This window comes from Microcebus murinus, chromosome 27, assembly GCF_040939455.1.
Source record: "Microcebus murinus isolate Inina chromosome 27, M.murinus_Inina_mat1.0, whole genome shotgun sequence".
Lineage (NCBI taxonomy): Eukaryota > Metazoa > Chordata > Mammalia > Primates > Cheirogaleidae > Microcebus > Microcebus murinus.
Window position 1 is genome coordinate 12,077,691 of NC_134130.1, and position 144,179 is coordinate 12,221,869.

At 36.3% G+C, this 144,179-nt stretch overlaps 1 protein-coding gene across 3 annotated transcripts; it reads right to left on the reverse strand.

The window, feature by feature from the left end:
* Positions 1–19,156: 19,156 nt before the first annotated feature.
* UGT8 (UDP glycosyltransferase 8) lies at positions 19,157–93,151 on the reverse strand. Of its 3 annotated transcripts, XM_075998367.1 has the most exons (7): positions 92,284–92,498; positions 64,658–65,481; positions 30,781–30,923; positions 28,945–29,021; positions 25,882–26,101; positions 20,933–21,309; positions 19,157–20,373 (listed from the first exon to the last, which is right to left on the reverse strand). In XM_075998367.1, exons 2-6 carry the CDS (start codon positions 65,477–65,479, stop codon positions 20,946–20,948), a joined length of 1,626 nt encoding a protein of 541 aa, XP_075854482.1. In that variant the 5' UTR covers positions 65,480–65,481; positions 92,284–92,498; the 3' UTR covers positions 19,157–20,373; positions 20,933–20,945. The 3 variants fall into 3 exon arrangements, with proteins under 3 accessions (XP_075854482.1, XP_012635248.1, XP_012635247.1); XM_012779794.3 differs by lacking the exon at positions 92,284–92,498 and adding an exon at positions 93,072–93,151 and having other exon boundaries at positions 19,157–21,309; XM_012779793.2 differs by having other exon boundaries at positions 19,157–21,309.
* Positions 93,152–144,179: the final 51,028 nt, after the last annotated feature.

Sequence of the window (144,179 nt, forward strand, 5' to 3'; positions counted from 1 at the left end):
AATGAGAACAAACATGTTTAGGAGAGATTTGAACATAATTACATTGAAATGAGCAAAGGAGCATGCAAAAGTTAAAAGACACCTAGATTTGATGTATGAATATCTGAATATCAGTTTATCAGATGACAAGAATATATTAAAAATTTTAGCCATTCATTCAACTAATATTCATCAAGGTCAGTGATGAGCAAAACACATGACAGTATAAAACCTGAGCGAAAAGAAAAATAACCCCTTAAACAAAATAAAGTTTTGTTAAACATAAAACTTTTATGTAACAAAGAAAGTATCACCACATCAGAGTGAAGAAAGCATTATGTAATAAGTGCTGGAATAATTATTAAAAATTTGGGAGCAAATTAGTTCAGGCAAATATTTCACATCAAATATGAAAATTTATATGGATTAAAAATAAAATATTAAAAACGAAACTGCACACAACTAAAAGAAATTAAAGCTAAATATTTATCAACATTCTGGAGAGTGCAGATGACCTTGTAAGTCTGAAAACAAGGAGACAACTCATAAGGGAAAAGATAGATTAAAAAAATTATTATGCAAAAACACTGAAGGGCAAATAATATAGTAGGAGATATATTTGCCAAAAATATCAAAGTTTGTGTACAAATTGAAGAAAATATTTGAATACTAATAGACAAGAAAATACATGTAAGTATCTTTTATCAAGGAAATAAAAATTCAAATCAAAAGGAGATGCAAATTTCACTTAGCAAACAAGTAGAAAAATGAGAAAACAAGTTTAATTTCTAATAATGATGTGTTATAGAAAAACAAGTACTGATGGTAGTGTAAACTATTGAAGTCTTTTTGGAAAACAGTTTAACGGTACCTAGCAAGAACCGTAAAATGTTCTTATCCATTGACCAATTGAATTTCAGTTCTAAGGCACTCTCTTAACAAAATAATGCAAATATTGCAAAAGTAGAAAACACAGAGATATTCCTGAAATCATTTTTCATGATAGTAAACAATGGAAATAATATACAACAAAAAAATTTATACAATTAACTTGGCATACAGTAGGTACTCAGTGAATATTTTTTGAATGAATAAAAATGAGAACTGGTCATAACATTTTGACCACATAATTCAAATATTTCATTGCTCATTTATGATGCAATTAATGCAATGGAGCTGATCTAGTGTAAAGAAAACATATTTCCCTTGAGAAACTATAGTAGTTTATATTATGTACTCTGTTATTTCTCTGTCAGTTCTCAGGGCTAAGTCAACATAGCAAAGTGCAGGCTAAACATTTAATTTAATCAACATAGACAAATTAACGTAGGTAAATGAGGCTGTGAAAAATGAGACTGGATTTTAAACACCAAAGGTAATTAAATTAACTGGATAATTAACTAAATCCCAATTTTACTTGTACTATGTGGACACAGCCTTTAGAAATATAACTGACTTTTTTTCTACTCCTTGGCAGAATTTTATTCCAAAGAGTAAATAAAGCTTATAGATGGTCATATAAAAATCAAAGAAGGTTGGGATTCAAAGGGAGCTTGGAGTTCATCTAATCCAATATTTTTATTTTAGAAATAAGTTTGATACTTTCCATTGCCCCAAAGTTAAAAAAAAAAATAGAAATAAGTTTGAGGCTTAATGATATGAAATAATTTGCCCCAAATATGTATTTGTCTGATGACAGGTTCTGACAGTCCCCAGCACAGTGTCTCTGCAGCTGCAACGTGCTGACTCAAGTTATGAGTGAGTTGATTTGTAAAGTATAGATAATTTTGTTGCTTGTAACCTAGTAAAAATCGGACTTCATTGTTTGCTAAGTTATTTTGCTGAAAACACATATAAATTGGGAACTTAGGTCAACAAAATTTGCTGCCACTAATTATAAAGACATATTTACTCAGTAATTCCAAAAATATGGTATTATTTCAAATTGAAAATATATACACATATTATGTCTTGGTTTTCATTTGTATGTTCTTATTGGTTCCCATTTAACTTGTTTACCTCTGTAAAGAAAATATCAACTTAAAAAGAAGTCCACATTACTGAAATTCACTTACTCAGAACAAGTGAGTATAGTACTTGCACTCATAACTGGAGCATATCCACCTCAGTGAAACACAATTGCAGAAGGAAATATATTTACAATATAAGCTACCCAACAAATTATTTTAAATTTTATTTTCTGCACACATTTGTCATGATAAAATGTGAAAATCTTCGGTAAAATGTGTTGCTTTTCTTGTCTGCCTTCCCCTTTTATCTTAACAAGTTTTAAGGTATTTTTTCTGGAGAAAATAAATATACTAGATGTCTCCATTTTGTCCCAATGTTTTACTTATATCACCATCTCTCAAGATTATATCCAATATCGACGTCTTAAAAACTTCGAAAACAGGCCGGGCGCGGTGGCTCACGCCTGTAATCCTAGCACTCAGGGAGGCCCAGGCGGGCGGATTGCTCGAGGTCAGGAGTTCAAAACCAGCCTGAGCAAGAGCGAGACCCCGTCTCTACTATAAATAGAAAGAAATTAATTGGCCAACTAATACATATATAGAAAAAATTAGCCGGGCGTAGTGGCACATGCCTGTAGTCCCAGCTACTTGGGAGGCTGAGGCAGGAGGATTGCTTGAGCCCAGGAGATTGAGGTTGCTGTGAGCTAGGCTGATGCCACGGCACTCACTCTAGCCGGGCAACAAAGTGAGACTCTGTCTCAAAAAAAAAAAAAAAAAAAACTTCGAAAACAATGAATAAATAGATCTACATTTCACCACTAGATGTCACCAAAGACTTGTTCATCAAGAGTCATCCACAGGGCCATTCGATCTCTGGCCAGAAACACTATTTCTCAGAATAATCAGAAAATGATAATTTTGGTAAAATATTCTTCACAATATCTAATTCCTCAATCTTGTGATGTGTTTCCATCTGCAAAAATGTCCCAAAAGTATGTAAAAATAATTCAAATATGTGTTATTAGAGAAGTCACTTTACCATTTCAAAATTCCTAATAGATGTGGTTGACAGGCATTGACAATTTCAGTTATTTTATAATTAATGTATGCATATATATTTGTAATACATATTTATGCATATAATTTCTCTGCAGTTTTTATTAGAAAATAAACACAAGTTGGCCTCTTTCACTCATGAGATACCTCACTAATGTGGGGAATTACAGCACTATTTGCAGTGGAAAGTGTTCATATTGTTATAAATATTATGAGCCCCAAGATGGAAAGTTTGATAATCAGTTTTACATGTTTAATTAAATGAAATAATTTGAATATATACTTTTCATTCATTGTGTTTATTCCCACAAGAAATAATGGAATAATGATTTCATGGCAGAAGTCCTTTAATCAGCCATTATTCATGGCTTTGAATAATTTCATTTGATCATTTCTTTTCCTTGTGTAGGGTGAGTTTGATGAGAACCACCATAACTGGAATACTTCCAAACTGAAAAAGCTCAAGAAGAGAAAATTAATAACAACATAATTTAGCTAATGAATAACTTATCTTAAATATAGATTTTTTTCATACTGTGCCATCAAATACCACTTTAGGTATAAGTATTTTCCCTGAATGCTCTTTGTAGTATCTTTTTAAAAGATATAATGTAACATAATTAGAATCATTTGTATTCAGTATTTTCATTTGTCTTTTAGACACTCGTTAATTATCCCTTTGCTCTCTGGAACTTCAATGATTTTTTTTTTTTTTTTTTTTTTTTTTTGCAGCTTTTTCAAGTTAAAAATAATCTCTGTTTTGGAGAATGCGTTGACTATGCCTAGGATGAAATATTCAAACTCATATAATCAATCACCAATTCAATCTTTCCAAGACAAAGAAAAAAAAAATTATATACTCCAAGACTGCCAAACATAATGCCTATTCCAAATTATGATATTTCTGATTTGTTGATCATTGGTTACACTGATAATTTCCTTTAATATGATATTCAAAAGAGATGGGCATAGTGTATATTAGTTTATTGTATATCTTCAGCCTAATTTCCTAGCACAAATTAGGTATTCTGTATGTATTTGTTGAAGTAATGAATAATATTAATACATGGCAGTACTCATGAAGAGAGAGACTTGGGCTTTTTCTGTTTAAATTTTTTTTAAAAAATGATTATAGGTACTTAACAGTTGTATATCTTTATAGGGTACATGTGATGTTTTGATACAGGCATACAATGTGAATTAATCATATCAGGTAATTGGGGTATTCATCACCTCAGGCATTTATCATTTCTTTGTGTTCCAATTCTCTTTTGGTTATTTGAAAGGATGCAGTGACATATATTGATTATAGTCACCCTGTTGTGCTATCAAATATTATTCGATCTCACTATCTAACTATATTTTGTACCCATTAACCATTGCACTTATCTCCCCATCCTCAATAATCTTCTCAGGCCCTGGTAACCATCATTCTACTCTTTGCTTCCATGAGGTCAATTGTTTTAATATCTAGCTCCCACATATGAGTGAGAAGATATGAGATATATCTTTCTGTGCTTGGCTTATTTCACTTAACATAATATTCTCCAGTTACATCCATGTTGTTGCAAATGGCAGGATTTCATTCTTATTTGTGGCTGTATATTAATATTCCATTGTGTACATGTACTACAATTTTTTTATCCATCTGTTGAGGGAGACATAGGTTGATTCCATACCTTGGCTATTGTGAATAGTGCTACAATAAACATGGAAGTGCAGTTATCTTTTCTATACACTGAATTTCACTCATTTGGATATATCCCCAGCAATGAGATTGTTGGATCATGTGGTAGTTCTATTTTTAGTTTTTTTAGGAACCTCCACACTGTTCTCCATAGTGGTTGCACTAATTTATATTTCCAGCAGTGTATGAGGGTTCTTCTTTCTGCACATCCTCACCAGCATTCATTATTGCCTGTCTTTTTGATAAAAGCCATTTTAACTGGGGTGAGATGGTATCTCATTGAAGTTCTGATTTGCATTTCTATGAAGACTAATGATGTTGAGCATTACTTCATATACTGTTGGCCTTTTGAATGTCTTCTTTTGAGAAATGTCTGTTCAGATCTTTTGCCTATTTTTTAATCAGATTATTTGACTTGTTTTCCTATCAAGTTGTTGAAGCTCCCTATATATTCTTGTCAGATAGGTAGTTTGCAAATATTTTCCCCCATTCTACGGGTTGTCTCTTCACTTACCGTTTCCTTTGCTGTACAGAACCTTTTTAGTATGATGTGATCCCATTTGTCCAGTTTTCCTTTAGTTGCCTGTGTTTTGAGGGTATTAGTCAATAAACCATTCCTCAGACCAATGCCCTGAAGCACTTCCCCAAAGTTTTCTTTTAGTATTTTTATAGCTTCAGGTCTTAGATTTAAATATTTAATCTAATTTATATGATCTTTATATATTGCAAGAGATAAGGGTCTAGTTTCATTCTTCAATGTATGGATATCTAGCTTTCCCAGCACTATTTATTGAAGAAACTGCCCTTGCTCCACTGTATGTTCTTGCACCTTTGTCAAAAATAAGTTCATTATCAATATATGGATTTATTTCTGGATTCTCTATTTGTTCCTTTGATCTATGTGTTTGTTTTTATGCCAGTACCATGGTGCTTTGGTTACTATAGCTATGTAGTATAATTCAAAGTCGGGTAATGTGATTCCTCCAATTTTGTTCCCTTTTCTCAGGATGGCTTTGGCCATCCTGGGTCTTTTGTGGTCCATATAAATTTTAGGTTTACTTTTGCTATTTCTGTGAACAATGTCATTGGTATTTTGATAAAATTGTATTGAATCTGTAGATTGCTTAAGGTAGTATTGACATTTTAACAATATTGATTCTTCCAATCCATGAGCATGGATATCTTTTGATTATTTTGTGTCCTCTTCCATTTCTTTCATCAGTGTTTTCTAGTTTTCATTATACTGATCTTTCACTTCTTCAGTTTAGTTTATTTCTAGGTATTTTATTTGTAGCTATTGTAAATGGGATTACTTTCCTGGTTTCATTTTCATATTGTTTACTGTTGGCATATAGAAATGCTACTGATTTTTATATGTTGATTTTGTGTCCTGAACTTGGCTGAAACTTTTTATCAGTACTAATAGTTTTTGAGTGGAGTCTTTAGGTTTCTCTAGATATAAGATCATGTTGTCTGCAAACAAGCATAATCTGACTTTATCTTTCTTCATGGCTGAGTAGTACTCCGTGGTATACATATACCACATTTTATTAAACCACTCAGGTATTTATGGCACTTGAGTTGTTTCCACATCTTTGCAATTGTCAATTGTGCTGCTATAAACATTCGAGTGCAGAAACTTTTATACAGACTGTTTTTTTCCTTCGGGTAAATACCCAGTAGTGGGATTGCTGGACCAAATGGTAGTTCTTTTAGTTCTTTCAGGTATCTCCATACTACTTTCTGTAGAGGTTGTGCTAGTTTGCAGTCCCACCAGCAATGTTATGAGTGTTTCTATCTCTCCTCATCCATGTCTACATTTGTTTGGGGACTTTGTGATAAGCCATTCTCACTGGAGTTAAGTGATATCTAATTGGGGTTTTGATTTGCATTTCCTGGTAATTAGAGATGCTGAGCATTTTTTCATATGTTTATTAGTCATTAGTCTATCTTTTTTTGAAAAGTTTCTGTTCATGTGCTTTGCCCACTTTAAATGGGGTTGTTCAGTTTTTTCTTCTTAATTTTTTAAAGTTCTATATAGATTCTTGTTATCAGCCCTTTGTTGGATGTGTAGCATGCAAATATTATCTCCCATTCTTTAGGTTATCTATTCACTCTTATGGTAGTGTCCTTGGCTGTGCAGAGCTTTTAAATTCGATCAGGTCCGATTTGTTTATTTTTGTTGCTGCTGTGATTGCTTTGGAGCTCTTCTTTATAAATTCTTTGCCTAAACCGATATCCGAGTTTTCCCAATATTTTCTTCTAGAATTCTTAAGGTTTCTTGCCTTAGGTTTAAGTATGTTATCTATCATGAGTTGATTTTTGTGAGAGATGAGAGGTGGGGATCCAGTTTCAATGTTCTGCATGTGGTTATCCACTTTTCCCAGCACTATTTATTGAATAGAGACTTTTTTCCCCAATATATATTTTTGTCTGTTTTGTCGAAGATTAGGTGGCAATATAAGGATAGTTTTCTATCTGGGTTCTCAGTCCTGTTCAAAAGGTCTAAATCTCTGTTATATCTCTGTTCTTATGCCCGTGTCATGCTGTTTGGTTACTATAGCCTTTGTAGTAAAACTTGAAGTCTGATAGACTGATGCCTCCCAGTTTGTTCTTTTTGCTTAAGATTGCTTTGGCTATATGAGGTCTTCCCTTATTCCATACAAAGTGTGAATTATTTTTTCTAGATCTGTAAAGAATGATGAAGGTATTTTTGTAGGGATTGCATTAATTCTGTAGATCACCTTAGGTTTTATGGACATTTTAACAATATTGATTCTGCCAATCCATGAGCATGGTAGGGTTTTCCATCTGTTTACATGTTCTATAATTTCTTTTCTGAGTGTTTCATAGTTCTCCCTATATGTGTCTTTCACCTTCTTCATTAAATATATTTCTAAATATTTAGTTTTCTTAGATGCTATTGTGAAAGGTGTTGTGTCTTTGATTTGATTTTCAGCTTCACTGTTATTGGCATATGTGAATGCCACTGATTTGTGTGCATTAATTTTGTATCCGGAGACTTTACTGAATTAATTTACTAATGCCAGGAGTGTCTTGGTTGTATGCTTGGGATTTTCTAGAGATACTATATCATCAGCAAAGAATGAGAGTTTGATCTCTTCTGACCTCATTTGGACACCCTTAAATCCCCTCTCTTGTCTGATTTCTCTAATTCTTGGACTTTCAGCACTGTGTTGAACAGAAGTGGGGATAGTAAGCAACCTTGTCTAGTTCCAGTTCTAAGCAGGTATGCTTTCAATTTTTCCCTATTCAGTATGATATTGGCTGTGGGTTTATTGTATATGGCTTTAATAATTTTAAGGTATATCCCATCTATGCCTATTTTGTTAAGAGTTTATATCATTAAAGTGTGCTAGATTTTGTCAAATGCTTTTTCTGCATCTATTGAATCATATGGTCTTTGTTCTTGCTTTTATTTATATGGTGAATTGCATTTACAGATTTGCATATGTTTAATCAACCTTGCATCTCTCAGATAAAGCCCAGCTGGTCATGATGAATTATATTTTTGATGTGCCATTGGATTCAGTTTGCTAAGATTTTGTTGAGAACTTTTGCATCTATATCCATGAGGGATACTGGTCTGTAGTTTTCTTTTTTTGCTGTGTCCTTTCCTGGCTTTGGTATCAAGGTGATATTGGCTTTGTAGAATGAGTTGGGGAAGATGCCATCCTTCTCAATGTTGTGGAATAATTTCTGCAGTATAGATATGAGTTCTTCTTTGTAAGTTTGGTAAAATTCAGGTGTGAACCCATCTGGTTTGGGACTTTTTTGTTGTTGAAAGATTTTTTATTGTTGCTTCAGTTTCTGTGCTTGATATTCATCTGTTCAGGAATTCTATTTCTTCCTGATTTAGCCTATGAAGGTTGTATATTTCTAAGTATTTGTCCATTTCCTCCATGTTTTGTAGTTTGGGGGCATATAGATTTTTACAGTATTCAAAGATAATGTTTTGTATTTCCCTGGTGTCTATAGTTGCCTCTCCTTTTTCATTTCTAATTGAGTTTATTAGCATCCTTTCCTTTTTAGTTCTTGTTAATCTAGCAAAAAGGCCATCAATTTTGTTTATCTTTTCAAAAAACCAACTTTTGGTTTTATTAATCTTCTGTATAGTTCTTTTGTTCTCAATTTCATTGGTTCTGCTTTTACATTAGTTCTTTTCTTCTGCTAGGTTTAGAATTAATTTCCTCTTCCCTTTCCAGTTCCTTCAGGTGGTTTATTAGTTTGTTGATTGGTAAGGTTTTCTGTCTTTTGAATGGGAGCATTTAATGCTATTAATTTTCCTCTCAAGAATGCTTTTGCTGTATCTCACAGATTTTGATAACTTGTGTCACCATTATCATTTAGTTCAAAGAATCTTTTGATTTCTATCTGGATCTCCTCCTTGACTCAATAGTAATTCAGCAATAGATTGTTTAATTTCCATGACTTTGTGAAGTGGCGAGTGTTTCTGTTGGAATTTATCTCTAATTTCATACCACTGTGGTCTGAAAAGATACGTAGTATAATTGCTATTTTTAAAAATTTGTTGAGATCTAATTTGTCGCCTAGTATGTGATCAATTTTAGAGAAAGTTCCATGAGCTGATGAGAAGAATGTACATTCGGCTTTATTGGGGTAGAATATTCTGTAGATGTCTGTTAGACCCATTTGTTCTAGAACTCTTTTTAAGCCCATGGTTTCCTTGCTTCTTTTCTGCTTGGAGGATCTGTCCAGTTCAGTAAGTGGGATGTTGAAATCCCCAGCTACTATGGCATTGCTGTTTATCATGTTATTTAGATCAAACAGGATTTGCTTTATGTATCTGGGCTCTCCTTTGTTGAGTGAAAAAATATTAAGAATTGTTAAGTCTTCTTGTTGGATTTTTCCTTTAACCATTATATAGTGACCATCTTTGTCATTCTTTCTTTTGCTATTTTAAAGTTTGTTATCTGATGTACGAATAGCTACCCCCACTTTCTTTTGGCTTCCATTTACCTAGAAGTTTGTTTTCCAACCCTTGACCTTGAGTCTTAAAGTGTCTTTGTAAAATTAGTTGCATTTCCTGGAGACAGTAGATACCTGGCTTATGATTTTTTATCCACTCAGCCAGTCTATGTCTCTTCAGTGGACAATTCAAGCCATTCACATTTATTGAGATAATTGATATTTGGTATAGATTTCTGTTCATATTTTTGGATAAATTCTTATTGCTTTGTTTTACCTCTTGAGCCATTGTGGAATCCAGGTTCTGGATTTAACTCTTGAGTGATTTTACTTTGGTGGGTGCCTATTGTGCTTTTCAGTGTATAATGCAGATCTGAATACTTCCTGCAGGGCAGGTCCTGTCTCGGCAAATTCCATCACTGATTGCTCGTCTGGAAAAGTCTTTATTTCTTCCCATAGATGAAACTTAGTTTTGCTGGGTAAAGAATTCTACACTGTTATTCTGTTTTAGAAGATTGCAGATGGCTCTCCAGTTCCTTCTGGCTTGTAAGTTTCAGTTGAGAAGTGTGCAGTTAGTCTAATAGGTTTTCCTTTGTAGGTTATCTGCTTTTAGTCTTACTGCTCAAAGGATTGTCTCTTTTGTTTTTCATTTGGCCAGGCTAATAACTATGTAATGTGATGATCTCCTTTTCCCATTGAATCTCTGAGTAGTTCTGTGTGCTTCTTGAACCTTAATATCTACATTCCTGGCAGGTTTTCCTCCAGTATTCCAAGAAATAGATTTTCTAGCCCTTTTGTATTTTCTTCTTCTTTCTCTAGGATGCCTATAATTCTTATATTGGTTTCTTTACACAATCCCACATTTCTTGTATGTTTTGTTTTTGTCTCTTACCTGTTCTTTTTCTTCATCTGATTTGTTTAGCACAATCATTATCTTCAAGCTCTGAGAGTCTTTTCTATGAATGATCCATCCTATTAAGGCTTTCCACTGTGTTTTGTAGTTCCTTGAATTCCTCTTTCATTTCCAATACGTCTTTTTTGTTCTTTCCTAATATTTTAATTTCTCCAGAGAATTTTTCATTCATTTCTTATATTGTTCTCATGGCTTCTTTGTGTTGGGTTTCTATTTTCTCTTCAATTCTACTGAGTTTTTTTAGTCCATATTTGGAATTCTTCCTCTATCACTTTAAATCATTTCATTTAAGTTGGTATCCGTTGTTGGAGATCTAATGATTTCTTTTGGGGGTAAGTTTTCTCTCTGATCTTTCATGTTTCCTGTGTTCTTTCACTGATTCTTTCTCATCAGGCTACTTGGTTGAGAACTGGGACTGGTTTATGGACCTATCTCCAAGTCCCTGAGGTTTGTTCCTTGACAGTGCTAGAGAGAGGCACGCTGGTCATGTATTGCCTTAGAGGTATTTTAGCAAGTTGGGTTACCTCTGATCTGTTGTCTTCACCTCTTGCCAATGGAGATTAGTGAGTTTGGTCCCCCAGCATAAGCTCCCGAGTAAAGGATCACACTTGTATGCATGACTCCACTGCCCTCTAATAGCTTGAGATGGAGGGCACTGTGTTAAGCTATGGGATTCCCCTTTCTGTCACTGATTCTAGTTTGTAGAGAAAGAAAGGACTAATGTTTATGTTCATCAGAGAGAGCATAATGCATATGAGAAATTGCAAGTAGTTCTGTGGAGTTAGTGGAAGGTGTAGTAAGTGGAAAGAAATGACTTTGTAGATGTAGTCAAGCACCAAATAATGAAGGGCCTGATGTGTTAGTCTAGGTTTTATCTCACCATGAATAGGGAACTACTTAAAGACTCTGAATAACTAGAAATAGAATAATCAAATTTGCATGTTTAGACAAATAATTCCACAAGTGTCAGGAAGATAAGTTGTAGGAAAGGAAATATGGAAGCAGAGAGAACAATTAGGACACTGTGGCAACCATGTAAAAGATAATAACTAGTTGAACTAAGTTGATGGCAAAAAAGCAGAAATTCAGGAGGTCCTAGGCAGGTAGAATCAGCAAAACTTTGTTACTGGTTGAAGATGGTGTATAATGAAGGAGTCTAAGATGATGCAGGTTCTATTGGCTTGCATAATGGTATTGATGCTAGTGTCATTACTTCAGAGAGGAAATGATTAAGAGGAAGAGATTAGGGGAATAATGTCAAGAAACTATTAATATTATTGAGTATGTTCTATGCGCCAGCCACTGTTTTCTGCCATGATTTTAATTAATCTTTATTTGCTGCTCAATCCCAACTACAAATCTCCAGCCAGGCTTTCTTTCCTAAATTCCATATCTGTACATCCAAATGCCTTCTACATATTCTCATTTGGAGATCTTAATGGCATCACAAAAGTAAAGAATTCCAGAGTGGAATCTGAATAATGAGATTAGATTTACGTATTTTGTTATTGTTTGTTATTATATTGTTTCTTTGTTTTGTTAGGATTTTTTTTTTCACTGAAACTATAGGAAAGAAAAAAGGTCAGTGTGGATACAAATAGGTTAGAAGTAGAAGGAATATAAAGGAACACCTCCTTATGGGCATTATATTTTTCAGTAAGTAAAAGATCACCTGCTAAAGCCAATGAAGGTAAATTGGCAAATTAAAAAAAAAAAAACATATTAGGGTGACCATTTGAGATCGCTAAGGAGAGTAAGAGAGAACAAATAAAATGAGGCATCCAACTAAGATACAGACCTTGATTTTTCAGGAGCACCAATCCATGTGGCTATCTGATTTCTGCAGTGTTGTTTATCAGTCTAGGTACAGAAGCAGAGTGGAGAATGGAGGTGGTTGGCTTGATCTGGGATTGTACTTTTGCTACATCTGTGTAGCAGAAAAGTGGAGGCAATTTTTTGAGTCTAGACAGTAGAATTGTTCAGTTAGAAATCAAAGGCCCAGACTGATTAACAAAGAAAATATATCCAGGAGGAACCTTCTAGTTTGGGAGCAGTTATGAAACTGAACATCAACAAAATGCAGAGGAAATGGGTAATGGGATGATACTAGGAGGCAGAGAACAGAATGGGATCCTAGGGTAGAGCACTTCAGAAGCGGGGAGACTCTGGGTGATAAAAAGCCCCAGGTTTGGTGCTGACTGAAGGAGGAAGGAAAAGGTCAAGGACTTTGGCAAAACTGAGGATACTTGATAGTAATTTGTCAGATTCCTCACCTAGTCTTGGAAGGACTTTAAAGACCTCAAGTTTAGCCTCCTTAAACAGAAAATTGTCTTAAGTTATAACTTTAAAAAAATCTTGGCCAAGTGGCTGTAATGCTAAGTATAAAATAGTAACCCATAATAGAACATTCTCTGTGAATGATTTGCTTACATATTCTAAAGCAAGTATAGAAGAAGTCATCAATAATGTTTGCTTTTTATTTAATAATTATTTACATACAGTAATTTCTTTTTATTTTTTTCAGAAGAAAATGGTTGACATGATTTAGAGAGAAGGAACTTTTGATTCCCTCTTGGACAAAAGAACTTGAGCAAAACTCCCCGGAGGAGGAACAATTGAGGATATAACAAACATTTCCTTGTAGTTGACATGTCAGTTACTTTTCACTGTAGAAGTATGGAACCAATTTAAATTCACCCACCTCATCTTGTGTTGCTCAGCCAGCTCTCTATCTAATCTCGAACTCCCAGATCTGACAGCATATCATACAGCCAAATCCTAGTTTTTAAACCCCTATATAGGATACACTTATATCTTTGACTCAAACTGTACAAAAGTAATTCATGTAACCAAAATGTTTTTTACCCCTATAATATGCTGAAATTAAAAAAAAAAAAACATGTAAATGTATCTCTGGGCTTAATATGGAACCAAAATAATTAAAATTTTCAATATCTGTGCTTGGAATTTGGAATCTATTAGGTTACAATATCATCAGCCTATAGTGGAAGAAAATCCAAGGCTGTTTTGTTCCCCACCCTTATTTTCTCACTTTCTCTCCAAAATGAACCAGGATAAACAGAAAAACAGTTTCATTTTCCTTTATCCCCAAAGAGTAGGAGTGTTGCTTACTGCCAGGGCCAATATGTATCTAATCAAATAGGAGTAAAAGGAGTTTAGAAGGTTCTGTATCTGCAGGGGCTCCACACACAAACCTGAAACTTTCCCTAATTTTATTACTTTACAGCCTTAGCTAGATTTTAAATTTCTAAAAAATATTACATTGTTACAATATTTCCTGTACATTAACTTCTCACTATAGTAATTTCCGTTTTTCTACCAAAGACAACATGTCATAACCCATGCACTTACTTTTAATTCGTGACCGCTTAGATAATCATAAGCCTTACTCTGCTACTGTTATTCTTGAATGTTCTGTTGATACTCTGTTGAAAGGTAATTATTTTCCTTTACCATATGTAAAAAAAAGGTTTATGAATTTTTGCTTTTGCTGAATCCTTTTATTACCAGGATGTACTCTTTCATATTTTAAGAGAAAAAAATTCTTTTCTTTCCCTCAAACTAGCTAAGAAGCTGTACATATTACAATATTTTGTAGATTTCCTAAGCCAAGGACAAGTAAACTTAAGAGTGGTATTCTTTTGTCTATCTGCAAATTAGCTTGAATGAAAGCCTTTATCTTATCTCAAATCAACTGTAATACAAGAAGCTTGATGCCAACTATTTTGAAAGCTGTGCCATATAACCAGGTATTGAACACTCAGGCACATAAACAGGCATCTCGGGGAAAGTTACTGAATAGCTAATGCAAGGCTAATTGTGTTTCTCAGTGATAAACTGAAGAGCTACAGGCAGACTGATGTCAGTTAGAAAGCAGGTTTTTTGTTTAACATAGTGGCTACCTCTTCTTGGCCAGGTACATTCCCATCAGGAAATTTGCAATTTCCTAATGTGCCACACTCTTACATAACTTCCAGAAATTACCTCTGTGTACTTCTCTGCCTGGTGAACTTCTATTTATTCTTTATTCTACTAAGACAATCCCCAGGTAAAAACATCCCTCATTCTTCTTCTCTGTTTTCAATGGCACATTGTCTATACCCATATTACAATACATATTTATCTCATTGCTTATTGAAACTGCTTACTTGCTGATTTTGTCCGCTGGAAGTTAAGGACTATGCCTTCTTCATCCTTGTACCCCAGTATCACATACAGTGCCTGGCACTTTAGAAACACAGAAAACAATGTTTGTTTGTGTTTTAATAAAGGCAGTACTTAGAGCAGTGAGATCAAGAGCATAACAAGAATACTGACAAAGGAATATTATTTGGTGGTGGTATAGATGAAAAAAACCATATAATTTTGTGTTAACTAATACAGTTTACAGATGACATCCAATTTAGGAGCATAAAAGATGTCAGTAGGTTCAGAATTGATAGCAAAATGACTAGGCATGTTTGATATAAAATTAAGAAATCTTAGATAGAAGGTAGGAAGTGAATGTAAGCAAAGTAAGTCAAGGACTTGCAATGAAAAGACCATTAAAATTTAGCCAGATGGATGTTTTTTTATAACAGTTTTAGGATAGAAAGAAGATCCAATGAATCTATTGAAAACTGCAGTATAAGCAAAGGAGACTTTTCCATTAAAATGCTTATATTAACAAATGAGGCAAATAGAAAGCAATGAAACACTGAGTTTACAGTTTAACATAAAATCATCACAAGAATACAGATTATAGAACAATCATTGTTAAAGTAAATGATCAGATAGTTCAGAGTAGAAAAAAGAGTAGAGAGAAAGTGGGTGTTGAAAGGTACAACTGAGTTGGTAAAGAGCTGTGCAACAACAGCCAAGGTGGGAGCTAACAGTGACCTAGGTATGTTTGAAGAACAGAAAAGTCAGACCAAGGATGACAACATGCTGTTCTGAAGGGTAGATGCTTTTGGTTGACATTTGAAATTTGAGTTGGATTATACAAAGCTTTTTATTTCCATAGATCTTCAAAACTTTTTCTATGGTGCTGATAACCATGCAAATCGATATTTAACTTGCCATTAAAAAGAGCCTGGAACTAGTAAGAGTGTCTGGGCTGACTGCTAAGGGGATTCCAGGACTGGAACATCAGTGATTTCAGCAATTGTGAATTGTGCTACAGTAAACATTCGAGTGCAGGTGTTTTTGGATAAAATAATGTATTTTCTTTTGGGTAAATATCCAGTAGTGGGGTTGCTGATCAAATGGTAGGTCTACCTTTAGATCTTTGAGGAATCTTCATAGTGTTTTCCATAGACGTACTAATTTGCAGTCCTTCCAACAGTGTATAAGCGTTCCTTTCTCTTTGTATCCATGCCAGCATCTATTGTTTTGGGATTTTTTAAATAAAAGCCATTCTGAGGTAAGGTGATATCTCATTGTGCTTTTAATTTGTATTTTCCCGAGGATTAGTGATGTTGAGCATTTTTTCATATGTTTATAAGCCATTGTTTATCTTCCTTTGAAAATCTTCTGTTCATGTCTTTTGCCCACTTTTTAATGGGTTTTTTTCTTGCGGATTTATTTAAATTCTTCATAGATTCTTGTTATTAGTCCTTTATCAGATGTGTACCTTGCAAGTATTTTCTCCCATTCTGTCGGTTGTTTGCTCTGTTGGTTGTTTCCTCAGCTGTACAAAAGCTTTTTAATTTAATCAAGTCCCATTTATTTTTGCTGCTGTGATTGCCACTGGGGTCTTCTTCATAAATTCTTTGCTTAGGCTGAAATCTAGAAGGGTTTTTCTAAAATTTCTTCTAGAATTTTTATGGTTTCATGCCTTACATTTAAGTCTTTTATCCATCTTGATTTAATTTTTGAGTGATGAGAGACAGGAATTCTGTTTCATTCTTCTGCATGTGGCTCTCCAATTCTCCCAGCACTGTTTATTAAATAGGGCTTCTTTTCTTCAGTGTATATTGTTGTATAATTTGTCAAAGATCCAGATGGCTGTCTGTGGATGGTTTTACATCTGGGTTCTCCGTTCTGTTCCATTGGTCTATGTCTCTATTTCTGTACCAGTTCCATGCTGTTTTGGCTACTATACCCTTGTAGTATAGCTTAAAGTCTTGCAAAGTGATGCCTCCAGATTTTTTCTTTTTGCTTAAGATTGCTTTGGCTATGTGGGCTCTTTTCTGATTCCATATGAAGCATAGAATTATTTTTTCTAGATCTGGAAAAACTGATATTGTTATTTTAATGAGGATTGCATTGAATCTGTAAATCATTTGGGTAGTATGGACATTTTAACAATGTTGATTCTATTAATCCAAGAGCATGATATGTTTTTCCATTTGTGTCACTTGTGATTTCTTTCCTCAGTGTTTGATAGTTCTCTTTGTAGAGATCTTTCACCTCCTTGGCTAAGTATATTCCTAGGTATTTTATTTTCTTTGTTGCTATTGTGTAAGGTATTCAATCTTTGATATATGACTCTCAGCTTGACTGTTACTGGTGCATAGGAATGCTACTGATTTGTGCACAGATTTTGTAACCTGATACTTTGCTAAATGTATCAGTTCCAGGTGTCTTTTGATGGAATCTTTGGGGTTTTCTAGATACAAGATCACTTTGTCAGCAAATAATGATAATTTGACCTCCTCTTTCCCGGTTTGGATACTTCTCTTGCCTGATTGCTCTGGCTAGGACTTCCAGCACTGTTGAATATAAGTGGTGACAGATAGTAGCAGCATACTGAATGGGGAAAAGTTGAAATCATTCCCACTAAGAACTGGAATAAAATATTTTAATTCTATAAAAATTCAGTGAGAACTTCATTTTATTAGTTAATAAATGAAATGCTTTATAATACATGAGATATTGTGATACCTGTGATTAACGTTGGTGCTGGACTCCTTTGAGTAGATTGACACTAATTATTTTATTTGAATTAACAGTATAATTTTACATGTAGTCCTAATTTCTCAAAGTCTGAACTTGGATTATATATTATTCCACTGAAAAAAATTTGATTTTATTACATAAACGAGGCAGAATACCAGAAATTTTGCACACTACCCTATGAATTCTCTTAAATTCATACCCAAAAGTAAGGGTATGAATTATATAACTACCCATGTGTCTTTTGGGAATTATAACATTTTCAAGATTTATGGAAAAATGACAATGATTATTTTAATTGTGTGGATTTCAAAAGCACTTCTAAAATTTGTTGACAAAATGTTTTTGCTGGCTACCACAAATATAGACAGTATCTTTGTATTGAAATACGTCTTTAAAAGCTAGCTGGAAACCATCTCAGAAGCAGGATACGTTTTTTAATGCTATTTTGGAGAAGTTTCATTAATAGAATCCCTATAATTGTCAAACTGCATCATTTAAGATTTAAAAGTTTTATCTTTAAAACTATTTTGAATATACTAATTGCAAATAAGTATCTTATAATGTGATTTTATATTTATACACTAGTTGAATTGCTTATAAGCAAAAATGAAAAATGAATTATACATTCCATAAAACAGATCACTGAATTATCCCTTGAGTTGTTTTTCAATTTATTTTGAGTCTTTCATTTTTAAACCTTTTATTTTTTAAGTGAAATCATTCAATTTTTTTAAGTGAAATCATTCAATTTTATTTTAATTTCTGGAGACAGAATCTCACTCTTGTTGCCCTGGCTAGAGTGCCGTGGCATCAGCCTAGCTAACAGCAACCTCCAACTCCTGGACTCAATAGATCCTCCTGTCTCAGCCTCCCAAATAGCTGGGACTACAGGTATGCACCACCATGCCCGGCTAATTTTTTCTATATATTTTTAGTTGGCCAATTAATTTCTTTCTATTTTTAGTATAGATGGAGTCTTGCTCTTGCTCAGGCTGGTCTCAAACTCCTGAGCTCAAACAATCCACCTGCCTCAGCCTCCCAGAGTACTAGGATTATAGGCATGAGCCACTGCACCCGGCCGATTTTTAACAGCATTTGGGAATTTGGTGAGTAGCTGAGCTTTGAAAAGAGTCTATCTTTCTTCAACTTCAATCGCAAACCATTGCTTTAACAGAAACATTAGCTCTTTCCAATTCTGGACATCCAAATCCTGCCCCTATGTCTATGTAGAGGGATATTAGAAGTTGCCACTCGAGAAGAAAAATGTTTTAATTCTCATTTGTGTTTGACATAAATGGCGATTCAAATACTTAAATAGTTGCAGAAACTCTTTTTAAAAAAAAGTATCTTCTTGAAAACTTAACTTTATTAGACAATCTAGCCCAAGTGTGTAATATTTAAAATTACTCTGTCAAAACTGGCTAACAATAAGCTTACTAGGCAAAAAAAAAAAAAAAAAAAAAAAAAAATGATCAGTAAATACCTACACTTAACATTCTTAATTCTGGGACAGAATTTTAAGGTCCAGATTAATGTACTTGTAAGTTAAATCCCTCTGTTTAATGATATAAAAAGTCTCACATTTTAATACATTGTTTTCACACTCATATACACATACAAAAGTTAGGAGACTTAGAAACATGTTTATAATGGATATATATAATGTGAAATATAATCTGAATAAAAATTTTATTACAACACTTCTCTATTTTAAATCATGTTTATTATTTAAATTTTTTATCACAGTAGAGATTAACTTATGCTTAATCATCCAGTCAGTGCCTACTGTCAACGTCATCAAATTCCAAGAAAGTAAAATCAACTCATTCATACACTCCCATTACTACCCCACCACTCATTGCCTATGTTTTTTTCCCTTTTAACGGCAATATTGTGATAAGATTGTGTGAAAAGGTATAATAGGCTTCTATGTATAATACCATTTCTTCAAGTATCAGAGAGCAGTACATTTGTCTGCATTGCATATTAGAAAACTACTGGTAACATTTTTCTACATATAGGAGAGTGGCTCCTGGTGGGTATGTAATGACACTGTCATAGTGTATGCCGAGGATTTACAGCATTCTAGAATTTTCACAACTTCAAGTTAGTGAATGCCATTAGGTAAATGTTGTATTTGTCTACTCTCAGCTGTGGGATTTCCAACTACAGATAAATAAAGCATACACTCAACATGTGTAGTGCAAATGCTAAGTAAACAATGACATGGAATAAACTCAGTTGCCAATTAGTGAATGGTTCAGCAGGGAGATCCCGATCTTATGTCTGTGGCGTGCATCCCTGTTCTCGAATACTGTCACTATTCCACGTCAGCCACAATGACTGGAAAAGGCTGCTGGGGTGGCGGCTGAGGGAGTAAGTAGGAACTCATTTTCATAAACAACTGGTACACAGTTTCTCTGTTGCTTCTATATATCATGTAGTCTGATTTGTTAAGATCTCAAACCTCTCTAGACAAAGCAGGTACCAATAAGAATTGCAAATATTCCATCTAAAAGCATTAAAAGTTGGCACCTATGTAACATAGATTATGTGGCCTGGACAATAAAAGGGATGAGGAACATGGTTTTTTTAAAAGGTAAAATTTTGGAAATGAAATACCTGAACATTCCAAAGTTACATTGTAGAAAAGCCATCAAGCAGTTACACAAACATTCAAACAATGGCCCTGTTTAAAAATGCCACTAAGATAAGCAATAATCTTCAATACTTTGAACAAAAGTCAGATTTGTTGCTTTGTCTAATTATACGTTAACATGTTACTCATTAAAATGAAATAGAAAAAACTATAAAATTCTTCCACAGGAAAATTATCAGTAGTGGTAAAACAAAAGTAAAATGTGACAACCAATTTATACAATTACTTAATTACATATTTTCCCCCAGAAGTGTCCAGTCTGTAAGAAAAGGAAAACAAAATCAGAAAAACAAAACAACTAAAACAAAAAGTACAAAAAACTGCCATTTCTTTTTATTTTCTTCCTCTGCATCCAGTTTTGAAGGAAAAGTGTTCTTTCATGGTAGTGTTCTATCTTTCTATTTCATTCTTGAATGTGTTGTACCCTCAACAAATATAACGAGCAGCCACTAAAAATTCTCTTAGGAGACACACATACACACAAACACACACAAACCTTATTAAGAAAATGAAAACATTCCTTATCTGGGACACACATGTATCAAGATTTAAAACTAAGATCTGACATGGTCACTTAGTTGATTTAAATCATTAAGGCTTCTAAAAGGTTCAGTGCCGAAACTCTCTATCAGTTTGAATAAAATGCACTTTTGCATTTTAGGTTTGTGCTTTTATAGCCATCTTAATTCCATAGAATTTCACTAGTAAGATCTGACAAGGGCATGTTAGAATTGTTTACTGATGTTTTACTTTTAGTAGCTGTTAGACTAAATAATAGTGCTAAAAATTCAATGACTGAACAGATTTGTTTCTATTACCTGGGCTGTTGGCTCATTTGACCTTCTTTTCATGTTTAATATGGCCATTTCTTTTGTATTTGCCATTGAGGATTCCATTGTGGTAATGTCCATTAACTGTGCTATGCTTATTTCTAGACCACAGGCTTTTGATTTTTCTGTAGATAAATTTTGTCACCCAGGACAAGAGGAAGTAAAACAAGGCAGCACCAAGCAAAAGCACGAAGGCAATATCCAGTAAAAAATACTGACAGAAAGAGATTTGATGGACTGTGGCACGCAGGTGGTGGGCTCCATTGTGACGAAGAATGTAGTCTATCCAATAGATAGTCCGATTGACGGGGTGACCTGGTTGATCCTTGTGAATTTCCGAAAGTTTCCGGGCCCTCTGTCGGTAGCTGTGCAGAGGGTAAAACACAGAATGATCATGTTTATACACAGTTCTGCATTTGTGGATATCCCAATTTGAAAATGGGGAAAATAGCAAAAACAACTATCTTTAAGTATCGTGCATGTATGGGCATGGTGTTAAGTGCTTTAATCATACTATCTTATGTATAACTCAATAAAATGAATTTTAAAATGCTGAAGAAAATGAAAATCAGAGATTAACTTGATTATGTTTAAAAAGCTGAGATTTGAATTCGTTTTTCTGATGCAAACTGTGCTTGCTTCTCTATACCACACGTAGTCCTTCTTGCAGGTTGAGACTCCTTAATTAAAAACATATGGCAAGGGAAGTAAATTTTTTAGATTCTTTTAGAATTTATTAGATGGAAGGATGGAGTAAAATATACAGAAAAGTTCTTTTTTATTAACAATGACATTTGTTTCAATTTAACATTAAAGGCATGTGAATGTTGAATAGATAAAAGTAGATTGAGAAACACTACTAAGTATTAAGCCACATATGCAGTTTCATAAGTGTGTATGCATGTATACAGAAATCACCCTCTTAAATGGTTAATTCAAAAACCAATTAAAAATAATCACAAAAGTGACAAAATGTAAACATTTAAAAATATGTAACTTCATATCTGTGTGCCAATCTTTGAGAAATTACCAAAGCCCCCTTTGCATAAACCGGATTGGGGTTTGTATTGTTTAGACCTAAGAAATAACCTGGAGAGTATAAAATATATCAGTATCACAGAAGACATGGCTCTTGAGTTGTGCCCCACAGAACAAAAGTTTGGATGTGTGAAGACTTGATAGGCCAAGGGATAAGTGTGAACTAAATCACAAAGGTAGAAGAGTGAGGGTATGCACAGAAAAAATTTTGGAAAGTATATAGTATGAGGGGTATTTATTTAGAAGTTAGACTGGAAGAAGATGAGTTTTGTTCATAGGTCATTTGAATGGTAAGATATGTAGCTTAGTTCAAGCCATTAGGTGAGAAAGACAGGCTGTTAAACCAGAAGGAAGATACTGATGGTGGAAAATCCATTCAAAAGACCTCACTAATGGCTAAAGAGAAACTGCCAAAAAATGGTTGTAGAATTAGACAGTGGGAAATGCTGTAGTAGGAAGATATGGCAGGGGTTAAATGTGAAGGGAGAGGGAGAAATCAGATGTTACTGCAATGGACACCTCACACAGTGGAGTGGATTAATAGGACACAGACACACACGACACGGGGCAGGCTGAGAGAAATGACTATGGCTCGGGATGAAGGAAAGGAGAGGTCCACGAAGCAGCTGGGAAACGAAGCTGGAGCTAAATGATTACAGTGCGTAATGAAGAACCAACTAAGGTATTAATGACTCATTTGCTGATACTTTTTAAAAATAATTTTACTCCAGACCTACACATTAAGCTTTAAAAATTAAGAACCAGTGAACAAAGATTATTAGGAGTGAGGGAAAGAGCAACTCAAGGTGCTTACTTGCAGGTTTCTTTCTACAATGACATCAGATGAGACAATGCAATTAGCAGGCATGTATTTTCTCTCATCAATGCCTCACAACAAAATTAGAGTTATATAATAAACCCAGTTTATTATATTCAAAAGTATCAAAACCTCACCCAAATGTTAACAGGTCATCCTCACCTTGGTTTGTAATTTATCATGATTTCTAAAATGGCAAAAGAAACTAGAAACTTTGTATGATTCCATTTTGTAAGAAATGCTTATGGGATAAAAAGGCATCTGTAAAATACAAAAATGAAACACGGTGTCTTAGAAAATAAAATCCAACCTTCTATTTTAACTAATATGGAGAAGGAGGATAAAAACAATCTTAGTCCTCAGGTACCTTAATGTCACTGTGCATAAAAAGATTAAACAGTTTCTTCTGTAGGTAATCTGACTTCATGCACTGTTGAATAAATACAACGCATATGGAACTGCAACTGGTTCACTTGGACCTGGATCACTACTTGGCAGAAAAGCTCACGAAGCCTGTCTCCACTTACCTGAGTATCGAGTAAGGACTTTCATCAGTCAGACCATTGGTCCTACCCAGAAGAACGCTCAATGCTGAACTGCTTACTAACCAATCCAATTTTATATAACTCTTTTCTATGGATCAACTGGAAAGAAATACTGGGGACTCTACAGGTAAGTTTTTGAAGCAGAAGTATTTCCCATGTTGCAACTGGCCTCAAATTGAGTGTTCAGTGGAATTGTCCTTTCAGCATAGTTTGCTTTAAAATTCAAAATTCCTTCCAGTAAGAATATGAATATTGTGATTAAAATAGCCCCTTAAGCCATCTCTAAACTCTCCCAAGGTATCTCTTAGATAAAGGTCCTTTTAATAATGACCTTGTAAGGGGCTCATGTCGCTCGCACATTACATTTTACAAAAGCCTAAGTGTCTTCTATTAAAAAGTTGACCACGGGTTGGATATACACTAAGTTAATAATGATCAACTCCAACTTTCTCCCTAACTTGATTCAAAACAATAAAAGCTCCAGCCTCAAAAGAACCCTCCGCAAAAGAAGGGGCAATAGGTTTTTTTGAGACAGTCTTGTTTTGTTGCCCTGGCTAGAGTTAGTTTATAGCATTAGCCTAGCTCACAGCAATCTCAAAATTCTGCATTCAAGTGATCCTCCTGCCTTGGCCTCCCAAGTAGCTGGGACTACAGGTGCACACCACCATGCCAGGTTAATTTTGTGTTTCTATTTTTAGTAGAGGCAGTGTCTCGCTCTTGCTGGTCTCGAACTCCTAATCTCAAGCGATCCTTCCACCTTGGCCTCCCACAGTGTTAGGATTACAGGCGTGAGCCACCACCCTGGGCCAGTTTTGTATTAAGTAAATCCAAGCACTAGTAAGGGAAGAAGATGTATGACTTCATTAAAGTTATAGGTTAAAAAATAAGGAATACCTTTTAAATAATATTGGTTACTTAATTTAAACTAGAATATCTTGGAAATAGAATCAGTGAAGCAAATTACTCTTTTTAAATAATGATTACATGTTAAATGTGGAACACTGTCATATTTGAAACACAGATAAATGACTTTAGTTCATATGACTTTTAGCAAAGGGCATAACTACACAAATCATTGTCATTTTTACACTGCCTAAGTTTTCCTTCTACCCTGAATGTACAAAAGCTTTTTAAATATTGAAAGTTTTCAAGAGTTACATGCAATTAACTCATTATCTGATATGCATACTTTTTGGAGTGACATAAACTTATTCACTGCACAAAATTAAAATCATTCTGAAATCAAGCACTTATGTATACTTCAAGATTCTGTAGATGAGATTTAATTGCAGTGTGAGCTAAGACCCTAACCTGTTCTGTCTTATTCAGCCTGGCTCATGCCTCACAGAACACAGCTGGCCTACCTTCCTGTGAATAACCCAGCTTTTTACTCTTTTCCTTATAACTGACCCCAACCTCAGTGGCTCTGCAACTGTCCCCCTATCCACAACTCCACTTTAGGGCTGTGTTTTACAAACTTTGTTTTAAAAAGACTATATGCTTTAGAAAGCACTAGGCCTTGAAAAACTATAGATCATAGGAGAAGGGGCATGCTAAGACACCCCTAGTCATAGAAGATATCACCCCAAGTGCCATAGCTATAACCAAGATACTGGGTGTTTTAAGAGGCCCGAGCATGAAGGCCACCCTTCAGTCCTCAAAGGCAGCATAATGAACCTCAGCTGAATTCAGCATTTTATATAGAAGCTACATCATTTCATATGAAATAACTTTTCCTATTGTTGGTTCTTCCTTAGACTGTGGCAGTGTTTCTCAACCCAGTGTTAAGCTGTATCTCCCAGGTATAAAGAGAAAAAGTTTACACTCTTCAAATCTTTAATGCCATTTGAAATGCACAGTAAATTAAACATATCTAAGAATGGAAAAAATGGCCGCTTTGTCTTAAAACTACACAGGCCAGTTCTCCATCCTTTGAGATTTGTTTGTAAACTAGGTTAACTCAGGACCGATCAAAAATTTAAAAAGTAAAATAAAGAGTCTGCTTTTATCATTCACCTAACTAAATAAATCTCAGCATTCAGTAATACCTAGGGCTAGGGAAACCGAACAACACCATGCGTGACATGCAGCACAAAGAGCACTGGCTTGGGGGTCAGATGGCCGTGACTTCTCATTTCTATTCTAATTGCTGTGTGACTGTGAGCAAATTACTTAAAACTCTCTGAATTTCAAGTGCTTTGTCTCTACAATGTGGATAATAACTATGATATATGGCTATTATGAGAATGAAAATGAAATAAAGGATACATCTGATGCACTGTAGAAACCCAGTGATTGTTCCCATTGTAGTTTCTCCCTCAGTCTGGCAAATCTGGGTAGAATATTATTCAGGGTCATAACACAGCTGGCCAAATGATTGCTATCTTTCAAATTACAGAAAACATGCACAAGGAATTATCACAGGAATCTAAAGGATATTTCCATAATTAGTTTGACAATTTACTGTCAGTAATTGGCTACTGATGATATACTATGGTATATGTATTTATCTGCTTTAACAGTAACTAAAACCTTACCTGGGATTAGTGATAACTTTCATCAGTGCATCATAGAGCTCTTCTTCAGTAACTGTCTTCCACTGGAGTAATATCCCCATGCCTTTCGCCTGGACTCTGGTCATTGTATCATAATGGTCTCCAAAGAGTGGGATTCCCACCACAGGCACACCATGATACATGGTTTCAAAAATACTATTCAAACCACCATGGCTCAGGAAGGCTTTAATATTTGAATGCCCTAGAGAAAGATAACAAAGAAAACAACTTACAACATCACTACTCTAGAGGAGAGATTTTTTTTTCCAGAAATAGTACAGATTAAAAATCAACATTATAGTTAACATACATTTCAGATACAGGATTTCTAAAGGCATCATCTCACTGATTCCTGTTCTATGACTTACTTGGTATATACATAACTACCTGACTTGTATATATCAATTAAAAGCCATTTTTAGGTAGCTGAAATGTATAGCTTTAAGAAAGATTTTACAGCTCTCTCTCAAACACAATCACCTGACTAGCAACATGTATTTAAATGGGCAATAATTAATTGGAAGCCAATGAATCCATGAAATGCCAAACAAGACCACAGTGGAACCATATTCCACTGAAAGATATCTATTTCCTGACTTCAAGCATTTATCTATATTAGAGTCAAACACACTTTATTAAAAAAAATATGTAAAAATGTAGGGCTGGATTCCAGCAGTCTGTGAAGAGTTAATGTGCTTCTCCGAGGAATGTTAAATAATAAACACTCTTTGTAGCATTCATGTTCCATCAGAATCCATGTTTCACAATTTTTATGGTTCAATTTTACATTTTAGGTATACAAACAAGTAGAGACATTCATAAAAATCAGTTGAGAGAGATGGGACATCATGTGACATCTAGTTGCCACGGGAATAAAAGGGATAATTTGTCAAAATTAATGAGGTAGTCTAAAAACCCATTTTTGTTCTCCTAGTAAACAGCCTACATTTCATAAAAAGGATTGAAAGACTTGCATGAGAAGTATAAGAAAAATATACTGCACATAGGAAATGAATTACTGGCCACAAAGGAATTAGAGCTTGCAGAAATATAAATCTTTCAAAATATACACACGCCAGGTACAAAACTACATGTGTGAATCATGGTCTCAGTGGGAACCTCGAGGCTCTCCCGTCTCAGAGTCTAGTGGGGTTGGTCAGTCAATGTCTCTCTGGCCTTTATCCACGGGTCTCCAACTCTTAGGTGCAATTAAAAGGACCCACCCTAGAAGTGGATTTCAAAGTTCCTTTTCAGTGGCAGAACCGTATTTCCAACCCCACAGCAGAGCTGGCCTCTGAAGAGGAGGGGAGTGGTGTGAGGAGAGGGGAAGACACTGACTTGATTCCTACTTCCCATCCAGGAGGAATCTTGTGATCGTAGTTATATGCCATTAGAGGACACAAGGGTCATGCCTAGAGTTTAAAAGGACATTTGTCTTGGAGAAGTCAGAGCACCCAGACTATGAGGAACACAGAGGAGCTACAGAGACTTGGGGAGGGTGTTCAGCATGGACCTTGCTTAGCACCTCACAGTAAAAACCAAACAAAACACATACACAATAAAAATTGGGATGCTCCTACATAAGTGTCACACAGTTGCACTGAATAGCTGACAGTCAAGTTACCTTATTTCCTGTTTTTTTTTTTTTTTTTGAGACAGAGTCTCACTTTGTTGCCCAGGCTAGAGTGAGTGCCGTGGTGTCAGCCTGGCTCACAGCAACCTCAATCTCCGGGGCTCAGCGATCCTACTGCCTCAGCCTCCCGAGTAGCTGGGACTACAGGCATGCGCCACCATGCCCGGCTAATTTTTTTTTGTATATATATTTTTAGTTGGTCAATTAATTTATTTCTATTTTTGGTAGAGACGAGGTCTCGCTCAGGCTGGTTTCGAACTCCTGACCTTGAGCAATCCGCCCGCCTCGGCCTCCCAAAGTGCTAGGATTACAGGCGTGAGCCACCGCGCCCGGCCTCTGTTTTTTTTTTTACCTTCTATGGAATCTGAAGTCATAATAGTAAAGACGTGAAAGATTAAAAAAATACAAGTATCACGATAGGTAAATTGCCTTGTCTTCTTTTCCCCTAAGTTTTATCATTTATAGAATATTTACACTACATGAAAAGAAATTATACCCATAAATAAAATTCTTTACTGGTTTTTAGGAGGATCATTGTAGCTTATAGAAAATACATTTTAAAAGCCTATTCTTAAGAGTGTAGTTTAAAATTTAAACCACTTTTACATGATATTAGGTGTTAGTATTATGGAATAAATGGTGCTCAATATTGCCAAAATCAGTAATATCCTTTTTATAATATCCTTAGTAAATAATATATTAAAGAATAATATGGCATTATATTTTCCTAAAAATTTAATGAATAAATCTTTAAATTTTTTACCATGTTTATGTTATTGAACATGGAGTTAAATTACTTAAATTACTTAAATTCAAATATACTTAAAAGATATGTATATAAAAATTATTTTGAGTTGAGGAATATAATCCCAAGAAATAAATCAAAATAAATAATGCTTCAAAAATGCCTGGTGAATTATGAGGAAAGAGACAGATGACCCAATTAAAGTTAAAATAAATCAATTATTCCCCTGGCCTTCTGCTTCTCTTTGTAATAAGCTATAGCCCAAATCTGCATTTTCATTGTTTTAATTTTATTACTTTTACCTGATTAGCCTAATCAGGAATAGCTTTATTTACTATTAATTTATATAGTTTATTAAGTATATTTTCTAGATAATTAAAATTGGTGGCTGATCTAAACATTTTGATATATAATCCCAAATGATTATAAACAGTTTTATAATAAGTAAAGATTTGAAATGTTGGCCTGGAATTTAAAACTTGAGATACTCAATAAAAACAGAATGAAAAAAGCATCAGAAATGCTAGAGAAAAAAAACTGACTGACTCCATCATAAACTACCTACATTTTGTACAATGTTCTCAAGTAAAAAAAAAACAAACAAAAAAAAACATTTATATAATTAAAATCTAACACCCAAGTAAGTACCAAGATGTCACCGACTTACCCAGCAGGTCATTTTGTGGTAACCATTCTATGAGCTTAGTGTTGTTTCCTAGATTCTTTGGTTTGGGTCCAGAAAATCTAAAATGTACAAGAGAAAAATGAATCTTTCAAAAAACCAATCTTACGATATGGGCTCTCTGGTTAAAATATCAGATTTAAAATAAATGTTACATTTTTTTGATATTAAGAATAAAGCCATGCTTCAGTAAAACAATAAAAATTTGATTATATTTCTTTTTTAGAGAGAGGGTCTCACTTTGTCACCCAGGCTGGAGTACAGTGGTGCAATAACAGTGCACTTCAACCTCCAACTCCTGGGGTCTCAAGCAATCCTTCCACCTCCGCCTCCTGAGTGGTTAGGCCTAGAGGTGTGCGCCACTCATGCCTGGCTAATTTTTTATCTTTTGTAGAGACACGGGCTTGCTCGTTTCCCAGGCTTGGCCTTGAATTCTTGGCCTTAGGGATACTTCTGCCTTGGCTTCTGGAAGTGCTGGTATTACGCGTATGAGCCACCACACTCAGCTTAAGTTCTAATCAAAAAACTTTCATTGATTGAAGGATAAATAATTTGCTTATACAGAAATCTAATATTTTCCACTGGCTCCTTTCACTTATACACATATACAGAGATGACAAAAAAGCAACTAAACAAACCAACACCTAGGAGCTGAAACATGAAGGGCCAGGGAGGCCCACCATCAGGCATTCAGTCAGTGACCCTAATCCTTGACACCCAGAGCCTGAGCGAACACAAAAGTATTGAGAGAATGTACTCTTTATTAGCTTGGCCCCAGAGACAGGAGTTCTGTGGAACAAAGAACATAATTAGGCTGTTCTCTGTCTCACCTTTGAAAGATAAACCATAAACATGCTTAACAACTAAAAGAATGACAAGAGTCTGAACTGAGCACAAACTGTCCTAAATAAAAAAGCAGGAGAGGTGCTTTCTGGGTTAAGTCTAATAGAGGAAACCCAATGAGACTAGAATCTGAAGGGAAAAGTCCTGAGCAATTAGAATAAAATGTGTACCCACTTTTCATAGGTCAGCTGGGTGTGGGGGAACTAATTCTTGTGTAGTTGTTATAAAGGGGAAATCTATATTACTCAGAGCCTATTTGTAATGGCTTGAGAGACGCTTTATTCTAATTGTGGAAGAAACCATGGGACCAATGTTTTTTACAACTAAATCCCTAGAGCCCAACAGTGGTGGTATAAATACATGCTAAATAAAGTGTTCAGGTCTGATATTTAAACACCAGGTTGGAAAATCCAGAGACAGACATGTGTTAGCAGTGCCTCCCAAAGGAAGCTGGGATCAATCCATGGATCGATCTTAACCATTGTTAACTAGTAAGTTACTGTGTTTTTAAAGGCCTGATTTCTTAAATAGATCAAAAGTATTTGTGAAGGAGAAAAAGTGGATGTCTAAAAGAGTCCATGAAATATCTTACCTATTTATTCCTTCATCCGTCATTGTCTCATTCCAAAACTGATTTGAAGGAGTATATAGAAAGGCATGCAATTTTAACTAAATTTTTAAAAATGACAAATAATAGCAGAGTCACCGAGGGTAGAATATAAAAATGCATCCAATACAAGGATACATCATCCAAAACCATATCTTCTTTTTATGCTACAGGTCACAGGTCTCTTTATGCATCACAATCCTATGAATTAACTCCTAGATTTTAATATACGAAGTAACAAAACTAAAAGTCGGGGGCATCCTGCTAATTTTGCCAGGGACTCAGTGTGCTGTTCTTTACTGGGACCTGCGGGCTAAATAAGGGGATACTAAAACTCAACAGCAAAGAAACCATCTGCATCATTACCTTACCTCCAAATCACCTTCTGAGGCAGTCTCCCCAGGGCTCCTGCCAGTTTGTTAGCAATGTCTTCCGACAGATACTTGACACCGGCTCCAAAAGATACCAGAACAAAGCCATGCTCATTAGCACCATTTACCCAACTTTGGAGATCCTGTAAATCCAAACATGGCAGTTAATTTTGTGAAGAACTGTATAGTTCATAATCAGTGTCATCAACAGCCCAGTTTAAAAAAAAAAACTTCAGGTCATTTTATTAAACAATTAGAAAGATAAGGTTATGATATTTTCCACTAACTGCTTTTTAAAAAAATATTTCATCTGACAACACTAATTGAAATAAGAAGGGTATATGGTTTACTTGGTAAGATCAATAAGTAATAACCAAAAAAAAAAAAAAATCAGTAGCTAATGACTTAAGTTTCAGACAGAATTCAAAAAACTGAAAATGATGTTTGATACATGGTCAAATAAATATGTATGAGGACACAAGCAATATATAATATACACAAATCAATTATACTGGCAAAAAATCGTTAATGTGTCTTTGAAAAATTTTTGTCAATATGATTTATTTATATTGAAAATGAAAGCAGTTTACTTTAAGGGATACCACCTTGCTTTATTTTATTCTACAAGCTTGTTTTAATGGTACAGCTACAAGGCACAAGCTTGTTTTTAATGGAAAGTCATCCTTTAAATAAATCTTTGCAAAGACAATGAGCTTTAATTTCCCATATGAAAACTATTAATAATAAAGCCATAGCACTTTAAGGAGCACATGAATTCCACTGTAAAGACAACAAACTTGCTGTCCGTTTATATGGACAGCATTATACACCTAGTGCTACAGCATAGTCACGAAAGCAGAGACCTAGCCCACTCTGTATTCATAATGTGCAGAGCGAGCTGCCGCAGTTATCGCTCACAGACCCTGCAGGTCTCTGGCTCAGGATGAATGAGTTATTGAGATGACTGCATGCTTTTGCATTTCATACCTCTTTCATGCTTTTGCATTTCATACCTCTAACTTAATCTAATTTGTAGCTAAGGCATACTTCACAACAAGAATCATCACAACAGAATCCCTGTGCAGCTTAATTAAGCACTTAAATGGAACATTAAGCCTAAGTTTTCTTTCCTTCCCCTCCACCTTTTTTTTTTTTTTTATCACTTAAATTTGTGCTCGCTTGCTGTATTGCAATCATTCTTAGCAGGGAGGGGGAACTGCATTTTATGCCCTAAATTAGTGCCACTACATGACCAAGAGTGACGATGGCATACTGAGTAAAACAGCCTGTAATTATCTGGTAATGAAGAAAACCTTACCAAAACACTTTATTTTCTAGGAGAATCTATTTATACAGGAGTTTATACAGACTATCTCCAACTTATGATTTTTCAACTTTATGATGGTGGGAAAACCATACACATTCAGAAGAAATTGTACTTTGAATTTTGACCTTTCCCAGGGCTAGTGATACATGGTACCTGTACTCTCTCTCTCTCAAGATGCTGGGCCACAGCAGTGAGTCGCAGCTCCCAGTCAGCCACACAATCACAAGGGTAAGTGACCAATACCCTACAGTGTACTGCCAGTGTGTTGCCAAGTGATTTTGCACAACTGTGGACGAATGCAAAGTGTTCTGAGCAAGTTTAAGGTAGGCCAGGCTAAGCTGTGATGTTGGTATGTGGGTGTATTAAACGCATTTCACCTTCAACGGAGTCAACTTAACAATGGGTTTATCATGAAATAACCCCATTGTAAGTCAAGGAACATCTGTATATAAAACAAATAGAGGCTATATCAACTTTGGATTAAAGCTTTTAACTTATATTCTGCTACATTTACCAAGAACATCACACGTGCTGAAAATTTAATGGTGTTATCTGTGGATTCAAACTAATGAACAAGAGCAAACTGATTTAAACTTTTAATTTCATGTACAGTCCGAAGCTGGATGTACTTAAACACAAATGCACGGTAGAATGATTTGAACGCATGTGGTGTATTTAAATGACATACACAGCCTTTACTGATATGGAATGGAATAGAAAAAAATTGTACTCATCATGGTTTCCTTCAGGAAAAGTACTCAGTGTTTTTAGAAGTTTATACTTCCTTTGGCTTAGAAGGGAGAGTGAGGCCCTAAAATAATACTGAACATTTTGACACAAAATGTTTTAAGAAAAACATCTTGGGACATCAAATATGTGATCTCTACCTACTGCTAAGATAGTTAACCAAGACTTACTAAAAAAAAATACCACTGAAAATATAAAAGTCATCATTCAAAAAAAAAAAAAAAAGTGCCAACGATTGTTTTCACTGATTTGTTTGGCTGGAGATTCGTGTCAAATCCCAATTCCACAATTTGCTGTATAACCTTAGTCAAGTCACCTACTCTCTCTGAGGTGCAGCTTCCCCATCTCTAAAAATGCTGAAAATACTTTACAGGGACATTATGAAGATTAAATGAGACTAAATAAATAAAAGTCCTTTGTCAAATAAAAATTACCCAGTTCTTTTCCCTAGCCAGAATGTCTGATAAATAATGCATAGATTATAGACTGAAATGATATCCACTTTGAGAAAAGGGGGACAAAAAAGTCATTCTGAACCAAAATATTTTTGCTCACTTATATTTTACTCAACATGTTATATAGATTCTTCAGAATACAGCTGGTTAAAATACGTAAATGAGAAGTAGCACAAAAATATTTTACATGTAGCATCAAATCTAGTTGTCGGTTTTGCAGAAAACTCAAATGATTTCCCAAATTGAGAGTTAAGCTACAATCAACCTAAAGAAGCAATAGATCAATGTCAAGGTGATGATTCTATTTTTTAAAATCTCAGAAGATGCTTTTATTAATACAGTGAAAGTTCAGGAAAATGAAATAAGCACCTAGAAGGATGTATTCATTTCCACTGTTCTGCAGTACTTGTTTATCTTTCTCATAGGCTTTTAATTGTTGCCAGTACAGTTACAAATTAAAAGCAGTAAGCAAAATTTGAAACCCTGATTTGACTTTGAAAAGAGGTAAATTTTCAAGGTTCTTAAGACCTTCAAGAAACTGCACACAAGCAGCAGGAAAATCCCAAGGATATGATCATGGCAAGGTACTGAGGTGCTACGGAAGGTAACCACTGGATAGAGAAAAGGACAGAAATACTAAATAAACAGAGGTGAAACTGTCACCAGAAAAGAAAAATATTAGTCCATAAATTACATTTAAAGCTATTTTAGGTTAGACAAGAAAATTGAGAATCCAGAGGTTTGGGGAGAATGGAAGAGATTTGAACATACTTAATTGCCATCAAGAACGAGAAAAAGGGTGTAAAGTGGATGGATAAATGTATAGAAAGAAGAGGCACTCAGTACTGATTTTAATAAATTGAGAAAGCTAAGAGTAATCTATATCCTTAAAAGGATAAACAATAAGTAATTTTTTTTTCTTTTTCTATTCAGTTAACTAGATAAGTAAGGCTGTCTTTCCCCTAGAATGTAGGAGAAAATTGGGCATTTTAAAGAAATGTCTCATTTTTATATTCAAGTTTAACTACTAAATTGTGATCTTCCTAGACAAAATAAAGGCAGGCCTGCCAGCCAGTCTACCTGTCTGCCTACCTTCCTTCCAGAGAAAACAAAAATAACCAACACTTTCTTACGATAGTCACAATGTTATACCATAAGGACATAAAGACTGATAAAGAATATTTACATAGCTTCAAATTCTGACTGATTACCAAGGTAACATTAATAATGTGACAGGGAAGAAGCCTGGTACATAACACCTTGATCAAGTGATCAAAGTGGACATCATCAATGATGGAACAAGTCAAAACCATGCACAACCTAATTAGATGCAATATGCAGAGCACGGCATTCCTTCTATGATACTGCTGTCCAGGGTGTATCAAAATTCAATCCAATTATGAGGAACATAAATTAAGCCCAAATGAGGGACATTCTATAAAATAGCAGACCTATAATCTTCAACAGCATCAAATTCATGAGAGTCAAAAAACAAAAACAACACACTGAATAAACTTTTAAGGAGTCTAAAGGCACGTAGAAAATAAAGGCAATGCATAATTCTTAACTGGATCATTTCATTATAAAGGACACTATTAGAGAATCTTGCAAAACTTCAAAGAGTTTTAAGATTTAGGTGGTAGTAATACACTGTTGTTAATTTCCTAATCCTGATGCTTTGAATTATGGTTATGTAGGAGAATGTCTTTATGTTTATGAAACACATACTAATGTATTGGGGTTATAAGGTATCATATAGGAAAATTACTCTCAGGTGGTTCAAATAAAAAACATCTTGAACTGCAAATTTTCTATAAATGTGCTATTATTTTAAAATATATATTTTGAAGAGATTGTTATGTTATGAAAGAAAGAAAATAAAAGGAATACAGCTTTCAATTTGACAATTATACACTAGAAACATGGTTTACTAGCAACAGCCAATAACCTATGAACAAATACTACTACCTGTAATAAGCCTCCATAACCAATGATATTTCTTTCAAAACAGCTTACTTCTGTTTGCCTTTAAAAGCTTCCCTTTACCCCAGACCCCCTGCCATGGACCTATGGTCCACCACTACATGTGCATCTAGCATTGCAAACCTGGGCTATTCCTAAACAAACTCTGTTTTGGAGAAAAAAAAAAAAAAAAAAAAAAAAAAAACGACAAAAATACCTCAGAATTTTTGGATGCAAATTAAATCAATACAATTTTATTTTATTTTGGAAAATATTCTAGATAATCTATTAATTTTTAGTTTTAAATTTAAACTTCTCACCATCAATTTCAGCATCTGATTAACACACTGAACTGAAAATTATTTTTTTAAATAAACTACATACAGGGAATTGGTAAGTAGTCTACTTGGTAAAAACAATCTAGGGAGATACATAAATAATTTATCATACCTGAAAATTATAAAGCTGTAGCAAAAGACATAGGAATTATATTGTGTGGCAGGTTGTATTTTCTGCTCTCAGAACCTTCTCATCGCGTGGGACTATGTCCACACTTCATAAACCTGGACTATGTCCACACCCCATAAACCTGGGGGCAGTTGCATGACTTCTCTGATCAATAGAGTACAAAAACAATACTATGTGATTTCTAAGACTAGGTCATAACAAAGGGTATAGGTGCCACCTGTTTCTCTCTGTCTTGGAACGTTCACCCTTGGTATCCAACCACCGTGCTATCAGTAAAACAATGCAATGTGGAGAGGCCAAGCGCAGGTGTGGCAGCCAATAAACCAACTAAGATTTTAGCCAGCAGGCAACATAAATCACCAAACTTGTGACTGAAAGAGCTTGAAAATGATCCTAGCCTCTAGCTCTTGAGTCTTCCAGGTGAGAGCCCAGACAATGTGGAACACAGAACAGTTGTTCCCACCCTTCCCTATCTGAATGCCAGACCTAGATAGAGTGATTCCCTATAAGCATAATAAGTGGTTGTTTAAATGTCACTAGGGTGGTTTTTCCAGCTCTAGGGACTTGGCATGTCTCAATGTATCTTCATTTGGTTCCTTTCTGAAGAGTCCCAAATGGATTTTAAAACCAAGACTAAGAATTCCACAGCAAGTCCCTGGAATTCTTTACTTAGAAAAGACCAGGGAGAATGGAAAGTTAACAGTCGTCGAACACCTACTTTTTGACTAAACACATTAAATTATCTCTTCAAGATAAATAAGGAAATGATTGAGGCATAATAATACCAAAGAACCTAATTCTAAGCCATGAATCTGTGGTCCTCATCAATACTTCAATAGAAAAAATGTAATATTTACTTTGTATTTTTCTAAAATCATTCAGGTACTCACATTCCCTTTTGAAATTTACTGATATTACCAAGAGGGACAGAGTGCTGGGCCCTTTTTAAATCTGCAGGCATATTCATTTCATTAATAATTCAATAACAGTTAAACAAACTTCTATTGGTCACCTTCTATGTGCCAGGCACTTACTTGGTGCCAAGAATATAAAAGAGCAAGATATGGTTTCCTGCTCAGAAGCTCATAGTCCAATTCAAACTTATGAGCTTACTGTCAGCTTATCAACATTACCTTTGCCTTATTTCCTCCCTGTCTGCTGGGGAAATAGAGAGTCTGAAAATAAATCTCTGTAAATTATATCCCAGTTTCTCTTGATTTCAGAGTTGAATTTCCAAAGGAATAGTTTGGTGATAAGCAATTAATAGTTGTATGCTAATATTTCTAAACTAATACATTTATAATCAGTTCAATTAAAGTATCAAAAATCCAATCTTTTCATAAATTAAAGAAATTTTCTCCTTTTCTAATATTACAATACCCATATTTGGTGTTTCTAGAATATAAACCTATAGACAGAAAAATAGTAAATACAGAATTTGGTTAAAACCAGTCTAGTTCATAGCATTTCCAGAGTTAATCACTCAAATAGATCCTTCCAGGCCAATGACAACATCACAGCACACCTGAGTAACCTTCTCCCAAATGCCTAATGCAGTACATATGAAGCTAGACAAAGACCAAAATATGCAGTAAGATCATATCCTATGACTATGACCTTATGGATAGTTCCATTAACTTAGTGTTTCTATCTGATGAGCATGAATAGTATATATGGTCAAGAAGGCAAGAGAAGTCTCTGATTAACTTTTGTAGGGTGAGTGACAATACAAACTGTAAAGCTAGGAACTGTTCCTTCTCCATCTCACTCCCCATTTCTACAATCTATTTCTACAACTATTCAGGAAGTAAACTCCTCCTGCGCAACAAAGTCAATGACCCAGAAGGGTATGGGCAATGGTGCATTGATCCTGGGATGAGTAAGTTGGTCATCTCAGGGTAAGCATTTATACCTCACACAGAAACATCCAGAGTCATGGTCACAGTGCCTGCTAGACTGGGTACTCTTCCATGCACTGACTTATATAAAGACAATTTAAAAACAAATCTCATGTTCTACTTGGATAGACAATAGGAAGATCAGAATAAGAGAAAAAACCCAGTTAGACCCAGCAAAGACTATATAAATGAAGAATAACTATCAGTTATCAAACACAGCTGTTTGAGGTTGCTAGAACCCTCAGCCTGCCCTCCAGGCACTGCTCTGACAAGAGCGTTCCTTCATCACGTTATATACGACAGAGAAAGTTCTGTGAACCTAAGATTTGGATTTATCTGCTCTTCTATTCTAATACCATGACTTTTTTCCAATAATGCTATATTCCTAGAGAAGTCTATAGTAAAGTTATATCTTTGAATAAGCAGCCCAAAATAAGCTTTTTCACCAATTTCTTCGTAACTCCTGGGCCCTCTCATAAAAGTTCACCGCCCAAAATATTTAAAAAGTCTTATTAGGTAATCTCCACTCAATGTCCAGTGCTCAAGTTCTCAATACTAGTTTTTTTTTCCCCCTAACTTTATTGATGACAAAGATCTTAAAAGTTTCATTGGTCCAACTACCAAGTGACATCCAAGACCCTTCTGTTTCTTACCTCCTACCACACTGGTCATTCTACGCTCTTAGTTTATCCCATCCCTGCCTACTCTGGTGACTTTGTTCATTCTGATTCCCTTGTGTGACAGTACTTCCGTCTACCCAGCAAAGTGAGCTCAAATGCCACCTACTACAGCAATTCTTGTCTGACCTTGCCAAGTTTAAGAATTTATTCTTTCTCTTCTTTGATAGTATTTTAAAGCTCTCTTACAGTACTGTTCATATTTGAATGAGTTATAAAATTATTTGTATACATATATCATCTCCTTTAGGTGATAATAATTCCTTGAATTTCAAGGCATCCCAAACTGTGTATTGTCCATAATTCAAGTACATTCGATAAAAATCAGTTAATATTCAATTTTCATTGTTTTGCTAAATAAAACCAATATAAAAACCCAACTTATAAATGAGTTTAATCCAAAGGTTAATTTGTAGATTGTCTTTTCAGAAATCTATGGGTATTTTCCCAAAATGTTATACATGATAACTTAGGATAATTAAAGTTATGTTTCAGCATTTCAGGTACATTATAGATTGTTAATTTAAAAGGCATTTGAAAGATGCCTTAAGATCTTTGGGACCACAAGTTCATGTTGTCTACTCCCATTCCTAAGTACCAGAGACTAACAGACTTTCTACATATGCTTAACAGTGAGCACCTTAAAGAGCGTATGAATGAGTTATGTTTGTAGCAGAGGGCAGGAAGGAAATCCATATCAGAGCATTCTAGCATGAGAGCAAAAGAGATGTATATATGGAAAACCAGCAAGTACTTGTTTTAATCTTGAAATTGTCTTAAAGGTCACATAAAATTAAAAGGGGACATGGTGGGACTTTTATATTATGAAAGAAACCTGTCTAAAGAAAAAAAACTTAAATAACATTAGAAAAGGACACTTCAAGTATTCTCAATTGAGGAAAAATATTGTCAAGAGTAACTTGTCAAGTCTTTTCAAGTCAAGCTGTTTGCACATTTTCTTGATATACTTAATTTTATTATATTGCTCCAAAGGAAAATTGGTTAGAAAAACTATCCACTAGAATGAAAAATTAGAGAAATAGATAACATTATACCCCTTCTAAATTAACAGCTACATGAAAAAACTGTGCTGTCAAAAATCTCAAATATCTCATCAAGTTCTAAAAATATGAGTTTAAGATTGGGCAATCTGAGAACAAAATTACAGAAGAATTGTTGAGTAAAGCAGAGATCAGATTTTTCCAGGATCAATCAAGTCAGGAGTTTTTGAAAAGGTTAGTTTCACGTAGGAAAGTTTATGATATTGAAACCGCCCTTCACAAAAGTCAATAATTTGCTGGGTGCAGGGTGAGAACTGTGGTAAGGACCTAGCTAAAAAATAATAATAATAATAATTAGTAACTGTCCTCCTGTTTGCTTCTCTATAATTGCCACTCTGAAGCCACATAGCTGGTGGTCATAAAGATTCTTGTGTTCCTCCACAGATAACATCATCTTTTGAAACCTATGGGGTAGTTTCTGAGATATCTTCCAGGCCTGGCATCTCAGGGGAATGGCCTGACCCACCCAGCAGCAGCCCCTTCTGACAAACTGACTCAACTGGTCTTGTGAACCCCACCCAAGAACCTGGTCAGCAAAGAGGACAATTTCTACAACCCTATGGTTCTAACTCGAACCCAGCCAATTAACAGATTCTACTGCCTATGCCAAACTGTCTTTAAAAACCCTGTCTCCCAAATTCCAGGGGAGGTGGGTTTGAGAAATTTCTACCATCTCCCCATTTAGCACCATGCAGATTAAACTCTTTCTCTGCCATAAATTCTGCTGACTTGGAATACTGGCTTCCTCTTGGGCAGTGGGCAAATAAACCTGGTTGGGTGGCAACAATATCAGAGACAGGATATGCCAGGATAAAAAAGAACTTTTCAGACAAAGGGAATGGTATGTTCAATGGAAAAATGTAGTAAGAAAGATGTGGCAGAATAGAAGGAAGACTTGCATATCCAAAGAAAAACCTTTCTATGGAAAAGCAATAAATAAATATGATCAGCTAAAGAGCAGCCTAAAGGTTAAAAAAAAAACCAAAACAAAAAACACTCCGAATTTATGATTTCATCCTGGATTCCTATTACCTCGGGGTTGATTCTGACAAACGGAATAAGCCTCAAAATAGATTAAAAACCAACAGCCAAAAGTCAAAAACATCACCAGGAAGGCAATTCTTGTAATGGAACAGGAAACCATAGTCATACTATTAGACTACGTATCTCATAAAAAGAATGCATATATTTTTAAATAAAAATCGACAAATTAACTTTAACATATTTGTAAGTTGTAGTGGTATACAGACTGCTTCAAAGAATAAGAGCCTTTAAAAAATAGCTCATACATATAAGATGGATGGGAAAGGTGGAAAATTTATCTAACAAGTGCTATTTGTAACAGGTTCTAGAAGAACATGCAGATGGTAAGAAAAGGGCTCCAAGGCCGGCAATTTCCAGTCATTTTGAAATAATACAACTGCAAAAGCAACAAATGTGACAACACAGCTGAAGTCACTGCAAAGAATGTAACACCTGGGCAGAGGGGAGTCAGTGACCCTAACACATACCAGGTCCTCAGGGCAGATGCAGAACCATCTCAGCTTAGGAAATCTCTGCATACCAATCAAGTGTAGTTAAAAACTCACTGGCCCAAAACATTGCTGCATTGAATTAACAGTTCACACACACTTTAAATCAGTGTTCATCGAATTTTAATAATCACATATAAATCAGTATTTCTCAAAGTGGAAAAACACCAGAGTATACCAGGGACTGCATATTATATAGCCATAGGGTGAATATACTATCCTGAAATGTCCACTTCAATTCATAAAGTATTTTTTAAATAATCCAACAAACAAAGGTACATCATTGGGGCAGAGACTGCTAGTTGCTTAGCAATATACATTATTTCCTTAGTAACAACTTCCAATTTTTAGCTGAGCATATTGCAGCCCAGGTAGAGACTACATTTTCTAGTCTTAGCTGAAGGTGTATGGACACCTGATTAACCAATGTTCTGGGCAATGAGAAGGAAGCAAAAGTCAGACTTCTGAGGGCCAGAACGAGCAGGCATCCTGACTAGGAGGATGAGAGCCGCACACCAGGGACTGCACAGAGCAGGGTGTTGAAGGAGCCTGGGTCCCTGCTGACTTCTCTGGGAGCTGCCAGACCACCCTGGATCACCTACCTCAGAACTTCCTTTATGTGACACAAAAATAAGCTTCCACTGAGTATGGCTACTTACTCATTTTCAGTTACGTGCATTAAAGCATCATCCCAAGTGACACAATCACAAAGAAGAATGAAAAACAGTAGACTTTAAGTAAATGACCATATTTATGATTTACCGTACATGGCTTTCCCAGTATCACCTAGGTGAATGAACTTATTCCTCTGTGGTGTATAGGTTTGAGAAGCACGGCAATGTTAATTATTAATACAATACTAATCTCTGGGTCATTTGGTTGCTTTAAAAGTAGAATATTCTATCTATACTATATTGGAAATCTCTAGTACTGTAGGGAGAAGTTGCATCTGAAAATCCAATATCATCCCCAGCATCATTAATTTAAAGAACCTAATCTTATGTTGTTCTAGTCATTTATTTTACAGTTGAAGAAATTGAAGCAAGATATTAACTGCCAGAGGCAATCAGAAGCAGAGTTAGAATTGAGTTCCAGTTCTAAGCTCCAGTACAGTGCCCTTCATTCTAAAATGTTCACATGGCCATATGCTCTATGAGATAATGCAGACTATTTTAAGTTCCTCAGAAGGATAAAGTTACATAAATTGAAACAACTCATGTTTTTTTATTTGCTCAATGAAAACAACATGCATTGTATTATATTCCCCAAAGCTACATTATTCCTTCCCCTATGCAGTGCACTGAAAAAGGGAGAAAAACAATGATATATATAAAGAAATCCTAATCAATTTTGTAACTGGTAAACACCTTGTATTTCCTATTTATTCTTTTCATTCTTTTTTTAAAAAAATTTGCTTTAGTGAATAGCTATTAATCTACCTTAAGCACTGCCACTGGACTTTTAAAAAGTATGCCAGCTTCTTATTCCTCAATATATTCTTCTTTAATTATGATCCATGACAAAATTGAATTAAATTATATATACCCTGAATCTCATTTTTGTGCTATAATGGTAAGATTTTAAAAAAATCCTTTCCCCCAAATTGTTACATATGGCTTAAATCCCATTCATTAAGTACCCTGAATCTGATCTGACTAAAAATATACAAAGAATAAAAACTAAAATACCTGCATGCCTGAGGTCACATGTAAAAGATACTGCTGAACATAAATGTTCACACCATTTACAACCCTCCTTCCTCACCACAGGCAATAAGTGCATATTCTTCATTTCTCATACACTTTGAGTATCAGTAAAACACATAAATTTTAGCACATACTGATCTGCTCAGAGTAAGCTCAAATGCGCTGTAATGGCATTCCATCTTGGGCAATGAAGAGGAATGAAGGGAATCAGAACAATGAATATCACATTATATATGAAAAGTCAACTAGGCAAAGGACTGTAGAAGAAAGGCTGAATTAATCGTAGTTTGGATTCTTCGGGATATCAGAAAATCTCCGATTGGCAAACAAGACCCTGAAATGACACCAACTCCAATAAACCAGAACACTATGTTATCCATGAACTGAAATATCTGTTTATATTCACAAAATGTTGTCCACAGTTCTGCCAGTTGACAAGTAAGTTCAAGGAAAAGGTAACAGAAAGATGTAAGGGACAGAAATAGGGTGATGTGCAAGGGCCAGCACACTGAGCTCAAATTCTGTCTTCTACCAGTCACTGGCTGTGTAACCATGGGCAGGCCACTTAGCCTCCTTGTACCTCACGTTCCTCATCTGCAAAACGGAGATAAGAGCAGTCCTTACCTTACACAGATGTTATGAGGCTTAAGAAAGCTAATTCAGGAAAATTGCTTAGAATGGTAGATAAAAGCACTCATTGAGCATTAGCTATTATTATGTGTCATTGTTAAATAATGACAAAATAGAAAATCAGAGGTTTTTACTACAGATCCTTGGAAATGAAGCGGTGGACATCCTTTATAACATCTTAGACAATACACCTGGAGACTATTTATGGATTAGACTATAATTGATGTATTTTATGAAATCTCTGCAAGTATCAATATGACTTTCTAAAAAGGATAAATTATTTACCACTGAAATTGTCAAGCTGTTGCTAGTTGTGTACGCTTTTACAACCAGAATCACACTGCTAGAATGAAGAGGTCAGAATAAGTCCCAGGGATAACAACATGATTATTTCCCTCAATCAATAGTCATGTTTCAAAACTCCAAAGAATTATGCTCTGTCTCAAGATCCAAAACTTTTGCAAAACTCTTCCCCCATGATGGTGGAAATGTATTTCTGCAGGGCAATGACTTTGATATGAAGCTAGCAAATGACCCAAACAACAATGTGACCAAGTTTGCCTGAAACAAGAATGAAGTCCTTTCATTTCTGGGCATTTTAAAAAACACATCACGATCATGAATTATTAGTATCTCACGGCATAGAGATACATTTCAAGGAGCTGGCCATGATCCTTTCTCACCCCTGGTTTTGAGAGAGATTTAATAAGCCTGATGCCTTATCCAAAGCATCAATTATGTGCAATGAGTTGACTTCTCTTAAGTGTACCTGGAAGTGGTGGTACTAGCTCTGTATCTTGAGGAGAACAGAGAAAACAGTCATTCAAATCATTTTCTGTAGGGCTTAGTTTTCTTGTGAAACCCAGGTTGAAAGAAATGATTTTCTAGAAGTTGCATTTCTCATTAAGATAGAAATTGTGTCACATGGCACTTTTGATGATGATGATCATGATGATAAGTTCACTGTTTACCAAATCATTGATTGGTGTTGAAGTGTTTTATTATGAATATACACATATATATGTATATACATATATAGTTCATCTAATGTAGCTTAAATTAGTAGTTATCTTTTTTCACAGTGAATTTTAAACAGTCTGTTTTCCTTTCTTCCAAAAAGATATTTGATTGCAGGGTCTCTTTTAATTAGCAATAAAAATAAAATGCTGATTTTCTTTTTCCCTGAAAGGCATGTTTGTTTTGTCATTCATCAATCCCACAGCAATCTTTCTTTAAAAATCATATCACACATAATTTTGCCAAACAGTATATCTAAACATATCTGCCAGAAGTACTCCTGAGCTAATTCACTTTGAAACAATCAAAGGTGAATAGTTATTCTGCAATATCTCTTATTACGTATACCAATAAGGTGACAAAAAGATATTGTGTCTTTGTGCATATATCTCTTTAATTGTTTACATCTGACACCCTGCTCAAGAATGTACATTCTTAGAGGAATCTTGTTTCATTCTCTCTTCTTCTCCCAAACCTGAAAAAGACTTAGCTCACAAAAAGTGAGCACTCAATAAATACTTATAAATTAATGGTGTCCTGAAAGATATAAATTCTACTCATTTCACTTTATAAGGAGCTATTAACCAGATTAGGAATATTAAGACAAAAATACAAATGAGTAACTAGCAATGTTATGCATTCCTGCAAAGCTGTACCTAAGAATGATAACCCAAGAGGCAAGGGGACCACTTTTAGCTGTAGAGGGACCATGCAGAGACACATGCTCACCACCCCGTGCAATATAAGCCTCACAGATACAAGGCATTCAATAAGCATTGAATGAAAGGACATACGGGATTCTAACAGGCATAAAGCAAGGAATAGGACATTTTAGGCAGGAAAAGGATTGAAAAATGCGTAGATCACAAATTATAAATTATATTTATTCATCCATTCAGTATATGTTTGTGGAAGGCCTATAATAACACAACACCAGGTATATAAATAATGAGTGCTGCATTACTTGAAGATTAATCATTCATTGTTTTCACTGTAGCTTAGATTCAAGGAAAAAGGGCACTACATCTGAAGGGTGAGGCTTGGGAAACAGTTTAGTAGGCTTCGTAATTGTTTACACATGAGGTAACAGCAGTTTGCAGAAAATAAAAGCAGAAATAAAATGGAAAAGAAAAATATGGATAACATTTCCAAAGAGGAACCACCAGTGATTGCTGAAACTACAGAAAGAAAGAAGCATTGAAAGAATTTAAGAAATTTGTAGTTCATTTTTGATGTGCCATGGCTTTCAATAGATCTAAACAGAATTCTGGACCAGATGGTTTCATTACCAAATTTTAACAGACCTACAAAGAATTGGTACACATATTGCAGAAATTACTTCATAACATCAAGAAGGAAGGAATCTTCCCCCACTCATTCTACAAAGCCAGTATCACCTTGATACCAAAGCCAGGAAAGGACACAACAAAAAAGAAAACTATAGACTGATATCCCTTATAAATATAGAAGCAAAAATCCTCAATAAAATTCTAGCAAACTGAATTCAGCAGTACATCAAAAAAATAATCTACCATGACCAAGTGGGCTTCATCCCAGGGATGCAAGGATAGCTCAACATACGTTAATTCATAAATGTGATTCACCACATAAAGAGAAGCAAAAACAAAAATCATATGATCATCTGAATACATGAAGAAAAAGTATTAAACAAAATTCAGCACCATTTTATGATTAAAAAAACTCTTAAAATATGCATAGGTGGAACATATCTCAAAATTACAAAAGCCATATATGACAAACCCACAGCCCACAACATACTGAATAGAGAAAAGTTGAAAGCAATCCCACTCAGAACTGAAACAAGACAAGGATGCCCCCTGTCACCACTTCTACTTAACATAGTGCTGGAAGTCCTAGCCAGAGCAATCAGGCAAGAGAAGGAAATTAAGGGTATCCAACCGGGGAAAGAGGAGGTCAAATCAAACTATTGCTCTTTGCTGATGATATGATCTTATATCTAGAAAACCCCAAAGATTCCCCCAAGAGACTTCTGGAATTGATAAAATTCAGCAAAGTCTCAGGCTACAAAATCACTGTACACAAATCAATAGCATTCCTATATACCAACAACAGTCAAGCTGAGAATCAAATCAAAGACTCAATATCTTTTATAATAGTAACAAAGAAAATAAATACCTAGGAATATATTTGGCCAAGAAGGTGAAAGATCTCTACAAAGAACTATGAATCACTGAGGAAGGAAATTGCAGATGATGTAAACAAATGGAAAAACATATTATGCTCATGGATTAGTAGAATCAACATTGCTAAAATGTCCACACTACCCAAAGTGATTTACAGATTCAGTGCAATCCCCCTCAAAATAACAATGTCAGTTTTTGCAGATTTAGAAAAAATTCTATACTTCATATGGAACCAGAAAAGAAACCAAATAGCCAAAGCAATCTTAAGCAAAAGGAAAAAATCTGGAGGCATCACTTTACCAGACTTTAAGCTATATTACAAGGGTATAGGAACCAAAACAGTATGGAACTGGCACAAAAATAGAGACATAAACCAATGGAACAGAACAGAGAACCCAGATATAAAACCATCCACATATTGCCATCTGATCTTTGACTAAACAGACAACAATATACACTGGGGAAAAGAATCCCCATTCAATAAATGGTGCTGGGAAAATTGGGTAGCCACATGCAAAAGATTGAAACAAGATCCATATTGCTTACCACTCACAAAAATTAATTCAAGATGGATAAGACTTAAATGTACAACATGAAACCATAAGAATTCTAGAAGAAAATATTGGAAAAACTCTTCTAGATATCAGCCTAGGCAAAGAATTTATGAAGAAACCCCAAGGGCAATCACAGCAACAACAAAAATAAATAAATAGGACTTGAAGAAATTAAAAAGCTTCTGCACAGCCAAGGAAACAATCACCAGAGCAAACAGACAACCCTACAGAATGGGAGAAATTTTTGCATGCTATACATCCATTAAAGGGCTAACAACGAGAATCTACAAATAACTCAAGCTAATCAGCAAGGAAAATAATCAAATAACATCATTAAAAAATAGGCTATACAAACTTTCCAACTCTACTAAAAAAAAAAAATAGGCTAAAGTCATGAACAGAAGCTTTTCAAAAAGATAGACTATTGGCCAATAAACATATGAAAAAATATTCAATGTCACTAATCATCAGATATGCTCAAAATCTTAGTTTCTCAACCACCTGAGAAACTGATAAAAACTGCAAATGCATTTGTTCATCCAATAGAGATTCACTGAGTACCTTCTATGTATAATGCCAAATACGTACTGAGTTCAGCACTATCAGAAAGAAATACAGTTTGAGTGATCTATCTTTTGTTTGTGAAATAAGACCTTACTCTAAAACAATATCCTGAAGCTATTTAATGACTAGGTATTATTAACCTTACTCAGGAAGATGTGACAATATAACATTTTTTTAACCCCCACAAGCTCCTCTTCTTCAGTACTGAAGGGAAAACCACAAGGTGCATGAACAACTTCTCCTTGGTGGCTCAGTGCCTTCCCTCCCTCACCAAGGATATTCCTGCCAAATTTTCCCAACTGTCATTCAAGTAGCTTATTTAGGTACTTTATCATCCCTCAAACCTGTGTTAATTATTACAATTTAAACTTACGTTTACAGCCTTTCTGTCCTCCTGAACACAAGTGCCTAATTACCTAAAAGCAGCCATCATCTTACATACAAACATTGTTTTTATAACTTAATATTGTATAAACAAAAGTCTGAAAGAATGTGGCTGTGTCTCATAAATCCTGGGCCCTGCTCTTTCATAGTTTTTACCTTTGACCTTAACCCAAAATTATACAAACTAAAATACCATTAAAATAACAAGCACCCAAAAGGCTTTATGTTTCAAAGCTCCAAAAGTGATTTCTCATTTTGGAAAAAGAAAAGAATCCTTTAAAGATGTAGCTGTTTCAATTTTTGTTCTGATTGAGGCATGACTGATCAGAGATCACACAGCTTATCTCAGAGGCCTGTAGATAATAATTCACAAAATAAAAGTGCCATATTTTGCATTAAAAAGTATTTTTCTAAACACAAGAGTAAATGATGTTATTAAACAATTCCACCCTATTTTTCTATGCCTTATCCTTTTAAAAGGCTCTAAAACAACAAGTTATTTGAAACAAATAACATCTTTTTCATCATCAACAGTAAGTCAAATAGCAAACAAATCCTGTTGCTTACAATCTAAAACAGCTGTGAGAGAAAAAGGTGAAATAAATAAAATTTTATTTACTGAAGTGATGAGTGCTAGTTTATTCAGTTGTCCATGCTGGGTGATTCCACATATAGTGGCTCACTAAAGTGAAAACACAGGAGTAGGATTCAGGAAGCAAAATATTCACAGTTCAAAAAGACAGTTAAAAGAACATGTTTAGCTTAACAGTCTTGTACTGGAAAGGCTACATCAATAAAATTCTAATAAAAAAATTGTATGTTCATCTTACTACAAGCTAAGAAACAGCTACTGATCTTTGAGAGTGCCTGGTATGTGCCGGACATGGTATTAGATAAGGTGTTATACTCACTCTATTATCCCATTTAAACTGTGAAACATCACCTTATGATAGGCAGTTTCTCTTAAAAAATGAGAACCCTATAAGCTCAGAAGTCTCAATATCTCAAAGATATAAGTGGCTAAAAAAGAAAGCCAACCAAGGTTAATGTAGGTTGAAAAAGCTCATGATCTTTCAGCCAGACATTGCTGCATCTGACTTTACTACAAGAGGGTCCTGTTAACAGTTTTAATAGGAAATTACTGCTCAGCACAAAGGTAGTGCTAACACATACCCCTACTATCTAACAAGGATAATAAGCCCACTTTTCTCCTTTTGTTGATGCTTATTTTTTCCCTTTAATATGAATTTCCAAGCACTTAAACTTTTAAGTTTCATCTTGTAACATTTCAAATTCACTTTTAAAACTATCAAGTTATGTTAGTTTTATTTTCAGTGCACAGGTAGATGGAAAAATATAATGTGTACAAATATTTCCTTTTTCTGTCAAAATGTGAAAGATGATGAGATGACTACTTCAGGCAATGGAGAAATTTAGACTTTATAATTCCTTCAAGTTTAATTGTGTGTTTAAGGTTCTAAACATTTTAATAAAGAATTTCCTTCTCCATCTTCCTCTTTTTTTCAGTGTTTTACAACAACTGTTTACCATATTGGATACTACAGTTGCTTTACCACAGTGGTTAGTGTCTCATTTTATGAATCAATAAATATAGACTAGGGGTCTACTAATATCATAATCCTGGTCAGATAAAATATATTTGAATAAACCTATGGCTAATATTCGTTAGAGTTTGTAGATACCAAATGCTCTTTTTTTTATTTTAACATATGAAAATTTTATAATTCTAGCATTTTCAATTATTACGTAACTTTCTCATTATTTCTATGAACTGGAATCTATGAATAGGTCATTCAGGAAAATCACCAAACTAAAATTCAATGTAATCAAAATTCCAACTATTGCTTTGATTATAGGAATAGAAACAAAGCAAGATTAAGCAAAAAGAAAGATCTTTCACATGGTTGGAAGGGAAGGAATAAACTATTAATAATGCTACATTTTAAGGTAATATTATCTATGAAATATTATCTGTTAATAGCAATGCCACCAACAGCAGGACTTTTGTAGTTCTTTCTGTAGCAACTGATTATCAATTGACAAAGATTCATTATAAATTATTAAACTTTAGCCTTTCTAAAGGCTGTTAATGTTAGTTATTAAATTTAGATTTGCCTGTCAGGTCTTTTTGAACATAGCAACATTCCAAAGTTCAGCAGAACTTCTCTACATAAATTACCCTAAGACTGAAAACAGTAACTAAAATGCCATAAAAAAATCAGAGCTTAACTTTTAAGGTGAAGACTATCCTGTCTTTTTAGTGACATTTCCTAAGGTAGATCTTTGAATTAAATAAAATCCAGTAACATATGACCCTAGAGCAGCATATATATATTTTTAACTTTTAACACACACACAAAAAAGCTGCTCATATTTACTGATTTCGGATGGCAGCTAGGGTCAACTTAAGGCAATAGTTATACGTTTGTTCCTCTTGAAAAATATTATAGATCATAGAAACCTGAGGAATTTTTCTCTTCTAAAGAAGTATCTCTTTATGACTATTGATCTTAACAGTGAAAATGAAAAAGGCACTAAATATGACACTAAACTGAAGTCAATGACTGGTGTGGCATGCACCCAATAAAGCAGCCGTCATCTGATCCCAGTTTCTTGCTTCCACATGATCCCCTTCTCCCAGCAAGCTGCATCAGGAAGACAATGCCAGGCAACCAAGGGAAAGCCAGTCTACTGCATGCCAGGCACTTAGCACAATTTATCCTATTTATTTTTTACAACAGAATTACTTTTCTCATTTTATGGATAAATGAGTTGAGGTTCAGAGAAATATTAGTAACTTGCCCAAGGACTTATGACTAGTAATAGTGAAACCACGATTAAAACAACAGGTTTGCCTTGTGTTGACAACCTGTGTTCATTCTAGTTCCAAGTGGCCTCCTTAGATCAGTTCAGACAAAGATGGTTTCCAAAAGGAACTATACTCTGTTGTTATGGGAAAAGTCAAGGGACAATGAAAGAAAAAAAAATAGGAAGCAAAGAAATAGGAAAGATTTCAGGATGTAGATTCTTCATTCCAAATTAATTAAAGCCCAGCAAGGACTCCCTTCCAGAGACCGCTTTCTGGATATACAATCCTATTCCAACTCTCTGCCTCAGTTGCGCCTAAGTTTAATGAGAATGTGAATGCCCTCGTGTTAAACAAGAGAGCCAGGGACACCAGAATGCCCACAAGGTCAGACATGGAGACGGCAGGTTCTTCTAGTACCATTAAAGGAGGATATAGTTAGTATACCACTTGGCATGACATCTAGAATAACACCTGACAGTGAGCACATATTTTCTAACAGAACCGATGAATGAATGAAATGAGTAAATGGAGTCTAACAAAGAAAGTCTAAGAGAGCCAGACATTGCTGTCCTTTATTTTCACTTGGAGTTTTCTTTCACAAATGGAAATGGCACTGGGATCCCAATGAACTAGAAAACTTAGAGACTGCATGTAACATCCTTGAGAGCTTTAGGGACTGTTGCATTTTATTTTATTCTATGGCCTCAGCATCTAATGGTGTCCCCTCCCCATGATAGGCACTCAACAAATATTCCTCAACAAGGGAATGAATAAGCCCAGGTTATAAGTATGAAGGACTGGGCATTTTCTTTAATAAGAAAGAAGCAATAATCTCTCAGCCAAGATCCCCATCAGACTAGGAAAGTCTGTGAGACCCAGAAATCCTCAGTGAGCTTGGATGGAAGCTAGAACATCTTCTGCTGTAAGAGATATGCAAGAACGACAGACCTAAGTATGGATGGGCCACAGCAAACCTATAAAGCTTAGTGTGGTCACAAGTGACAGACACTTCATCACCCAAACAAGCAGCCAGTGGCAAAGATTAACTTTCTAAAGAACATTCAGCAAGACCAAAGATCAGAACAACATAATGTTGGCCCTAATAACAGCAGGAGGAGGTCCTTGCTCCCTGTCACAAGTTTAAAAGTGAGAGAGTGTACAGTGTCTCACACATGGTGACCTACAAGAAATTAGTATGGAAAGAATGGAGAAAGCAAGGAAAAGAAAGAGGGAGGGAAGACAGATGAATGTCCCTAAAATTCACCTGACCTGGAGTTTTCCTTAATATTCCTTTCAAAGAGCTTTAGTTACCCAAAGGGTCTTGTTATGAGGTGGTGGTCTTACCTAGTGAATTTCCTTAGCTCAGATCCAGAAGTCAGGGATAGAAAAATCAGTGGAACATCCTTAAGACCATCATGTGAAGAGCTTGCAAAGGACCCTGTTTCTTGCTCCCAGGCCTTAATCCCCTTCCTAGCACTTCTAAATATCAACTATTAATAATATGATTCATAGTTTAATGTTTATCTCTCTCATCAGACTTAAGTTTCTTGAGAGAAAAAAAAAATCAAGTCTCTTTTGCTAAATTCTGTGTTCTCAGGAGCTAACACAGTCACTGGATTTAAATGAATAAATTATTTAAAATGTTCCAAGTGTTTTCTGATCTCATCACAATGATAAATAAAAGGGCATTTTTCTTTTTGCTGTTTTTAAGAAAGCAAGACATTTTATACATATATATTCCATGATAAAAATCAATTTTAAGAAATCTGCCAGAGGTTACAATGTATATTAATCTAGCAGGAAAATATGAATTTATATATGTTAGCCTATATTCTAAAGTTTACTTTATCCCAAACTCTTCATTTTACAAATGAATAAACTGGCCCTATCCTGATGAAGCAGTTTGGGATCTCTTAACCTAAGTACAAATACATTTATCTGAAGCCTGTTACGAACCTCATCATTATGGGACTTTCAGTTTGCATGACAGCTAAGGCCTACTGTTGACTGAAGTCCCTGTAAAAGGTGTTCTGTTCCTTGATTACACAGAGCATGTATAACATAGGAACTTAATCATGTTTTGTGGCATTCTGGTAGAGTCATGTCTTCAATTCTATGACACTCAATCTCCCAAGAGGGCTATGCCTTTTGAGTTACTTATATTCTGTTAATAGTTATTCCCGAAGGGTCTCCTCCCTTTTCTGTCAGATTAAATTGTGAGTTTTCACTGCTTTCAGCATGCTAACCTCAAAAATTTATTTGCTGTTTTAATCTCCACGGGCTTTGAAATAAAATAACCAAGCTGTTTAGAAGGTTTATAGTTGGAGTAAATTAACTTTGAGTAAAGACAACTTAAGGTTAGCTATTTCAAGTCCAGTATATGAAGGTTAGTTCCTGGCCATCTTGGCATTTATTTTGGCCTCTCAAATGTCTTTTTGACTAGTTACTAGGTCTTGGGTGACATCCAAATGAATGGGACTTTCAGAAAAATCCTGTTTATTATTGGAATTAGCAGGAGAAATGGCACCAAAACTTCAGATCTTTGGTTTTCCACTAAATGTTCTTTTAAAAATGCAGCTCATCTTAGTAAATGTGCTATATTTTAGTTAATAATGTATAGTTCCTATGAATTCTGCAATAAATCCATCACTTTCAAAATAATGCTCTGTAATTTATAGATACTTATACATATTAATAACCTGATTGATTTTCAATAAATATTTTGATATGTTAAAAAATACTAATATTTCTCTCCTTTTACAAATAAGAAAGCTGCATCTGGAAAGTTCATGTGACAAATTCCATGATGGTAAAGCCAGTGAGCAGCAGACAGGAGACTCAAATTCTGATCCCTTGATGCCCAGCACTCTTCTGATACCTGTGCTAGTCTACAAAGGCTAAAACTAAGTTTGTACTTACTGAATGTAAACATGACAATCATAACTTCATTACTTCTCAAACTGTGTATTTAAACAAGGACACACCTGCAACAAAATCTGTATGGTTTAAACATTTTAAATGCATTTAAATATTTTCTGCACATCTTAACTCCTCAACGTGCCACGTGTCTGGCCAATTTTAGTCTCAAACTAGAAAAGGGAAAGTCAATTTTATAAGAGAAAGTCAATTTTTTAAGCACCATATCAGGCACAGTAACATTTGCTATTACCTCTGAAATCACAATAATTGTGAGATCTGGGGCCACCAAATGCTGCCACCTTCCTTGGAAAAAGCCTTTCAGAGTATCCCCCATATGAGTGGGCAATAAAAACTGGTATCAGAGATGCCCGGAGAGTGCCTTCCAATCTTCTGGAACCATCCCCTCTCTGCCTTTACTAACCAGACTAATTAACTCTGCTATTGATTCTTCTGACTTGTGCCTTACCATCACTAGACCTCGGATTTCAGCATAAAATATTTACTACACCTGGAAAGGTAATATGTTAAATTGCTGTCAGCCATTAACACACAGCAGTGAACGAATTTCTTTGTCCTTATTCTTCACTACAGCTAACTGCATCAGAGGTTTAGAAACAAGGTGATTTTAATTTTTAAAAAAGAAAGGGATTTTGGAGCATTAGGCAGGATGGTAGTTCCTGGCCACTGGGTTCAAAGCTGTGAAAGGAAGTAGAGAGGGGAGATCAGGGAACATTGGGTGGGGGCAGGGGGCCATCTGCTGAAACAGAGCAGAATAGAGGAGAAGCGAAAAACAGAATTTGAAGGGCCAAATAAGAGACTTAATAATCTTAGCCAAGGCTAGCCATAGTTTAAAGAGATTATGGAATCCTCTGAAAAGATGATATTGATACATATTATTCCGAGCAGATTAAAACATTTTTTAAAGATTGCCTGCTTTACATACTCATTACAAATGCTTATTAATGAAACCACTGATGCGTAAAGATTATTTATTTATGTTTCTCAAACAAAAATGGTATTGTATCAACTCCACTGGGTACGCTTTGTCCTGTCTGATTTTCTAATTAGCAATTCTTAGCATGATTAAATGCTAAATACACAGCTGTGTAAGGCTTCAGCTGGTAGGAACCAGTAGTGCCTAATACTGACTTTTAAAAGAGAATAAAAGAAGTACTCAAATACTGGATATAAAACGCTGGAGGCTCTATTCAGCTGAAAGAAGTAAGGTTATCAATATAAACACTGATTATATACAATATGTGAACAAAGCTAATAGCTATGTAGTATCTGTCATCTCTGTTGAAAAGCTTTGTGGACTAGATAGAAAATAAGCCTAGCCTAAGTACCTTATTCAGCTGAAATCACACATAGAATATATTACATATGATTTCCATTAAACTGTAATTTAAAAAGACTTACAATTTATTACTAAGCAAGTCCAGAGAGATAAATTATATCATCTTAAAACATTATCAGAAGCCCATATGTGTTTTGAAAAATGAACTTTTTGCATTCAATTGGAAATAAGTTGTACATATCTTTACCTAACATTCTTCTTCATAACATCTAACACTTCTAAATAGCTGAAAACAATGGAGACTTTTCTATCTTCATAACAGAAAACTGACCAAATTACACATCAGCATAAATTTCTACTCTAAATCTGTTAAGATCTAGTAAACAAGCCTCATTTGAAATTTTATTCACAAAGCAAGTTACTTAAAATGTAATTGAAATAAAGTTAAAAATTTTATAATTTTTAAAAAATTGAACTTTACCAACATGAAATAAGATGTGCAAAGAAAGGCTTGAAGTATTTTCCTATAATTCCAGTTTTTGCCTTTTAGAGAAACATTTCACAAAATTTTATTCACAAGTTCTCTATCACAAAAAGCTGAAAGATATCATTTTTTAAAAAGAAACCAAATTGTGTATATGCCCTGATGTGTTTTTATTTAATAAAATTACAGTTGAAGGGGAAAAAAATCTATCAATAAAAATGGTAATTTAGTATATTCTCTGGGGGAAAATGCACTTTCTGTACTGTACAAAATAAAATGAAATGATGGCTTGAATTTTTAATAATTAGTTTTTTATACAACAGGTATTACTTGTCTTAATGCTATTTCTAATTATTGCTTATGGTTTTACTAGAAAATCTAAGCTTCACTAGTACATAAATTATAAAACTGATCCTTTTCCATGCCTCTCCCTTGTCATCCTTTGCAAGACTTCACCTTTATGAACTATCAGAGGTCTGACTTTGGTTTTGCCAACATAACTGCATGAGAAATGAGAATGTTTTAAGAGGAGTCTGTACTTTAATGTTCATATGGTGTTCAAAATGTTCTCTTTCACACCATCACTGAAGTGGAAGAAACTTTAAAAGCCAGTCCAAGCCCCACCACTGACCTACCCACAATTGTGTGATAAAGATAAAGTGATCTTCCCAAGGACCATGTATTCGCCTGGCTCCCAGTGAGTGCTCTGTCAACTTTGCCAATGGTCTGACGCCACAAATGTAAGTGGACTATTAAAGGAGAATATGAATTTGGTCTTTTATTGCTATTTATCTACTTAGCAACAACTAAAATTGTTCAAATGACATATGACAAGGGTATATGTACCCAACTCAAACAAGGAAACATCTGATTCAGCAGCAATGATAACAGGTGGACCTAAAACCCCAATCTGTCTGTTTATCCTTTGTTGGGTCATGACATCTCAGAACTCTTGAAGAGTCTTTCTTTATCCAGTCTCTAAACAGTGGATTTGTTGGGGCCTCTACTCCTCTCTGTTACCTAATTTCACTTGTTTCTTTCCATGGCTTTAATAGGCTCTCTTGGAAGACAACTCCCATATCTGAACAACCAGGCTCAACCTTTCCTATCAATTCCACGCTAACATATTCAAATGTTAATTTGACATCTGCACTCATATATCCAGAGGTTTCTCAAATTCAATATGCCTCAAACCAAACAATGTATTTTCCCTCAAAAACCTGTTCATCCCTTAGTCTTTCCCATGAAAGAAATGCTATCCACCAGTTGCTTAAGCAGGAAAATTGGTTCAACTCCACCCTTGTCAATTCTATCTCCCAAATATATTTGGAATCGTCTTCTCACCATCTCACTGCCACCAACTCACCTCTGAGCTACTGCAACATTCACCCAACTGATCCTGTCTCCTCTCTTTCTCTCTTACTTCCTCCACAAAACCACCACAGCAATCCTTTCCAAAAGCAGATCCAACCATTTAAAGCCCATCTAAAGCCTCAAAGGAAATCCAAACCCTTTCCAGTGCCCAAGGCCTTGCATGATGGGATCCCTGCTCACCTCTCCAAACTCACCTGAGCCACTCTGCACTGGCCCCAGGCCACCAGCTCTTCAGCCCCACTGAACTTTCTCAGGTCTTCAAAGTGCAAGGTCCTTCCCACTTCATGATGGGTATTTGTTGCCTGGAGTGTCCCCTCCATTGGCTGGCTCCACCTTCTCAGGAGGTACTACTCTGATCACCTGAGAAGTCTCCTTGTTCTCTATCACTGCAACCTGGTGTTTTTTCCCCCCCCACGGCACTTCAGCACTGAAATTATGCATCTTATTAACTTGTTTACACCTTTAATATTTCTCCCATTATACTAGAAGCAGCATTGAACAAAGAAACTATGTCTTGCACTGAACACTGCTAGCTCAGTGCCTGGTACCTATCAGGCATCCAATAAATCTGCATTAAATATATAACAAAATGGTTCTCTCGCCTTTGTATGAGTTGCCATCTCCTTCTGGTTTGCAAAACTTCTCCCTGTCACATGTGAAAAAGTTCTAAAAGAATTCACAGTGAAAAAGAAAATGTCAAGCTGGTTCAGCTGTTCCTCTCCATGGTCTGAAAAGGGTAGTCAGGGAATTTAGTTAGCCTAAAGGGTTTAATAATATTTATCAAGACACTTGAGTTGCTTTTCACTGATTAAAGGTCTGGAAATTTACAGTGTAACAACAACTTTATCTTATTTTTGCAAAATAAACTGGGTAAGTGCATCAGCTTTTAAACTTGAAATTAATAAATTTAAAACATATACATTAAGGTCCATAATATGCAGAATGCTACAGTGCTAGGTATGAAAATGGATAGAAAATAAAAGTTGACTGACCTGAGATAATCTGCTCTCAAAGAGTTTTGTTTCCTCTTTCTTTCTGAAAGATTTAAAATGTTTTAGAACCTAGTGTTTTTCTCAAATATCTATGCAAATGAAATATTTTCAACTGCTATGAAATATTTCATATTTTCAACTATCTATGCAAATGAATTATTTTGTACTGAATTAGATTTAGAGAAAAAGACCTTTTATAGCTATAAAAGACCTTTTTCTCTAAATCTAATTCAGTACAAAATAATTCAATTCAACAGATATTTATTAAGTAGTTGTTATATTCAATAAGTTTATTTTTACTATATTATATATAGAGGAGAAAAAAAGAGCAGAAGAAAATCAAAGGAAAATAATATGCACACCGTGGCATTAACCTTTCCCTCTTCCATTTGAACACTGTAACTCTACTGAAAAACCAGCCTGTCAAAAGCCACCCGTATGAAATACTGTCACTGTAAGTAAATGACCACTTTCCTATGAAGTCTCCTCTGAAGCAGACAAACATTTTAGGAAAAAAGAAGACATGCCTGTCCATCTCTCTTTCTCTCTCGTATCTCATAGCATTTTTATCTCTCACAGCACTTTCTAGAATGAATGCTCTGTTAATGAACTAATTAACCGACTATATTTATAGTGACAGAATCAGAATTCTTGAATATCCTACTAAAGTGGTTCCTACAAATAGCAATAAATGCTGCTTTACAAAAAACATACCTTGACAAAAAGCCAAAGGCAAATGTTGCCGGTGAATGAAAACGGGGAAGGGCTGAAAGATATTAGTTCTAAGGTCCTGACCTATTACAAACATGGTCGCACATGGACCATCTATTTAGATCTGTATTTTAAAGCAAGAGTTCATAATTCCATAGCATCATCTTAATTTCACAAAAAGGAACTATAAGGTAATGAGCTGTAGAGATACATAATGAAATCCAAGATTTTTCTAGTTCTTGAAATCTATATACACACACATTTATTTTGGTACATTTATACTGAAAATAATTTTCTAAAATAGAGAAAATATGTAATTATCAGAAAAAAATGTTTCTCATACAAAATATATAACATATGCAATTACAATGTATGGATCACATGGACCATTTGAGTTTAAATCAATGGTTGTCAAAGAGTGGACAGTCCTCTGACCAACAGTATCAGCATCACCAGAAAACTTGTCATTGGGCCCATCCTAGACCTATTACGTGGCCCACAATCATGTATGAACAAGAACATCACGGGACTCTGATCTAAAAAACACTGAGGAATGAGCAATTCTCTAGGGTATACTTTAAAGACTTAACAGTGCAGGCAGTGGGGGGAGGATTAAAAATCAAGTCAGGTCCCGCAATGCCAATTATAAACAAGTTTGTTTGAATCTATTTGTATATTTGGTTCTCCTATCATATCTGGATAATCCTTCTAAGCCCATAATGCTTACAGAAGCTACTAATAAGCTGTTTAAAACAACAATGCTGCTTAGAAAATTATCGTTCTCAGTAAACTGAACAATAAGTTATTGATGGCTGAGTTACAGTGTCTGAGTTAACTTCCTGGATAGATTCACTTAACAAGGTAATCTGGTTTCTCGCTACAAAATAAAGACAAAATACATGTTCAACCTATAAAACTTTTGCACAAATATCTGCAAGAGCATTTTACATAAATGAGTTCCCACAGAGAATCTATCATTTCTGCCCAACTGTCATGTTGTAGCAAATATCTAAGCTCAGAATTAGTAGCTAGAATTAAATTACTAGCCTCTTCCAAACATTATAGTCCTCAATTTTCTGATCTCCACATAGCTAACAACATACCATAGTATTATTATACAGATGAAGACATTCCATAAAGACTATTTGTAAATGATGGTATCCAGAATAAGAAACCAACTGTATAGAATATATGCTTTGAGTGTAAAAATTTAAACACTGGCATTTTATTTATTTTATTTTTTCATCGTATGAGTTTGTGCTCTAAAATAATGAAACATCAACATGCACCTTTCCACTTCATGGGTCATGAACAACATAGACTTGGACAGGAAAGTTTTAGACATTGGTGCTTCTGTTTCATGGAAAAAAACTGGCATTTTAATCAATGTGGTATAATGGTTATAACTCCAACTCCAGCTGTAAATTTCATGAGATAATATAACTTAGAAATGTAACACATTATTAAAATGGCCTTCATTTTCCACATCTGCTACAACACTGGATCCAGCTTTTTAGCTCCAAGGACATTGGTTCCATATCCCAGTCTAGATATTTCATTCATCAATCCTGAAATCAGTTTTCAATCATCCTATGTACTAATAAGTAATGGCTTCTATGTGAATCAATGAATACTGAATATGGAAAGCCATTGTTTTGTTTCTTGGTTTCATTTTTTCCCCCATAACCTGACCTGCTAAAAAGTGGTGAACCTAATGAATCTGTTGCTCAATCTCTCATTGTTGCCAAGACCTTCCTCTGTGAGAGAATCCTGGCAAATGACAAAATGACAAACAGTGACTATCTCATGATCTTGTCCTTGTTCCCATGCTCTTTCTTATCTCTGTTTATCTCTTATCTGTATCTCTCCCCATGACTATGTTTCCCTAAATTAAAAATATGTCTCTACAGCTGGTGAAATGAGGATGCCCTTAATACTCCTAGTGTGGCAATAAAGCATGCCTAAGGTACACCAAATTAGGGCCACACTGCCTCCAAACACCTTTCAAGGCAGCAGAAGCTGGCCTGACTTTCACTACCATCCCCATCTATGTGCATACTTGGAACAGAGTAGAGACCGTTGTAGCTCATCAGTTGGGTAATGTATGCTCATCTCCATTTCTCAATATCAACAACATTAGAGTAGCTACTTCTAATTCATTAAAATAACTTAGCCTCGGGTTTTTGGTTGCTTAATGTCTGGGATGTTATGCAGACATACACTTGGAATAAACAGATAATGGTGATATTAACAACATTGTTGCACTAGCTGAAGCACCTATTTTTTGACAACTATTTCTATTTGATGCAGGTAATTTAATATTAAACATTTATCTAGTGCCAACCATTTTTCAGACACTCAGGGTACTATAAGTAGGGTATCCACACTTTATGGCACCCACATTCTGGTCAGCAAGAGAGCCATAAAAAAAAAAAAAAAAAAAAAAAACAATAGTTAAGGTACAATTTGTTAGGTGCTAGCAGAGTTCAGCACAGTCGAAGCCAAAAAGTGTCAGAGATCAACTACCTGGTAGGCCAGATCATTTTGGTCAATGGGAAATGACCTAAAAATTACCCCCTGAAACATTTAATTTTAATAATTAACAAACTTCTTAAGTAAATATGTACTATTCAGTGGTGGTATTATTGTTACTATCATCTAATAAAATTACTAAAAACTACAATCACTCCTTTTAGATGTCACTATTTCACTCACATTTACTATCTAAAGGACCTATTCAAATAAGGACCTGTTTACAGACCTCCTTCTAGACCAAAGTAACAATTTTTTAAAAAATTTGTATCCATGTTCTCTATCGGCCTGCAATGACAGAGAAGATAAGCCACTATATGGATATGATCCACCTCGAACCTCTTCCCCTTAATCACACCTTTTCAGACCCGCCCTTCTAGGCAGCCACATAGTATGAGAAGAGTCCATTTATAACACGAATTTTAAAATGATTCTATTATCAAGGCACACACTGTGTTCACTCTACATTGTAATCAAAAGCATCTGAATTTGGGCTGATTTCTATTACTGAATCTCTAAAGCATTTTAGAGTCCATCTGATTTCATGTGACTCTCATATTAAGCCCCCACAATCTTTGAGATGTCAAATAAATAAGATTGAGAGACCACTGTGGTTTTATTTGCTTTTTGATTTATTTGCATATATTTTATTCCTCCTTTAAAAAATTTTTTATTTCAAAATATTGGAGGGTACAAGTGTTCCTGCTACATGGATAAAATATATAATGCTAAAGTTGGAGCTTTCAGTATCTATGTGGTATTGTGCACAATTTTAAGTGTATAAATGACTAAAATGAGTGACAAGAGATGCAAGACATCTTGACAAAATGCCTAATCAATAGCAAAACAATCTACATTACATCTGGCTTTGCCACATACTATCTGTGTGGCCTTGGATGAGGTCTTTGTATCTACTATGTGAGAAATGAATGGACTATTCGCTATGTCTATGTTACGTATTTTAATGGAAATAATCAATAAAATGAATTGAGCTGAACTAGATGTTCTCTATAAAGTTTCTGTAGACTCAAACATTATGAAAACTTCTAAAAATGTCTTTTCTTTATTTCTTTCATCCCAAATTGTGAAATTCAAATCCCACTTCCAGACATCTGGAAAACTTAATCCATTCTAATGTAAGATACCAAGACAATTAACAATTAAGCTGTTATTAGTGAATCATGTGTTCTAAGCAGCTACTTGCTGGGCTCCCTGTTTTAGTATCACAACCATGCCCTGTTTGTAATACAGGCATTTGAGAAACTCAATAAATTTTCAAACCATAAAGTATAGTTTATTATTTCAGATAAATCTACTAGAAAAATCTCGATAGGAACACATGTGTTCCTGATCATATAAAACTTCACCAGAGTAAGGAATATCTAAAAGAATAAGGCATTATAATTCTTCAAAATACCCCCTATTCAAGAACTATAAATGGCACACTGAAATGAAAATAGCCTTTCACTCTTATAATCTAACAGATGTTCAATGATAATAATGTACTTACCTATGTCCAGATATTATATATAACACGTGCACATGCCATGTGTGTGTGTGACCCAACTGGCACAAAGCAATTGTTGCAAATAAAAAGCATACTTGCAAAATAATCACTACAGAAAGCTCAAAGAGAAAAAAACAAATAGGAAACCCCAGAAAGAAGGTTAAGCCACTGTCAAAGAATAGATTATGGCAAATCAGTAAACATTCTGAGTAACACCTTATGTGGAGCTCCAAAAACCATTAAAAATATGTTTTTAAAGATGTTAAATAAAATAGTTAGGACATCAGTGGGCAGAGGGATCCATGGGAGAAAGTTTGGATTATAGGAAAAAAAATTCTTACATACTATGCATCTTATTGCAGGGGACAGGATAGGAAAAAAAGGTATGAAATATTACTCTATACTTAGACTGTGTCATTCAAGTTGCTGTAACTCAAGAAAAACGTACAGGAACTGGAGGGAAAGAAAAGGCAATCAGAACATTCCTTTTCATCATTGACTCCTGCTTCAATCACTCGAATGAACAAGAAATACAGCACTCAAAAAACAAGCGAAGCTGGTGGAAGGGCAGTGCTACAGTTGGGAACAGATGAAGACTTGGAGAGAACAAAACTGATTTATATAATATTATAAATGACTCAAAGAAGGTAAAGACAGACTGGCTTACCAAATCTTTTAGAAGCTGCTTCTAAAATCTGATTGTAGCTACCTTTAGGAAGGAGAGTAATATATTACAAGGTGACTCAGGAAGAGAATATTTAAGAACTCACAATGAGCTTCGATAAATTCATGAATGGCTGAGATAATCTGAGACTAATCCCTATCCATTACAGTTGATGTCAGAGAGAACAATTGTGCCCTTACAGCCTCTAGCGTCTATCTGAAATGCTACAGGTGTACAGGCCATCAATCTGGCCAGTTCTGTTTCCATGCCACTTGGCATACATCAGGTCATTATTTCTTAAATATAAATCTAATGTCTGTATTAGAAAAGTCTATGAACATATATTTCCAATCACCTTATTGCCTCATGAGAAAAGTCAACCCCATGATTGTTCTCAATTGATATCTACGTGAGAAAATCTGGATTTACTCTTCATCAAGGCCTTGACAGAATTTTTAGTATGTACTGTCAGAGCTAGAAATGAACAATGTAGCAGATTTGTTCTGAGTGGCTAATTTCAGAGGTAACAACAAAAATGGTTTGAATAGAGAAAATCCTACAACGAGCCCTAAGCTTCTTGGTAAATGGCATCAGATGTTGAGGTTACACTGCAAATATTAACCTGAGGGTAGAAAACCCACTACGGTAATAGATACATGTATGACTTCTGCTAGTTTGAGATTCCTCATTCAAAAAACAAAAACCTGGGATAGAGAACAGAACACTAAGGGATTCACTGACAGCTTAACCTGCAAAAAAATTTAGATTTGACCTAGAGAACAGACAGATTTTCTTAAAGGGTCATTAATTCCATCTTTAAAATGAAACTGCAACAGGACACGCTCTCCCTAGAGCAATTGCATTTGCTTACTAAATTACATTGCTTACTAAACTAGCTGACATCCTACTTTGATGGAAGTTACTACTTCATTTTCATTGTTGGACATTAACTTCCTAGTAGTTATGACTTCCCAGAGAAGAACCTCTATTTACTTGGTTTATAGTTATTTGAGTTCACTGAACTTAACCTAAACATAGATATCTGTGATTTTGCTATTTGGGATAGAATATAGGGGATGGTGTTTAATTAAAAGCAAAATCACACTCATTAAAACTAGCCTTCTAACTATATTCTCATATACTATAGTTATTATTGCTTAATCAAAAATCTACTTCCCACCCAGTCTATAGACCATATGGGAAAGTGGCCTTTTAGTATTACAGAAATGCTCATTCAAAGCAAGAATGTGTTCCAGGGAAGTGGCAAATCCACAAATAAAGGACCCTTGGTGGGCTCTGTGTCCTCGTTACTTTTGAGAGTACTATTAGTTATCAACCAATAACCAATCTTATCTCTTCCAAAAATCGAAATTGACCCTCATAGTTAAAAAAAATGACTAAGGAGTTCAGCAAACCTTACTTCTGGTAGTGGGCTGGCCGGCTTGGTTAGGATTCCTCCTACATAAACAACGTTAGGCAGAGTGGGTCTTGGAAACTCCAGTGCCACGTCAGTACACAGCATCCACAGGCTGGACCCGTGAACCAAATCATACATGGACTTCTCCGGCAGCAGGTTGTGCTTCTGCATTATCCTTTCGTATTTGGGAAGAACCAGAAAGCTGACCCCTAATCTGGAAATGAGGTAAACGCCAGTATTTTTCATCCTTTGCAGCAAGGTCATGCGGTCTGTGAGGAGTGAGTTAAACTCTGGGACGTACGCTAATGGAGCAGGGGCTCCCACTTCAGCAGGATACCAAAGGCCAGTTGAAAATACAGCATATTTAACCCCCAAAACATGAGCTATCACAAATCCACACATATCATTAGGGTCCACCAGCAGCAGGTCAAACTTTTCTTTCTTCAGGCTCTGAATCAGGGCATGGTTGCCAACCATCATGTCACAGTTCTTAGTATAGTGATCCAGTATGTCAAACAGTTCGACTGCTGTCAATCTCCCAGAGAAAATATTCCGCATTTTGGACTGCAGGAAAGCATCCGAGGTGGTACTGTTAAAGATCCCTGGGTAGCGCTGGAGGCTGTAATGATTAGATGGGGTGATGTCTCTGCCTTCTGAGAGGAGGAACACTGTGTGGTGGCCTCTCTCATGCAAGGCTGAGGCTAGCGTCTTGAAAATGTATATATGGCTTTCAAACATAATTGGCGGCACGATGATGATTTTGGCAGCCTTCGCTATCCCAACAGCACTCCACAGGAGCATGAAACAAGAAGTGTAAGACTTCATAGCTGTAATGACAACCAGAAAACAACTTAAAACAGAATACAATGCTGACCATTCACAACAACCAAAAGGTTTTGTTCCAAAATATATGATGACCTAATACTTTGTCTAAAAAAAAAAAATCACTTTTAAAATTATCCTAATATTTGTTGTAATTACCTCTTTACTTTTGAAAGATCAGTCACTTAAGTATAGAATTGCAAGCAAAGTTGATATAAACTGAAATATATTTAAAATGGATCTGTTTCAGACCATATAACTGTATCAGTAAACTACATTTTTAAAAACTGGAAATAAAATTTCTATAAGGTTGAAGGACAAATAATATCTTTTATTTGAATAATATCTAGGAAATATCTATGAAACATCTGTTTATCTTCTAATTGAATGTCAATGTTAATCCTAGGAAGAAGATTCAAGATTTCTGATTTCCAGGTATATCAACATGTGTGTCTCTCATTTAAATCATTTTATTTCAGCAGTTACATTTCCAGTTATTACTAAGGTATACCAAAGAAAGATTTTTTTAGCAAATAATTCTCTAAGTGGTACTTCAGTAGTTCTGTAGAAAAGATTTTTTTCCAGAGGAAAAATAATCTTTAACATGTATTTTCCCTTTACCTAAATACCATAATTATAGTGGCAGTCAATATTTATGTAATTTGTATCAATTTGCTAATGCGTTTCAGGGCATAACCTAGAAGAGAAGCCTTTAATAGAAAAGTTCAAGAGGGTTAAATGTATCTCAGTAAATGCTTATTGAAAGAGAGACTGATGAATCACTGTCTCCAAGATCATACTTGCTATGTTATACCTGTAACTCAGGTGCAAATGGCAAATCAGATGACGGCTGTACACTTGAAGGCTAATAATACTCCTACCGCTTCATGTTAACAAAGTATGTTTAATAAAGTCATTATGTGGTAACCCTATAGTATATAAACAGCCCCCAGCCCACTGGGCACTTTTATTTCAAGAAACAACTCAAAATAGATTTATTTATACATCCAACTCATTACCTACTTTTACTCATTATCATATATTAACCGTCCTATTTGTACATATTCTACCACCTAAATGTAGTTGCAACAATACCTTCTCAACATTCAAATATTTTAAGCAACCTAAAAAGATTAATAGCAGACAAATAATGATTTCTACCAACATCAAGACTGAACTATAAAATATATATACCAGATGCATTTTTCCTCTCCCACTCCAAGTTTCAAAGTATTTCTAGATAAACTGAAGTAATACCATTAAGAATCAATAAAAGTAATGCACATTATAAACATATAGTTAAATGCTGCCTGAATTATATTACAAGGGCTTTAAAAATAAATTTGGAGAAGACACTGTTTCTATAGCAAAGTTTACTCTATAATTACAAGGTTAATGAAGGAAGAAAATTAAGTCACCAATCTTGGAAAAAACCTTCCAATATTTTATTCTACTGTACTACCACACCTATGTGGCTCTCCAATGTTGCTTTCTTACAATGCTGAAGAAGAAAAAATTAGGGATTTTACATGGACGTGGTATGTATTCCAGGGATAAGATTTATGCAGAAACAGACATTCCAGCATTGATGGCCCACTGCTTGCCTATTTGACAAGATACACTTAATAATGGGTCAGTGGTAGACAACTGCTCTCCCCACTGCATTTTTGGGTCTAGTCGAGAAGACAGTGGGTGTCCTTTGTTCACAGTTTCTCACAGGGTGACACTATGATAGGGTTGGCTGAGATTCTAAGTGCAACACCATCCAAGCAATCAACAAAATCATGAATCCACTCTTGCCAATGGTTTTCAAACCCAGAAGGTTGGTGACAACTTAGGAATTCCCTTATTGATTTTATTATTTAACATAATTCTCGATCTTCAACCTAAATGTAAGGAAATAAATGAGGTGTAAAGACTAGAAGGCAGTAAACAAAATTAAGATTTACTGAGGATACTAAGATTTCCTTCCTGGAAAACTCTGATGAATCAGCTAAAATTAAGGCAAACTAATAAGGTTAAATGATTCTTGGTTACCACACACACATACATACACACACACACTCTCACACCCCAAAAGCTTTAATCAATGGAATAGTATTCAGCTCTAAAAGAAGAAATGAGCTCTCAAGCCGTGAAAAGACATGGAGAAATCTTAAATGTATATTACTAAGTCAAAGAATCCAATCTGAAAAGTTTCATGCTGTCTGATTCCAGTTAAATGAATAAGTCTGGAAAAGGCAAAAATATGAGAGGCTGCAAAAAGATTAGTGGTTGCCAGGGGTTAGAAGTGAAGGAAAGATGAATAGGTAAAGCACAGAGGAGTTTTAGGACAGTGAAACCACTCCGTATGATACTATAATGATGGATGCATATGATTATATATTTGTCCAAACCCATTAAACATACAGCACCATGAATGAACCCTATTATAAACTATGTGATTTGAGTGATAATGATGTGTCAGTGTAGACTCATTGATTGTAATAAATGTACCACTCTGGGGCAGGTTGTTCTTGTGGGAGCAGGGAGTAAATGGGAAATATCTGTACATTTTGTTCAATTTGACTGTGAACTCAGAACTGTTCTAAAAAATAAAGTTTATTAATTTTTTTCAGTCCAGGCACAGTGGCTCATGCCTGTAATCCTAGCACTCTGGGAGGCTGAGGCGGGCAGATTGCTCCAGGTCAGGAGTTCGAAACCAGCCTGAGCAAGAGGGAGACCCTATCTCTACAATAAATAGAAAGAAATTAATTGGCCAAACTAATATATATAGAAAAAATGAGCCGGGCATGGTGGTGCATGCCTGTAGTCCCAGCTACTCAGGAGGCTGAGGCAGCAGGATTGCTGGAGCCCAGCAGTTTGAGGTTGATATGAGCTAGGCTGACGCTACGGCACTCACTCTAGCCTAGGCAAGAAAGCGAGACTCTGTCTCAAAAAAAAAAAAAAAAATTTCAAATAAGGTTTTTATGCAAGCATCCCATAAAATTTATCTTATACTTTATTATGTAGTTATTTTAGCTTTATTATATGATTTATTATAATTAGATAATATAGTTAGCTTATATTTTAATATAATTATGTTATTATAATAGTTCATTATACTAGTTATATTTAAAGAAACCTAAAAAAACCTTAATAAAATAAACTAGGCAATAAAAATAAAATATATGGATGAATCGATGCACCACAAACAAATACAATGGCAAATGATATCCTAGAAAAACAACCTATAACACACATAATAGATATTTAACTTCCATAAGCATTCTCCTGAATTCATCAGTACAGGAAAGGATTGTTACTAATTGCAAACTCTAAAGATATGTTAAATTACCAGTAACTGGGGATTTGTTAAGTTGTCATTCATTGATACAATGCAGCCACTAAAATAATCTTGTAAAAAGAATATGGCATAGGAAGACATTCAAGATTTATTATTGACTAAAAATTAGGATAACTAAACACTATATATAACATGTACCACTTTGCAAAACAGATATACAGGTATACATACATAGGAGCAGTAAACCAAAATAATAACATATTTCTCTGGATAGCATGAATTATAAGGAATTTTAACTTTTTCCCATTGGGTATTTACAAAGTAATCCACAATGGGCATGTGCCACTTCTATGAAATAAAAATAAAAAATATTGTTTTAAAGTAAGATATGATGAAAAAGTATCTCATTCACAATAACAATAAAGTATATAACATACCTTTTAAATTACCAAAATAGGATATTTGTTGGCTATACTAAGAAGTACGGCCAGACTTCCTCTCTAGATATATACATAATAATGATTTCTAAATGTATAGAAATACTATTTTATTTTAATGAAAGACAATATTCTAAAAATGTCAGTCCTCCCCATATTATAAGTAGTTTGAAAAATTTTTTTACAATCCCACTGGATGTTTTTTTTTGTTTGAAATTTAAATCAGATTATAATCACATTCACTTAGAATAGTATACACACAAGAAGGAATACATTTTTGATAAAGAAACAGTAATAATTTAGTATATCCATGTAAATATTTTTTTAAAAAACATATATTGAAGGCACAGTAATTGGAAACTATGGAACTAGCCCAAGAAATCAAATCAATACTGCAGAGAAGGAAGCCTATAAGAATTCCTTGAATAAATATAAACATAATATGGAATGAAGGAAGTGCCACAAATAGATGAGGAAGAAACAACTTATTCAATATTCAGTGTTAAAAATTTGCTCTGTATTTGAAAAATAAAATCACTACATTTTTTCACCTCAGACTTTCTCCAAAGTAAATCAAATAGCATAGTGCTGAATGTTTTCTAAATAAAGCCATTAAAGGTATTGAGCTTTAAGTAATTATCTGGAAAGAGAAAAAAATTAGGTATAAAGCAAAGAAAAAAATCACCTTTACAAATATTAGATTTGGTTACATAATCATTAAATATTTTTGAAATGTTTAAAACACCTGGAGCATGGTTTCCAATTCAAAATGGCAGATTGAACAAGCATGGTTCCATTCCTTTCCTCTCAAAGCCCTGTTGGAAATTTGAGTAAAGAATACAAAATAGAGGTGTGCATGAATGATCATGCCTATGGTCCTAGCACTTTTGGAGACCAAGGCAAGAGGATTATTTGAGGCCACACTGGAAAACCTTGTCTCTACAAAAAGATAAAAAGTTGGACAGGTGCAGTGGCATGCACCTATAGTCCCAGCTACTCAGGACACTGAGGCGGGGGGATCCCTTAAGCCCAAGAGCTCAAAGCTGCAGTGAGCTGTGATCACGCCACTGCACCTGCAGACTGGGTGACAGAGTTAAAACCCTGTCTCAAACAAACAAATAAATAAATAAAATATAAAAAGGAATAAATACATAATAGTTCTGAGTACTGGTAGGAGAAAACAAGGTATTGGCAGGGCTACAGCTGCCATGATTAAACAAATGAACAAATTAGTTTTTTCTTTTATACACGTGGCAAGGATGTTATTTTTAATGATAATGCTCAGCCCTTGCAAAGGCATAACATAGTCTTAAGTAGCTGGTGAAAATGTAAATTGGTGCAAATGTTCTAAAATACAACTGGAACATTATTCTACATTCATGAAACTACTCCAAATCACAAATACCAACACACATGTACAAACATATTCACTGCATAAATTTCCAACAGCAAACAGGCAGAAACAACTAAGAGTCCAGCAGGTGAAGATTAATCAAATTAATTATAGTGTATTTTACAACGGAATATTACCATATAACAATCAAAAATCATGTTTTAAAAATAATTTTAATAAGAGAAAATACCTGTACCTTAATACTAAGAAAATAAAAAGCAAATTATGTATATAATATATACATATGTATATATAAAATGATTATAATGATAACAAAGTAAATATCAACCAGTAGTAAGTATCAGTAGTAAATTAGGATTGTCAACTTGAGGGACTTCCTTTTCCTGCTGATATTTTTTCTGGATTTCTGAAGGTTTCTACCAAAAGTATATAATTTTTGTAGCACACCCGTTCAGCTGGTGAGCCCCCTTGAGCGGGAGCCTTACTCCAGCTCTCCCTTTGGAGTTAAACATCTTAAAACATCAGTCTCTATTGCTGGTTTCCACACACTCCCCAAATGATTACAGTCAACCTTCGACATCACCACAACTCTGCCTGAACCCTCATTAAGGGCACTAAAACTTCCCAACATTCATGCAAATGTACTTTTTCCAACCCTTATCTGACTGGACTTCTCTTTAACACTAGACAGTACTGATGCCCTCTTCGACTGAATTCTCTCTTGGCTGCTTGGAGGCTGCTACTATTTTACTGTACTTCACTGCCAAAACTTGAAGAAAATACAAAACTCCAAGAATCTACACAAATTCATTTTTACACATTAATCCACCCTTTCTTTATATTAAAAACTATTCCTATGCCTGTATTCATGACAAGAAACCAAGAAAATTTTAATAGGTGTGTCCCCTCACCATAGGGAAGTCATTTGGCATTTAAGTGTGAATTAATTTGGGCAAAATAACAAGAATACGAGGAGTTTAGAGTGGTACTTTACTTAAATGTTGCACATGCACAACACACAAATGTAAAAGTGATTCCTCCAAGGCCAAAGGAAGAGAGGTTTTTGTTTGTTTAGTTGGTCGATTTCGTTTTTTGAGACAGTGTCTCCCTCTGTTGCCCTGGCTTGAGTGCAGTGGCATCATCGTAGCCCACTGCAACCTCAAACTCCTGGGTTCAAGCCATCTTCCTGTCTCAGCCTCTGGGTAGCTGGGACTACAGGCATGCACCGCCACGCTCGGCTAAGTTTTCTATTTTTTGTTGAGACGGGGTCTTGCCCTTGCTCAGGCTGGTCTCGAACTCCTGACCCTCAAGTGATTCTCCTGTCTCGGCCTCCCAGAGTGCTAGGATTACAGGCATGAGCCACCATACCTGGCCCAAAGGAAGAGTTTTAAACCCTTAGAGTCCTGGAAAAAGAAATTAGATTAGCTTCTGTGAGTAGATATCAATGATTCACATATGCTGAAATTTAATACAGGAATATCCCAATATAACCAAAAAGGGGGGCGCCACCTTTGGCCACCACTTGACAGAATCATTTCTCTGGTTTTTCCTGGTTAAGATCAGATCATTAATAATCCTGAACTGGAAAGTATTTATGAGGATGAGCCACATAGGAATAAAATGACAAGCACATAAAATATAAACTAGTATGAATGATTTTGATAATCTACCATCCCAGAAGCTCAGCAATTCATAGTCAGTCATTAAAAAAGAATAAATCAAAAATGTTTTCACAGTAAAGGAGAAACAAAATAAGGGCTAATGAGAAATGTAAAATTATGTCTGTATATGGCGAATTGGGCCATTTAAAAAACTGAAGGGGATGATTTAGTCCAAAGGGAATTATGTGGTCTGTCTAGCTGAATGGATGAGGTTTTCACTATTTTTAAGTTTCCCTAACATAGGGAAACATTAAGTTTCCCTATTATGTGGACTACAATAACATGAGCAAATATACCTTTCATAATTGTCATCAGAGGTCAAATTTGGTACTATATCAAATATTGTTAGAGAAACTTCATCTCACTTCAAACATCTTCTATAAGTAAGCCTTGGAAAATGCCATGCAGCAATATAAAACATAAATAAATCTAAATCCAGCAAGATAAATACTGATTGGGCATCATTACTAGAGCTTTTAAATAAATTTTATTTTAGAAATCTAGTTTTCTGTATTCCCCTAGTATAACCTAAGCTCCACTAATGTGGGGATTTTAGTAAATTTTGGTAACTGTTTTATTACCATTGCCTAACCATGTTCTAAGTGCTCAATAAATATTTACTGAGTGACTGACTGCAACTGTGAGCCTGGACCAGGATATGTAGATGGACCACATGCACCTCCACTAACAGCCCCATTTTCTTCATTTAATTTCAAATGAATGAACCTCCTAATTATATCAATTGCTTTATCTCTGAACAAAATTATAAATCAAAAGTGTTTGCCTGAGGCACTGAAGTTACATGCACACCTTGACTACAGAAACAATTTCTGGGCTAATAGGTATTGCAGTAGAGAAAGAAAATAACAAGTCAAAGCTAGATTTCGTTACAGCTTTTCCTTGAATTCAAGGTGTTTTTCCATGTTGTTAGATAACTAACACATTCATAGCAATGTTATAAATGACCAAGAGAATTACCATTATAATCAATAATAATAATTACAAGACTGTGAAAGAACTTGTGGGAGGCCGTGCATGGGCACATGAGAAACAGCTGTGGCCTCTGCCCTCCTCTCACCCAGAAAGAGATTCCTCTCCTTTTCTTTGGCTCATAGCCGAATAAATGAAAGACAACTTTTCTCAACCTCTCTAACAGCTAGTTTTACTCGTAAGTTCTAATAAATGAGAGGGAAGCAGAAATGCTGTGTGTAACTTCTAACTTATGCCCTTGGAGGTTCACTGTTCACCTTCCTGAAGGCTGGAATGAGGACGTGGTAATGATTAACACCTGGCCCACACAGGCTGATGAATAAACCAGGAAAGGTGGAACAACAAAGACACCAGGGTCCCCAAACTGTGGGACCAGAATACTGGCCCTGCTCGCTTATGCTCGAACTACCTTTTCTAAGCCACTGTATTTTGAGTCTCTGTTGACAGCACCAGAGTGACAACCATCCTGTGGTTTTCCTAGGATTGAGGGGAGTTCCCATGATGTGACACTTTCAGTGCTAAAACTGGGCAAGTCTTGGGCAAACTGGGACAAGTGCATCATCCTATAGTCTGACCCTGTCTCCTAACATACTACTGTCAATAAACAGCAGCTGTTTTTAATCACTAAGTGCCTTTCCCACATTACAGGCTTTATAAGCATTATCTCAGTTTTTATTGAGATCTTACAAAGGCAAGAACAGTTGTCCACATTTTACAGATAATAAGGCTGAGAGGATAAAAATTTGAGAAATAATCAATAGAGTGAATTAGACAACCTACAGAAGGGGAGAAAATATTCACAAGCTATACATCTGACAAAGAGCTAATAACCAGAATCTACAAAGAACTCAAACAAATCAGCAAGAAAAAAATCAAACAACACCATTAAAAAGTGGGCAAAACACATGAACAGAAGCTTCTCAAGAGAAGACAAATGGGCAATGAACATATGAAAAACGCTCAATGTCACTAATCATCAGGGAAATGCAAATTAAAACCAAAATGAGATATCACCTTACCCCAGGCAGAATGGCTTTAATTAAAAAGTCCAAAAACAATAGACGCTGGTGTGGATACAGGGAAAAGGAACACTTACACCCTGATGGTGGGACTGCAAATTAATATAACCTCTATGGAAAACAGCATGGAGGTTCCTCAAAGACCCACCATTTGATCCAGTAATCCCACTACTGAGTATTTACCCAAAGGAAAGGAGTCAGTTTATCAAAGATACCTGTACACTTCACAATTGCAAAGATGTGGAATAAACCCAAATCACCATCAATTCATGAGTGGATTAATAAAATGGAATACTACTCAGCCATGATGAAGGAAGACTTAATGCCTTTTGCAACAATTTAGATGGAACTGAAGATGATTATCCTAAGTAAAGTATCTAAAAAATGGGAAAACAAACACCACATATACTCACTATTAAATTGGAACTAACTGAGGAGCACACACATGCACAAACAGAAGTAAAACTCAGTGGAAATCAAGTAAGAGGGGACTAGGGAGGAGGGGATGGGAGAAAACCTACCTAACAGGTACAGTGAATACTATCTGGGTGATGGGCACACTTATAACCCTGACTTAAGCATTACAAGAGTGATCCATGTAACCAAAAACATTTTTACTCTGATAATACTTAGAAAAAGTAAAATCTGACAAAGATCTAATGTCTAGTAAATTTATACACTTTTATTCCATTATATGAAGAGAAAGGAAAAAAAGGTTAAAACAAAGAAAAAACATTGTAACTATGGGCATACTAAGGGAAAACTCAGCTTTATTGCTACAAAATAGCCCACATTTTAAGCATTTATCTTTCATCTCTAGGCGATACCTGGTGTTCTGAAGTTATTTATGACTGGCTATTTGCAAGTAAACCACTAAAAGCAAGGAATCCCCTAAAATTACATTGTAGAATGGGAACATCTTGTTTTGAGGTGTGAGGAGAAGAGATAAGTTAGAAAACTAAAGCCACCTGTTGTTGGTTAATACTCTCACCTCCAAAAGAAAAATTGTCTAGCAGCTTTAATTAATTAAGACTACAATCTGGGTGAAAATCTTACACTGGGAGAAAAACTTAGGTTGGTTGTCAGCCGTTATTAAAGATAGGTAACCCTAGATATTTTAAATCCACCAATTTACTAAATCAATGGTTTTGTTTCTTTCAGAAAAATTGAAGAAATATATTTATTTGTATGGAAGTGCACAGCTTAACTGCAGAAATAAAACTGAAAAATGTTGATTGCCAAGGGAAAAAACTTGGTTCCATTTCACAAATTGAATAAAATATGTTAATCCCAAACTATCATTAGAGCAAATAGACAACCCACAGAATGGGAGAAAATATTTGCTCTCTATACTTCTGATATAGGTCTAATAACAAGAATCTATCTGGAACTCAAAAGAATTAACAAGAAAAAATCAACCCCATCAAGAAATGGGCAACGGAAATGAACAGAAACTTCTCCAAAAAAGGCAGAATAATGGCCTGCAAACATATAAAAAAAAGTTCAACATCTCTAATCATTAGAAAAATGCAAATCAAAACCACAATGAGATACCACCTAACCACAGTGAGAATGGCCTGTATCAAGAAATCCCAAAACAACAAATTCTGGCGAGGATGTGGAGAGACAGGAACACTTTTGGGACTACAAATTAGTGCAACCTTTGTGGAAAAGAATTTGGAGATACCTCAAACAGCTAGAAACAGAAATACCATTCGACCCAGCAATAGCACTGTTAGGCATCTACCCAAAAGAGCACAAGACATTGTATTACAAAGACATCTGCACCCAAATGTTTATGGCAGCACAATTCACGATTGCAAGGACATGGAAACAACCCAAGTGCCCATTAATTCACGAGTGGATAATAAAAATTTGGTATATGTTCACAATGGGATATTACTCAATTCTAAGAAACAACAGTGAGCTAGCACCGCTTATACTATCCTGGATTAAGCTTAAGCCTATTATCCATAGTGAGGCGACACAAGATAAGGAAAATGGTCTCCTCATGTACTCACCATCAAATTGGTACTGACTAATTAAAACTATGTTGCTAAAATGGTGGTAGTGTTCACCAGTGATTGGGGTGTAGACCCACATCTTAGGAATGTGGTGAGCATTGTGGTGGGTGGGGGTGGGGGGGTGGGTAAGGGCATACCTCTAATCCTTCTTAGGGAGAGGCAAAGATATAAAATGTAACCAAAATGTCAAAAAAAAAACCAACCCAAAACCTTTTATCTGGTGTCAGGCAGGTGGGAGGGGGAGGAGGGGATGGGTTTATATTTACATAATGAGTGTGATAGGCACCACCTGGAGGATGGACACTCTTGAAGCTCTGACTCGATGGGTTGGGGGGTAGGGGTGGCAAGGGCTATATATGTAACCTTAACAATATTTGTACCCCCATAATATGATGAAATAAAAAAATATGTTAATCCAAAGCACCCTGTCAAAAGGTTTTGGTCAAAATTTCTAAATCACTTTTGATTTTAAAATATTGTTTTGTCTACTATAATCATTTGAAAGGGCATGATAAAAAATATTCTATTAATATTACATACCTTATACTATAATATCACTTCATGGATAATAAGATTGATAGAAATCTCTAGAAGTATTACATAGACAGGCCTTTCTTTATACACATGAAATATTAAAAGGAATACATCATTAACAATTACCATTCAAAAAACTCATTTTGCACCTGAGACTTTGAAGAGTGCCAAGTGGATAAGAAAAGAACTCCTCCTAGCTGGGTGTAGTGGCTCGCGTCTGTAATCCTAGCATTCTGGGAGGCCGAGGCAGGAGGATTGCTCGAGGTCAGGAGTTCGAGACCAGCCTGAGCAAGAGCAAGACCTCATCTCTACTGAAAATAGAAAGAAATTAGCTGGACAACTAAAAATATATAAAGAAAAAATTAGCCGGGCATGGTGGCTCATCCCAGCTACTTAGGAAGCTGAGGCAGAAGGATTGCTCAAGCTCAGGAGTTTGAGGTTGCTGTGCCCGGGCAACAGAGTAAGACTCTGTCTCAAAAAAATAAATAAATACATAAAAAAGCAAAAAGACCTCCTATTGAAGGAGAGGTCAGAAAGAATGTTGTGGTTGATGTTGTAGCATTCCAAGCTAGCTGCACTTACCATTTCATCTACACTACAAGTAGCTGCAGTTATCTCTTCTCAGACATCTATAGTACAGGTGGTAAGCTGTAATGAGAAACTCAACCCTATTTGCTTATCAGTGATAGCTAGCTCAGGCCAAATGGGGAGTTTCTTTGCAATCATCAGATGGGAAGGTAAGATAAAAACAATATAGAGAGGAAAGGAAAATAGGATAATATGAATATCAACAGACACTGCACTCAATACCTTATATATACTATGTACTCAGTTAATGCTTGATGATGGTGATTAAATGTAACTATTTCAAACAAGAATTTGCTTACCTAATGTAGTGAGTGATTCTCAGATTTTTGTGTCCAGAAAAATTACCTCAGATGCTTACTAGAAATTCAGATTCTTGGGTTTCTTTTGCCCCAGACTCTACAACAGCCTGTCTGCTGAAGAGACCCTGGAATCTGAATTTTTATTAAGCAGCCTCTGGAGATGGTTATGCAATTCTCCCACTAGATTGACAGATAAAGATCTAGTACTTGCTACTTATGTGCAATAACAGAAATATAGGTGATGAAATGAAGTCAATGTGGATCTAAAATACCAAGACCTGAATTAGAGCTCAATTGTCCTGGGAATTCAGAAAAGCATAACACACAGCCCCAGATCCCAAGCAACTCAGAATAAAGAACTAAACAATCCCAAATAATTTTGTTTTAATTTCTAGTTACAAAGCACCTGGTCTCTCAGGAGCTCATGAATACAGTTTGAGTACTTAATAAGCAGTAATAAGACATGGTAGACCCTTTCATTTCCATTGTTTAATATTCAACTTCCTCATCATTTAATTATACAAATTATAAACTAATTTGAAATCTTAGTGTTATTAAAATATTTAGATTAGATCATTAAAATAATCGTCAATGAATATTTAAAATTTTGTTTTTGGGTATATACCATATTTGGTAACCTAAGACTGTCTTTTCAGTTAACTCACATTTCAAGTAGTTTAAATTATGAAAATAATATTTTAAATGACTTATAATAAGAGGAAAAATAAAAATGACTATGGCATGCATCTATGGATTTCCTAATCAGTAGCCTTTGTAACATAGGCCAAGTCATTTAATTTCTCTGTGCCAAATTTTCTTCACCTCCCAGGCGAGGCTGTCAAATTAAATGATCTTGAATACCTCTTACTATTCTAAAACTTACTGAAAAATGGGTTTAAGAATGGGTTTAATGAGATTGGTATGATATGGTGCATAAAAGTAGTTAAGACCAGATCAATGAATACTAAAGGAAAACATTAAAAGAAACAGAATTCACCTGGACTTTAAACTTTAGGTTACAAAGAATGTTTAATGTGAAGACAAATTTCATAGAGATTCTGTTAAAATCCAAGTCATGATTCAGGAGATCTAAAGTGGGGCCTCAAATTATTTATTTCTGAAACAAGCTCTCCAGGTGATGTGGTGAAACCCCCTTTTGTGAATTAATAAAGGGTTGAAAGGTGGGAACTGTGGTAGGGGAAATACACACATATAACCAGCCATTGTTCCCCAGCCTTCTTTCCTATAATTGCTCAAGACTCAGGAGTCACACAGCTAATGGTCATAAAGATTCTTAGCTTTCTTCCTTGCTCCCACAGATAACCCTAAGGCTAGTTTTTGAGATACCTTTCAGGCCCTGCAGTGAAATGGATAACCCACCCAGACCAGTGGCCCAGGCCAAGGAACTGACTCACCTGGTCTTGCGACCCCCTCTGAAAACTGGCTCAGCAAAGAAAACAATCTCTGCAACCCCACAGTTCTGCCCTGAACCCAGATCCCCAGATTGTCAGCAGACCCAATTGCCTAGCCTTTTGCCTGCCAAACTATTTTTAAAAACCCTTTTCCCCAAATTCTCAAGGGGAGTATGTCAGAACTTCCTCCTGTCTCTTTGTATGGCATTAGACTCTTTCTCTGCTGTAAGCCCTGCTGTCTCAGTGTCTTGGCTTCCCCTGTAAGGCTATAACAGTGGGGCACTGCTGGTACATGGACTGCACTTTGAATAAGCAAGGATTTACAGGAAAGCCAAGAAGTAGAATGAAGAGTAATAAAACATGATCAATAACATGGTCAAGCAATCAACAAACTAATAACCTACTGAAAAACAAATGATTTTTTAATCACACATACATACACAAAAAAGTGCTTAAAATAATGAAAGGACCTAATAGACCCAATAGGCAATTTTTTTAACAGACTGATATGTGGTAGATAAACCAATCTTTGCACATATGGCTATAGTCCAACTCTGCACATTATAATCACCTGGGAAGCTTTTGAAAAATAGAGATGCCTGAAAACCTGCCACCCACAACCTAATTCAATTAAATCAGAATTTCTAGAGACAAGGTCTAAGTCTTAGAATTTTTTGCTTTTTTAAATGTTCCTGGGTGATTATAAAATTGAGAACTACTGTGCTACCCCTACACAATGTTATAGCAAAATACACAAAAATAAACAACTAATTCAACCCATTGGTTTGAGTTAAAAATAAATTGAGGAATGTGTGTTTTAACTGAACTAAAAATACTTGTTTATGCCTCAATTACCAAATAATAAGTAAAATACAGTATCATGAGTTTTGGTTATAAAACTAACCAGGAAAGTGCTAACCAGGAAAGCATTTTGAAATCTAAACCAAATCTTTTGTCTTTAAAATGATCAGAAATTTTTTTATTACGTGAGAAAATGGAATTGACTGGATATTTGATTCATAGATCAGTGTGGGTCTCAAACGTTAGCATGCATCAGAATTACCTGGAATACTTGATAACACATGGACTGTTAGCCTTGTTCTGACTGTTTCTGGTTCTATAGATCTGGGATGGGCCCAAGAATTTCCATTTCTAACGAGTTCCCAGGTGATGTTGATGCTTCTGTTCTAGGAGCCACATTTTGAAAATGATTGAAAAGGTTAAAAGTTTGCAATTTTAAAAAATGCAAATTTTCCTTTTAACAACAACAACAAAAAAACCAGTGGCATTAACATATTTTCAGTCTTTATTATATGCCTAGTTTTAAAATGCATGTATCTTGCAGAATAAGGTGTGGGTGTCTTTTTCTGCAATTCCCTAAGACCAGCTTGGTACCAGTTATCTCCATGCATCTGCATCACATGATCAACACTCAGCCAACAATGCGAAAATTCTTTGTCTTCATGCTGATCTCATCCTTACACAAATGAGAAAAATTTCATAAATCATACATCTGAGATCGAGGCATTAAATTCTGACGAGCATTTTTTTAAAAGAAAGCACTTAATGCTTTCTTTAAAAAAACAACGATAACTTGGTGTTTTAAAATGTTAATAATTCCCTTACACAGGGTTTTTTACCAGTGTATACAGCAAGTGAATCTGGAGGAAAAATCCAGATCAAAACTTTTCCTCTTCTGCAATGAAATATAGTCACATGTTTGAAAACAGCTTTTCAACACACAAATACTTAGAGAATTTTAAGGCTATAGAAATATACTAGAATCACAAAAGATCATGGGATTGTTTCCTCTATTTTTTAAGAATATCCTTTCTTTAATATCACTAGTTTAAATGTATTTTAACATTATCTACACTAACATTAAAAGTCACAAAATAAATTTCCATGTAATGTCTCAAACAAGTTTTAGGGCCAGAATTGGCCAAATATAATAAAAAAAAATCAGAACAAAAAACAAAATATCTAAGTATTTCCCTACTCATTTCCCTTGAAGTCCTCACAGGTGAATAAATAATAAACTTTCCCATTTTTGTCTCATAAAACTCCAGCATAATTACTAAGAGAATGTCGTTGTAGAATATTAGATTAAAAAACAGCAAAGTCATATTAGTTCCCAGAAAAGACTTTGGTAGGTTCTGTAGAAAGACAGAATGCATTTCTTTGACGTTCCTGTACTAACCAGTAAAATTGTACAATTTGTGTCTTCTAAACATCTAGGATTATGCCATATATTCACCACAATAAAGCAAGCCCAGAGAAGTCCTTTATCTATCATTGGCATCATTATTAGTCTTACAAAAATAAGATTAACACATGTAAACATTGACAAGTAATGTATTTGTTACACAATGATACCAAAAATTTAAAAGTATATATTTTCATTTAAAAAATAAATCAGAGTCACAATTTAAAAACCAAAGACAGTTGAGTCCAAAGCCTCTCATTTGTAAAGAGGGGGAAAAGTCTCTATGCAGTGGTTGCCTAGCATCACGTAGCTAGTTCATAGTTACTCATTGGCAGAGTTGGAACTAGGACTCAGGTTTCCTGGGTCTTAATCCAGTATCTCTTACCTGTGCCATAAAAGACTCTCCATAGTTGTCACTGCCATATGTCAGATAATAGATCAACCTTTTCTTGAATTCTGGGATATGCAAATCAAAACAGCAGTCTTTACAAAGTCTTAGTAATGACCTTCTTAAACCCTTAGACATCTATACTATAAAAAATTACACTGTATTTTGGCTCTAAGGCAGAAGAGTTCCATCATGTAAGAGGTTTCCTGTTGAATGAATGGCCAAATTAATTCTTAAATGTTACAGATACTCCCTGTACAGACCTCCAGGAAATCAACATGTCTGGATGAAAATATCTCCCCTTCAATCCCCTTTTGGGAAGGGCAGTAGGGGTAGGAATAGGAAAAGGAGCACGTTTAAATACTATTAAGATAAGCTAAGTCATTTTTGCAGGCAAAAAGAATGGCCAGAAAGCATAATGCATAATGCATTTAGGGCCCATACAGAGGCTGGACAAACAATCAGATCCTAGTAACAGGCTGTTCCCTAACCCCCTTCCGTCTACCCACATCCTTTCCTCACACCCAATTTGTAAGCCAATCAAGAGGATCCTTCCACCTAATTCCCTAGGAAAGGCAGGAGAGTTACCCCCAGAAGGGCAGGCAGGTATAAGGACAAAGAAACAAAACAGGAAGATAGCAGGGCAGCCAGAGGACCTTGTTTCGGTAAATACTGCACAGTTTAAAAATTTGAGGAAAAAGTATATCCCAAAGCACATGCTCAGATAAAGTTTAATTGATTAAAAAAATACAATGCGTCAAGAATTATTTAAAACTGGCAAACAAAACAGACAAGTACCACTTCTAACTAACAGTCTTACTTAACTTGTCTCTTCTTTTTCTTTAAAGATGAGTCTTACTATATGTTGCCCAGCTGGAGTGCAGTGGCACAATTATCATAATGCATTATATCCTCCAACTCCTAGCCTCAGTTCATCAGCCCACCTTGGTCTCAGGAGGAGCTGGGACTACAAGGACACACCACTGTGCCCAGCATAAAATGTATTTTTGTTCCTATTCTACTGCTCTGCCCAAAGGGAGATATTTTAAATCAGAAAAATTTTGCAATTACCAAAGGACAAAATAAGCACAGAGGAGGAAAACAAGAATTCTGCCTGGGCTGGCTCTCTGACTTCACTGGTATAAAAGGTCTAGAGAGGGGCAATTAGCATACTTCCTAAGTCACATATGTAAGTGCTCTTTTCTCCAACTACTATTTCATGGTAACAGGTATACTTATTCAAATGTAAATGCTAAATAAAAACTAAATATATTTAATTACTACTGTCATTATTTCCTTTTATTCACCTTACCTAGAATTACCTGTGAATGTATCTCCATCTATTAGAAGCCCCAGGCAAATTTAAAAGAAAAACTAAACCATTAAAATTTTATAATAGAGTTTAATGGAACTATCACATGGACTTTCTACTTATTCTTTTTTTCTTTTGTGACTAAATTACCCAGCAGTCTCTATAAGACACGGTGCTCCTATACAGAACATTTAATTTAAAAATAAAGTAGGGGAACATCCAAAGTTTGAATGACACAGTCATGGAAAAACCAACAGGCAAAAGCATCAATAGACAAATAGAAAATGAGGGAACTTCCTACCCTGACTGCCTTGTGAGAAACTAAAGTTAACATTCAATTATGCTTGAATAGCTTATCTGCCTTCATTAGTATTTGTCCAAGGTGGTTTGGCAACACAAAAGGGGTCAGATCCCGCCCTTTAAGAACTCACATTCTCCTTAGAGGAAGAATGAAACACAATTTAGTGTTAAACTATCATCAATATAAGTAAAAATGAAAGTCACAAAGACTGAGAAGACATAGCTGGAGGTGGGACTTGAATGTGGAAACCCTGAAGGGTGGGAATTTGAAAGAGCAGAGGAAAAAATAAAAGTAGGACAAGGTGGAAGGATACCCCAAAGCAAATGTCTCCTGGGGTAAAAAGAACCCTGTTGAGGAGTAGGAGAAGATAAATAAGAGTGATCATAGAGCAGCTAAGAGCCTTGAGAGTCAAGCTATAGGTTTTGGATTTCCATGTTAAACAACATGGTCAAACGGCAGAGGTGGGAGGGGAGTGGCAGAGGTGGGAGGGGATCCAAGGCAGAGGGAAGTTGAGAAAGAGGCTTTAAGGCCATCGGTTAAAAGACAGCCCATGGTGAATGGAAAGTATCAAGCAAGGAAGAAAGTCATTATCCAGGAGGCAATGATTGAATTAGGGACCAGACTAGATATAAGAGACAGTGAATTTCTATCACCAATGGCTGAAGACTGGTGCAAATAGGGGTGTCAGATCTGAGTTAGGAAGTTGAGCTGGGAACTGTAAGCTCTTGAGAGACTGTGTAAGAAGTCAGAGCTAGAGCTACAGAGCTGTGGATCACCTATGTACAAATAAAAATCCACCCCATGAGCATGAATAATCTCACCAAACGAGTGAGAACAGAGAAGAGGAGAGGCTCCTAGACAACAGATGTTCTTTAAAAAGTCCAGAAAGGAAGCATAGGCACAAGCAGAGAGTATCCATAGGGTCAAGGTTTCAACATTCCCAGAAAATGAGGCAGGAGGGAAGCTCTAGTTCAAGCACATGCTCTAGGCAAGAAGCCTGGGTATTAACATCAAACCCCCCAGAAACTGGATTGTTCTGGTAACCCCAAGAGGTTACTTAAGAATGCTGCACCCTCAAGTCATGGTCTGTTAAATGCTACCAGACAATGCTCCAGGACAGAATGAGAATAAAATGGTAGAATGTGTAAGAGATTTGCAAATTACAATAAAGCTGTATGAATGTAACATTTTACTCAGGGAAATTAAGTAGTATTTCTAAGGTAACATTCACATCAGAGAAGGTTAACTACATTTTCCTACCAATGTTCCTAGTAAACCTCAGCCCTGCCCTGGGACACCATCCCAGGACACCACAGTCATGCTGTAGACAACAGTCATACTTTCTTTATGAAATTATACTCATTCTTAGATCAGTCCTATGGTTTCCTGCTATGACACACTCAGTTTACACAATGCCCAGACATGACACTGAGACACTGTACTTTTCCTCATGAGTATTGTTTTTTTCTCCACTGTTGTTTTTCCTTTCCCTCTCCCCACCTTGTTCTTATTCCCTATTTCTAACTCACTTCCCCTCCCAGTTTCCCTAACTCTCACTTTAACTCCATTAAGACACATTCTCACCAATGTCTCTAAAGTGTTTTCAAAACCAAGGGAAAACAGAGTTGGTGATTAGGTGATTAGCATTAATATTCCAGTTTCACCCTTGACCTTATCCATAAATTTCACTGTTTTGCCCTTCCTTTAAATAGACAAGCAAACCTGTTGAACTAGTTTCCCTCTAAGCCCTGCTCTCCTGATTGGCCTGGGGAGTACAAATGAACAGTAGCCCAGGAGCACTGATGCAAAACCTATGCAAAGCACAAGGGTCGGTTGTCTTCCTCAGAGAACCCACAGGAAAGGCCTGCAGATCCTGTACTAGCCACAGGGAAACAACAGCACTGAGTCACTCCATCCACAGCTAGTATTAAAAAAAAAAAAAAACTTTCACTCCTCCTATTGATTCCTTTCTTCTGAATAATGGATATGATGAGGAGGATGAGGAAGAATCAAATTAAACCTTTAGCTTAAGTTTAAAAGTTTAAAAAATTCTGATGGATGAGATTAGATTCAAAATGTAGGACAGAGGTGTGCCCAAGTTTTGTTGTTGTTGTTGCTGCATGGGTGTGTGCTTAAGTGGGTTAGAAAAATTTGAATTTGCAAAACAGATTAATCAACATAGGATTCTTTCCATGGAAAGATTTAAGTTGATATTGCCTCAAATACCAAAGTCCCTGAGCATATTTCAAATTTTAAAATCACTATCTATATTTTTTACTGTGAAATATTTCTAACATATACAAAAATTTAAAGGCTAATTTAACAAACATCTATATATTCTTCACCTATATTTAAAAATCATATTAAATGTTTGGCCTATGTTCTTAAATTCTATAAATAAGATTCAATTTATAAAAACTAAATGGTTATATAGCTTTTCAGGGACTTACTACAGAAAATACAGCACATTTGTAAACTTGATTCCACTTTCTAAGTTTATGAGCACATATTATTTACACTTAATGTCTCACTTGGAAGAAAATTTAGCCCCATAGTTATTACTTATTAAAGAAAGTTATAGCTAATAAAATAACTAAAATATTATGACTTGTTATCTTGAAAGTATTTCAACTATTAAATTTCTTCAAAACAGAATTAAAAACTACAAAATGATTTTACAATTTACTCTTATGTAATATTCCTAAATCAAGCAAATATTTACCAAATCAGTTATAAGTGTAAATGTATTTAGTCTACTGGAATACTTGCACATGCATTTCTGTTATCTATACCAAGTCAACAGAAACTGATTATACCTTCAAAATAAAACCAACATAGTGATTATTCCAAATTAATAAGTCAGGTAAATGGCACAAGGCTGTAAGCAAAACACACAGTGTCTCTGAAATGTTCCTACCATATAATCTTTGCATCTAATCTAAATGCTTTAATACTTACATAAATTTCCAGCCAGGGAATGGGAACTGACCTAGGCTGTGCTAGATACCCTGCCATCATAAATCTAAAGGTATTATTTTATTTTGGCTGTGCACTCCTAAATTCTTACCTTGGTGTGGCACTCCTGTACGAGTCAGTTTCCACCTGTCATTTGTTATCTCTGTCAGGGAAGGCTGATAACATACAGTCTAAAACTGAGTTGGTAAATAGACAACATGGAACTGAAAGAAATCCTAACCTGGAAAACACTTGCACAGATTACTATGCTTTCAAGTAACAGGACCATCAACTACGAGGGACTAGGCATAGTGGGCAACAAAGCACTGAAACTCAACTCAACTCAGCATTTCTCAAAACAGAGAAGAGCTGATAGCAAAATGTGTGACTAGAGATTTTCAGGTAAAGAAAATGATCAAATTGGTCAAATATTGAAACTACATACATAAAATTCATTTCACCTTAAAAATAGGGGACATCTAATTTCATTTTACTCAACAAACATTTATTGGGAGTCCTAAAAGTTATGTACTACTCTAAATGCTCTATAAATAAAAGATAAGTGGTGAATAATAACAATATACAAAACAGACATGCTGATTTGAACTAAAAATTATTTATAACCAATTAATCACCTATATGCCTTATAACCAATTAGTAAACAATATGTACTATGCTTAATTGTTGATTGACTCCCAAACCAATTCACATTTTCTTAAAATACCCACTAATCACTTGGTAAAAAAATTCATATATATGAAAATAGAAATCTAATTTATCTACTAGAGATAATAGAAATCTATTATCTCTAATATAAAGCATCACTTCATCCAAATAGAGAAAATCCTAAGTAAAAAAGGAAAATCCTAAGGTGAAATTCTAAATATTAGCATAGTAGACTCAATTAAAATATAAAAAGCAAACAAACCTTTACGAATCAGTCCCTCCCCTAATATGCAGGTTAATAATTCTCACCTGCATAATACAGTGTTGATTTTTAAGGCATTATAAGATATGGAAGTGACTTCTGAATCATCAAATATTATATTTATTTTGTTAAGTTTTGACACCATCTGTATTACTGCGTTGTTTTGTTTTCAGTTTCTATGAAAATGAATAATCAATGCCCTTATTGGATAATCTCGCTGGAACACACAATACTAAGAATACTTTAACCAAGACATTAAAAATGTCTAAGATTTGATTACCAGGTGCTTTTAAAAAAGGTATATGCTATCAGCCCCTCCAGGGTAGTGGAAGCATAGCTTGTCCTGAGAAACCCAACATCTCTGCAGAGCTCCTGGGCCAACTCCCACCCTCTTGTCAAGGACCTTGTTCTCCCTTCTCTCTGCTCCTTCAAAATTCTCAATTGCCACTATTCTACTGGTTTCTAACTCAAAAGGCTAAAAATATGATCAAGTTTTCATCTGAAAAATATCTTTTCAATCACCCTCCCTGAACCCTGAGAGCTAGTATTTCTGAAAGCAAAAGTTACTACAGACCTCATAATCACAAATCCAAGTCTTGCTTTTCATAAACGACAGCTAGCATTCTTTGAACACACACCCATAACCTTCTAGGCTTCTACCTCACAGGTTTTAGCTCATCTGATCCTCACAACAGTCCTATGAAGTAAGTGCTTTGAACTCCATTCTGCAGATGAGGAAAAGGAACTAAACTGTGAGCCCAAGGTCACAGCTAATTTGAGGCAGAATCCAGACTGTCTGATAATCCTAAAACAACTCCTCCAGCTACTGAAAAGCTGCTCTCTCCATTTCTCCTTCTGCCTCTCTTGTTGAGTACCTTCTCAATTGTCTTTGCTACTCCCTATTTCTCTACCCAACTCTCAAATTTTAAAATCTCCCAGGCCTCTATTTCCCTCTTAACTCTCCGTACTTGCCCTGGAAAACCTATCAACTTCCACTGTTTACAATCACCTATATGCTGAAAATTGCTAAATCAGTATATCCATCGATCCATCCATTTGCCTACCTACCTATCTAGCTCAGGGCAATTCTGCTCAGAACTTACGTGTACTGATCCATTGGACATACATCTCCAGATGGATTTTCTATAAGCACTTCATATTGTATATGTCCCAAACTGAGCTCTGTCACTCTTGATTCTCTAACCTGCATCTCCTTTAATGTTCTTCCTATGCCACCCACTCCCACTCCACCACCTAATCAGTCATCTAATCCTAGAGATTCTGCCACCTGAACATCTTTGTAATCAAACCCTTTTCATCATCCCACTGCTAACACTTTGGTATAAGTCCTCACTTAACAAGGTCACCCCAATATCTTCTAAACTGCTGTTCCTGTCTCATGTTCCCCCGATGCATCCTTCTAGATTGCTGAGAGAGGTGTCTTCTCATGACTCTACTCCTTTGTTTAAAACAACCTTGAACAGAAAATAGTCCATACTCCTAATGATGGCAAACAGCCCTCCATGATCTTATTCTTGCCTATACCGATTCATCTGTTATGCCACCTTCTGTGAAGTCTCTAGAATTGTGTGCCCCCATGTAAAATTGGTCACTTCCAAATCCCTGCTCAGGGTACTCGATGCAAATCTCTATCATAGCACTTACAGAATTTACAGCACTATACTATACGTATTGAAACTAACATGCTTCCTATCTATCTCCCCCTCTTAAACACAGAGCCCTGACAGGATCTTAAGTGTAGCACATTCCCAGTGCCAGGCAGATAGTATACTTTTAATTAGTATTTATTGAATAAAACAATGAATGTTTGTGAAAGCTTCAGATTAAGGAAATATAATTATCAGTACTTTCAAGATCAAGTCAAACTACTTTATTCAAACTGATTTGATTATGTAGTTCCTTCATAGGTGGATATGCAAAATAATATTTAAATAATTCACCTAGTCTCTCATGGTTAGCAGAATTACAAAGTCATACTTCTTATGCCTGGTTTCCAGGATAGGAAAATATTAACAACATTACATGTAGTTTGTGTGTTTCAATGTCAGAAAACTGGTGTGTAAAATATCACAGTAAATACATTCCTAAATAAGACAATCTGGGCCTCCCATAAGAAAAATAAACTAATTCAACTTCTCAGAAAAGCAAAGAATTTCCAGAAGACTGAACTGTCTGAAATTAAGATACCTTTCTGAAGATCTCATACACAATTATTTTTTTCCTATAAAAAGGACATTAAAACCTTTTATATAAAGGTCTTCCTTCTGGGAACCTAAACAGTTCAGCTCACCATCCAGCCCAGAAATAAAGCATGTGAACAGAAAGTGTCTGTCACAAGGTCCACAGGCTTTATTCTAAAGCAATAGCCCACATCATTTAATAGAAAAAAAGACAACAGATAATATAGCAGCAGGGCCCGCTCACAGCCTGACAGCAGTAGAAAATGATAGCTGATAACAGAAAGAGGACCCAGAGAAACCATTATAAAAAGAATGGTACTTCTGTCTCCATTCTAGTATTTCAACCCAGCAGGCTGAGACCATTTACTATCAACAAAAACAGCTCTATATACCTCAACAAATAGCACTATTCAATTCTTTATGAATTGAAGCTCATAAAGATACCCCCCCAAAAAAACTAACTTATATCCAATATCTTCCAAAGTAACAAGGAAGACAGTAAGATTTAGAAATTGCTTGTTTTAGTGGCTAAAATTTTAAACCTTCAGTAATTAATGGTGTGAGGGGTCATCTATCTACAAAATGTGCTTATGTAAATAAACACAAACCCAGATGATGTGAAATAAATGAAATATTATTATATATTGTATAAACAATCAAAAGTTCTTACTCTCCAAGCTTATCTTAGAAATTTCCAGGTATATGCTGGAAAATCTTATACAAATTAAATAGCAACAAATCAATATTATTTGATAAATAGGCATATAAATAATTTTGAAAAAGTTGAGGATTGGGGGGTTTCAGCAATATTTAAATAGTAATCAAGCTGATGGTTGTTCATAAGGTACCATAAAATGTTTTAATTTAAATTAAATTATTAAGAAATATGAACTGTGAAACTTTCAACAAAAACTAAATGTTATAAAAATATATTTTGTTAGAAATATCTTCTTTACTGCATCAGTTTGTTATTTTAACTTATGTACCAAGCACAAATATAACAAGCATAACCTTCTGGAAATTTTAGATTTAAAGAGTTTGAATCTTTACAGTAATATTATCCTGGAAAAAGCCAGAAGCACAGTTTCCGCTCAGTTATGCCCCAGCTTCTAATAAAGTATCAAGCTTTTTAGTAAATATCAAGACTCTGCTTCACCACAGTTTTTAAATAACCCTATATAATAGCACTAGGTCACACAACACTAGATGTCAACTTAAACTTGTCGGTGGCAGGCAAATCAGACAATACTAAAGTATTTCTCTCTGGCATTATCTAGAACAGTTGTTGACACATTCCTAAAGCAAACCTCAAACTACCAGGAGATCATGTCTATAAGAGAAAACTGAGTCAGATTTAATTTGAGTCAGATTAACACAAAATCCTGATCTCTCTTACCATATAACATTGAAGTGCAGAACTTCTTAGTTAATTTAAAAATCTCCTGAGGACAAAGTGTAATTACTCCTAATAGTATTAAAATATCGATTAAAAAGCTCTTTCTATCGTTCCTTCAAATGGCAATACTTTTCCCTCTCGGGATACGTGGGAAATTAAGCAGGCCAATTCCAAGTGGATACAGATTTTTTGGACATGAAATTATCAGAAACAGAAACAGCAGCACACTTGGCATATAGCCCAACCTGCCACACATTCGTGTCATTAATTTTGAAAACCTAATAGTATAAAGTGACAGCCTCAGGGGACATAAGACTTTTAGAGTAGTGTGGGGTGTTTTTTTTTTAGCCTTTTTCCAGTAAAACCCACCCGAAATAAAAAGCTCTATCTCCACTGCTAACACTGGCTCATCACAGAGGTGACTCTCAGGATCACACCTGATCTGAAAATGCCACCCTCTCTCCTTCCCCTTGAGATACTCCCTTTCGCTGCTGCGAACGCCCAGTTAGCACCATCCAGTTTGCGGGAGTCTCAGAAGTTCCCCACCCTGTCCCCTCTCAGCCACCGCCCCCCGCCAGCTAAAAGGTGGTAAGAACCCGCCGTACAGGGACGAGCGCAAAGACGATGCTTTCCCTAAGGGAAGTGCCGCAAAGTGGCACGGTCACCGTACCCAACTTTTTAAACCCTCCGTTAAACCAGTCAGTTTTCACATACAGATTGCGCACCCCCTTCCCGCCACCTCTGGTGTCCTTTTGTCCCAACGCACTGCATCTGCTCGCACTCCCCGCTGCGGTCGGCCTCCCGCAGCTCCGCACGCCGCCGGGTCGCCCGGCCGCGCCGCCGCCCGCCCGCGGAAGGCGCCCTCCTCCCCGGCCGCGTCCTGCTCTCCCCGCCCCGGGCGCTCACCGCGTCTCCAACTCCCGGGCCGCCCGCGCTTCCTCTACCAAGGGCACCCTTGTGGTCGCCGCGGGGGCTACCGCGCACTCCGGGTGGCGCGGCCCCGGGGGCGCAGAGAGGTCCGAGCGAGCGCGCATCGCCCAGGACGCTCCCCGCCCCCACCGCACCGCGCGCTCCGTCCCGGTCCCCGCAGCGGGGGACGCGCTGAGGAGAGTCGGGGAGGTCGCCAAGCACCTCCCGGAGCCCCGTCGGCACCCCTGCCCCGGCCTCGGGACTCCGCCGTGCCCACCCCTCCAGGGTCAAGCGCAAGGTCCTCAGCGGGACCCGCGCCCCCGTTATCACCTCCCTCCGCCTCGCACGCGCCAACGCGAGGGGACCGTCGCGCCGCTGCCACACGGGAGGGAAAGGACTGCGGGCGCGGCGGGGGGCACCCGGGAGGTCCCAGCACACCCCTCCGCACCCAGCATGCCTCCCCACCCCCACTGCCCACTGCCGTCCCCCTCAGCCCGACGCCACCGACCCCCGCCCGGGTCGCGCCACCCGCGCAGCTCACCTCAGGGAGCGAGCAGCGCCCCTCTCCCTCCCGCGCGCTCGCGGGCACGCGTGGCCCCCAGCTCACCTCGTCTCTCGGCTGCGCCGCGTGAGTCTGAGCGTGTCCCTGCGCGTAATTGTATCCGGAACAGAGGGGACCCGTGTGCGCCGGATCAGGTGTCGCCGCCTCCGGTGGTTCGGGGCGTGAGGGACGCCGCGGAGTTAGCGTGTTGGCTCAGTGGACGGCGATGCTTTCGCCGTGCCTTCCCGCGGGTCCGCGGCGCGCCTGCTCCCCCGCAGCCCTCCGCGGGCCGCCGGGCCCCCCCACCCCGGACGCGCCCCGCCCCGCGCGCTGCTGTCCTGCTGTCCTCCCGCGCCCGGCTCAGCGGGCACCACGCGGGCCGCCGCGCCTCCTCACATCACACGCGTCGCGCCGCGAGCGCCTGCAACGCCCCGCGCTGGGGCATGTATGCGGACGCGCCTTCGGGCCGCGCGCTCGAGGCTGGGCGAGGGGCGGCGCGCGGGGACCGGCTGTCGCCTGCGGAGCGGAGCCGGCGAGCGGGCAGGACGCGCGAACTCGGCGCGCTCGAGCTGCGAATCCTGGGACCCGCACGTGGCCCCGCCCCGTCCCCCGCTGCCCCCACCCCGCCGCCGGCGTGTCGAGGGCCCTCGCCGCCTCGCCACGGCCGCCTGGGCCCCGTGCCCGCCTTTTTTCCTCACGCGGCGCAGTGAGTCCTGCGTGCGGCGACACCCTCTCTCGCCCCGACTCACAGCCACCTCGCCTCTCTGCGCCTGGACCCCTTCCACAGGGGCGCCTGGCTGGGGAGCGGAGGAGTTGGGGGTAGCGCGAAAGGAAAAGGGGGGCTGCCCCGGTACCTGCGCTGCCGCCAACCCGGGCTCCGTGCTGGGCCTCGTGCAGCGGAAAGCGTTAGAAAACGCGGGCTTGGGGATCCTGGAAAAAGTGAATTGGGTTGCTGAGCTCTGAACATCCCTCTCAGGCTCGCGCTGAAAGGGCCATTTATGCTTTGCTGGGCTGAGTCTGTGGAGACTTTATTCTGACCAAATCTGTGTTTGCCAGCTGCAGAACCCTGCCAAGTTGTCGTCTTGTCCCGCAAGCGGCGTCGCCCCAGGCCTGCTGGAGCAGCATCCTGTGCTGCCTCAGACCTGAGGGGCCAACCACTCCCTGGCGCCTCGTGTAGCCTGTGAGCGTCACGGAACCGGGGAAGCCTCTTAGTGTCGTTCTGTCTTCCTCTGAGCCTGATGGGCGTTGTAATATATACGTGTGTGCATGTGTTATGTACGTATATGTTGTCTATATATGTAGCATGTGAAGAGAATTGTTTATTGTTTACGTTCCACCTTCCAGAAAAGCGAAACTCATGTGGGTCACAAATTCCAGAAGCTGAGATGCAGCCCCTGAACACAAATGTGGTAATGTTTAAACGCTGGAAATCAAAAATGCCAAGTCAAGTCATTCTTGCCTTGCTCCAAAGAAGGATTCAGAAATAGGTTGGAACTTTCTGTCCTTAGATAAGAAAATGTAAACTATGTTTTACCACATATATTATTACTTAATGATAAGTTTTAAAAATCCTAATCCATATGGTGCTTTTCTTATTTTATTAAAGTCCATATACTCAATGGACTTTGGAGAGGATTTTCAAGTCTGAGTTCTGAAAAGATAATGTACTTTCATTCTTTTCAGATTAGAAATTTGAAAATATTCCTGTGAAAAGAACAAGGAATATTTTCCCAACCTTTCTACCTAAGGAGAGTACCATACTCTATATTTACTTCTTATTTAAATTGTACTAGAAAAAACTAAAATAAATGTTAAACATTACATAGATAACAATTAACAAAAGATAATTTTACTTTAAAAGCTTTATTTTCTCAAGTATCAAGCATCAGTTGCAAGTTTCTTATGATGCATACATAAACTCTTGGTAGAAACGTGATTATTAGCAATTAAAGGAATAACTTAATTTTTTGTTTTATGTCATAAAAATCTTTCTAAAATTTATGTCACATCCTCGTACTTAAAATCTTCTAAACTAACCATTGTGAAAGATTTTTGTCAGACTTACAGATTGAAAAAGCTATATATTATGTGCGTATATGTCCATGCTTATTATATTTATGGTCTCTTATTGTCTTCCACATTATGTAATGATAGTTGAATTTCACAGCTCTACACAGAAAGGGCATCCATAACTTAAAACAAATTTAGTCAATCATTGTATAAATAGTTGAATTACATTCTTGGAGTTTGAAATGATGAAAGTGAGAAATCAGTGAGGTTCCTTCTGTCTTTTTTTAAATGCAAGACCACTTGGCACTAAACATTAGCAACTGAATAATGAAAGCATGTGCTACTTCTTTTTAAAAAAAGATGCATATTTTTTATATTTAATCCATCCTCTAAACTCTCATCCAGTTTAACCCAAGATTCTCCCTGTCCTTAGTTTATAGAATGTTGAATTGGACAACATATCTGTAGTAAAGAAGTTTCAGTCAGTGTGGATTATGGTATTAAAATTCCCTCATTTCTATAGACCACAATATATCAGTGTTCTCAACTATTAATTTTTTAAATGCTTGTTATAATTATTCAGCCCATCTCATTTTATTGGAAAATATCACTAACCATGAGAGATACTAGCTTAACCTGGTAATCATTAACCATTAACTCTGGAACCAGACTACCAGGAGTTGAACTGGAACCTCATCATTTGCCAGCTGTGTGGCCTTTGGCATGTTACTAAACTTCTCTTTGCCTTGATTTCTTTACCTGTAAAATGAGTATAATAATATTATCTACTTCAATAGCAGTGCTCAATAAGTGTTAACAGTGTTATCTATCTGCAATTTTAACTGGTAATGGGAAAGTTAGCTTTCTAAGTTTTAGGGGAACTGTTAATATTTATTGACATATTTAAGTAGGGATTTTTCTATCACTGGAGGCAGTACAGCGTAGTTGAAAATGGCCTATTTTTAGTTCATTTGCTACCTTTCTTGACTAGGACTTATTTTTCATAAAGTGTTCTGACAAGACCAAGTTCTTCTAATGCTTTCTTTGCCTTTTATTATAAGTGATGTTGTATTTCTTAAAAACAATTCTTAGATTCCTTTTATTCATCTCACTAGCTCTTCTTTCATCCATCTAGCAAATATTTGTTAAGCACCCTATTTATGCTCAGTTTTAATAAACCCTGTAGAGAATTTATTCCCTTAACTGCCCCCAACCCCAATTATTTCTGGATCCTGCACTTAACAAGCTGGGGAAAGAAATAACTTACAAACATTTAGAAAATAATATATCATAGCTCATTTAAATGTAACCACAGGTCAAGTGCAAAATAAAGACAATAAGTAGTGGGAGAGAGAAAGAAGAGATTAATATTTGGCTAGACTTGTTAGTAAAAGGGTCATGGGAAAGATTGCATTTGATTTATATCATGAAGAACAGGTAGGTTTTTTAGTTATTCAAGAACTAAAGGGAACTTTGTGTGAGAATAAAATAGTGTATTATTCTTCCTGGACAACTTTTACAAGCCAAATGCCTATTGCCTAAGGTACATAATATTAAAATTTAATAAGTAAACTTCTATGTCTTAAATATGAAATATATTGCTTTGTTCGGTTGTAATTTTCACACTCTTTCAATACAAATGAACAGACAGTTGAATACCTATAGGTGCAGGCCCTGCTAGACAGTCCAGCCACAAATATGAATGTGGCATGATCCTCTGTCCCTCAAGGAACTCAGTATTTCGAGAAAGAAGATTAAATGAATTACACCTGTGAACACAGAAGTAGGATGAAAGCATAGGTGTAATACAGAGGCAGTAAGATTACTACTCTGTGTGGGTGAGAATGTCTAGGAAAACTTCACAAAGAATTGACACTTGAACAGTGTTTTGAAGGATAAATAAAAGTTCAGTAAGTCAATAGTTCAATTAGAATAGTTCAATTATTATGTTTTCATCTCAAATTAAATTAATCCATTGTTGTCCATAGTTACCTTAATATATTTTTATTCTCGAGCATTCTCTGATAAAAATCACCTATAATCTTACAGACATTGGCCTAGGCAAAGAATTTATGAAGAAGACTCCAAAAGCAATCACCGCAACAATAAAAATAAATAAATGGGACCTGATCTAATTAAAAAGCTTCTGCAGAGCCAAGGAAACTATCATTAGAGCAAATAGACAACCTACAGAGTGTGAGACAATATTTGCATGCTTATATATTTGATAAAGGGCTGATAACTAGAATCTATGTAGAACTCAGGGAAATCAGCAAGAAAAAATGAAACAACTCCGTTAAAAAGTGGGCAAAGGACATGAACAGAAGCTTTTCAAAAGGAGACAGACCAATGGCTAACAAACATGAAAAAATGCTCAGCATCTCTAATCACCAGGGAAATGCTAATCAAAACCAAAATGAGATATCGCTTAACTCCAGTGAAAATGACTTTTTTCAAAAAGTCCCCAAACAACAAGTGTTGACATGGATGAGGAGAGAAAGGAAAATTCATACACTGTGGGACTGCAAACTAGTACAACCTCTATGGAAAGTAGTATGGAGATAGCTCAAAGAAATAAAAGTAGAACTACCATTTGATACAGCAATCCCACTACTGGGTATCCACCCAAAGGAAAGAAAGACATTCTATAAAAAAGACATCTGCACTTGAATGTTATAACAGCACAATTCACAACTGCAAAGATATGGAAACAATCCAAGGGCCCATGAATACATCAGTGGATTAATAAAAGGTGGTGTGTGTATACCATGAAATACTACTCAGCCATAAAAATGAGGAACTACCTATTGTATTATCCTGGATGGAGTTGGAGCCCATTCTTCTAATTGAAATATCACAAGAATGGAAAAACGAACACCACATATACTCACCATAAAGTTGGTACTAATTAACATTAATGTACACATATGAGAAGTAACATTCATACAGTGTCAGGCAGGTGGGAATGGGGAGGGGATGGGTAAATTCACACCTAATGGATGTGGTGTGTACTGTCTGGGGGATGGACATGTTTGTAGCTCTGACTCAGGTGGTGTGAAGGCAATTTAGGTAACCAAAGCATTTGTACCCCCATGATACTTGGGAAAAAAATCACCTACATTGATTCTTTTTCCCATTTTTAAATAGAAATAATAAAGATATTATCTGCTAATAAAATATGAAAGAAAGTAAACCATAGGATTGTTAGATACATATATTATTCATAATGTATTTTTAAGGAAGAAAAATATAGAAATCGGAATAGGTTTTAAATAAAGACTTATTGAAAAAGAATACTGAGAAGAAAGAGTGTGCTCATAAATCCTTGTGAGTTTTAGGAATTTTATAGTAAATGAAGCATGGTTTAAAAAGGTTTTATCTATTCAGATATTAAAACACTTGCAAGAACATAATTTTATAACTTTGTAATTAATGAATAATTTAAAACTAATATATTGTACAGCTCTTCTCTTAATATATTTAAAAGTGGCAACTCCTGAAATCTATTATTAATTATACAGTTTTATCTCACTTAACCCTGTAATATAGACCATGTAATATAGAATACAGCAGAATTGATTTAAGTTCAAACATGGGGAGAAATATGGGTGGTTGTACATTCTAACATGCCTTTGTTAGCAGTCCTAAATATTCAAATATATTGTAACAGGACACCTTATGACTCTGAAAACTTCACTGACTTCACAAACCAGCTCTGCTCTTTGAGCACTTCAAATGTGATTGTCTATTTTGTACATCCGAGGAACATGAAAAGTCTGAATGTACACAAAGATTTATTAGTTTTAATTTGATGCTGCTCTCCTTAATAATAATAAAAATAACGGCTTCTCCATTGAGTCTTCAGTAGTGTGTTCCAGGTAGAATGCTAAATAGTTTCTTAGAATGATGTCATTTAATTGTCACAAAAAGCCTGGAGATAAAGTATTAGTATTAGCCCTGTTTAAGGTAGAGTAGAGAAGGGTTCAGAAAGTTTCTTATCCAAGGTCTCTAATACTGAAAGTAGCAAATCTGAGAATTGAATCGAGGTTGCTTTGAGTCAATGATAATGCCCTAACCTAACAGGGCTTTTCAGACTGGATCTCTTAGTGTAATGTAAATCATGGTCAGAGGAAAAGTTGAAGTACAGAAATCCAAACCGCCGTTTGTGGAACTCTCCATATTCAAGAAGTAAGTAAACCCAGTCTTCCTTGCTGTGTCTCCTCTTTTACCCCAGAGCATTTACTTTACAAACAAGTCACAGTACCAAGATGTGCTATGATAAGATGTGCTTAATTTCCTATGCATGCATTTTTAATATTTTGTAATTATTTTACATTTTAATTCCTGTTTTCTGTAGATTCAGGCTTTCTATATTTATAAGAACACTAAACCTAATAGTAAACATAATGAGAATCATGCACAAAGTCCATACAATGAAAAGATACAACATCACATCTTCACCTCTTCTCTTTGCTCTTTTCCTCTTTTCTGTTCCCATCATCTCTTATTTTCTTCCAAACGTCAGCTTCTTGCTTTTCAGTTTTAATTATACACTCTATATTTATGTGCCATAATCCACAATATATTTTATAGGTATAGATTAATTTATTTTTAGAATTTATATTTTGTTATGCATTCTAGACTGCATTAGAAAATGTTGCTCTCTATGAATCAGATTTTAACAGAGAGAAAGGAGCAAGGAGGGATTTCTAGAACTTTGAAAATGTTGGAGATAGCTATATTGCCTGCCAACTTCTAAGATTATCACTAAAAGATATTTTTTATAAATTGTCTAAAGGAATATCCCATAAAAAGGGCAAACCAAAAAGGCTTACATTTTAATAATGTTTATTACACGATAATAGACATCATTAGCTTAGCCTATACGTCCTTCTAAAGCAATATTTTTGATGATTCTCTGCTCCCTATTCTACTGTTCAGTAAGCTGAATCTTTTAAAATAATTTCAAAAACTTCACGATGAACTGTGTTGAGTTTATTGTAGGAAATCTATGGAAATAGAAAATCTATCTTATATAATGTGGTTCCCAACCCCCAGGCAGCTGGCAGTACTGGGCATGTCCTGTTAGGAACCGAGCCACTCATCACCACCTGAACTCCACCCTTCCCCCAGTGGAAAAATTGTCTTCCATGAAACTTAAGAACTGGGCTATGAGTGAAGGAGTGTGAGGGTTGCTTCATCTGTATGTGCAGCTGCTGACATGACCGCCTGAACTCCCCATTCCCCCCACCGATCTGTGGAAAAATTGTCTTCCATGAAATCAGTTCCTGGTGCCACAAAGTTTGGGGACCACTGTTATATAACACTTAGACCTTCCCGGACTGGAAAATTGCTATACTGGATTCTTATATAGCGTATATTGAGGCTCTGACAATGATACCAACTAAGATTTTAAAGGCGAGTACTACATGATGTCAAAGCTATGCCTGTGTCCAAAACATATCCTAGCTTCCCTTCACACCAATTTTGTAGCTGTTACTTAGTGTTATAGCCTTTCTATATTTAGCTTGCAATGTCTCCTGGGAATAAAGAGCTTCATAATATATTACAATAGTAGAACTATAGTTTATTTAATTTGAATACATTGCAAGCTCCAGGAAATACCAACTAGTTCTAATATTCCAGCAATGGGTGAATAAAGTCATGTTCACTACATCTTTTTATTTTATAGATGCAAATATTCACCCAGCTCTTTTATTAATCAGCAGCTACTATAGCAGTTCTCAGATCTATTAAGCATAATTCTAAAATATCAAAACTTTCTAGCCTAAATCACATCCCCCTGGTACTATGGTTTGTACATTTTTCCCAAAGTAAACATTAGCTTATCTGCATAGTCAACTTACTCTTATTGGAAAGTGTTTGCATGTGTTCCTCAAAATTTCATGTGTTGAGAATGTAGTCCCCAATGCAACAGTGTTGGGAGGTGGGGCCTGGTAAGAAGTGATTGGGTCATGAGGGTAGAACCTCATGGATAAATGTCATTATCTCTGGAGCAGGTTAGTTATCAGAAGAGTGAGTTGTTATAAAGCAAATTCAGCCCTTGGTGTCTCATACATTCTTGCTTCCCCTTCCATCCTTCTACCATGAGGTAATGGAGCACTAGATGTGGCTGCCCAACCTTGGACTTCCCAGCCTCCAGAACCCTGAGCTAAATAAACTACTATTCTTTATAAATTACCTAGTCTGTGATATTCTGTTATCACACCAGAAAATGGACAAAAACAGGGAGGTTAAAGGAGATCCTAGAACCCACAGTTCTTTTTAGAGAAATACCCTCTGCCTTTTAACATAAAGAACTACTTCTTTGGTTTTCAAGAAAATAAGGGGCTTGACCAGGAAAATTGTTATAAGCAATATTTTGTGTCCCTTATTTCAAGTAGTTATCTTAAAATCATGGTGCTTAAAAATGGTCAGTTTCTCAGGCCAGGCTTTAGTTCCCAAATAAAACTATTAAGCATATGTTTGCACATGGCAACCCCGAGCCTGACCCTCTCAAGGTCTGCAAAGAAAGTAAATTTCTCTATCAATGAAAGACAATACATACTAAGGACTTTGCCCCTAGCATTCAGACTTATCATTATGTTACCTATAAGTATTTTACTTTACGGTTGAAATCTTGTATCTCTATTGCCTTGCTTTTCATTCATTGGCTCCTTATTTTGTATAATAAAGAACTGATAACGAGTGTGTAATAAATAAAATAAGAAATATTCCATATAAAATGGCACACCAGGTAGATAAAACCTGGCCAGTTATGGCATATTTCTGTTATGTGAGGACATCAAGTTTGCACAGGTTTTCCCTGGTATAATTAGAAGTCAAGCTTCTTACTGTAAACCAAATACAGACTACTTTAACAAATTGTTGTAAAAAGGTGATGGCTAATTAAAAAATGCTCCTAGTTATGTTTATCAATTCCCTGTTCTTCCATACCAAAAATGATCCTCTCTATTAGATCACATTTCCCAAACCATTTGGTTAAATAATTACCTGCCATTAAACATATCTAGGATTTCAGAAATCTGTCCTAACTCTGATCAAGTGAAAATTTTTACAAAACACTGAGTAAGATGGCTTCATAAGTTTATGTTTTCACATAACCTTTCTATTGCAAACAAAAATTAAGACTGATAAGCTATAAAGGGAAAAATTAAGATCCAGAGAAATTAAGAAACAAGGTGAACATTTTCATGAGTTAGAAAAAGAACAGAAATGCAAAGCAGAAAGCCAAGAGGGGGCCAAGAAAGCTGTGACTTCTGGAACTGAACACAAATGACAGTCTTGGGACTAACGGCGCTTATAGCAGACAGACCCTGAGGTGGCCCCATGATTTCCACCTCTTGGCCTTCATGCATTCTATCATTCCCTCTCTATGTGTATGTTAATCAAACAGGAGACTATCCTTGATGGGTATGAATTAATCAGGTGAGAACCCTTAAAAGAGGGACTGACAACTCTCCCTGCCCCCATAGAAAGAAAGACACTTCTTGCCGGCTTGATGAGATAAGCAGCCATGGTGAGGGAGTCCCTGTGGCAGTCTCTAGGACCTGTGGTTACCCCCAGCCAGTAGCCAGAAAGCAGCTGGGGTCCTCAGTCACACAACTGCAGGGAAATTAATTCTGCTAACAACTGAGTGAGCTTGAAAGTATATTCTCCCCAAGTTCATCTTCCAGATGAGAATGTAACCAGGCCAACACCTTGCTTGTAGCCTTGAGAAACATAGCAGAGAACAGAACTAATCCATGCCCAGATTTCTGGCCCCCAAAACTTGTATGATAATAAATGTGCGTTGCTTTGATATGTTGAGTTTGTGCTTGTGTGTTCTATGGCAATGGCTAACTAATACAGTAGTACCCCATGTACAAATAGGATCAAGGCCAGCTTCACTGCTTGATACCAGGGCCAGGCCCAGAACTCCCACATGTGTGAACAGAGTCTGAATAAAAAGGCTAGTGATTTGGCTACATGGAAAACTCTGGCTATAGGAATGTAAGAGGACTGAAAACCAGGACTCCAGTCAAGTTGGTAGCTGACTCTAGTGGCCAGATCATTGATACCCCCTGAGGTCTCCCCAGAAGGGAGCCTTAACATGCTGTTATAAAACTTGGTTCTGGATTGTTGGCTTAGCAGTGCCATTGGAAGGCAATCACAAGCACCTGAAAATTAAAACCATCCCCACTTCAGTACAAATAAGGTTTATGCCCAAACCCAAACACACAAGACAAATGCTAATGCTAAGAAAGGCAAACAAAAACCAGTTCTCCAAGCCATGAATTCCTTGTAGGTGAAATTAATTGTATGGAATAATTTGACACAGATTTTAAAATATGCTTAATGATGGAATAGCATCTATTAAAAGTCATAATAATTTGAAAGCAAAAACATGTCTCAAGAAAAGTTTGAACATGAAAATGAAAATAGAAGTCTTAAAAATAAAAATGCATCGTATGGAATAAATTCTACACATTTTCGAAGAGAAATTAGAAAATCTAAAGATGGTTCTGAGAAATTCACTCAGGATAGAGAAGAAGAAAACACTCACACACACACACACACACACACATACACATACACATGGAAGTCAAAAGACTTCAAAAACATTGACTCAATGATACATGTAACTGGAGTTTCAGAAGAAAAGGGACGACTATTAAAATAAATACAAAATAATAGGTAAGCATTTCCCAGAATTGAGGAGAGACTAGATCCTCAGATCTTAACTAGAATCTGGTTGTCACTAGAGAGAGCAAATGGCACCTACTAGAAGAGGCAATGTCACCACTTATTCCTGAGGAGATCTGAAAAATTACAAATACTCCCCAGATTCACCAAATTAGAATGAAATGCAGAAATACATACTTTAAAAAAGTCTCCAATCTTCCATTCCAAAACCCATAACCCCAGTCTTATCATGGAAAAAAAATCATTGAATAACCTCCAACAAAGGACATTCTACAAAATATCTGGCCAGTATTTCTCAAATCTGTCAGGGTCATCAAAAATAAAGTCTAACAAACTGTCATAGCACAGAGGAGGCTAAGGTGACATGATGCCAAATGGAATGTGGGATCCTGGATGTGGTCCTAGAACAGGAAAAGGACATTGGATAAAAAGTAAGAAAATGTGAATAAACTATGGACTTTAGTTACTAACTATGGATTGATATCGGTTAATTAATGGTAACAAGTGTACCATGTTAATATAAATAGTAAGATGTTAATAACGGGGGACAATGGATATGGGCTGTGTGGGAACTCTCTGTATTATTTTAACAAATTTTTCTATAAGTCTAAAACTATTCAAATATTTTCAAAACTATTAAAAATAAAAGCTGCCAAGATGTTGATTATCAGCCAGGTTTCAGATTTGTTTTAACCCCTCATGTTACAGATGAGAAAACGGGCACTTTGTAAGTACTCATCTGGTTCTAATAACTATTAGAAACAATAGAATAGTTATTAAATATGATTGTTGTAAATTCTGATTGCAAGTATCTTCAAAATATCTTAAAATTAACCTTAATTTGGATTCATCAGTTTTAATTGAATAATAGCAATATAATAGTTGTAGTGTAATTACAAAAATGGGCTTATTTTTAAAGTCCTTAAAATGGTACTGAAAATGGCGTGGATGGCAACATCAGGCCCCATTAGTATTAAATAGTATTAAAGTTTGTTGCTGAAATATTTTTTCGGTATCATGCAACACTCATGTAGTGTATGTAAAGTTAAGTGAGAAGCATCCATTCTTGAAAGAATAGGAAATTCCTTCTTGCTTTTCCTTTTCTCTTTTAGTCTCTTCTTCTTAAGTAGTTCCTTGAAGTTTTCTTTCTTCACACCCAATTTCCTCTAGTTCCCTAGAAGAGAATTACCTCAACGCAAAAGAGTTCCAGTGCCTCCCATCTGGCTTATCAACATACTTTGTTGTCAGATGGATTTTCTTATTTGCTGTTTCTAATACCTCCCTTTCTATTAGACTAGCTCACTGAGGCAGCTCCCTCTAGTGAAAAGAGGTTTGTAATTTCTGTCTGGCACAGTCCCTTATTAGGTGTATGTGAATGTTAAGTATATCACACAAAACTAATGCTTCAGTTTTCCAGCTCGCAAAGTGGTGAGAGGATTCCCACTTGACAGAGGTGCCTTAAAGATTAAATGAGACGACATAAGAGAATTGTCTAAACCAGGAGTCCTCAAACTTTTTTAACAGGGGGCCAGTTCACTGTCCCTCAGACCTTTGGAGGGCCAGACTATAGTTTTAAAAAAACTATGAACAAATTCCTATGCACACTGCACATACCTTATTTTGAAATAAAAAAATAAATGGGCAAAAATACCCACATGTGGCCCATGGGCCATAGTTTGAGGACGCCTGGTAAACTCTCAGGTGTTTTGTAGATGTAAGTCATTGAATGGGATTTCTGAGAATACTTTCCAGTTTCTAAGGAAAATCATATAGTACATTGGAAAAAAATGTAATCACTTGTTATTTATCTTGAGTAGTCAAGCCAGTTTTTCCTAAGCTAATTAAGCCTTGAGGCTGGGAACTTGGATATAGTGGACTCTACATTAGCTAAAGTCTTGTGGGTTATTTCTACTGAAATTCTAACTATTATTTTTCCACAATATATTTAGACATGGTGTAAGTGAAGCATGTTGTTCAGCTACTGCTTTTCTTTGCAACTCAATTTTATTTCTAGAAAACAACTTGCTTGTGTACACTTCCCATAGACTCTGATGCCAAGGAAGAAAAAAAGAATTTTATGATGTTCCATGGCCATAATTCAATAATACACAGTATCATTACCCAACTGTGTGAACATTACACTATGCAACTTCCCAGCTCAATGAGCTGGCCTTCTGAAACATGTGGGGCCATTCTCTGCATTTCCTTCCAATGCTATTTCAAGAGTTTGGTGTTTTATAGCTCAGAAGTTCAAGCTAAGGCACTTACACTGCTGATTGCTAATTAAACATCTAGCATTCAAGCTCCACGATATCTCCTAGAATCTCAAGTTTGGTCCATATTCTTGGAAATCCATACACTATAGTTCCATGAAATTGAGAGATCCTGATGAGAAGGACCTTAAGTTTTCACAAACATAGTGGATGCTGAATATTAACTGCATCATTCACTCACAAACATGTATTGGGTATATTCTCTTTTAATATAAAGATGAAAAGATATTGGCTTTGGTCTGCAAGTAGCTTACAGTCTATTGAGGAGGAGAAGGGAGGAAAAAGTTAAAATAAGATAGAGAAGATCAAATTACTTTGAGGGAGAAAGGGAGAGAAATGCCAGTAGAGCTCACAAGACACTTACTTGGGAATAGAGCCTAAAAAATGTTTGAGAAGGTTTTCTTGAGAACATGACATTTGAGCAGAATTTGATAGCTATTTTATTTTCAAACTAATAATAACTCCCACTAAAATTTAATCTTCATGAAAAGAGGGACTTTGGTTGTTTTGGTTCATGGTACACTAAAAATCTTGTGTTAAATGGATAAAGAGATGAATGGCAGCTTGGCAGTAGAAGACCCTGAATGAAAATATTTACTCTTAGAGAGCTAAATCATATCTAACTATATTTGACAATTCCTGAAAGCATTGGTTTTCACATAACTTAAAATGCAACAAGAATCAAGCTGATTAACCAGGTGAATCCAGTCTTAGATATTTCTAATTTCCATGGGACCTTGAAGAATTTGGGGAAATAGGAAAGATCTGATAACGAGAATAAATAACTTTCTTAAAAATCATCTAAAGTTGAGGCAAAGGCAAAGAGACCTGCTTCTTCCACTACAATTCCCCACAAAAACACACATGCCTTGCTGGGCTGAACCAAAAATTCAGCAAAAGCTGTTACATGATTAAAAACTCATACAGAACAATTTCTTGGATGAAGAAAAATAGAAAGGTCTTTCAAATACAGCCTGAACTGACTGTAAAACCTTCACCCCAGCAAAACTGAAGTATCTCCGAGCTATAGGCATATGCTGTGCGGTAGAAATAAAGTGGCTGAAGTTGTGGAACATACTCTTATTCATTGTCATTGTTTTTAAAAATCCTAACTATCGTTGAAATGTCAGTTCCACTGTGAGGAATTCCTGAAACGATCTCCTCTTCCTTAATGCACCCGTAGCTCTCTGGTTAGGTCCTTCTCTTGACATTAATATGGTCTGTACTTGTTTCAGTGCATCTCAAATTCCTATTAGAATGTGAGTTTCTCCTGGGCATGAATGACATCTTCTCAATATTCTATCTGACCCCACCTCTTCCAGATTTCCCTTACACACACATACAAACACACACATACAAACACACACATAAATGTTTGTTGAGTTAATGTTGACAGAAAACTACAATCTCATATACTTAGGGGAAAAACAGACTTAAAATTGTCTAAAATAAGGAAGACATCATAAAATAATACTGCTACAGGATTTATGATGGCAATGCAAGCTATTAAAAAGCTTTATATGGAAAGGTAATAAAAATTTATGATATACATATCATGATATAATGTTAAGAATACTCACTGATACTGATAGACATATATTTTATCAAAATTGGGGAATTTATGCTAGATCTTTTGTTAGGGGAGCATATAACCTTACTTCTGATAGCTCTGGAATGAATATCTTTTACATGACATCAAAATCTCTTTTGATGCTCACCTAGGAGCTGCTGCATGCTTCTCATCTCTTATATTGGTTAGGATGTTCTCATCAACAAATATTACACTACCCAGCCACAGTAGCCTAAACAATAAGATCTTTAACTCATATAATAAGAAGCCTGGAGGTTACAGGTTCAATGTTTAGTACAGTGACTAAATGATGTCATCTAGATTTAGGCTCTTTCTGTCCTCTGCTTTCATGGTTGTGATATAAATACCATAGCAGTACATCCAGCATCCCAAGTAAGAAGATTAGGAGCATACAGAAACAAAGACTTTCTGCTTGAGTACCTCTCTTTTATAAGGAACTTCCTTCCTTCCTTCCTTCCTTCCTTCCTTCCTTCCTTCCTTCCTTCCTTCCTTCCTTCCTTCCTTCCTTCCTTCCTTCCTTTCCTTCCCTTCCCTTCCCTTCCCTTCCCTTCCCTTCCCCTTCCTTCCTTCCTTCCTTCCTTCCTTCCTTCCTTCCTTCCTTCCTTCCTTCCTTCCTTTCCTTCCCTTCCCTTCCCTTCCCTTCCCTTCCCTTCCCCTTCCTTCCTTCCTTCCTTCCTTCCTTCCTTCCTTCCTTCCTTCCTTCCCTTCCTTTCCCTTCCCTTCCCTTCCCTTCCCTTCCCTTCCCTTCCCTTCCCTTCCCTTCCCTTCCCTTCCCTTCCCCTTCCTTCCTTCCTTCCTTCCTTCCTTCCTTCCTTCCTTCCTTCCTTCCTTCCTTCCCTTCCTTCCTTCCTTCCTTCCTTCCTTCCTTCCTTCCCTTCCCTTCCCTTCCCTTCCCTTCCCTTCCCTTCCCTTCCCTTCCCTTCCCTTCCCTTCCCTTCCCTTCCCTTCCCTTCCCTTCCCCTTCCTTCCTTCCTTCCTTCCTTCCTTCCTTCCTTCCTTCCTTCCTTCCTTCCTTTGAGTCTCACTTTGTTGCCTAGGCTACAGTGAGTGCCATGGTGTCAGCTTCACTCACGGCAACCTCAAACTACTGGGCTCATGCGATGCTCCTGCCTCAGCTTCCCAAATAGCTGGGACTACAGGCATGCGTCACCATGCTCGGCTGCTTTTTTCTATATATATTAGTTGGCCAATTAATTTCTATTTATAGTAGAGATGGGGTCTCGCTCTTGCTCAGGCTGGTTTTGAACTCCTGACCTCGAGCAATCCACCCGCCTTGGCCTCCCAGAGTGCTAGGATTACAGACGTGAGCCACCACGCCTGGCCAGGAATATCTTTCTTACAAGACACTTCTCAGCAGATTTTTCTGTTATTTCTCATTGGCCAAATTAGGTTATGAGAGCTATCGCTATCATAGAGGAAAGCTATTGCTATGATGTACTTAGAGCAGTTGGAATTCACCCAATAGAGCAGGCATATCACTGCCTTAACAAAATTGAGTTTCTGTTAACAATGATGGAAGACAAGTAAATCTCGGAAAGGAAACCATTAATGCCTGTAACATCACACATGACAGTCCTCTATAATCGTTGTGAGATAGCAAATATGTGTTGGCCTCGATTTCATTAGTTAGCAAAAATATTTGAAAATCCTTTGTTGCTTTACTATTTAGTTTCAAATGATTTCTTCAAAGTTTGGGTGAAGTGGCAACAAGAGCTGTGTTAATTTTCAGCATCTGTAAATAACTTTAAGTAGCAGAAGTAATCATTGCACTTTAACTTTCAATGCCTATGTCAAGTAATGTAAGTTAAGCAAACAGATTGTTTTAACAAAAACACCAGGACTTAGATATCCAAATGAACTTTTTCCCACAAAGTCCTTACCTTGGGAAACTGCACATTTCCAAAGTAGCCACTTGTCAAAGAAAGCCGGAACTAATCTTGAAGAGTTGCCATCAGCACCTGCGGCACAATTCTCAGGAGTATTTTTTTTTTTTTTTTTTTTTTGAGACAGAGTCTCGCTTTGTTTGTCCAGGCTAGAGTGAGTGCCATGGCGTCAGCCTCGCTCACAGCAACCTCAAACTCCTGGGCTCAAGCGATCTTCCTGCCTCAGCCTCCCAAGTAGCTGGGACTACAGGCATGCGCCACCATGCCCGGCTAATTTTTTCTATATATATTAGTTGGCCAATTAATTTCTTTCTATTTATAATAGAGACGGGGTCTCCCTCTTGCTCAGGCTGGTTTCGAACTCCCGACCTCGAGCAATCCGCCCGCCTCAGCCTCCCAGAGAGCTAGGATTACAGGCGTGAGCCACCGCAGGAGTATTTTCAGTAATAAGAAATCTTTGTCTTCTGTGAATGAATTTGCTCATTGAAAATATATAAATGCCATTCTGAGCAAAGCCCAGATAATTGCATAGGTAGTCAAGCTTGGTATGGCCATATGTTGGTCAAAATATAATGACTATTAGGAAATATCTTATATGGCTAATATGACTAGTTAACATGCTCCAGAAACAATTCCAAACAGGAAATTGCAAACCTACTTTGAGAAATGGAAAGAGTCGAAGGGCAACATTATTTTAGGCAGTTATTTTTGAAAGTATGCTTAAAATCAGTTTGTATATACATATTAATAGTTACTTTCAAACTAAACCAGTTTTTTTTTCTTTTTTTTTTTAGACAGAGGTTCGCTGTGTTGCCCAGGCTAGAATGAGTGCCATGGCGTCAGCCTAGCTCACAGCAACCTCAAACTCCTGGCTCAAGCAATCCTCCTGCCTCAGCCTCCCAAGTAGCTGGGACTACAGGCATTCGCCACCATGCCCGGCTAATTTTTTTGTATATATATTAGTTGGCCAATTAATTTCTTTCTATTTATAGTAGAGACGGGGTCTCACTCTTGCTCAGGCTGGTTTCGAACTCCTGACCTCGAGCAATCCGCCCGCCTCGGCCTCCCAGAGAGCTAGGATTACAGGCGTGAGCCACCGCGCCCGGCCCTAAACCAGTTTTTAATATTAGCTTCAAACATATCAATTTAGTACAAAATATATATTTTTGAAAATATATCTTTGAAGTGAGATACTCAATTATTAAAGCCATTTATCATAAGTGCTTAGGACACAATAAGCTGTTGATAAATGCTGTTAGATAATTGAGTAATACAGTCAACCTCAAACAATAGGTTGACAAACACTTGCTTGGAAATGGAAATTTATTAATTTTTATTTCATGATCATTATCTCATAGTAAATGTAATCTTCCTATTGACTTAAAGTATTTGGAAATTCAGCTTATAGAGAGGTAGCCTAAAAGGTATCACAATAGAATCTATATTTTTCATTCTGCCTATTAATGTCATATTCAAAGACACACCACTCCTGTGTGAGAAGCGTCATAACATAGAATAATTGCCTATAGAATAATTGTTTTTAGAGGCAATATAGATTATATAGCTGCATGATTGCAAATCTGGGCACGGATTTGGCCCACAACATTGGTAGCAACAACTAAAACATTACAGATTAAATAATCATGGCAGTTGGCACAACCCTTCACAAGTTAAGTACAGTACTTTGCCCTATAGATGTCTTAAATACTGAAGTAAGCGATTAGAAAACCACAAAATCATTTATAATTTCAGGTGTTCACTTAGAAGTCTTACCAGTCCTATTTATGGAAATCACCTTGGAGAAGCAGTAGTGTAGTTTACTTAACAAAATAGTTGGGTTTGATTTTAAGTATAACTCTAAGAAGGGAAATTAGTCTGCAAAGAAAGGAATTATTTTGTATCAGTGAGTGTGCCTCCTACATGTGGAGCTACTTCTCTCTCTAACTTAAATACATGATAAGAATAGGCAAATATAAAATATGAAAGATGATTAGGTATTTTGAAAGTATAACTGACATAATATCTTGGTGAATTATGCTTATATCAATTCGATGAATATTTATTCTACCTTAGTACAAAAATTCTCCATAAGAGATTTTATTTGTCTTTAACCCATTGCATTTTTCTACTTTTGTTTACCTAAGAATTTTTTAAACTTTCCTAATTATATAATAATATGACATATTCAGAGAGAGAAAGAGTTGGAAGCTATACTAAATTGTACATTCTTAAGGAACTGTGCCTAACTCGTATACTTGCCAAAGAGGATGTTAGCACATGCTTATTATCTATTGATTTAATCTGTACTAGGAGATAAGTATCCTCTCTGTTTTCTCTCTATTTGTGTAACTTTGGAAAAATCAATTCTGCTTCTGGCTCTTTCTTTATTTGATTATTGAACAATTCAAGGTTGTTCTGTGTATACTCTGACTAGTCCCATTTTGTAATTATGTAACATCAACAATCTCTGGAATTATCTCAATAATTCCTAATTATTCACCCTCAAGCTAATTTCTGCTCAACATACACAAACACACATATGTAGACACACTTACATTATGATATTCTGTCCCTCATGATAGAAAACATCATAAAAATACTCTTGCCTTTTTTAACTTTTTTAATCATTTTATTAAGTTTAGCAGTTAACTGTCATTGAATGAGATTTCACATATGAAAATCAAGTTTAGTGCCTTGCACATAAAACTCAATAAGGTGTGATGATTATTATTTACACTCTCCCACTTTAGGAAAAGATTAAACTAGGTAGAGGAAATGAAGAGTCACAACTTATAATTTCACTTTCTTCTTTTATATGTATATGGTAAAGTGATATCCATGTTTAGAAAGCAAATATCTACTGAGATATTTCTCAATAGTCATTTCAGGTGGTGAGAACTATATAAAAGAGAAATATTGCAGATTTACTATTGATTCTGATGTCTATCCTTGAAATACCTGAGCTACATCAAGACTTCTATACCAAAGCAGAACAGAAATTCTCACAAAGAGGAAATGCATAAAAACTGCTTTTAAAAAATAATCAATTGATTAAGCATCATTTATTTTGCGGAGTCGGTTTCATTACAATAGTAATTTTGACTTGAATTAGATGATTATATATGTGTGAATCTAAATCCAGATGCTTTCTTCTTTTCCACTGCCTACCCTGCCCCTTTACCACATTGCTTTGATAACTGTAGGCTCATCGTTTCTCTTGCTTTCTTAATAACATATGAGTGTGCAAAGTGTAAAGAATTATTAACATTATTTCTCATTTGTATATGGATGTGTTCTGCTATTTGATGCTCACTTCATGCAAGGACTGGTCCCTCAGGGAAGACCAGATGGCTTTGAAAACCTTGTCTCACTAATCATTTGTAGAATCCTTAGAGATAGCCTGATGATAAACCTCAGATATATTTTATAAAGACATGGTGGTCTAGGACAAATTGTGACTAATTGGCTCATAGAATAAGAGATAATTAAAGGTGGGTCTGGAATTGAACTAAGAGGCTAACTTTTTTGGCCAACAATATTATACAACAAGTAACATCATGTGTGAATACTAAGCACAAAAATTTAATTTATCTCTTTTTTGATTGGTGGGGTAGAGTCTCTGGGTGTCACCCAGGCTGGAGTGCAGTGGCATGACCATAGCTCACTGAAACCTCAAATTCCTGGTCTCAAGGTATCTGCCTGCCTCAGCCTCCCAAAGTGCTGGGATTCCAGGCTTGAGCCACCACACCTGACCTAATTAATCTTTTATAATTAAGTTAGTTCAATTTCCAAAGGAGGTCAGGAAGGTGTAGAGTCAAGTGAGATGATAACTCTACTGAGATGTTCATAACAATAGTTCTCCCATCTCTGTAACACAATGGATGTACAATCAAAGCCAAAAACTAAGAGGGAAAAAATGTGATGAAACAGCTTTTAAAGCATCACTGCGTAACTATTGTGTGTAGGAATGCAGAGCTATTCATCAAAGTGATATATATATATATATATATATATATATATATATATATATATATAATTTGTAGAATGATATATATATCATTGTAGAATATATATATATATATATATATATACGAAAGGATTATGAAAGTATATTGCACACACACATGCACATACTGGAGTCATAGAATACAGTTCTATTCCACTTTGTAATCTTTGCTATGTCAAGGTACTCAGCTGATAATTCCAAAGCTTCAATGTGCAATTTCACCAGACATACCCTGAGCCATATAATGCACAACTATAAAACTGCACTTTCCAACAAGTACCTGTTGAGCCTTGACTCAACACTCCACTGAGTTCTCTAGAAAGGTTTAAAATAAGCATATAACATCATCCTGGCCCTTTTAAGAAATAGGACTAAACATTCTCATTGTACAATCTGAAGATCTTCTTTAATATGTTCATTGAATACTAGCTTCTCCATTGTCACTAATGCCTCTCTTCCTCAGAAAATATCCTCCACGGCCTGGTTGAGGTTGGTCGTGCATCTCTATTACATCCCTATACCTCCCCTAACCTAGCTTTCATACTACTTTATTATAATTGTTTAGTTGTGTATCCTCTGCTAAACTGTATATATTATAATGACAAGGACACAGCACATAGTGGGGAAATTATGAATTAATGAATGATAGCATATATACTTTCAAAATCATGCTGTTTGAAATGTGCATTCCAGGCATGCTACTGCAGATCCAAGGTTTCCCAGTTTATAAGTTGAAAACTGATCTACACTATAATCAGAAGCTTTGCTTAAAAATAATCAAGCCACCACCTTCCTATATAATGCAAATAAAACAGATAGTTGCTAACATTTGTCCCACACTCCTGTGCCTGGGAGTATGCTAAGTAAGCAGTTTACCTCCTTATCAAATTTACTTCTCACAACAACCCCATGATGTGAGCACTGATCCCATTTTATACCTATGGCAAATTGATTTTATCAAGCATAAGTAGCCAAAGGTCACATACCTATTAAGTGATGAGGTCAGGAACTAAATATTAAACGATAGGATCAGTCCAAGCTCTTATCTACCATGCAGTACTTCTTATCACTATACTACCTGCACAGGTCATTAATTTCTCCCTCGGCTGCAAATCACCCTTCTCCCTGCTGCTGTGGAATTCGGAGGCTGGGAAGCCTCCTTTCTGCTTCTCCAGCTGGCTCTATGCTAGTCTCTGCCAAGCGAGGAGCAAGAGGGTGACTGCAAGGCTGGGGAGGAAGAAGGGGGAATGCTCTTTCCTGCCACTTCCTGTGGGTTTCCTATAGGCTTCTTGTCTGCTGTGCTTCTAGAGGGCGTCAATCAGCCCTGCATGGTTCCTCACTCCCACTCCAGTCGCGAAAGTCCTTTCTCTAGCTGCATAAGAATCCAGTTTGCAGTTGTCCAACCCTGCAGAACCAGCTTCATCAAGCCCCTCTCCTCAGAGTGCCGCCTCACACCCACAGAACTCCTCCCCTAATGTCGTAAATTTCAATGACTCCATCTCCTTGTCCCCCATCCCTAGGGATGACTGCTGCTTCCTGCATTTAAAATTTGGAATTGTCATTCATTGATCTAATTAACAACTTCATACATAGGAACAGTCTCTCCTGACTGGACCTCAACCCATGCAAGATTCTACATGCAGCTATTAAATGATAAAGTCAGGAACTAGAATTGGGCCAGTCCAACCAACCACAGCTGTTCCCTACCGTGAAACACTCTTACCACTGTGCTAATCTAGGTGAAATTCCATTTTCTACACAAATAAATAATAATAATAGGCATTAGAACAGCAAAGAAACAAATTAACAAAAACAAGTGCGGAGTTTAGGAAGTATCAAATTGAAGTCTTCTGTTAGTCCTGCAATCCCATGGACTTCTTTACAGTCTTTTCAGTTCTAATATAGCCATATAGACAGAAATATATCTAGCTAGATAGAGATATGACTATAATACATAACTAATATGTAACCATATATACATAGATAGCTATCTAGCTAGATAGATACATGTGGCTACATTATTCAGCTAATATGTAACCACATACAGAGGGAGAGAGACAGATATCTAGTTGGCTAGTCATTAATTTAGGCTTTGAGGTGTTTGATGAGGTGGTCAGAAACATAACTTTTCACATCTAAAATTAATTATTAGAATGTCCATACTTCTTTCTATTCACAATAAATCTATAAAGAAATGTGAGTCTATTTCATATTTCCAGGTTTAAAGATACTAGATTGTTGTTGCTGCTATTATCTCCCATACCACTCTAGTTGTAAATATAATATAAGTGAATCATTTTTCAATATTTTTTTCCTAGCAAATGAATTCTTTATCTCAATCAAGTTACACGGAAACCTCAGGAAGACCAGAGTGCTACAAAATGACGACGTGTTGGGGACACGACCCTACCTTTCATAATTCTAGTCCATGTATACAGTCAACTGTATTTGTTGAGTAACAGGATAGAATTACATTGCCTTATGAATCATATCTACCTTTCTTACGTAGAGTTCTCACAAATCACACACTAAACACTTTGAAAGCTTTCTTTAGTTTTACTATGGAGTGACTGGCTTGGTTTCACACAGCACTCAGTAAGGGAGGAAATAAATGACAGCAGGGTATTACCGGTAGTATCTATGTCTTGAGCTCCTACAATTCATTGTTTTCTTTGGCTCCATGCCACACAGGTTTTAAAGCTGTAGTTGCAATTCTGTTGAACTCAGGGAATTACACAGGAGACTTCCTAGAAATGCAAATTTCTGAGCTCCACCTTTAAAGATACTTTTTAAAGAGAAATTATTTAATATTTAATCATAGTATTTAGTATCACTTTTTGAAAATAATTGTAAAATACCAGCCTACCTATCACACATAAAATAGAACCCTGTAGAGTAGGCAAAAGTTATGAGTTACAGTATTATGTCAATGTATTTCATTTGCATGTGATAATTAATTACTGGTGTTTTTTTTTGTTGTTGTTTTTCCTTTAGAGATTCTGACTCATTAGGTCTGGGATATGGTTCAAGAATCTGGATTTTTAAGAGATACTGAAGGTCTGAAAGTTCTGACACGACTGAATCATTGCTTTGAAGATTAACTAGTGCATCAGAGGGAAGGTGAACCAGGGTACAGATATGAGAGGAGGTCAGGATCCAGAATATAATGTGGGTTCTGAAGACATGTTGGGAATAGATCGTGGTTCTCCAAACTATGATAAGAATCACCTGGGAACTTTGGGCACTTACTCTGACCAATAGAATTACCTGGAGAACATTTTTAAAAATCTAGACGCCCAAGCCACATTGCAGACTGAATCAAAATCTCTAGGGCTCAGCCTAGGCATGAGTATTTTTTAAAGCTCCCATATAATTTCAATGTGCAACCCAGGTTCTGAACCACTGTGCCAGGGACTGAGTCCCAAAGCCAACGGTGGTGACCAAGAATCCATGTTTTTACTACAAGCTCCAGCCAGTCCTTACAAACCCAAAATTTGGAAGTTATTAAATTTGATATATAAATATTTATTTTGAAATATTTAAAGAAAGAACCATCCACTTCATAATATACAGTACAAAGGGGTGGGTTTCTACTTACTGGAATTGATGATAACAACATTCTTTAGCTCAAACTGCCTATCCTTAATTGTCATTGACTACTATATTAAAAATTTATATGTATACACACAACACATACATACATATATAGAGATGTGTATTTCTCATTTTCTCTCTCTCTGTCTCTCCAGGGTTTTCCAGAGAAACAAAACCAATAGAATGTATGTAGATATACACGTAAGAGGAGATAGGAATTGGCTCACACAGTTATGGAGCAGAGAAGTCTCAAGATTCTTTGTCTGCAAACTACAGAACTGAGAAGGCTGGTGGAATAATTGAGTCAAAGCCTGAAGGCCTTAGAGTCAGGAGGCCAACGTGCAAGTACTGGTCTGAGTTTACAGGCCAGAGAACCAGGAGTGCCAGTGTCTGAGGGTCCAAAAAGTGGATATTTTGGCTCAAGAGTAGAGAATGAATTCATCGTTTCTCTGCTTTTTTGTTCTATTTGGGCCCTCAACTGATTGGATGAGGCCCACCACACTGGGGAGGGCCATTTGCTTTGCTCAGTTCCCCAACTCAAATATTAATCTCTTCCAGAAACACCTGCATGGAAGACATATCCAGAAATGATGTTTTACCAGCTATCTGAGCATTCTTTAGCCTAGTCAAGTTGATACATAAAATTAACCATCAGTAGATAGATAGACAAGTAGATAGATAGATAGAGGTATTTGGGCTTTTATATTGTAAAATAAGAACTAAACACAAATGACAAGTTTTTATAATAAATAAGATTTATGGCTACTTTACTAATGCAATGAAATATTACTTCCCTGAAAGGTAATTTTCAGGGTGTGGGGTTATGTTGCTTGTCCTGGTTTAAATTTCCTATTCATCTCCATCAAGCCCTTTCAAATTCAAAGTGGATCAACTTGTTCCTAAGAAGAAAAAGTACCACCCCACCTTCTAAAATAATTTGCACCAGGACATACTATTGTGTGTTCTACTGAGTGCAGCAGAACATAGAGAGGTCGCCTCTTTCACCCTGACCCAAGAGGGAAGAGAGTTACTCACAAATATCTCAATGATACTCAACAACACAGACACCGGGGGGGGGGGGGGGGGGGGGGGGGGGGGGGGGGGGCACGGTGTCTTCATTCCAGGGAACCTTACATACAATATCCTCTTGCAGAATCATGAGACATTAAATGAGAACTAGACAACAGAGACCTCTCATCTAGTCCAGCTGCCACATCAGAAAGAAGAGGACACCGGTGAACGGAGAAATTAACTGGTTTGCCCCAAGTTAGCACAATAAGTTAGTGCCTAGTTTCCCTGCTGCTGACTCTGAGTCCGGGACTTTTAACCCCTCCCCCGTACTGTCGGTCTTCCCTTCCAGCTGGCTCACCCTTAGGCTAGTTGTTACTAAATAATCTAAATTCTAGTATTTGAGGGACTCTAACACTCCTCCTCATTTACCTTGAGGAAGGAGAGTGCTGAGATGGGTGAAAATCAAACAAACACTCCTGTGCCAAGGACGGCACTTCTGCTGTGAGTCAGAGGGTTTAAGTCTTTGTGTTGTGCCCTTTGAATGGCTTTTGTGTCTTTTTACCCCAAAGGTCTTTGGGGGTTAAGATCAGGGCCCATATAGGGGAGGTAAAGACTGAATCATTAGTTGTGTTCTTGCCCTTAAAAAGCTTTCACTTTTTTTTTTTTTTTTTTTTTTGAGACAGAGTCTCGCTTGCTTTGTTGCTCAGGCTAGAGTGAGTGCCATGGCGTCAGCCTAGCTCACAGCAACCTCAAACTCCTGGGCTCAAGCAATCCTCCTGCCTCAGCCTCCCGAGTAGCTGGGACTACAGGCATGCGCCACCATGCCCGGCTAATTTTTTCTATGTCTATATTAGTTGGCCAATTAATTTCTTTCTATTTTTAGTAGAGACAGGGTCTTGCTCAGGCTGGTTTCGAACTCCTGACCTGGAGCAATCCGCCCGCCTCGGGCTCCCAGAGTGCTAGGATTACAGGCGTGAGCCACCGCGCCCAGCCAGAAAGCTTTCACTTTCTTTTGACCCTCATTTCCTTACCTCTGTTTGTCTTGCTTCTACTATAGCATCTGTGATGTTAAGAAATCATCAACAGGGTATATTTTCCTGGAAATAGCCAGTTTTTCACCTAGGCCAGAAATTCTTCAACTGGGATGTATTCTTTGGTATTCTAGAGTTTCTTATGAAAAAATAAAATTGATGTTAGTGCTTTCTATTGCTTTTGGATGGCAACCTTTTATTCTAGTACCACTACTAAGTTCCAGTACCCGCATTTGTGTTTGTGTTCATAGATGTGTTTAATTCAATCAATAAAGACTAAATAACACAGGATGCTGTAGGTAGAAAACTTTTGTAGTTGTTTCAGTAAAAAAAAAAAAAAAAAGGAGAGAATAATTGAGTCAAAGAATACATGGTAGTATAGACTCCATAGTAGTCAGACTCTAGTTTTTTACTTTAATTGGATATTTTGCTGATTTGGATCCACTTCTTTGTGCAAAACAAGTTAAAATAATGTAAGTAGAAGTGATGCCACTGTGGGTCATGCCAGAAAACAACTATAATTTTCCTCCATTGTGTTCTACAATCATCTTGCAGAATTATTCACCTGTAAATGAATTAATAAATAAGACAAAAAATATTTTTCCCTATTCCAACAGTCATCAAATAAGATACTTTATTCCTATGGACTTTATAATTGCCATGTTACTTTTCTTTAAGTGACTAGATAGTCCTGTATTCTTGTCCATTGACACCTCATTAAATTGTAATTTCTAGATTGTCTGAGGGCAGTCTGATTAAGTATATGATTTTATTGTACAGACTTTGCAAACATAGGGATGGAATATAGATTCCTAGTCAAAAGCTCAAGCTCTGGAGTCAGGATGCTTGGATCCAAACCTTAGTCTCTGGAGTCTAGAGTACTTTACTAGACAACTTACTGAACATCTTTCTCTTAATTTCCTGATCTGTAAAATGGTGATAATAACAATTTATACTTCATATGATTGTTGTGAAGATTGAATCAGTGATACATGAAAAATACTTAGAATAGTACTTCCTGCATAGTAAATGCTCAAAAGAAGTATTAGTAGTATTGAAGTTGAAAGCAGAAATATTTTAAATCTGATTTTATATCTTTCATTAAACCCAGCACTGGTAATTTGGTTTTAATAAAACAGCATTATTTGTCACATTGAAATGCTTCTATTAATAATTATTTATTTGGGGATTATAAATATGTTTATAATTAATTTGTAAACTTTATATTTGGTTTATGTTTGTATATATTCAGATAACGTATGGTAAAAAATCATTTAACCAGCATTCTACAAGATACCTCACCTAAGTACACTCATTTATCAAGTTTAAGAAACAGCAGTCTGAGCCAGTGGTTACCATACTTGTTTTTATTAACAATACTCATTTTATTTTGCAGAGAATCCTATTGGAGGAAATGAGTTTACAAATAATAAATAAAAACACCATACAATAAATGCCAAATAGACACACAAATTAGGTAGTATATGGGATACCCAAAGAGTAATTTTAACTTGGGTGATGAGGGAAGTTTTATAAAGAGAAGGGTTTAACTGAATTATAAACATATGAGGAATTTAATGGATAAAGGAGGTGCTGCCTTTAGAGTTAGGCTAGTCAGGGGTGGTTAGTATGTTCCAGGTTGAAAAAGAAGCATGAGGAAAAGTATTAAGAAATGAATGTTCATGCTTGTTTGATTTGAATGGTACATGGGATTATATGGTGCAAGATAGAATTGAAAAGAATGGTTGTTTTGATTCATTCATTCACCCCTGATAGGTATTTGCTGAATATCTACTATGTATCTGCACTGGGAATATGTGAGCTGAAACACAATTCATTACAAGGATTCCCTGCATTTTGGGGGAACCCCAGAGGAGGTGAACTGTGGGAGTGCAGGGTCGGGCATCGCAAAGGGGTAACGTTTCAGCTTGGTCTTGTAGGCGAGGAAGAGTTCCTTTTCCATGTGGAGATGGATGTGGGAAAGGCATGTCAAGTCAAAAGAAAGCAGATAGTATGCAAAAGATGAACACTGGGTTCCTTGGTTTGAGATGGGAGTGCTGGAAAGTGCATATTGGAGCTGGATGTCAGATTTTATCTAGCAGGTATTGGGCAGTAGTGATCAGAACTGAGAGGAGAATTCAATATTTTATACAGTAGATTATAAACTCTTTAAGACAGAGCCAGTGGGGAAGGTGAGTGTATATTGAAGACTATTCTTTTGACTGTCTTAGATATCATGGAAAGAAGGGAATTGGCAAGTAACTTGAGAGGTAAAAACAGAGTGGAGTTTCTTTTTTGAGAAAGGGTTCAAAGGGGTGAACAGAAAAGGCTCAGGGACCAAGAAGGGTGAATATATGTGTGGAAGAGAGAGAGTGGAAGGAGATGAATGAGAAGATGGGACAGAGATTAAATATAGGAAAGAAAGAGGGAGAAAAAAGAAATAAAACTAAAATAAGAGTTAATTGTGTAAAATCTGAACTTCTCCACCCAAACTCAGCTTCATGAGGGCAGAGTCCACATTCATCCTGAGCAATTAGTAGGAACTCTGCAGATGCTTGGTGGAGGGGTGAAAAAGAACAATTGAATGATTAAGTCCTAGAGGACATAAAAGGGTCTGGATCAACAGTAAGAAAAGATGGTATATCAGTTTCCTTGGGATGCCATAACCAAATGTCAATAGAGTGTGTGGCTTAAACAATAGCTGGAAGCCTGAGATCAGGTTGCCAGCATGGTCAGTTTCTGGCAAATGCCCTCTTGGCTTGCAGATGCCCACCATCTCACTCTGTGCTAGCATGGCCTTCCAGCACTTGGGGAGAGAGAGTGAACTCTATAGTGTCTCTTCTTAGAATGACACTAATCCTACTGGATGAGGGCCCTAAACTTATGACCTCATTTAACCTTAATTGCTTCCAGAAAGTCCCCATCTCCAAACACTGCCACATGGAGGGTTGAGTTTTCAACATATGAATTTGGGGTGATGCAAACATTCAGCCTGTAACAGATGGATTAGGCTTTGAAAGGAGGAGGGACAGGAAGAAAAAGGAATGAGTAATAGAATGTTGCAAAAGAATGAAGAATAATTAAGTTTTTCACGCCTTTGATGTTAAATTTAGGTAAGTACTGGAGAAGAACTGAGCCAGGGCTTTAAGCCTGTGAAATAAATTCAAAGACGTTGCTATTTGGTAATTATGCATTGTTTCCTAAATTTACCATATTTTAAGAGTCAACTGGAACATTATTTAAGAGTACAGATTCCCATGAAGATTCTTCCTTGGAGATCCTATTTCTCTAGATCTACACTGGGGTTCTAAAAATTTTAACAAGCCTCCTAGGAGATTTTGATAATTTCCAGGAATAGGAAACTAGAAACCACAGAGATTGGGAGATAAATACAAGTGAATAAAAGAACTGGAAGATAATAGTGCAAGCTTATCATAGAGCTAATCAATCTAATTGCATGCTTTTCATAAACATTGTTTAGAACCAAGGAACAGGTACATTTGGCTGCATGTACCTTGAACTAAGGATTAGCCAAAAAGGTTGGAACTGAGTATACAGTTGAGATATTAATCTATATGTTCCAGGTTGGATAGGGATAGAAGGGAAGAATAGATTTGGACAAAGAGAAAAAACTGAGGAGCTATTAGTCCTAAAAAGAATGGGTGTTATATTTACCAAGAAACTTGAAAGACCAGGAGATTGTGGTTAAAAATTTTGGAGATCCAGATTTCAGTAGTATAGTGGATGCTGAATTTGTGTACAGTTGAATGGCATGAAAAATGATGTAATTTTTTGGCTTTACCTCCTTCAAATCCATGATCAATACTACTGCAAAGGTGCTCTTTCTAAAATGAAAGTATGGTCATATTTTTCTGTGGCATCAACACTTTCCTGACTCTTTGCCGCTCAAGGTGTGTCAAAACCCTTACCTTGGCATTTGGAGTCCTTTGTTATGGCCTAAACAATTACATACTTAACACCATACTCAAAAATACTTTATTCATTCATGTTTTGCCTTTAATTATGTAGTTTCCCCTGCCTGGTCTACCTGGCAAAATGGCAAAGCAATTTTTATTTTGTAACCTCTTCAAGAAGGTTTGGATAAAATATTCCTCTCTCTAATGTCCAACAAACACATTATATCTTCCTCCCCCTTCTCTACTTTAATGCCTTGTACATGCTTTTGCCATTGATCTTAACACAGAAGGGTACCGGTCACAAACCAAATATTTGCGGAGGGCATGCATTTAACATAAATGCCAGAAATATGTAGGAGAAAGACAATTCATGCTAAGGCGATTGTACTGTAACTGAGCAGAACACCTGCTAGATAAACTGTTTTTTTAAAACACATTATTGCCATAACAAAACAAACAACACACACATACACAGCACATATGTTCCTCCTCTGCTATACGGGTCACAGCTTAACTGAAATGTAAGATCAACGTCAAAAAGTCGCAAATAACGTTCTAGTGTCAACATGTGTCCATCAGAAAAGCAATTTAAACTTGAGGTGGAAGGCAGCTAGCTGTACGTGTAAACACTAGAGTGACAGGACAAATTCAGTATTTTAGGATAATGATATATGCTATATACAGATGTCTCTTACCCAAAGAAAACTAGTGACACACATTCATGACCCAGCAAGAAACTAAAATGGACTTCCAGTTGGGGTTGAAAGACATAGAGAGTCCAGTTGTCACCTTGTTGGCTTTCCCATCATACGGGCCTTTACAATGTCTGACAAAGTGACCGTGTGATTTATTCCAAAGTTGTAAGCCATCTTCTATGGAGTTACTTCTCAGTTTATGAACTAAAGGCATCCTAGAAGAGTCATCCTTAAAAGTCACTCTGCTAGGATGACTTTTAAGAATTTGGCAGGGGAAGCAGGTTTCCTGGAGTCCTTTCTGCTGCAGCCGTGAAAAACAAGTCTTATTATTATCTATGTTCTGGTGGGCTCACAAATCTCCATCTCGATCCGAGGTTTCTCCTGTAAGCTTCAGAGGTGTATATCCACCTTGTTCCTGGACCTCTCTTAAAATGATCCATGGTCGTTTTAAACTTAATATGCTCAAAATTGCATCTGTCATTTCTTCCTTCTTCACCCAAAACAAAGGGAAAAATGTTGATTTTCGTCATGATTCATTTAGCTGCCCAATGCAGAGAGTGACACATCATCTTGAAGAACAATATCCTCCCCTCCTCATCTAACCAATCACCGAGTCCACCCCTGTGGTATAATCCCAACTTGCTCAGGTGACTGATCAGATTGATTCCTGATCCTTTCCAATCTGCTCTTTACATTGTCATCAAACTGATCTTTCTAAAATGCAAATCACAGTTTTAAGCTCTTCTTCAGCTCCTGCTACTCTTAGGATCAAGATGAATAGCCATGCTTAATTTCTGTCCCGGTTGACTTTCCACAGTCTCTTCTGGTATTCCCTCCCTCACACCTCAGCCATTTGCCCTTTCATTGATTCAACAAACATTGAGTGCCTCTTGTGTGCCAAAAAGTGCGGTAAACAAAATAGGTATAGGTAGTGCAGAGATCAAAATTTTTAAAAAATCACATAAATATTGAATCACACATTGTGTTACATTTTGTGTAGAAAAAGTAGAGGGCACATTGGAAGACTATTAGCAAATGACATTATTTAGATTTGGTTATTCAGGGAACCCAAGCCTGATACCAAGATGCCCAATGACCTGTAGCCTTGGAAATTCCCTGGCACCCTGTGGAACTCTGTAATTGATGTTGTCACGATTCTGGCCTTACCTCTTCTTCCAGTGTGCAGAGCAGAAGACCCAGCAGAGCTATATGGTGAGGATGGGAAGAATGGCCTACCCATTCCATCTCTGCTACTACGTAATGCATGTAAAAGACATGCGACCTTTCTCTCAGAATTCTGATTAACACATAACACAGTTTTCCTGAAAAGAGCTGTGTTGCACTATGGGACTATTCCTTGTCCATCAGTTCACTAACACCAGCTCACCTATGTCTCGGCCTATATGGTTCTTCTTCAGGAAGCCACCCCTGAGACCCAAACCCTTGGTTTGGTACTTCTCAGTCCCCTGTGGTTTCCTTATCATTTGGATTGTAGTTGGTTACTTTCCTACAGTTTGGTGATACAGGGTCAATCTCTCTCTCTCTCTCTCTCTCTCTCTCTCTCTCTCTCTGTTTTTGTCACATTGGATCCTTAACTTCCAGCACAATGGCTGTCACAGAAAAGATCCTCATTAAATATGCCTTGGGTCAGTAACTAGAAGAATCTTGCTGCCACTGACAGAATCAAAGAAAATGCTAAAGAACTAATGTTCATGAAAATTCTGCCCCGTTAGATTAAATCTTAAAATCTCTCTCTTGTCCCATTTGACCGTACATCAACCCTATTTGCATTAATTATTTGATATATGATAGGTGCCTGACAATTGCAAGAGGGCAGAAGATTGCAAGTTGTTGAAATACATAGACCTAAAAGAGCTGTTACTTAGTAATCTAAGATCCCATGACTGTATTATAAATGTAATTGTGCTCTGTCTTCGGCTATTTCATCTACTGGCAGCAACCTCCTGCCCCACCCTACCCAAGAGGCATCAGTAGTTTATTTCCTTATGGTTTGTTAGAGCTCACATTAATTAACCTGAAATACTGCAATAAAAACTCACTGCAAATTACGGAAGAAACACATAGGTAACTTTGAAACACTATTTGTGAACAATTGAAGAAGCTTTAAGGGGATGGTTGGTATTAATAAAATTTAGGAAGACTCATAAAGGGGTTCATAGGTGAAGTCGATGTTTTGGAAAAGAAATAGATGAAGTTCATAACCCAGTGACCTCATTTTTGAATCCAGGTGTGTCATAAATAGATCAGCTGATGCAAATCATGATGCCGATTGAGAATATATTAAACAAATTCATACAAATCAGCCTTTGTCCATTTCCTTAACATCACTTCTTGATTTACGAGGCCTAGGAAGCACCAAGATGCCCAATGACCTGTAGCCTTGGAAATTCCCTGGCACCCTGTGGAACTCTGTAATTGATGTTGTCACGATTCTGGCCTTACCTCTTCTTCCAGTGTGCAGAGCAGAAGACCCAGCAGAGCTATATGGTGAGGATGGGAAGAATGGCCTACCCATTCCATCTCTGCTACTACGTAATGCATGTAAAAGACATGTGACCTTTCTCTCAGAATTCTGATTAACACATATAGTTTCTTTCTAAGGAGAGTGGGAGACAATAAGGTGACAAGGTTAAGTTTAACTTTGACAATGACCTGTTGAATTTTAAAATAAGAGTTTTAAACCACACATTATTGCTTAAACAACTTATTTATATGCCATACCTTTATTCATGTGTTTCCTAGAATGCCTTTTGTGCCCCTTCAACAGCAATGTATTTTATATGTCTAAATCCTACCCACCTACCCTAGCTCCAACTAGTCAATTCAACCACAAAATCTCTCAGATTTCCTCAGCTAGACATTATCTCTCCCCAATTGCATCAGGCCCTAACTTCTGAGCTTTCTTAGGGGTCAAATTTCTTGAAGGCTTTGTTCTTGGTGTATGTTCATGAATATTTGTTGATTGAATAAATAGATTGCATAATTAGTTAAAGTAGATGATCTCAATTTTTCTAGAACATTGAGTTAAATCCTTGCATTTGGAAACAGAAGCATTCTTTGTAACTTTCTGCTACATTGAGGTGCCCATATTTCAGCCTAGCTTTCAGAACATTTCTCTAATTTCATATCTTTTTCCTCTTTCCCTATTTGCCTAAGTATACTGTTGAACAGTTGTATTTATTGAATTGGCTAAGTTTGTTCCCTGCTGAGGTGACTTTTACTAGCTATTCCTTGTGCCTTGAATTTCCCTTTCCCAAATTTTCTTTCCCTGCTTGGCTGGTGATTCATCTTTCAAGTGCCAGATACCCCTTGCTTAAGACATATTTGCTCTGTCCCCAATCTAAAGTAGCCCTTTGTCCGTAGAAGTAATCAATCATGCCCCCTGGTTTGATTTCCTTTATAGTACTTATGATTAGCTGAATCTATCTTTTCTATTTATTTTTTATCTTGTTTTATTTATTTATTTATTTATTTTCCTTAGTTTATTTTTCTCATTTAAATCTCATTAGATTTAAACCTCCATTAGAGAAAAAATCTTGTTTGTCTTCTTGGTTGCCATATAGCCAGCTCCAAGAAGAGTATTTGGAAATGCAAGATGCTCAATGCATAACTTTCAAAAGAACAAATTACTTCCAAACAGAAGCTTTTCTGTATATTTTTAGTGAAAAGCACCAGGGCACACAAAAGCACATGGTTTTATTTGCTGAAATTCCACTGGGTAGTTAAGCATACTTAACAGATTATTTCAACATTAATGATTATCCCAAAGTTTTCTATCCCAAACTTTGCTGAATACTTATTAACTCCCTTCACAGCTAATAATTAGTATGTAGTATGTATTTATTTTTAATATCAAAACAAAATTACAGGAGTTTTCTTTGCTATACATATAACTGTCAGGGTGGCAGTCTGCCCTTGGTTGTTGGTGTGCTTTTGACCGAAGAATGACCAGACACACCTAACTGTCAATCCAAACTATTATAGCAGAGCCAATGCGACAGAATAAACCGAGGCAGGAAGCAGTTTCACAGGAGCAGCTTTCTTTTTTTTTTTTTTTTTTTTTGAGACAGAGTCTCGCTTTGTTGCCCAGGCTAGAGTGAGTGCCGGGGCGTCAGCCTAGCTCACAGCAACCTCAAACTCCTGGGCTCAAGCAATCCTCCTGCTTCAGCCTCCTGGGTAGCTGGGACTACAGGCATGTGCCACCATGCCCGGTTTATTTTTTCTATATGTATTAGTTGGCCAATTAATTTATTTCTATTTATAGTAGAGACGGGGGTCTCGCTCTTGCTCAGGCTGGTTTTGAACTTCTGACCTCGAGCAATCTGCCCGCCTCAGCCTCCCAGAGTGCTAGGATTACAGCCTGGCCAGGAGCAGTTTTTTATTGTAGAACAAAACAGGACTGTCTCCATGACTGATTGCAGAGACAAAGGGGTCTCACTGACTCACTCACTCTCTCACTCCGAATTCTCAGATTGTTTCCTTTTATTGGCCCAGCCTGGGGGAAGGCTCTTGAGAGGTATGGCATGTTATCAACATGTTAACAAATGATCAACAGGTGTCCTCAGAATTCTCTTTGAAAGCCCACCTGAGAGGGGGGGGTGAACTGCAATGAAGATTCAAGCTAATGGCATAATAGTCACTCTTAGGTTACCCTAGATCACTTTCTAAATCCTATCGTGCCTGGGCTGGGGAATTCTCAGATTGATAAAGTTTGCCTTTCTTTTCCAGGTGTAGCAGTTGCTTGGGATAAGATTAAGGGTGGGACAGCACCAAAATGGAGTGTCCACCCCTATCCTTTCTTCCAGGTGGAGCAACTAATTGCTCAAGACAACAGCAAAGCAGAGAACCTTTGTCCCAAGAAGAGCCAGAGATCCTATCTACCTAACATAACCTACTGTCATTTTTCTTATAATTTAAAGAAAAGTTTTATATCTTTTTGTAACTAGAGAAATAGTATAGTCATAAAAAAAGTAAAATCACACAGAAAATGTGAACACAAAATCATCTTAAATGTGTATAAAATTTTACATAAATGGAATCAACTTGCACATTATATTTTTCTTTTCTTCTAGTTAGAATTATGTCATGCCACTACTTTAACAAAAATTGTTTTAAGCATTAGAATATAACTTTAGATTTATTATCTCTGATCAGCATATATGATGCAAGTGGTACAAATGATTTTGAAAATTTAGCAGAGTGAAACCTTATTCTGATCACTTTGGAGTAGGTCAGCTAATCTGCCTCTACTAAAATCTCATTGGTTTAGCTAGTTTATTTTGCTAGGTTTAGGGTCATTATATATACTGTTCCTGTGGCATAAAATCTATAGAAATCATGCACATGGGGGTTACATTTATTCAATAAATTACAAAGAACTGGGACAGATTAATTTTTTTGTTCCTAATGCTATAAACTAAAATAAAACCTTAAGGCTCCCCTCACTGCTGACTGAATGGACCCCCTAATGGCCAAAGAATATCCTAAAACTAAATTTCCTGCCACAAGGAGGAAGGTCGATAAGCCTCATCACGCCCCACTCCCTTCTTGGTGACATCCTTTGTAACCCATTAACAGGCCCTAGAGTATGCAAGACAAACCTGCAGGTCCTCAATTTATACAACAAATATATGCATGGTGGCTTATCTCTGATTAACAGCTCCTTATCTTAAAACATTCTAAGCCTTTAGACAAAGGCTTAGAATGTTTTTAACCAATTACAAGTCAAAGAATGTTTAAACCCACCTATAACCTGTAAGTGCATGCTTCAAAATGGCCCACTTTTTGGGGCCAAACCAATGTGTGCCTTCCATGTATTGATTTATGACTTTACCTGTAACCCCTGTCTCCCTGAAATGTATAAAACCAAACTGTAACCCAGCCACAGAGAGTCCACCTGCTCAAGGCTTCTTGGGCATGGCTCTGAGTCATGGTCCTCAAATTTGGCTCAGAATAATTCTCTTTAAGATTATTTTAGAGTTTGGCTGTTTTTTTCCCCATTAACATGCTCTCTTTTCAATTTTTGACAATGATACCTTTTCACCATGGGTCAAAATATTGATGGGACCATTGGTTCCTCCTCCCTTGCTCTCAGCAATCTTTCTTTCTTGTCTCATTTGTCTGCCCAATACTAAATCTTCAGTAACCCCAACCTGAGCTATTGCAATTCTTATATATTATTTTACTCACTGCAACCCATATTGTACATCATATTATTATGAGACACATCTTCCTGAAGCATACATTTTTTATACAGGTTAAATTCAAGCATCATAATCAGAAATCCCAGGCCCCCACAGCCTAGGCTCAACCTACTTTTCTCCACCTGTCCACCTCATGGGCTCCACATTGACACTGCTCTACAACAGCTTTCTGAAAAGATCTTGCACATTGTTTTTCTGTGTTCATTTAGTACTCCTTTTAGGAAAAATGTACCTTGTTCTAAGTCATTAGTATTCTTTGCCACTCAAATATAATTTTCACCTGAAGGCGTCTCTGACTAACCTTTTTAATCTATTTCTACTTAATTCAGGTATCATCATCTATAGCATTCTTTCATACCAAAAATGTATTTATTATTTACTATGTATCAGACACTGTTCAAGGTACTGGGACTATATCAGGGAATAAAATGGACAAAATTCTCTGGCTTCATGGAATTTGTGTGCTGTTATGAATAGATAGAAAATAAATACACATAATATACAATGAACTTTTATATGTTATAATTTGATAAATATTATTTTAAAAAATTGAAACAAAAGAGAGGGAATCAAGAATGCCACTGCTGCTAGGGATTTTTAATAGAATTAGGTCCAGATGGTGAATCTTTTAACTTTGTGGACAATATGGTCTCTCTTACAACCATTCAACTCTGCCATTTAAGGGCAAAAGCAGCCATTGACATATGTAAACACATGGTGCTATGGTTTGAATGTATGTGTCCCTCCAAAATTTATATGTTAGAACTTAAACCCAAAGGTGTTGTCTTTGGGAGGTGGTCAGGCCATGACAGCTCTGCCCTTATGCTTAGTATTAATTTCCTTATAGAAGAGGCTTCAGAGAGCTTTGTGGTCCTCCCATTTCTTCTGCCAGGTGATGGCACACTGTTCACCCCTTTTCTGCCCTTCCTTCATGTGAGGACACAGCAAGAAGGCACCATCTATGAGGAACAGGCCCTCACCAGACGCTGGATCTCCAGGTGCCTGATTCTGCACTTCTCAGCTTCCAGAACTGTGAGTAATATATTTCTATTATTTATTAATTAACCAGTCTAAGATATTTTCTTATAGCAACAGGAAAGGACTAAGACAAATTGGTCTGGCTGTATTCCAATAAAGCTTTATTCATGAACATTGAAATCTGAATTTCATATAATTTTTAGGTGTCACAGAACATGATTCTTTTTTGGCTTGTATGTTTTCAACTAAAAATGTAAACACCATGCTTACCTCTGGGGCTGTACAAAAATAGTCAGTGGGCCAGATCTGGCCCATGGGTTGTAGTTTACCAACCTTTGTGTAGACCACTGAAAGGCTGAGATTAGTTAAGACTTGAAGGAGATAAGAAAGTGAGAATGCAGATATTTAAAAATAGGGCATTCTGGGCAAAGGGGACAGTCATTGCAAGGTTTTGAAGACAGGGACATGCTTGTTGTATTTCAGGTATAGTCTACAATTGTGACCAGAACAGGTTGAGTGAGAGAGAAAGGGAGATAGGAGATGAGGGAGGAGAGGCATGAAAGGTGAGATTGTAAATTGCCATTTAAAGACTTTGACTTTTACTCTGAATGAAAAGTTGAGGCACTGGTGGACTTTGAGGAGAAGAGTGATTTGATTTATTTATTATCACAGATAACAATGACAGCTTCTTACACCTGAAGGGAGAAACCTTAAAAGATTGTCTCTAGGTCTCTAGTCCCAGCCTTTGAAATAGGTTTAAACCTAGAGAGCCACCTCAATCAGAGGTGCTTGCTATGTTGGCAAAGATTCTGAGGCCAAAGCCTGTCTTAGCCAGAAACCCTTTGCTGGTCAATGAGCAATGCCTGCCCCAGTGTCAGGATGTTGGTTGCCATGTGTTTATGTCCCTCATCTAGTCTAACCACCTTTCCCTCATCTGGACACATCGATCTTCCAACAGGTGACATGACTTACTGATATCATCACCCAATTTATTTCAGGACTTCTGACCCCTAGAAGAGTGATATTCATTATATCTCGGTCCTTCTCCTTTTCAGTTTTTACACTTAAAGCAGTGCTCATTACATTTCTTTCCTGGAAATTGAAAAGATATTAAAACAAAAAGATCTTGTGGTGATAAGGAATATCAATGCAAATTTTATGTCCTTAAATTTATATAAACTTCCCAGTTTTTTAAAGCACTTTTATCTTTACCTTTGTTGAAGCTCAAAATGGCCCTATGAATCCTTAATAATCCCATAAAACGATCTGAGAGCCATGAACATGCAAGCGCAGGCTTTCCAGCCACTCTTAACTTCAATTGCATTTGCCAGTGATTATGGAGGTTGTTTTTTTTTTTTTTTTTTTTTTTTTTTTTTAAAAAAAGAGCAATTACATCTATAAAATTTAGTTTAAAATTGTTACTTTAGTTATTTCATAATTTTTACTAAAATATTTCTTAGTGCAAGTAGAGCAAAAGTAAGGAAGGACCAAAGGTTCTAAAATGTTCAATGATAAGCTTAAAACTGTCATTCTTTCTGTGCATTGTGGGGAAGAGGAGGAGGAGTCTGTGCTGAGCTCCTGTGATGACTAATGAAATTTTTATTCCTTTCAATAAGAGCTTCAACAATTAGGCTGTGTTATAATGAAATGTTCATTTGTCCAAAGTCTGATTCCTGGTCCATCAATACCTCTTTGTGAGAGGTGCACCCCTAAAATATGCCTTTGTCTTGAGTGGAATGCAACCAGAGGCGTTTAGTGTAAGGAGTCTCAGTAAAGCAGCCTGAAATGCACAATGGGGCCTCAGAGAAGCTAAAATTAAAATGCGTACATATATTTTTCCGTACCATGTGCCATTCATTACCTGCCTAAAAGATTATATAAAACAATGGGGAGTAAAACTTCACGTTTTAATATGATCATAAAGAAATGTTTAAAAATCTAAATAATAAGTCAAACATTCTCAGCAACATGTAAAGGACATCTGGAAACTTATTTTTTTGTTGTGTATGGTTAAAAGACTTCAGTTCAAAATGATCTAAATGATTTTAAATAGTCTATGCTTTCCTAGAAATATTTTCACTTTATATTCTGATGAGAAGTATTCACTTTTTTCCCTTATGTTTCAAATGCAGCTCATACCAACTGGGATCTATTTTCTTACTTTCTTGTTCATTTCCTTTCATTAATATTTAATATTTAGGGAGAACCAACAAAATGTTGGATCAGTATTAAATATGACTTTAGTCATAGTGGTCTCAAATTTCCAATGTGACAGAAAAGCACCACGTATTTATAAAGAATCCACATAGAGCAGAGAATGGAAGCAACGTGATGAATATCTTGGGGATTTACATCACTATATGTTGTTGCTTTTAATGGACTATTTTAAGCTGATAACAACTTAACTTTTATCATCTACAAAAACTCACCTACAAAAACTTTGTAGGTTTTTATCACCTACAAAAACCAGATCCAGTGTCTGGTGAGGGCCTGTTCCTCATAGATGGTGCCTTCTTGCTGTGTCCTCACATGAAAGAAGGGCAGAAAAGGGGTGAACAGTGTGTGCCATCACCTGGCAGAAGAAATGGAAGGGCCACAAAGCTCTCTGAAGCCTCTTCTATAAGGACATTAATACTATTCATAAGGGCAGAGCTCTCATGGCCTGACCACCTCCCAAAGACAACACCTTTGGGTTTAAGTTCCAACATATAAATTTTGGAGGGACACATACAATCAAAAACTCTACACTTTTACTACTCCGCTCTGGAGTGGGCATGTGTGGTGCCATCACAGCCCCATGTCTGGGGCGTGAACAGGACTGGCAAGGTGGCAGTGCCAGGCCCAAGTAGCACAAGAGCAGCTCCTTCTGGAGGACGGGGCAATGCAGCAGCATCACCTGCCCCAGGTGTCTGTGGCAGCAATGGCTGTTGGTTCCATCAGTGGGAAATGCTGTCCATGTCCTCTGCAGAGCAGGCTGCTATGGACCATGGTCATACCCATTGCATGCCTAATACTGATAGCCTCCACCCTTCTTTCTTCCTAGATCTCTCCAAATGTCTCAGGTATGCAATCTCTCCAGCAACTCTTTCTGTGTGATAACTCTCTCATTTTCTGCTCCGCTGTGTTGCCGTAGATTCTTAATTGGACTTTTGAGTCCTTCCGGAGCTATTTCTGTTCAGGGATAGCTGTTCAATTGTTATTGTGGAAGGACAAAGGCTGATATTTCATACTTCATCATCTTGCTGACTTGACTCTGCTCAACTACATGTACTATACTTTAGATTGTTTTTTTTTCTGTTTTCCTTAATAGATTATAAACTACTTCATAAGGATAATATTACACACACACACACACACACACACATACACACATATAGTCAACCACAGTTCTTGATAAGCGATAGGAACTCTATAAATGCTGAGGTTTATCTCATACAAGCACTAGCTAGAAAATATATTTGGGACGTTGAGGAACAATCTCAATCTTGGGGACTCCAACTCATCATTTATAAAATAAAAAGTTTATTTCCATAAACTTACCAAAAGAACTCTCTGAGCAACTGATTCTTTTTCTGGCTAGAGCTCTAGGAAGATGTCTCTGGGGTTGGTGGGGTTCCTGTGTCCCTGCAGCTTGCTCAGTCTGAGTAAGAGTGACGACAAGAAATACCAGCATCCTGCAGCTAGACCTCACCTCCCTGGGATAACATTTCTTCTTGAGTATAGTGACTCAAATTTATTCAAATAGCAATGGCATCCTGATGTCATGCAAATTTAGCATATTATTTAAATTATATTACTTTGACAGTGCTGTATGATTCAGTACTAATGTGTCTATCTTAATGTTCATATGACAATGACTCATCACACACTGATAGCTTATAATGCTCAGGATGTTTTCCACAATTTGAACATAAACATTGTGCTAGATAATATAAATTTTCTCTTTCTAAAGGCCATATTCTTCATCTACTAGATCCTTAAAAGTGTGCTGGTCTTCTTTTTCCTTTTTGTATTACATGACAACAATTGCAAATAAAAGTTCCTAATTAAATAATATTGCTTTAATCTTTGTGTAAATCTTTGGCTCTGTCTGCAGGAGGCAATTGTTTCATTGTATGACAGTTTTATAGGGTCATTGTAATTACGCTGAAGTTTGAAATTAATATAATCCCAATATTCATTACAAATATCTTATTTGTTAATTTTTAAAATATGCCTATATATACACATAAACCCCATCCATATCACGTATTTGGAACACAAACAATTTTGTATCCAACACTTTAATCAATATATTTCACGTGATCTACTCTGTGAAAGTGTGATCGGATGTGTGATGGTGGAAAAGTCATTCACTTTATATTTCATATGATAATTATATAAATTAGTGGATTATGGGTTGTGTTTGCCTTATTTAAGATAAATTTTTAATGAAAGTTCCTAAAGAATTGTTGAGTTTGAAAAGTTGTGCTTCTCTTAAAACAACTTTATAACAAATTATAACAAGTTTTCAAATTAATTTCTAAAAAGGTTGAATTGGTTAACACTATCATTGGCAATAAAATTTTTATTTCAGCATTTACAAAAAAACCCAGATAAGAATAAATATTTATGGGGTGTCTCATTTCTTACTGCTCTTCCAGCTACTTTTCATGTTTGTTTGTTCATTCATTTATTCATCTGTCTTAGCCCATTTGGACTGCTCTAACAAAATACCACTACTGTGATTGGTGTTATAGTTTCTTTCTAATTTGGTCTTGAAGTCTGTCTTCTGAGAGTGGTATCTACTCTCTAGGAGAGCCCTGACACAGTGGAAAGTTAGGTTTGGTGTGTCTGCCAGGAGAGACACAATGAGCAAGTGAAACCAAGCTGCATGAAATAGAAGAAATTTATTATTCCTAGGTCCACGAGATGTTAGGAGTGCGAATAGGGGACTGATGGAAAGTCTAAAGGTGGAAAGAAGCTCAACCAGCAGGTGGGCACAGAGAGAAAGAACCTGTGGGACTAAGGCTTCATAAAGGACCACGGACACCATCCCTTAGGCTTTCCTATGGGAGTTACAGGTTGGCTAGTTTAAAGAAAACACATTCGGGGAACTTACTTGCAAGCCTCTGGTGTTGACCACTAGGCTACATGGTGGTCAGCAGTTGTGGAATATGTTAGCTTTTGGATCAGTGAGATGAGAAACAAGAGGGCCATATTTCAACCAACCACATGAGGAGTGCAAGTTTCAACTAGGCCAAAGACAATGGCTTACAACTAGATTCAAACAACTTATGTCAGGTCTTAAATGGAAGCTATGACAGCAACTGAATTAAACAAATTTATGACAACCATAAACTGGAAAGCTTGTAAACAACAGAAATTTCTCACAGTGTTGGTGGCTGGGAAGTCAAGATCATGGTGCCAGTAGATTTATGTCTGGTGAAGACCATTTCCTGGTTCAGAGATGGCACCTTCTCCCTACATCCTCACATGGAACAAGGAAGGAACAAGGAAGCTTGTTAGGGCTTCTTTTGTAAGGGCATTAATCCAATTCATGAGCACTCGGCCCTTATGAACTACTCACCTTCCAATGGCTCACCCTCCAAATAGCAACACATTAGTGATTAAGTTTCAACACATACATTTTGAGTAGACAACAAACATCAGTCCATAAGCACCAACTTCTTACCATAATCCCAGAAGAAAGGATTTTTATACTCAGGTTTTGCAAAAAAGGCTCAGCCATGCTAAGAATTTACTAAAGATCACATAGCAATAGAAAGATCCAGAGATCAAATCCAAATTGTCAGATACCAAAACCTATGTTGTCCTTTCTAGTCTACCTGACAATTATTATTTCTCTAGAAAGTTAAATTATTTTTGCTGATTTAATAAGCAAATTAACATTTATTTTTAGTTTCTTTGATATTACAAGGTTGAAAATTTTTTCCTGTTAACTATTTCTTCACATGACAGTTATCATGTGCTTTAGTAATTGTTACTATTGTGATCTGTATGTTTTTCTTACTAACTTACAGAATATATAGATCAAGACATAGACATAAATATTAGTTTTTTGTATTGTACGAAGTAAATTTATATTTTCATTGTTTTAAACTTGTTTATAAGAGTTAAAATTTAGATGAATATAATATATTGCATTTTACTTTTTTATTTATTGATGTGAACCAATGGAGGACATTAAAAATAGGACCAATGGTAACCTTAAGAAATATGAGAAGACTCCTTTTGTGTACAACAGTCTTGTTTTGACTGTAACTATATTACATTATGAGTTGCAGGGCCTATCGATGGAAAAATCTAGATTAATTAGTAATTGCTTAGAATGCAAACTAGCTTTTTATTAAAGAGCATTTTAATTTGAAATAAATGTTCTTATGGGATGTCTTAGCTTCTCTAATCTTAAAATGCAGAACATTCAGAAATTATATGCCCATATTTTCTGTTAATATTTTGCTTTTGTTTTAACCAGTTGAATGTACAGTTCCCTAATAAATGCTATTATATGACTGGGCTTGTTTTATCTTTATCATTTTGTTTTGTCACTCTAATTTAGTCAATGGAGCTGTGTTTTACTCTTCTCGATGAGTCATGTTTCCTTTATGCATTTATTAATAAGCTTTATAAGATTACTTTCACTCCCATTCATGTCTCTGATTAGTTGCCTGAATGTCTTTTGATGAATAGAAACAGTCATTGGGAGAATTTTCTAGAAATTAGCTTATTAGTTTCCAATAAAGGACTACAAGTACAAATGAACAAAATATTACATAAAACTGTATTAGTGATGAAAATATCAATAACTTCTAATAAGACACAAATACAGAAATTTAAGGGCTATTTTTTCTACTATTGCTATGACTACCAGCTGCTATTTACTAAGCCCTTACTAACTGCCATCCACTGGTTAAATACTCCACCATTATTTTATAATTTAGATTTCACAATTCTTACATAAATATAATGATTAAAATGGGGATTTTTTACGTATTATGAAAGGGTTAGGTATTTGATGCAGGTCATATAGCTATTGAGTAGGTAGACTATTGTCAAGAGGGAGAAAGGCAGGCAGTGAAAGTATCTGGCTTTGATGTTGATTTTGTCTCTATTAACCAGGTAGGTGGGAAGAAACAGAAAGAGATGGGTCAAAATAAATGTGCCTCTAGGATGGCAGGGACAAACGTTAATACCCCAAAATGAATTTTCATCAGTTTAACCTTGCCAATAACCCCTTATCCACATTTAATTGTGGTTGTATTTGCTGAATAAAAGAGAATTTAGTAGGGAAAAAAGTAAGACCTTGTGAGTGAGCAGAATTTGACCTTTGGACGTCTGAAAGAGAAGAGAGTGTAAAAGCCTGAATAGAGGAAGTAGGAGAGGGACTCAGAAAGAGGGACAGTCACGAGAGAAACTTGACAATTTAGCTAACTTGCCAAAGTAACAGCTCTTGCACTGTGGAGAGGTCTGGAAATGAGCTAGTCTTGGCACTTACCCAGGTCTCTTTCTCCAAGTTATTCCATACCAGTTACTCCAATTCTTTCCGTGTCCTGCCATCCAGTTTTCATGCACACCCTGTGAAGAAACAAGGAAAGGAAAGAAAAGCAGCACAGAAAGGGAGAAGAGATTAAGTCATGTCCCTTACAATTAATTTCCTCCCTCTGTGTGATGGTACCTAGGCGTGCAGCAGAGGTGGGGCTGCTCAGGTCTCCCTGGGGTCCGCCCTCCACTCCTGCTACTGGTTGCACTCCACATTTTTATTTTAAAGTGCTATAAAACCACTTTCTGCTTATTTTGGTTAAGTGAGTAAGTTTTATATTTTATTGCTCTATAATTATATATATGTATATGTATACATTTTTCTTTTGCCTTGTCAAGATGTAGCTACATCTTCATTTTCCACCTAATCAAGGAAAGAACCACTTGTTATCATGGGCTATGCCGGGGGGGGGGGGGGAACAATGAGTACCTTTACATTTTTATTTTATTTTATTTCTTGAGACAGAGTCTCGCTTTGTTGCCCAGGCTAGAGTGAGTGCCCTGGCGTCAGCCTAGCTCACAGCAACCTCAATCTCCTGAGTTCAAGCGATCCTGCTGCCTCAGCCTCTCAAGTAGCTGGGACTACAGGCATGCGCAACCATGCCCGGCTAATTTTTTTTTCTATATATATTAGTTGGCCAATTGATTTCTTTCTATTTATTTATAGTAGAAACGGGGTCTCGCTCTTGCTCAGGCTGGTTTCGAACTCCTGACCTTGAGCCATCTGCCCGCCTCGGCCTCCCAGAGGGCTAGGATTACAGGCGTGGGTGAGCCACCACCCCAGCCTTCCTTTAAATTTTTAAATCAGAAGTATCCAGCAGTATCTGTGTTTGAGACTGTCTAAAGGGTGAAAAATCCAGTCTATTAGAAAAATTATAGCATTATCCAGAATACAATAAAATTAATGAAATAGTAGAGTCAGAAACTGGGCATTTAAATATGTGTTTGGAAGCACCGCATATACTCCCCAGCAAATTGGTATTAACTGATCAACACCTAAGTGGACATGGGTGTCAGGCAGGTAGGGGGGAGGGGATGGGTATATATATACATACATAAGAATGCAACGCGCACCAACTGGGGGATGGACACGCTTGAAGCTCTGACTCGAGGGGTGTGGGGAGGCAACAGCAATATACGTAACCTTAACATTTGTACCCCTACAATATGCTGGGAAAAAAATTTAAAAATATGTCTTTGGCTGGCTGTCTATTAAATTATTTTCTTTACTCTCCCCCCACTACCATTATTTTTTAACCATAATAAGGCCACTAAAATATTTAGGTGCATTATTCAACTATATGTAGCTGTACGGATACTAGTAATATAAATTCAGAAAATACAATGAAAACAAACTAAACTTTTGCATTCTAAAGTAAAATTTAATCATGTTACTAATTTAGAGCTTGATAGGAGGTGATATCTTATTGATATCCATATTTTCTAATAGAACAGGATTATACAAAGATATGAATTGAAGTAAAGGTTAAAATTTTTTATCAAAATAGTTAACATACTTACCCTTTCCGTGTTCTTGTAATGTTCTAAATCAGGGTGATGGCTACAAAGATGTTTCTTTTTCTTGTAATTTATTGAGTTATATATGTAGTTTTATGCACTTATATATGTGTATCATATTTTATTTAAAATGTTAAAAAAGAAAAAAAAAGTGTAGAAATAAAAATTGATTCCAAAGGAATTTCTGCCAATTTTTACATAAATTATAGTAAAATGAAATGGTGAATAGTATAATAAATATGAATGGGAAATAAAAAAATAAAATTGCCATAATTTGTAAATATTATGATTTTTCACTGAGAAAATTAAAAACAATATATGGATACATTACTAGAGATAGGAACTTTTAACAAATTTGCTAAGTAAGGAAATAAAAATTTGGTTTAAACCTTTTATAAGTGACTCTACTGGCATGTCACAGTGTTCCTAGGTAACAACTTTACAATGCATTCTTCTTGACATCAGGAACATTGATTTTGCATTTGCTTTTGCTTTTTCTCACTGATTTATCCCATAGCTGAAAACAGTACCTAGAACACAATATGCACTCAAACGTATATATTGTACATAGTGAAATGTATGGATGAACCATATTATCAACAAAAGGAGAGGACACTTTTCCCAATTTTTATGCTAGGAGAGTGCGTATGCAGCTACTATAATAAATGCTCATAACAAAAATTTTAAGTAGGTTTTTAGAACACAGCACTGATTTTTACTGTTTGAGACTGAAATATGGCTCATTAAGGGCCCATTTTTATTCACCCTGATTCTCACTCAATAGTATCTTAACAATTTAAAGTGGCTTTAATAGATTGGCATCCAAGTTGAGGTCTTACATATTCTTAACTGTTTCCTTGGCAGAGCGAAACAAAGGCTAGTGAGAGCCAATAGTGAAGTACTGTGGTGGATTCACAATGCAGCTTCCTTTGTGCAGAAATTGCATTGAGTTTGGTAGACCACTTGTGAAATTATTTTCCCTTCTATCCACATTATTTTTAGTCTGCAATATTATTCCCCTAACAGCCAGCCATCTTTAGGAGGCATTGGTTGTGTTTGTTTAAGTTCTCTGAGGCAGACTAGATTTGCAGATAACTCAATTGCCTTCATGCAAATTCTAGGTAATTTCTACCAGATAACAAATCACTTCTTATCCCCTGCAAACCATTACAATGCTATTCTAAAGTTGTTATTCTAGAGTTCTCTCTGTCCTTGTATTACATACAGCCAAAACAAACAACATTCAAAACTCTGACAGTGTAGAACAAGGGTAAAAATTCAAAAATTGTAGGTCAGGAGAATCTACTGTCCCTAACTGAAAAATATTTTATTTTGTAGTTCTTACAATATTTAAAAAGTCATGTTGTATAAAAGAAAGAGCTGCTGGTATAATCTTGTTTCCGCTGATACCAGGTCAATAATTTTCATTATAATAATAAATTTGAAGGTGATCCCTTTTGGTCCATCTTCATTAACAGAACACAGAGGACTGATTATGTAGTAAAAGACATGGTGTCTCCTCTTGGGAATTGATCACTTGACTCCTCTCTTTTGCCAGTTAGCTACAAAGAAAGCAAATTGACTTTGAAACCTGGGGAAGAGCAGGGCCAATGATTTAATTCTTATTAATGATACAATAACCTGAGCTTGTGTTAGACAGTTCCATCTAAATCTTCACGCTTCATTTGTTCACTCCCAGAGAAATCTGCTGATTCAAGTACGACCCTAGGAAATGCCCTGTGCTGTGAAAGTCAGTGATGGCTTCTTTTTCGGGCTTGGAGGGAAAGCAGCATGGAAGCAGAGCTCAGACGCAGCATCAAGATCTAGTGTGAGTTGTGGATTTGGCTAAAAGTACACAATTAAGGGTTTAATGGCCAACTTTGGGAAAAGGTTTTCAGAGCTTGTAAGACTAGAATATGCTCAAGCATAATATGTACCAAAAAGGTTTTATTTCCTCAGTATTTTATTGGACTCTCAACTGGAACTCTCAAAAGTAAAAAACAATTGGATTCCTATTTTCATTTACACATGTCAGAGATGTTTAGTCACTAGGGGCCAACATTCAGAGATTGCTGCTATAATAATTTTGTATTTTTCTGAAAACAAAGAATTATTCAATATAAATACCTGATGAAGCAAAATTACAAAACACAGAAAATAAAATATAGATAATTCATTCAAAACCTTTTATTAATAGATCTTCCAAAAGTCACATTTTGGCAGGTTTCCATTCTATGTGTTGAGGATGAGGAATAGGGCATGTATCCAGGAACAATAACATCGACTTTTTAAAATCAGTCGATTCAGAAGAATTTTATGTGTGAGGTGGGTAATTGCGGCTTAGTCCTGTAATGGGTAAATAAAAAAGTCATCATAAGATGATTTCCTTTGAAGTTTTACACAGAAGCATCTTTGGGAAGCAACTTTCGCACTAACTTCTGGGCTCTCTAGTGTGGCCATCTGCAGTGGTGATTCTACCAGCCACTCCTGTCACTGGCTGCATTGCTGGTCTACTTGATACTGCCACTTCTCAACGCTCAGAACAGTAGTTAGGATACATCTCTTGACCAGATGAAATACAATGTTAAAAGATTTCTTTTGTTGTCCAAGAAGGGTGTATGTTTATAAATTAAATTTTTAAGCAATGCCTTTTGCCTTCGCACGTGGTAGGTAACTATGATTGCGCTAGTCCCTGTTTCAAAAGCTAAAGCTACAGCAGTAAACACAACAGGTTTCTCAGGATTGCAACTCTTTCAAAAATGTATAAAAGTTTCGTCTGGCTTTTAATATTCAGAGAAGACTGAGCCTGTGGCCTGGGATTTACTCCTCTGAGTCCAAATACTCCCTGAATATTTCTACATTCTTATCATTCGAATATCTGATCAGAAAGTGGGTCTGTTTTCATTAATGTTGTGTGAATTCTCTTTAAGTTAATGTAAACAGGTATAGTTTTTTCAGGAGAGTGAATTTGTCTTAAATTATGTACTTGATTATAGTTTCTGTTTCAAGTTTTCTAACTCAATTCTTTAGAAACACCTGTAATTCGTAAATCAAATCACTCTCTTCTTTCTCCCACAGCTATCGTCTTCTCTTTAGTAGCTTTCATGTTTTGTACTCTTAACTTTTTTCCTGTATTCTGGATGGCTTCTAAAATCCTTTGGAGTGTTCATTTTGCTCTTTACTAATTCCAGTCTGGATTCAATTACATATTTAGGTTAGGTTCCCTTCAATTTTTCCTTTTCAAACATATATTCTTTGACTCTCTCTCTCTCTTCTTTTTTAGCATCTGCCAACCAGTCTGTAAAAATCGATTTCATCTTCTGTAACATGTCATTTAAGAGGTCTGCTTCCCTTCAAGGGTGTTGTACAATATTCTCTTTATCTTGTTTTATAATAATTGCTGTAGGTGTAAACATTTTGGTTGATTGTTTTCCCATATTCAGATATGGTGTTTTCCAATAAAGTAATGAGTCATCTTTGGACTTCCCTACTCTCTTTTTGTTGGAAACTTGTCACATCTCCTTTTCTGATCTATAATTGGATGAAGGAATGGACTAAAACCTCTGATTTTACCCTCAGGCAGAAAAATAATGTGGCATCATTTCAAATTAATATTTAAATATTTCTTCTGTATTTATTTAATAGAGAGGGTGGTGCCTACAAGTGGAATTTAAAAGCAAAGCCATAATACTAAATAAGAAATATCATTTTCACTTTGGCAGAGAGGGAAGATTGGATTACGTGTTTCTATGTCATTACTAGAATTCTCTGTAGAGCCTCAACTGCTTTGTTACTTAACTGCTTTCTTGTTGTCTTAAGGCCTCTTACAGACTTGTGTACCTTACACAAGGGTGTGAATGGCCTTATTTTTTATCCAGCTCAGGCTAATGACAGCTAAGTGTTAACAGCATCTTCTCCAGAGGGATTTTGCTACATTCTACTATTTGCTCTCTGTAAAGTCAAGCAGGAGGAAATATGTGAAAATCATTACAGTGCAGAAATCTGACCTCTCAATCATCTTTCTCTGACTTTCCTAAGGCACCCATTTTATTTTAGGACAACAATTTTCCAGTGACCAGTTAATATCCCCAGTCTACCTTCTGTTTTGACTCCTTCACCTACTTTTCTATCCTTACTCACTATCGAACTTCCTCGGGAATCTCATTCTTCAGCCGAATTGCACTCTATGAACACTTACCACCCTGAATACGATATTTGTTCACTGTATTGTGATATGTTATATTTTGTATTATTAAGTACTTGCATGTGAATACATGTAAGAAAATAATTGCTTATCACTAGCATATAAATTCAGAGTCAGGAGTGATGCTGGTACCAAACAACCATATCTTGTCCACATGGATGGCTGAGAGAGTGCCATCTTTGCTTTCTGATAGCTCAGTGTGCTCAAACCATTTTCATGCAAAAACGAATAAAAGTATTATATAAAATTATCTTTGGGCTGTGTATATAAGGTATATATGAAATATAAATAAAGGATGTGTTTAGACTTGGGTTCCATCCCCAAGATACCTCATTATGTATATGTAAATATTCCAAAATCCAAAAAAATTCAATGCATTATCTGAAACACTTCCAGTCCCAAGAATTTCAGGTAAGGGATACTCAAACTGTATAGGAGTTTCTTTTGAAATGAAAAAAACTGAGTTTCAATGTGATAGATGTGGTAATCACACAAACATGGAAAGTGTACTAAATGTCACTGAATTATGCACTTCCAAACAGTTCATATTATGTTACATGAATTTCACTCAATTAACAAAAATTTTAAAAATCAGTGGAATATATTTTTATCTTAAGAAACTATAGAAATTTTAATACAAAAGTAACCAACAACAGAGTAAATTTACAAAGCCACAAAGAGTTTCTTTAAATGTTTGATAAAATTAATGATCTTTTGCAAGGACTGATCAAGAAATAAAAGAAACACAAATTATAGAAGAAACACAAATTATCTATACA

Coding starts and splice junctions, on each gene's coding strand:
- UGT8 (XM_012779794.3), bottom strand. CDS start 65,479: ATGAAGTCTTACACTTCTTGTTTCATGCTCCTGTGGAGTGCTGTTGGG. Junction 26,102..28,944: donor ACCACAAAATGACCTGCTGG/GTAAGTCGGTGA, acceptor ATCTTTCTCTAG/GGCATTCAAATATTAAAGCC. Junction 21,310..25,881: donor AAAGTTATCACTAATCCCAG/GTAAGGTTTTAG, acceptor CCCTCTGCACAG/CTACCGACAGAGGGCCCGGA.